The following is a 144,179-nucleotide window of genomic DNA, read 5'->3' on the forward strand; positions in this document are numbered from 1 at the left end:
TAACTAGAGTTAGTTTCAAGGAAAAAGTTCTGGGTAGAATGGCTAAGAATTCCCCATCTGGACACCCAAGGGGATAAGTTTACTTTGAATAGTGGCTGCCTGTAATCCCTTACAAGGAAACTCTAGGAAAAAGAGGTATGTCGGAGTTTTTAAATTATCCCTCCTTCCAACTTGTAAAATATGTTTAACAAGTGCTGGGATATATTTTTAAGATTTTACAAAAATTCCAAGTGGGAAAAGGTGACTAAAACAAGGTTTCCAAAATAACTTAGGAATTGGAAGTGCAAACCCATACACGGTGGGGGTGGGGGTTGTGTTATGTCTACTGTATTGGTTTTAATCCCAGTAAAAAATAGCAAGAATGGAAATGGGAAATGGATCTGCTATGGTCCAACTTCCAACAGAAGCAAAAGGGGAACTCTGTTCAGGAATCCAGCTGTGAAAGGAAGAATGAAGAAATCAGGTCAGAGAAAGGACAAAGAGAACAGAGAGGAAAGGTAGCAAAATGAAAGAACTCATCCATAGACTCGTCCGCTTGTCCTACGAACTGCAGCATGAAGATGCCCTGCTCAATATTTCTAAAGGACATGGCCTCATAATGTTGTCTTTGACTCATTCCCAGCTCACTGCAGAGGTAGCTCAAAGTTGTCTTAGCTGTCCCAGTTTTAAAGAAGCGTTTTCCCTTTTCTCCCAAGTCAAATCTTGTCATGGATACAATCTGCAATGCTTCATTGCTGGTGACAATGCACTCAGGGACTGGGATCTGCTAAGCTCCAATTGGTCGTTGGAGGCTGGGCAGATCTCTTCACAGGCCACTCTCTCCATAGCCATTTTGGCCTGGGCTGCAGCAGAGACCCACAGCTGACTTCTGCAGAGGCACCTGCCCATGTCAAGCTCACGGAGCTTCAGAAGGTGCGGATCAGCAATTATGCGGGCTCCTTGTAGATATGGCTGCAGCCTGCAGGGCCCTTCTGAAAGACTGCTAGATTTGTTTTTAAATATGTGTTTAGTGTACTTTTAAGAAACACTAGACTTGTGTTTAAAAAAACAGATAATGCTCTTTAGTGAGATGAGTTGCCCTGTCAGGCACAAGAGGTCAATCGAAACTGGGAAAAGTTGCCAGGTGATGCCAGCTGATTCTGTTAGCAAGGAATGTATTACTGGTTCTCTGATAACATGTTTCATCATGGCCATAATTTTTATTTTTATTATTTGAGGGTGCTATCTTGTCTATTCTTGCAACATTTTGCCTACTCCATAGGCTACTTTTACTCCATAGTCACTCACTGCCAGCACTTTCTGATTTCTAATGTTCTTTCATTACAATGTTCAGCTTGAAACCAAATCCCAAAGGTAGCAGACTAATTTCATACTATGTACTTAGTTTAGCTGTCTTACTTATGCATTCTTTTTGCATCCTACCTCTGTTAGGAAATGATGTTGTTTATAGTACCCAGTTTATGTTATGTATTGTCTCTTGTTTTAAGTGTGTAAGCTCCTTTCTGGTTGTCCACTTTGTCCAGGCTTTCTGTAATTATAGCCTACCCAACCTAGGCTTTAGTGTGGAGATATGTGACCAACCCTTAGATTTGGTATGCCACAAAAAGGATTTGGAAAAAGTGACCCTACGCTGATAACCTGAATAGATGTAACTCAGGTTTTGCTTCTTAAAAGAGCTTCTCCTATATAACCCATTTATACAAGGGCAAAACTGGTGAAAGCCAGATTGTGCTTTTCTAATTCCACCAGGGATCATTAGGGAGATGGGTTTAGCTCTTAGATAACTTCTTTGCTGGTTTGATCCAGGATATCGTAGATGGAACATTGGACTTGACTATACAAAGTCTCCCCCTAAAGGCCAGCTTTCATTTATCCCCAACATTCTATCAAAGAAAGCTGAAGACAAATACTCAGAGAGCAGAAAAAAGACCTATCTAGGACATCTATGCAGATTGCCAAAATGAATATCTCCAATCATCTTCTTTGCAATGAACCTGAGCTAGAATTCAGGTGCTTATTCAAGGAGGAAAGATGTAATTAGCTTAGCTAGGCTGTCCATGGGCTGTTCCTCATGGAACAGCTAGTGTTATCCACCAGTCCCTGAGACCAATATAGAAAACTACAGTATATTGACATAACATTTGCTTCCCCTAATGGCACTCCCTATCATGCTACAGCCATGAAGCTGGTAAATCCATATTTACACTGCACTCAGTGTGGGCTGGGGGTAAAGGTGAAATTAAGTTTTGACAGGTGGTTGGCCAGTCAAATTTTGCTCTGGTTTGGAGCAAGTATATTGTGTGGGTGTGGATATCAGCTGTTGGTTGGTATTATTTTGGATAGAGGCTTAGTGCTATTCCTGAAGAGGGCTAAACCCATGTTCAGTAATAGCCTGAACAACAGTTGACACACAAGAAGACTTGACCTATGAAGCAGCAATGAGAAAGATGACTATCTTTCTCTCCACCTTTACCTTGCAGATCCCCACCCCTCACTGAATTGTGTCAGCCCCACTAGGTAGACCAGACCAAGAAATCAACTCCACAGAAGAGCTAAAACTACTTTTATTGAGATTTGTTTATAATAACAGAATCTCAAAACCTGTGACCTATCATCTGGGTTATTTCAGAACATGGGTCTTGTACTCTTTTTATTGCAACCTATCTGAAGAAGAGTTCTTCAGAACTTGAAAGGTTGCACATACTTTATCTGATTTTGATTCCTAATAAAGGTATATCCAACAGTTATGATTTTTTAAAATTAACTATTGGGAATCTAATACAGGAATCAAAGAATATGTTTGCTACTTCTGTGTATATGTCAAGTTAGTGCCCTGTTTTCCCATCTAATGTCTGTTATCTGTTCCTCTATAACTGTCTGGTTTGATTCCGCAACCAAACAGGACAGACTCAGATTCTAATGGATAGTTAAGTCTGCAGAAAGGATAATTGCAACCCGCCTGCCTTCTATAGAAGACCTATATACTGTGAGGGTCAAAAGGAGGGCAGAGATGATATCTGCAGACTCTTCCCATCCTGGATATAAACTGTTCCAACTTCTTCCTTCAGGACGGCACTACAGAGCACCATATGTTAAAACATCTAGACATCGGAATAGTTTTTTCCCTTGTGTCATTGCTCTCTTAAATACTACATGACTTGATATGTGCTGGACAATGGCTTCTCCCTTTGAAAAAGTTATTTTACTGTGTAGTGTTATTGTCACTGTTTATTATTTTTCTGTTGCTATCCAAACGCACCATTGATCTTGCTGTTTGTCACCGAAGACAAATTCCTTGTATATATTTTATACTTGGTCATTAAAGTATTTTGTATTATATTGTATTGTATTTTGTAATGGGACCTAGGATATTTGAATGTCCTTTAAATTGCTCAGTATTTAGCAGTGTGAAAAAACACTTAGCACTGCTATCAGGAATAGGCCAGTGCTTTCTTGGAGACTGTGAACTGATGTTTTCAAAGCAATACAGAGCAAAATAGCTATAGCCCTGAAAGAAGTCAACATATCAGTAAATGGTACAGTCACAGGAATGACTCACCAAAAAACTTACCTAAAGGGTTGAAGAAAAGGAATATGGAGGAGATGATGCTACTAACTGATGAGCATCTACCCCCAGAGCAGTCCCAGAACATCAGCTGGTTAGAAATCCTGGCCAGTTTATAATTTATCAATCATTCTCATTCAGAGTAATAAAAATGGATAGCACAAACATTAAGATGGCCCTTTACGATAGCTTCAGTTAATCCAAAATATATACAATCTTTACATGCACATGCAAACGATTTAAATCAATGTTGATGTGATAAATAAGATTGTTGTTACTTTGTTCTGATGGGGATACATCTACAATCATTTACTAGTACAATGTTATCAGTTATCAGTTCTGCAAGCTCCATTTTGGTGGCTATGAGAAAACTGATGATTGACTGTAAGAATTTGCTGCAAATGTATTCTGGTCACAGATTTTGTAAAATTGTGCATTGCTTGATTTTTAAAAAGGCGTAGTGTGTGCTGTCATACGTGTCTACTCAGAAATGAATCCCCACTGAATTTAAACTTGGAGCCGCAGTCAATTAATTTCCGGAATAGTAGTCAATAAATTGAATTATCAATTAAATTTGTGTAGATATAACATCAGGATTCCAATTACATTTCTTTACTTGAATCAATTATATCAATACTCAGCTCTATATCTTTCAATACTTAACCACTAGTTCTGATCTCTCCTAGTCTGAAGGTTGTTGCTGAAGAGGAAGGCATAGCTGAAACACTCTTGAAAAAAAAAGATTCTCTGGACCTAGTCTGAGTTAAGGCCTGGCTATGGGATCAAATCAGGTCACTCTTATGACCTTTTTAGGGAAGAAAGCAGAAAGAATATGACCATATTGATTTTCCTTAATCTCTTGGTGACTTTTGATAGTGGTGACTACCATAGCCTCCTGGACTACCTCTGCAAACGGCATGATTTTCACAATGCTTCTACTCCTACCCATCTGACAGTATTCAGAGGATAATGCAAGGTGATCACGCCTTATCCCCATGGCAGATAAACTCCATTTTGTACCCAACGTTGTTTAATATCCATATGATGTTGTTGAATGAAGGTCAGCAGTATGTTGAAGATTTCCCACCTCTTTTTCTGTGTCATCTGAGTCAGGAGAGGTTGTGGATTTCTGGACATTGTGATAGAAACAATAAATTGAATCTGAGATTTGCCCAGGTGGACTTTTCCATCCTCTTCTTTTTTCCAATAATTGGGAAGGTACATATAGAGGGCTGTATTCTCCCTGCAATGCCAGGGGTTTTATCTGGAGGTGTTTCTAGAACTCTGTTGATGGGGGCCTAAATGGTCTTTATGGTGAGGACTGCCTTTTTCCAAGTAAGGCTGTTCATCAGCTATTCCTGGACAAATAACCTGCTCTCAATGATCCATACACTGGAAGCCTCCATCCTGATTTATTGCTGTCTGATGTATATGGGTTAGCATGAAAACTCTATTCAATGCAAAATGCAATGCAAGTTGTGAAAGAGGGCAGACTGTTGCAAGTATATACCTATTCTAAAGACATTGTCCTGGCTGGTGATTTGCTCCTTAGCTATGTTCAGGATACTTATAATAACATACAAAGACAAAGAATTAACCATTTGGGGAATGAAAGGAGCCCTTGCTCCCATATGTTCTTGTCCATCAACTAAGATTTCATGGTGATACTTCTCTTGAGGGTGCTACATCTGCCATCTGCATAGTGATTCACTATGCAACAACTTGACAGTGGTCATTTTCAGTACAAGCTCCCCACTCACCTAGTTGAGACATTTCCTCCCTGTTGAGATATCAGTGCCTCTAATCGTTTAAAGCTTTTGGTTCCTCATTAAACCTATCCTGTCTCCCAAACATTGTTACACTGCCCTACTGTGCTCTGAAGAGGTTTGGTATTCTCCTGCATTATAGCTTTTAAGCAGTTCATGGTATTTTAGAGGCTCTTTACTGAATTATTTATATTTTAATTGTATTTAATTTATTGTTAACTGCTTTTAATGGTTTCCTTCTTTGAGATCGGTTTATGGAAAAGTGGGTTAAAATGTTTCAAATAAAGTGTCATTGAAAGAAAGAAAAATGCATGACTGCTATTTTCTACACTATGTACATGGAAGCTATGGTCATACAAGAATGCCCTTACTGGAGTTCGCCTGACCCCAACAGTGTCTAGCCAAATGTATGGAGTTTTTAATTCAGTGATATGGTTTCACTGTGACATTTGGGTCAGAAGAAAGGGAGTACTGTTTCACTTCCCCATTTATCTGTTAATAAGTAGGGGTTTTTAAACTTTAGGTTGTGACCCCACAGGGGGATGGTTGGGTGGGAAGGCTACAGTTTTGCCTCAGGCATGGTAATTGAGATTGGACCTTTGCATATTGCTCAGCTAAAGAATTGGTTTTCCACCTACTAGCCTTTCTAAATAAAATCACAGGGGTGCTATAAACTGCCCACAGTACTACAATATTATTTGTGTGCTTTAAGTATCTCTGCTGGCATGGTATGCAGAAGTATATCCATAGTCTTTGGAGAGTATAGAAGTGTCTATATAATTGAAGTTCAGTATTTATATCCATTATTTTTTACATTTCTAGCTTTTTTTTAAAGTAGAAAAGGTTTTGTTGGGTCATAAGAGAAAAGCAGAAGAGGGCCAAACTACTAGTAGTGATGTTAAAACTAAGCCTAAGTCAAAACAGTAGCAATAAAATAATTTATCTTTTTATTCCACATTTGTTTTTGCCACTGGAGAAGAACAATCTTAGTGTGTTATTTGTCCATTGTTATTTGTCCTTAGTGTGTACACTGTCCATTGACAGTATGAAGCCAAACAGACCTAAACATGCCAAAAAAGAAAAAAAGGTTATATTATTATTTGAAACAAAGATTAAATGTAATTAGTAAAAGTAAGTGGTCTATTTTATTTTGCTCAGTCCTAATCCCAATGAAATCATTAGTTTTATTTGGAGGGGGGAGGGGAGATTATACCTGTTCTTTTATCATTTTAGGAAGATATCATACCACAAAGTTAGAGAAGCCCTCTGCTAGAGAGTCACTGTAGGGGTTCAGAACACAGAACTTACTCCAATTTCTAATATTTGCTGCCTTTTAGATGATCCTAATGTTTTTGTTACAAATTTAAATTGGAGGAAAAATATTATAAATACTGTTTTGAGAAAGAATGAGAAAAAGTATATAAGAGAGATAGACATGTTAATTTGATGATTGTGGCCATTGTCTTTGAACTAATTAGAAGTATAAAAACAGTTACATTATCAGTAGCTATTGAAGTAAACTCATGTTCATAATAAATTATTAATATTGAATAAAACAGGCTTCACTGTATGCACATTAAAACATGATGTACATACTAATTTCTGAAACTGAGAAAACTACAGAATCAGCAGTCCTGTAGAAAAATGTTTGCAAGGAGTCTGAATGTTCTCATGCTTACTAATTAAAATGACTGTGAGCTTTTCTTACACGATTTGTGTGAATGTGACAAAGAACACGTTTAATGATATTTTGAATGCTTAGAAATGAATGTGAGGCTGAACAGAATAGCGAAAGCATAACTTCACATTCATATTTTGTTGAAGTCACTTGTGATGATCTACCTGAAGCAAATGATTGGTTCTCCATCCAATGTTATTAACTTGAGCCATATAAATGAATTATCCTGAAAGCATAGTGGAGTGTCCTTTCCCTTTTTAGCTGATAGGGATAAGAAAATCTTTAGTAAAGAAGAAACCTTCACTTCTGAAGCAAGTGAATGGAAATAGCTAGTATCCCAGCTAATAGAGCAAGCAATGATCATACCCTTTATGAAAAGAGTCTTAGGATGAATGGATTTGATGACTAGAAATAATAGTGGACAACAGAAAAAATGAAAGTTATGTTGTAAACTTAGAGTAAGAGTTTAGTGTAAATTTATACTTATATCAGTTGTGAGGAAAGTTGGAAGTAATTCTTTTTTGTACTTTTCCTTTCCTTTTCCTTTCTTTCTGCACTTTGTTCTCTCTCTTCTTTTTCATTTCCCCTTCCTTCTCTCTCTCTTTAGTATTAATCTTTGTTAGTTTTTATCTTTCTTATCTTAAAATCTAATAAAGTTATTTGAAAAAAACAAAATGAAGACTCTTAGGGTACAATTTATATCTTCATGGAATTCTGGTACCAAACCTATAGATTTATGTAAACACCACAGCTCAGGAATAACTTGTACTTTAGTAATACATGGATCCAACTTACAATATCAATTACAATCAGTTATGAAAAATGCCCCAAGTTAATAAATGTTAATAAAGTTATAGCAATATAGCTAATTCTTGTAATGGTTGGTAAGTCCTTTAAACAATGCATAGTTGCTCAGAATTCAGTTAACTCTTGGCAAGCACCGTTTCCCCTACTGCAATCTCACACAACTATTGTTGTAGATTTTTGAGTCAATGCTATAGCCTTGAGCTTCAATAGTCCTAATGTGAAAAGGCTAGTGATGGATTTTATTTATTGGCTACTTATAACATTTGCAGAATGACAAAAGCAGCACTACAGTGTGGTGCTGAAAGACCCACCCCTTTGGGGTAGGCCTGAGATGTTGTGATGCATCTAGAAAAAAGACAGGGCTTTCATCAGTCTGGTACATCTTGTCCCCCACCTGCAGATACTACTGAATTTTTGTATATAACTACATTAAAAAGTTCCCTAGATAATTTACAGTAAATAAATATAAGAACAATTTGAATTCAATAAACAGTAGACCATAACACTGCACTGTCAAAAACAACAAAAAGTATCAAAATCCCCCCCTAACAAAGCCATAAAGCACCCCCAAATTAAATTAAAACACAGATTAAAAAAAACAAAAACAGAGAGGCAAGAATCTATGAGTTATTTAAACATTTTCAGTGGACAGTCAACCCTTCACCTGGTTTTTAAAAAAGCTTGGGTCAGGTAGAGAAATGTTCCTACATTTTCCCCCCTCAAATTGTCATTCCATTTATGAAAGAGAAAAATATTTCAGCAATTTTTTCCCAAGGAAAAGAGACTTTTGGAGAAATCTCATGACTGGAATATAATATTCTTGCACTTTTAGTTATAACTTGGTAAGAAATGCATATTAATTGGTTATATAATCATTCCTATAGTAGTTTGCAGCCTCCCTGATTTCCCATGTCATTTAATCCCAAGAGATCATTCATGAGGAAACTCCTTCTGAGGAAGCTATTATAGTACAGTAATGCTATTGCTTGCATCACTAAGAGAAAAGGTCTCTCTGAAGTTGTTACTCACCTCAGTTCCTTCAGCAACCACAGCTAGAATAGAAACCCTGAAAAAAACCTCTTACCATTCAGGAAGATAAGATATGGCGAAAGGCATGCTTTCTCAAAACCTGGTCTCAAACTATTCAGATTTGTGAACTAGTGCATCTGAAGAAGCACAGGAGTAATATTACAATTACCAGTTAGAGTTATAGAATTCCAGATGATCCCCCCCCCCAAAGCCTTTCATGCCATCTAGCGATAAGCTGGATTTTTGTAGATCAGATCTGGTACCCTAGTAAGATAGGCAAAATGCTTACTTCTGGCTGGTAATCTAGTGGTCCTGTTCTGGAGCAAGTACAGTTTCCAGACCATGTTTAAAAATGACCCCATATACAACATACTAAGATGGTTCCATTGTATTAACATACAGTTCCATGCTAGAGGGTCCCTATATTTTTTTCCTCCTGGAATTGTCTTTTTTTATTCCTTCCTTCCTTTTTATGCAGAATCCACATGATCTTATTGTTACCCTGTTGCAGTTCCAGTTTTCTGAATATTTTTCCTTTGTTTTTTCAGTCTTTATGTGTAGCAATCTTTTTGTGGTAAGATTCAGCTGCAGCTGCAACCTGTGCTGAGATTTTCAAGGCTCATGTCATTGTGATTTCAAATCAAGCACTTCTTATTTTCAAGTTCACAGCCCATGGATTAGTTCCTGTTGATCCTGGTAAGGTGAATTAGTGGTGATTTGCCCCTGAAAAGTCTTTTTATTGCCACAATCTCAGTAGAGTTTGTGGTGTGGCAGCTGCTTTAATTACTGACTTATTTTCATTTCCCTCTTTTTAATGGCAAAATAGTGTCATAAAAACAGTAAATAACCAACTTAAAGGAAAACAATGAAAGGAAGTGATTAATTATGCCTCCCTACTAGGAAGAAAATGTGGATGAGACAATTTTCAGCAGTATTGAATGAACAATATTTCTCATTCATTCTCTAATTCTCACCTGATCAAGGGAAGAAATAAAAAAGGACTGGAGTGCAAACAAGAAGCTTTCATTTAGCATTTGAAAGGACATTTACTGAATAGAAGGACATTTACTGAGAAGACATTAAGAATCTTAGGTATGGGGGAAAGCATAGCTGGATAAAATTGAAGAGATTAAGAGCTGTGTAAGACATCCATTTAGATTTTACTTGGACCTAACTTAAAAAACAAAAAAAACAGGCTTCTAGTAAAACTGAAGGTAGCAAGCTACAGTGCACAATGCGTGAGCAACATTAGAAGTTGTGATGTTACACAATTAACTGAATAAGTAGTTGCTACAGTCCTGCAAGGTTGCATTCTTTCACCTTTCTTATTCAAACTGTATGCCGAAGTGATCACGAGGAAGCTGGAACTTGAAGAATCAACAATCCGAGTAAAGCTTGGAGGAAGGAACATCAACAATCTTTGATATGCCGATGACACAACTCTCTTCTCAGAAACCAAAGAAGGTCTGAAACATCTGATCAAAAGGATTAAAGAAGAAAGTGAGAAATTTGGCCTCTTCTTGAACATCAAAAAGACCAAGCTCATGACCATTGCAAGGAATGGAAATGTCAAAATAGCAACTGATAGTGAAGAGATCGAATGCGTGCAAGAATTCACTTTCCTAGGATTGCAGATTGATCAAAGCAGTGAGTGCAGTCCAAAAATAAAGCGTCGAATTGCGCTGGGTTGCACAGCAGTGATGAGCATGAATCGAATATGGGAAAGTAAGGACATCAGCCTGGCAACAAAATGCAGATTAGTTCACACTATTGTATTTCCCATAGCTCCCTACGGTTGCAAAAGTTGGACCATGAAAAAGCTAGACAGGAGGAAAATTGACTTGTTCAAGCTGTGGTGTTGGAGAAGGCTTCTGCACATTCCTTGGACAGCAAAGATGACAAACAAGCAAGTTCTGGAGCATATAAAACCAGTCATGTTGGTGGAAGACAAAATCACAAAATTCCGCCTTACTTATTTTGGCCATGTCATGGAAAAGGCAGTTATGCTCAGAATGGTCAGCGGTAAATGGAAACAAGGCCGCCAAAAAACACGGTGGATAGACACCATCAAAGCTGATACCAACCAGAGCATAAAACAACTGGAAGAAGCTGTACAAGACTGGAAAATGTGGAGAGAGCTGGTCCATAGAATCGCCAAGAATCAGACACGATTGAACAGATAGCATCATCATCCCAGTCCTTCCTAAATACACTTTTTCTAGCACAACAGCAGATAGACCTGGGCTGATTTTAAGAGTGTTCACCATACACTGCAATTGCAATTCTGAAATTTTCCCCAACCATGTGTGAACTTTGAATGGAAACCATTTGAAACAAATGTGAAACGCCCACTTACAAGTCTGAGGAGTTTGGTTCTTAAAGCAACAAAACCTATACAGAAAAACTAGTCTTTTTTTTTTTTTTAATAGTTTTTCCAGGCTGGTAAATGTTTTGCTGAGTCAAAACATTTCTGACTGAGACAAAAGGCAAAATATTGGTTTCTCTCCCTTTTCACAAAAGCAACTGCTGTAGTAGTTGAATCTTAGTTCAATCCTGGGGATAGGAAAATATCTTTTACCAGATTTGAAGGCAGCAGATGTGGTTGGGGTTGTGGGGATTGTATATAGGGCTGGCTGTCCAGCACACCTTTTCAGTCCTCAAACATCAGGCCAGAATCCTGAGGCATCTATCTCCCTCTAATGAATGAAATGCCTTGATAGCCAAATAATTATAAAAATAAAAGCTAATCTTTTAGGGAAGTATGATTCCCCATCTTATTATGCACAGCCTGGAGGTCTGATATATAATTTTACTGATTGCAAAAATCAAATAAATTGATGGTGACATTATACCTGGCCCAGAATTGTGTAGTGAAGTTATGCAGGTACAGTGTAAACATCCTCTTTTACGTCATTGTCCTTTTAGAAGATATTGAGCCCAGAAGGTTTTTCTGCCTCCTGGATTTTTTTGTCTCAGGCTCAGTTTGAAAATACTTTCTTCTTCCTTCTGTTTCCAGCACAGCGGCGAATCTATTTGGTCACTTTAAATCAACATTTTAAATAAAATATCTACATTGAAAGTAGCAAACACGTACATTAGACTGTGGAGTCCTCAGTGGTCTCTGAGCTTGGTTGTTCACTTGCAGACATTTCATTACCTGAACAGGTAACATCGTCAGTGCTAATGAGTGTGGGGTTTGCTCCCTGTTTATATACAGTAGCTTGCCCTGCCAGTTTGGGTGGGAGTGTGGTTTTCTCCTTGGTAGTTCCTTGATTAGGGTATTCTTTTCTGCTTGATTGTTTGTCAGGTGTTAATCCCTGCTTATCTGGGTGTTGGCTGCTGGAGGTGATGTGTCCTGGTCTTTCTGTTTCCTTCTTAGCTTTTTTATTGTCTCTTTTGAATGGCATGTAAATATGGTTTATTTCTATGTGTCTAATTCTGTGTGTCTAAACCCCACACTCATTCACACTGATGATGTTACCTACTCAGGTAATGAAATGTCTCCAAGCAAGCAACCAAGTTCAGAGGGCACCATGGACTCCACAGGTCAATCCTGAGCTACAGATATTCTCTTCTATTAGAAGAAAAAATAATATTGTTGCTACTGTGTTTTTGCATGCAGCAGGAGTAAGGCACCTCCAGGGCCAATTCACTAACATCTGGAAGGCCAGTTTTGCCATTCCTGACATATAGTTTTATAAGAATGTAGACAGCATAGTCAATTATTTCTGATTTTCTTTTTCTCTATAATTTATCTGTTTCCCCTCTATTTAATGTAATGTTTACTGAGAAAGAACTAAAAGTCAAACAGGCCCAAAGAGTAAAATTGGCTTGATATGTATAGTTTTCTTCTAGATATCGTACATGATCTGTTTTTCTATTTCATGGTTTCTTGCTTTTTTAAATAGTAAGCCTGATGTCTGGAGTCAGGCAACCTCTAAATTGTATAGAACAAACAAACAAACAAACACTAAGTATTTATTCCTTTCTCAAAGGACTGTTCTCTTTGGTTATTTGACATCTTTAATTGAGGTGAGGATGTGGAGAGATAGTATAATGGGTGCACTCCAATACAGCCAAATGACTCAGGCAAGTAATCCAGAGAGGGCTACAGTAACTCTATGTGGTCAGCTGAATTGTCGAAACAGCTGGAGGGAGGGGGGGCTGACTTCTCTGCCTTCCAGAAGGAGAGGCAATGTCCTAGAGAAGACCTACAAAAATGGAGCCTTTCTAGGCATCGCATCTCTGTGGCTGTTTTTGTTTTCATACATACATATCATGGGCGTGGGCGGGGGCGGGGGGGGGGAGAAACTGGTGGGAATGGGAATATATCCCCAACCCCTTCTGCAATGCTGTTGATTCCCATTGGATCACCATTGCTTTTTTTTTTTTCCCTAGCAGAAAAATGTGAAACACCAGGAGCTAGGAAAGGAACCAGTCTACGAGCCTCCTGTATGGCAGCTGGAAGGACCTTAAATAGGGCTGACCACAATCAGGACATCTCTGCTAGTGTGCTGCCAGTGAATGGAAGTGAGATAAAACAGTGTTGGGAAGAGGGGATATCTTCGTCAGCTTCTATAAAGACAAATGCAATTCCTATTGCACATTTCCATCCATTTCTGTTCAGTTTCTAGTTTCAGCTTTTTGTCGGCATTCATGACTCCCACTCTGTCAAATATTAGTCATTTGTTTCTGAAAGAAGAATGTGTCTCACTGATATAACCATGTTTTTCACATTTATTAGAACTGTGGTATTTTGAAACTCTTTAAATAAAGTATGGCCTTTATTTAAGGAGTTCATGTAGGTTGGTGGGATTAGAAAAGGGGCTCTTAAATTTAACCACAACCAAGTTTGCTAAATAGTAGAAAAAAGGGAGAGAACATCCACTCCTGATACTATTAACCCCATCAAGCTTTTGTGATTGCCTGGCTATCACACGTGAAAATGCCAGTGTTTGAGGCTGGCTGTGGATTGCAGGGAAGAGCACTGCTTGTTGGTTTTCAAACTATGTACCAAGAGAGCATAGGGTTCCTCACAACAATCAGTTTCCAGATGAAAAAGAAATGATAGTCATGCTTCTTGGAAAGGTTTGTGTACCGTTCCTGATCTTTTCCATTACATTTATTTCAAATCTCCCTGCTATTCCTTGTGAGGGGTTGTCTTCATTCCTGCCAAAGATTTATTCATAAATCTGCATTTTCAGAGACCAGATCAGCATACTATGCTAAACATAAGCATCTCTTAGAAGCCATGGGGACGTCATGCACATCATCGTGTCACTGCACAAAGAATGTGAATTTAGCAATTGGCATCATTTTCTGGATCTTTTGACATGCATGATGTCACTTGCACCCTCCCCCTGCTGCCTCTGTGGAAATCCCCATGTGGTAAGTCATAAGGTGATTTGTCTTAGTATTTTGACTTAGTGTGTTGTATGAACCCAGACTTAGTGATTAGGAAACCATGGCTTATATCTCAGGTGGGTGCACACAGTATTCTTAAGTCAAGGTTTATTTGATCATTGTTTTTTGAAAAAGCCACAGTTGGCTGGGCTCACACAACTTCCTAAGTCAGTGTTGTCCAAACTTGGCCACTTTAAGATGAGTGGACTTCAACTCCCAGAATTGCCCAGCCAGCAGACAACACGGTCCTAAGTCAAACCAAACACTACCATGTTATGGCTTGGTTTGATATGTGAACCCAGTCAATTATGGATTACTCACTAAACTGGTTAAGCAAATCTGTCAGTATAAAAGACAGTATTATAGATTTCATTTATGTGAAGGACAGATTGGAGAAACACCTCTGGATTCTCCTGGCTTACTGCTTTCTGTTTTTTAAGTATTTATTGGCTTTTATATTTTTAACTCAGCTTTGATGTTTTAGGTTGTAAATTGCTGGTAGTCGTTTTTGTTAAATCTGGTAGTATAGAAACAAAATAAAGTCATCTGAAGGTCATTTTGTCCAGTTTACATCAGGTTCTGTATCTTGACCGAATGAAACATTTCAGATAGTAATAATGGGATAATTAATGAATAAGGGAAGGACTGAGTACTTATCTCTTCCCTTGTGTTAACGTTATGAGTCATTCACACCTACGTTTAAGGCCTGGTATGTATAATCACGCCATGCCGTAATGTAATTCGGCTGACCTGTCCTGCAGAGTGAAGCTTGCCATTGTGGTTAGTAAACCATGTTTATGATTTAGTATTTTGTCTGAAGCCATTGATTTATTTAAAATATTTATTTATTCATATTGAATGTATATCCTGCCTTTCTATTTATATAAACTGTTAAGGTGGCTTAAAGCAGTGTCCATGGGAGAGGGTCAAAAAAGTCAAGATGGCAGCCACAACCATGTGATCAAAGCCCTGCTTTATTACATGCATGGCAATTGTAGCATGGCTATGGCCGCCATTTTGACTTTTTTGACCCCCTACTGGCAAACACCCCTGTGGCCTACAAAAATTAATTGTGATTTATTCCATAAACCAGGGCTAAACAGATAGTATAAAGTGTGAACCCAGCCCACCTGCAGCAAGCCTTTTAAAGCTCTTTTGCTTGCTTGAAATGTCCTCAAAGAAGCATTCACATTCTGCAGTAAAGTCAGGCTGCTGAGTGGCCAGCATCACTGATGTGGTCAGCCTTGCTCCTCTTCTTTTCCCTTACAAACGCTTCAGATTTCATCCATTTTTTCTCTGAGGGAGAGGAGATAAAATAAATGATGAATGTACATTTCTAAAAATGTATGCATGTCCCCACACCACTTTAAAACACTTTTAAAGAGGTAGATGATACATGGCTAATGCTCAATATTATCAGCATGTTGGGACTTTCATTTATGTCCAAGTACATGTGTGAGATAAATTGCAGAGTTGGATTTGCCGTGCTGTAACAAAATATTCCCCACTGCTGTTAAAAGCTACTTTTTTATTTATCTTGCTCAAATAACATCCATTCTGACCAGCGTATTTACATCAGTTCATAGCCTCAGAATCCTCTGCTGGGTCTATCCCCAAGTCTCAGGCATTGGAAGAGAAGGCCTAAAGCAAGCAGTCTATCTAGACTTGCTTGGTTTCCTAACTTAGGATCTAATATTTTTGAAGAATCATCATGATCAGCCTCACTCTGACTCCCTGTGATCAGAGCTTAATTCATCAGAGCACCATAGGACCAGAGCCTGACCAGAACCAAATACATTCCACTTATTTTAAACTGGAATCATGAAGAGCATGAAATTGAGATACAGTAGAGTACATAGATGTTTGTCATGATTCCAATTTAAAATGAGTGGAACATATTTCAGCTTGGCCTTTTCGCTAGGCCTATAATCGTATCTTTGCCAGAACAATTGTTGTGTTTTATTACATGTTTTATTACACAAGAACTAGCTGATTTTAAGAACAAGAGTTATGATTGTATCATTCTTACAGAAGTATTACTCTGTATTTTGTGTATGTATAAGACATGGTACTAGTTGCCCCAACAAAACAGTCATCCCACATGGTGTTTAAAAGAATACAAATATATATAAAGCAATTAAAGGTTGAGTTTTGTGGCTTTCAAAGCAGAGGGCTGAATTATGTTATGAGGTTCAAAGCTAGAAAGGTGAAAATGGTGATTGAGTGTCCAGCAGGTTCCAGAAGAAAAATCCAGTTGTAATCACGATTTCATTATTCTTATGTCCCTCTCTTGATTAATTGCTCATTTATATATTCTTCTTTTTGCTTGCATGATAGTTTTATTAAAAACCAACCTTTCCTAGGTTTTTTTTAAAAAATAAATCTGTTTGTTGTTAGTATTCAGCTAAGTTCCTCAACAGCAATTTGAAAATCCCAGAAAGATATGACATAAGAAACTGCTACGTAAAGTACAAAGTTCTTGCCTGGGCCTATTTCTTTCCTTCCAATACAAATTGGGAAGGAATGGGATACATGTCCAGAATTAGTGGACCATGAGTGACCAAGTGTCTTCGTGGTCCAAATGGCAGGATTTGCACAAAGCTTTAAATCACCTTCTAGCACACAGTAGTATGTTGTGTGAGCACAACTAAAGGAGTCTTGGGAATGAATTTCAAGCAGCTCATGTTTTAGGGCATTTTTACACATAATGCTAAGTATGTCTTTTTGTGAAAGTTACTAACATGGGGTAACGTGCACAAAAATGAATAGATTTTTTTTTACAGTAATTTAAATATGAGGTTATGAGGTTATGTGCGTGCATATATACACATAATTTGGTAATGTGTTAAATATCTTTATTAATAACAAACATTTAAAAATACAGCTTGTTATATATGGATATCTTTTCACACCTTTAAACACACAAACACATTCTGGCATTTCTGTTTATGCTTTTTAAACCAGATATAATAGTGACAGACTGCACTGATCTAATCTTTGATGAGAAGATTAATAATAACTCTGATTCTACTATATCTAGAAATAAATCATGCTATTAACACTCCACCAGTTATTTCTAGGAAATAGTGTTTTGATCCTTTTTTCTTTGATTCCATGGAGTAATTCAGATTTCGAATCTAATAAATAACCTATTACAGGGAAAATTTGGATGGAAGCCAGGATTTATACTTAGATCAAGTAGTAGATGAAAATGATGAATTTTTTATCCTTTTTCACTTTAAAGGACAAAGTCTGGTATTTATCTAGTGCCATCCCAGTTTAGACTTATGTCATTTTCAGTCTCAGGAGCATCTAATCTACTACAATTGATGATTAAATCCTATGGCACAAAATTCCCTACAAATTACTCTTTATGAAATTCTGTTGGAGTTGAATCAATTTGATATGGAAATTTTAATTGTTAAATGGAATAAAGAGTTAAAGATTCCTATTTTGCCTAGACAATGGAAAGAGGGGTTAATTTTAATACCAAGAACTGAAGTAGATCTTAGATTGTCTTACTCAACCAGAAATAGTATTTTGGATTTATTGGGTATTGTGTTTATGTAGAAAAGACATATGTAAATTGTTATGTTGGAGATCCAGCAAGATTGATACTTCATTTAAATACGTGTGTACGGAGTGTTTCATTTTGGGAGGAACTTATTACATGTATAAACTTTGAAAAAGATTTAATATTTTCAGATGTTTATATTCTCTGAAATATGTTCTTATTGCATGGAAATTGACATCTGGACAAAAAAAGTGGCTTCTCCATGCTGAATGTATAGCTGAACAAATTATTCTTCAGCCCTGGAAAGATAAGTATATGGCCCCAACTACTCAAAGGGCTGTAGAGTTAATGTTATTAGGAATTTAAAATGAATCAGTTATCAACACAGATTAGTTACGGAAGAGTGTAATGAAATATGGCTACCATTCATGGAAATGCTTGGGTAGAACTTTTATGCATGAATCCACCAATACATGCCCTGGATGTTTTTATTCCTGTTTCTGTTTTCTTGTTTTTTCCTTCTAACTTTGCGTGTTGTTTATTTTTCTTTCTCTTTGGTTTTTTGTTTTTGTATTCAATCAATACAAGCCAAATAAATAAATGATACATTCCAACAAGCGAAATAAATAAATAATGCATCCCACTCTTAAAAATGGGGAGAGAGTTCAAGGCTGCCACTCATACGTATCCCTGGACTCCCCCGCCACGGTTTCCATTCTGTCGCTAGAGCCCCTGATGCACCTTGAAGATGGTGCTCTTGGCGGATCGGAGCGGCGACGCGGTGTGGAGAAGAAAGACACCCGGGATTACGGCTATCGCCTGCCTGCCTTTCCCAGAGTCTGAGGCAGAAAAGCGAAGGGAAGAAAAGCCACTCCGGCGGCGGCGGCGGCGGCGGCGGCAGCAACGGCAGCAGCAGCAGCAGCAGCAGCAGCAGCAGCAGTTTCCCCTTTCCCCAGCCCTGACTCTACGGGCGCATGCTCACTTGTGCCCGCAGCCCTGGACCATATTTGTCAGGACTACTCGAGAGACGGAGAAAAAAAATAAAGAGAGAGAGAGAGGATTTGGGGGGGTAAGGAAGCGGCTGGTTCGGATATGATTGCTAACCCATTAACTGCAATGCACAATGCTCAGGATGGCTTTAGAATTGCTTCCGTTCCTTCGCTGGGGATGAAAGTTGAGAGAGAGAGAGAAGGAGATAAAGGAAGGCAAGCGCACCTCCTCTGCCTCCCTCATGAAACGGGCAAGGGGGGGGCGGTTTTTTTAAGGAATTGGGAGGAAAGGCTTCCCCCTAAACATCAAGCGAAGGAAATGGAACTAATAGGGGGAAAGTGGCCAGATGACTCTGAAGTGGCCGAGGAGTGGGTGGGTCGTGGGGGAATCTTTCCTAAAATCCTAAGTGCGTGAGAGTGAAAGAGGAACAAAAGAGCGAAGGAAGGAGCGGGTGCCTTCGCCTTCTGCGCCCCCCCCCCGCCCGGGCTCTGCCTTTCCCCCCAATTCATGACGGGCATTGGGAGCGGGAGGGGGCAGGAAGGAGACCGAAGTGGCCGGGAAATAAGGAGGGCATTTCACAGTCGCCCACATATTGATGAGCCGGGGTGGGGGGGGCGATTTGCGGCGTCCTGCCCCACCACGGGTGAGCCGGGGCCAAGGAATTCTTGACACTTCCACAGGAATGCCGGGGAGGGGAGGAAAAGGGGGTGCCGCAACAAAGATTTGGGGTGTCGGGCGAGAGGCGCGGACGGTGGCGATCCATCCCACCGCTCACTCTGTTTTGTTTACGGGGTTCCCTTAGGAGAGAGAATAATGGCTTGAAACGCGCGGGAAGAAAGGACTTTTTCCACCCAGGTTTGGCTGCAGCGGGATATACCGGTTGAATGTGTAGCATGTGTTGTGTCTCCTTTGCAGAAGGGAGGAAAAAAAAAGGCCTGTTCCGATCAGCGCGCAGGAGCCGCCGCCAGCTTCAGAGAGAGTGTTTATTAATGAATTGTGGTCATTTCCCTTCCTTGTCTCCCTTGTGCAGCTTATGGACTTTGTGGTGTGAGTGCGCGCGTGGCGGTGTATCCGTGTGCGTGTGTCTCGATCTATAGAAATATAATACTGAGCTCCCCAATTCCGCCATTTTGGGCAAACTTTGCACACGCACGCACACACCACACGCGCAGAGAGACGCGCCTAGCAGTTTGTAGTGGGAGGGAGGGAGCGCGCGCGCGCGGAGGGGGGGGTAAGCCTCTTGATTCCTGTGCATGTCTTTCACTAAGTGTAAACATGTGTGAGGTGGAGAGTGGGGCTCTTCCCGAGGGAGAAGAGTGCAATTCGAACGTTGTCAGCAAATACACACACCCGGCCGGTGAAAGATACGGGGATCGCTGCGTATTTTCAGGGTTGTGGAAGATGCCTCGTGTGAATTCCGCTTGCTACTCACACCTAGGTGCCCCTCGCACTCTTCAACTTTGCTGCCCGTCTCTCCATAGAGTCTGCGCTTCCTGGGAAGCCTAGGGATGAAACGAGAGCCGTATACTGACACACTTGTTCTTAGCTTGTTATGGGGAAGATTGGCTCGTCTGAAGCTCGCTGCGAGGGTGTGTGAACGGAGGCCTGATCTGCGGGGCGTAGGGGTAGAAAATACAGAAACGTGTGTCTGGTGCGTGGGCGCTCCTGAGGGCCCCTCTGTTTTCTTCCTAGTCACCTATAGCAAGAGAAGGGAGTGTGACAGGGGAAAAGTTTGAAAGGAGCCAGCTACCCCCAGAGGCAGACCCCTCCGTCCTCCCTCTTTTCGGCCTCAGGTTTGGGGCGGGCTAAGGAGACCAGGGAGAGCGAGCCGTCTGTCCTCAAGGAGGGCGATCGGGAGCCCGGCGAAGAGAAGCGCGGATCAAGTGAAAAGCGTGGCCCCCTCCTCTCCTTGCAGTCGAAAGGAGCCCTGGGTGCCCCCAAGGATGGGGAATGTGGGAAGGGTGTTTCCAAAATGAGGAGGGGACAAAAGACTCTTGAGCTCGCTCTAGGCAGCCTCCCCTTCCCGGTTTCCGTCGCAGCCGCCGTAAGAAAAACGGGACTCGATTAACAAACAAGAGCCTTTCATTATGCAACTTCCTCAGTCAAGCACCCGGTTCTCTCCTCCCGCCCCTGCCCCGCATACACCTTTTTGCCCGCCGTGCAACAATCGCGCCGCCCTCCCGGGCATTTCCCTGAAGATGAAGGGGAGGCAAGCAGAAAGTTATTTCGGGCGTCCCTCGGCAAGCTGATTCGAGCTACTTTTCGTATCTAACGAGGGGAAAGAGGCAGACGGGGTGGGGGAAGGAAGACAAACCCCGCTGCAGCCTGAAGGTAGGCTTGCCGTGGGGCGGGGGGCACTAGGGGAAGATGCACAGAGAAGACCTGCACACTTCTTCGACTCCCCCCCCCCCCCGCCGCTCTTAATTTTAGCAAAAGGGGTGGGGGCGGACGGGCTGATCACAGTATTTCTCCAGGAAAGTTTCAAGTGCAGCAAAATTTAGTTCAAAACTGGCCAAGGAGGGACCCCTACTGGTCAAACGGAGGCATCCACCCTGGGGAGCAAAGTTCAAATTCAGTCCTTAAGTTTTACACAGACTGTTTTTCACGGGTAATGAACTGGCAAAGAATATGCCAGGCAAATAGTTTTAAAGGCATGTCTTTATCTTCTCTTCCTAACTGTTGTTTCCACTGTTTTGTATTTTTCAAATATTAAAAATTAAGGAAGAGTGATTGGTATTTAAGAACTTACACTGTGAAAGACTTAATACTTAAACATAACTGACAGTTACATATAATTGTAGGCATGAGCTTATATTCTCCATTTATGTTCTTTGTTAGTGGTGGTCAATTTCACCTTTGTTTCTAATGCAATTCTGTTGATACAAGACAACCTTAAACACTTTGTTCTCTTCATTAATAGAAATTTAGGCAATACTTTGAGATGCTCACTGCAAATGCACAGTTATTTATGAACTGAAATTTAGTTTTTCTCATGAAACTTGGAAGTAAGGTAAAAGATGTGTCTTCACTATATTTCGAAGGTGGCACTGGTGGAAATGCTGAAACTGTATTTAAAGTGTATGTTTAACAAAGCTGGTTTTATGAAAAGCTTAGAGCAGTGTTTCTCAACCTTGGCTACTTTAAGCTGTGTGGACTTCAACTCCCAGAATACCGGAGCCAGCTTGCCCAGCCAGTATGCTGGCTGGGGAATTCTGGGAGTTGAAGTCCACACAGCTTAAAGTTGCCAAGGGTGAGAAACACTGACTTAGAGCAATGCAATTCTCTAAGGTAGAAAGCTAGAAAATTAATGATAGAAAATTTGGGACAAATGTAATCATGTGTGGATTATAACTCTTTTCAAGGCCTGTTTTATGGATATAATGGCTGCAAAGAAGCGATTCTCAGGCCATTTCCCCACTATCTACTTATAGTATCTTCAAGCATCACTCAGCTATCTTTGACATAATATAAAGCCTGTCCTTGATGTGTGCTATACTGAGGATGTGGACTTACCCAACTGGTTGATTAAGGCTAGTCTTTTAGATGGTGAAGTTAGAAGACTGCGCCCCCCCCCCCCCCCAATTTCTTACGAAGACATTTTGAGAGACTGTTGCAAAAAAGCCAGAGTCATAAAAACTTTTAGTCTTTGTTCTTCCTCTAATATTATTCACCATCCTTCCAAGCTTTCATTTTACTGAACTGAGATTATTTCATTGTATTTGGGCATGTTCAGTAATTACAGATGTGAAAAATCTGATGGGATAACGGAAAACAGGGCCACTGTTTGATTGAATGCTCCCAGGAGGTGGCACTATAGGTCTGCTGCTCAGTCCCTTGGCCATTATGGGATTCTGGCCTTTATGCTTTTAGCACCTTCTTGAAACTGATTGAGGAGGTTATCTGGTTCAAGTCACTATAGCTGATGATACCTAGCTGTTTCTTCCAACTAATGCTAAGTAGCCACTGAAATCTTGAACATGATAGATTGGATATTGAGGCTGGTTCAGGTGGGACTATCCTTTCCATAGACAGGCTAATGAGATTGGAGGAACAGTCTGTTCTAGTTGGAAGGGGTCTATTTCATGCCTTGGGAAGGGAAGGGAAGGGATGGTGGTTGTGTCTAGGAATGCCCTGATTGGTGCAAAAGTTGAGGAAGAAAATTAAGGCTGAGGATGGTTGGTCTTAGCAACATAGTGATCAATGGCATAATCTTTTGTGAGGCTGCTGTTGACGAGTGTACATAAAGTGCAGCTACTGTCAAAAATGCACATTACTTATGTGTGCACACTCCTCCCAAAATATATAATTCCTACTCCAACCAATTATATGAACATGTCTATAGTTTAAAATTTGGTTCACATTCCATTGTATGTCCCATTATCCAGAAACGTAGTCCAATGGGAACATAAAACAAGCCTTTTCAATGGCTATATTCAGTTTGTGGAATTCCATCTATGAAGACTAAAGATTGCCTCAATTTTGTTAGTTTTGGGTGGGTGCTGAAGGGTTTTCTTTTTTCTTTTTTTGGCTGTTCAGTGATTTCAAATATGATTAGTTCTCCTTGATAATATTTGACTTTTTTTTTTTTGCTCTTAACTTGTTGTTTGAGATGATATTTTTAAACACTTTTAAACTGAATATTGCCTTGGGAGCTTTTTTGGTGCAAAAAGACAAGTCATAAATAATGTTATAAATTAATAAATAGAAAATTTTTGGAAACATTTCAAATTTGGTTATTAGAACAAAGATTTTGACATTATCTCTTCAGGTGCATTTATGTATGTATGTATGTATGTATGTATGTATGTATGTATGTATTTAAATTTCTATGCTGCTCTAATCCAAACAGTGCTGTAAACAGCTAATGACCTGGAGATAATAATTGTATCATTTTTCACCTCTTCACTCTTAATTGGGAGAGAGAGCCTTTCAATTGTAAAGATGGTATATTCTCATGTGGATGATATCATATAGGGGGATTCTCTTCCCCCATTTTTCATTAGATGCATCTTAGTTTATTGTAACTGTTGACAGTGTTGGGAATTTTGCTAGTCCCTGATAGGTAGTGTGACTTCACTTACTTTCTACAGTTTATTGCCAAATCAATTAAACAAATTACATTAGGATAGCTTTTTCACATACTCTGATGTATACATTAGGAAGTTTTGTAGCAGAGTTGTCATTTTAAAATTTGTCTCATTGAGTAACTCATTTGAGTACATTAAATTGTGATCAGTTTTGGAAACAAGAGATTATTTGAATGCAAGATGGTGTTTATTATGCTTTATTTAAGAGCTTGGCCTTAAGCTGTTCTCGAGTTGAAACGAACAGGCTTCTCCTGATGCATGTTGACAAAACAGTTTTCTGATTGATAGTAAAAAAAAAAATTTTTTTTTACACATTGGCTATTTTACGCTGTCAGGACAGGTAGTCTGAATAGCGCTAGTGCAAAACATATTGATTAATGTTGAAAGGCTAAGCAATACTATTTCATTTAAAACTTGAAGAACAAGCTAATCAGCTGTATAGCAAATCTGTAAATTCCAAAGGAATTCAGTAAATTAGATGTTTAAGAACAAAATAATACTAATGCTAAAATTATTTTATCAATTTATTCCCAAATAAACTGTCTTTAGAATGAATTTATAAGGTTTGTTAAATGCCAAACCAATGTAGCAGAATGGGATAACTAACTGGAGGAGATTCCACAACATAATATATCATCTGGGAAAAATGGCTTTAAAGTTCATTGAGGATCTTTTTTCTTTTCTTTTTCCAAATGTGTATTTTCAGTCTTGATAAAACTATTTGTGGTTGGAGTAGCATACTGTCCTGAACTCCTGTCCATAGCCTGAGGGGCTCTCTAGTTTATTGTATTTTTGTGCAAGGATGAACTGGATTGCGTATTAGCCGGCTTGCTAAACTGAAATTGTTATTGCAGTAGAGACCTTCGTTCAGCTTTAGAATGAGACAAATTTTCTGCTACAGTATAAGTGCTATGAAAATGTTTTTAGCGATCCATTGTTAATTTCTGATTTGATTATTGTAAGTTACCCATAGTGTGCTATGAGCAAATCCATCCATCTTTTTCTTCCTTACCTTAACAACATATGTAAACAAAGAAAAGAGATGAGGTTAGCCAATACTCCGCTCTACAACTCAGGGGAGTTCCTTGATTACCTAACACAAGCCTTAGGCATGCAGGATACAGTGAAAAGAAAATTAATGGCATTTATGGTTGAAAGAAAATACATCAAGCCCAAATGTGCTGTAGGCTCTGAGGGCCAGAACTATTCCAAACTAAAATGGGGCAGCCTGCAGTGTTGACATGTTTTGTTCATGAGATGAAACAGTTGCATCTGTGAGTGATAGGTTCTCAGTTGACTATCTAGGACCCAAATCTTGGGATTATGTATATAGCATGATTCTTTGCAGGCTGCTTTCAAAGTAAGTATCATTGAATGCCATTGATCTTATTGCTAAATAAATGGCTGTAGGGTTTTGCCTCAATTAGACTGCCAAAAATAATGAAACTGATGATGATTATGTGCCATCAACTTGGTGTCGACACTTAGTGACTATGTAGATAGATTTTCTCCAGGATGATCTGTCTCTAGCCTGGTCTTTGAAGTCTTCTAACAGTGGGTCAATTGCTGGTGTAATTGAGTCCACTGACTCCATCCACCTTGCTGCTGTTTGTCTTCTTGTTCACTTTCCTTCCTCCTTTCCCAGCATTAGAGACTTCTCAAGAGAGTTAGGTCTTTTCATAATGTGTCCAAAATACGATAATTTGAGCCTGGTCATTCGTGCCTCAAGTGAGAACTCTGGGTTGATTTGTCCAATGATCCATCTGTTTGTTTTCGTGATTTCACTGCAGTTCAAAAGCATCAATATACTGTTTCTATCCTGCTTCTTCAAAGTCCAACTTTTGCTTTCATAGAGTGTCACAGGGAAAACTATTGCCTGCACAATTCTAATTTTGGAGGCATAGACCCATGTTGGCCCACCATATATACCAGACCAAGAAAGTAACTCCAAAGTATAGTTAAAACTACTTCATTATATTGGCTATAATAACAGAATCTTGCAAGTCTGATTGTGCTTTATTTCTGCCCCGGCCCATCCCTGCACTGCTGTGAAACTAAGGAGGTTCTGTCTGAGTTGTTTCCTCCTCCCTTCAGATTGTTTTGGGCTGGAGCTGTGCTTTTTGCCTCGTTGCATTGGGAACGGTTCTGGCTTATCTCTATCAAGGTCATCTTTAGCCTCTTACATCACGTCGTGGTACCTGAATATCTTTTTCAAGGCCTTCATTTTTTTTCATATAAATTTATTAAGATTTTAATAAAGATAAAAATGAACAAAAACTAATATATAGAATTAAAAAAGGAAAAAAAGAAAATATAAAGAAGTAGCTTCTGATTTTCTTAAAGCAGTTATAGGTATAAATATAAATTTACCTCTTGCTCTGTGGTTATAGCATAACTTTCATTTTTTTCTAATCATCAAAACCATAAATCAGAAGTTCTTTTTTTTTTCCTGTTTCATGCAAAAAGTCTGTAAAGTGTTTTTACAGTTTACACAATTCTAATTTTCAGTCAGCAGTAAACTTAGATAATGTATTTTCTCTGATCAAGACATCAATTTAACCATCTCAGCAAGTTCCATCATCTTCACCATACGTTCTTCCATTGTGGGTAATGTCAAATTTTTCCACCTATGTGCATATAATAATCTCACTGCAGTTATCAAGTTTTTTCAAGGCCTTCATTGAAAGTGCTAGTCTAAGGCTTATTTCTTGACTGCTATTTCTTTGACTGTTGATAGTCTTAAAAATCAGGAGCTATCTATACTTCGATATCTTCATTATCAACACTAGGGCTGGTTGCTATACCTGTTGTCATTAGTTTGGTCTTTTTTATGTTTAATTTTTGTCCCATGTTTTTATTGTGCTCTTCGACTTTCATTACTAGAGCTTGCATTTACATTTATAGCTATCAGCATAGCACAGGTTATGATATTTCTTTCTCCAATTTTAAAACCACACTCATCTTTTTGGAGTCCAGCTTCCATCAGGTTGAAAAAATAAGGAGAGAACTCACAGCCTTGTCTCACTCTGTCAAGTCCACAAAGTCCACTCCTTTGCTGATCTGGAGCCAGTCTGTTTTGTCATGTTCTGTCTGGACTGTGGCTTCCTATCCTACATGTAGGTTGTACCCAAAGATAATGAGATGTTCTGGGAGTCCCATTTTCCTAAGCACATTCTATAGCTCGATGTGGTTGATACATCAAAGGCCTTTCTATAATCAATGTAATGCATATTGACTTCTTTTTGGTATTCTTTGGCTTTCTCAGTTATCCAGCCTGCCGCAGCAATCATATCTCTTGTTTCTTGCCTTTTCTAAAGCCAGTTTGGCATTTCTGTTCCCATTTAGGACTTTAATCTGCATTGAATGATCCTAAGCATTATTTTACTAGCATGTGACACTAAGAATATTGTATGACAGTCTGCACACTCTCTTAAATCTATCTTTCATATTGGTATGCAGACTGACACATCCAGATCTTTTAGCCATTGTATTGTTCTACAGATTTGCTGCCATAATTTGATTAGAACCTTTACAGATCCTTGTTTTGTTGCTTGCCACAGTTCTATAGATATTCCCTCAATTCCTGTAGCCTTATGATAGTAATAACTATCTCACTGATCAAACTTTGTCTTCTAGTACTAGAGGTTCTTGTAAATAGGGATTATCTGCTAAGGTATTTTGGAGGTTGATATTTCTACTGTACAGAATTCCAGTATACTTCTTCCATCTTTGCTTAGTTTTCTTTGAATCAGTTCCTGTCTGTCCACTAGCATCCTTTAGCATACAATTTGAGGTTGGAGCCTCCTTCTGAGTTCAGACATAGTGTGGAAGACTTTCCCATGTCTGTTTCCATCTTTGATGTCTTTACAGATGTGATTATAATACTGCTTCTTGTCTCTTCTAACAGCTCTCGGAAGTGCCAGAGAACTTTGTCTTTCTTGGCTTTGGATTCTTTTTTCTTCTTGGCAATTTCCACCATTTATTCTGACATCTAGTTTGCTGTCTTGGTCTTTGGCAGTCTCTTTTTCACCTTCATCCTTAACAACATATTTGATTTCATTCCACAGTTTTTGTGTGTCTCCCCCCCCCCCATCTGTAGTGATAAAACCAAGGACAAAGGCATCTGGTTGAAAGGTTGATTGGATTATAAATCTAGTCAGTACTGATTAACTTGAATTAAGAAGAAAAGGATAATCCTGCAAGATGCCCCAAGCACATCTGTAAGACAATCAGAACTGGGAGGTCTTTGTATACTCGCCCTTGGACTAGGCAGACAATATAAAAAACTTGACTTTTGGACCAGCCAGTAAGGGAAGGGGGGGAAAAAGATGTTGAGATTTTTTCTTTATCTCAAGTTGAGATTATTTAAGGGAAGCTGTAGAAGTTAGGAGTCCAGCTCTGATCCTTCATCCTCCTGGCAAGCCTTTGTTTATGTCAGGAAACCTTTCTGAGCAATCAGAAGCCATATCTCATTAACAGACTGGACTTGAGCCTGGCCAGCGTGACCATGAAGTGGGCAGTTGGACTTGCAGTTAAGCCTGAAGGAGGTTATTGGATCATCTAGGACTAAACTTAGCTCTTCCTGTCAATTGCACCTTTAGATCTCAGAAACACAACACTGGTGGTTTGAGCTCCTTCAGCATGAGAATAATGTGTTAATGGAGTCAGAGCTCATGCAACCAAGACATTCTTCCTTTAGCTTTGTTGCTTGCAATTCTTTGCTAGACTCCTACAACAAGGATAATATTTCTAAGTATATAGTGTCAAGTGTCCAATCAGCTTTTTGTTGTAAGATTCAGTAAAGATAAAGAACTTTTGCTATGTAGATCCATAATTCTGATTTTAGAGTTGGGCCAATTTAATAGATCCATTAGCACTGCAGAGATTGATATTTGTAAAACCAGATTATGCTTTGTTCAAATGATTATTTATTCAGTTAGTTACATTGTAATATATGTATGTATAACAAAACAAAAACAATAGTGCCATGGGGCAAAGACTACATCCTGCTATTCAACATAAGAAAGCATATAATTATATTGACCAACACCATTAACAGAAAGAGAGGCTTCATCCGCACATCTTGCTTGCTTATCGTTAGGCAAGGATGGCCCATTTACCAAATCTGGAGCACATGAATGCACAGTGTTGTCCTTGGTCCATCAAAGGACAACACTGTGAGATGGGCGGTGTCTAAATTTGAAAAATAAATAAATAAATAAATAAATAAATAGGCAACCTCTGCCCATCTTTACTAGCTTTCCATCAAAAGTAGCATTTGCCACCTTCTGCCAGCAGAAGCAATGTTTGTGTGATATGCTGTGTTCATTTCTTTATAGGCAATGCCTTTGTTCCAGTTGGCTGTTGTGTACTGTGCACTGGTTGCTCCTCTCCACAATCATTTCACCTGGGCTTCTGGGCTTGTGAAACATTGGACACTTACTTTAGCCAGTCCACTAGTGAAGGAGAAGCAGACAACCTTTGTTTTGTTTTAATCAGTCTATTGGTGAACTACTGAAACAGTGATTTAAAACAAAAACAAAAACCAGCCATTAGTGAACCGCTGGAATGGAGGACCTTCCCTCCCCTCCCCTCCCCTCCCCTCCCCTCCCCTCCCCTCCTAAATCAGTGCATGAAAATGACATAAAAACATGGAAATGGCAGAGGTTCAGGAGGCTGAGGGTGGCCAGTAATGAAAAAGGGAAGCTGCAAGAAAGAGGAAGTATGGGAGAGAAAAAGATCCTTTGTGTGTGAGTGTATGTGTGCACATGCATGCATGTGCCCATGTATATTGGTCCTGCCAATGAATACAGTAAGGAAGCAGTTCTGGACTACAATCTTTTTGGCTTGTTGAAGCTCTCCTGACAGGAGTTGCAAAGCACAGTGCTAGGAGAAGTTACCTCTCTGAACTGAACCAAGGGTTGGTATGAAATTGATGAGTTTGCCAGTTTCCCCTTCTGACTCAAGTGAACAGCAAGTCTAGTGCAATAATGGGATAAAGAAGCAGGGGAATCCACCAATTGGGGAGGCCACCATCTGGAGAAAACCCCTGGCCAGCATGGTTGCCAAAGCTTGAAATCAGCTGTTTCTTAAGCTGATTCTTATTTTTAGGTTTACTTACATTGCTTTTATTCTCTGATAGGCCTGGGAACTTCCAAGACAGTTAAGGAATAGTTTAAATACAGCTTAGCAAAAGAATCCATTAGGTGGTGGTACTAACAGAATTCTTCACCTATTCTATGTGGCCAGTATAAATAACATGCTTGCTACAGACCATATCATGAGTGTGTTACCTAGTAGGGGAGATTTTCTTTCATGTCTCTCCACTTACCTGCCTTGCTCTTGAAGGCATGGCTAAGGCCAGTGTAGCACAATTAGAGCCTTCTGATTCACCCAACTGAGTTTTTGTTACACATTTCAGGTGGACTCTTTCTTTAGAATTAAGTACTAAATGATAATGTTTTTCTCGAAAATGTAATAGCTCTGGCTGAAATTGATGAGGCCTTGGCTACATACCAAAATGAGGATGATACTATATTGTCTTGTCTCACTTAGGAATCTCATTCCTTTCATACTGTGTTTTTGAAGTTTGGCATATTAAAACAACCTTCCCCATTCTGGCATCTCAAGATACATTGGGTTGTGACTCCCAGAATTTCTACTTCATTTTTAATTGATAAGGTCTTTGTTCTCTGGCTACTTCCAAATGAACAACACCGGAATTCTGCATTTGCAATCATGCTTAGCTCACCTGATCAAAACACAGGTACCTTGTTCACTGTACCCATTTGCATTCATAATTAATGCAACTACATAGCTTAGCAAGAAATGCCAATTCAGTGTATGAACTTTAAAGAGCAAATGCTTTGGTTGACAAACATATTTCCTTATTTTATATGTGTATAATACATATTAATTACTATACCTGGACACTTATCTGAGCATATAACAGAAATTATGCAATTATATCTTTAAAACTTCTGTACTTCTAATATTTTAGAATATGCATTCTGTATAAATATTTCTTTCATTGGCTTAATAAATGTTTAGATCTCTTGAATTGTTGGGTCTTATTTGTATATATGCCTATAAAAAAGAAAGTATTTTTAAAATCAAATACACACGAAATCTCATTTTATCAGATCTTGATGCCACAGACTGCATGCAGTAAACCAAGTTTCCATTGCAATTTACACCATTTGCATAAGGATGTCATTGTGAAAATGATATAATTTGCATCAATCTACATTGTGTGGTAATGCAAATAAAGTGAATTGATGCAAATGACACAATCTGTCACATGCAAATAAAGTGAATTGACGCAAATGACACAATCTGTCACAATGACTTAAATCCATGTGAAGCCTTGCTCGTCAATATAACAAATTTTCATCAATGGACAGTTATTGCATTAAATCAAGGTAAGTGTTAGTGAAGGCTAATAAAGACAACTACAGCTAACTAACTACAACTAACATATGTTTTACCCATATGTTATAGAAATGAAGATTGGCAAGTATTTAGTACTTTTCAAAATTGAGATTACTCTCACAATGTAAGAATAAAACAAAGGTACAATTAAAAATCACAATGGAACCAACATGGATAGTTTAGATAGGTCGTATGGTTCCTGGGCACCAGTATGTCCGAGGACACTTCCCTTGGTACTTACCACTTTACACTGAAATTTTGCAGAACATCAAAAGGTACTGTCAGAACATAAATACGGTAAATATTTCCAACCATATTTTGATTTAAAGTATGCCCATGTGTCCCCCCCCCCCAAAAAAGGGAGAAAAATGCAAGTGGTAGAGAGCATCTGTGATGGGTAGGTAGGGTGATACTGTATCTCCTTCACAATGAAAGCAACCTTCATTGTTCTCAAAGAATGTTGTTTTTGAACTACTGGATTTTCAGTGTTGCAGGAAGTTATATACTATATGGCAGAAATGATACTAAACTGAAGGATGAATGGTTTTTGTCTTTTTAAAATATTTTGCAATGGCATATAGAACAGAGAACACAATTAGGTTGGATGCATGTATGAATGGATTCAACTTCTGCTGTTTATACCTGTAACTATACAGTGCACATTCCTCATCTTAGAAGTCTAGGTCCAAAATTTGAGAATTCTTGAGCGTAGAAGCAAACAAGGGTAAAAGCAGAGATAATAGATTTCCAAGGCAGGAACTGCTAAGTATTGTTCGGATCCACTTATGACATTGATCCAGACTATTAGGTCAAACTGTTTCTATACACTGTATTAGCCATTATGATGCAGACCTCAAAACACCAGTCATAGATAAGCAATTGGGAGAAAGAGCTTTTGTGTGTTAATAGTTGGGCTGGATGTCATATTTCGTCTGTTGGCAATGAAAAAAAATGTGAGGGGTGATTAACTTATATGATTTGATCTTGTGAGTTATTGGTACCTTTTTGGAACTATATTTTAATATATATAAGATTTATGGGGAAATAGGCAGAAGTACTGTTTTAGGTATTATTCACCACCCTGAGATGGATGGATGGATGGATGGATGGATGGAAGGAAGGAAGGAAGGAAGGAAGGAAGGAAGGAAGGAAGGAAGGATGGATGGATGGATGGATGGATGGATGGATGGATGGATGGCAGGATAAACATCTAATAATAATAATTTCTGAATGTTAAAGATATTCATGTTAAGTTGAATACCCTTGTCAGTTTCCTTTTGGTTGATGTCTAAAACTAGTGTTATATATGCACCTCTATGTGAAATGGTAAAACACTTTGAAACCAGAATCTTGGACTGACAATGTTTTGGTCTGATGCAGCAATTTCTTCTCTGTACATTAGGGTTTATTTCCCAGTAAGTGTCATTAGAATCCTAGTTTCCCTAGTGAAAGAGCCCATTGATTCTATTTTGAAGAGTGATGGGATTTTTTTCCTGGCACATTGCTTGGTGGAGGTAATATGATCCATCATATAATTAATTATGACAACTTCTGTAATTTAGAGTCAGTTTTAATTTTAAATCTCTGAAATCATGGCAAGTTGAAGTTGCCAAGACCAATGACTTTGTGATTGTTCAAGGAAATGGATCTTTGGCTATGATTTGAATGGTTCATCTGAAATAAAAACATATCAACATTTAATTTCGTTTATATAATTATCACAAATAACTTCAGTTCTGAAATATTGCATCCCAGGCTGAAAAAAACTATATTTTTGTTCTTGATGAAGCCAATGCATTCATCATAATGATGGATTCATAGCTAAGGATACTTCCTATTGTCCTTATTATTAAAGCTTATTCTATCTTAGTTCCACTATTTATAATTATATTAAGTCTATATCTTTTGGATCTGACTGTGAAATAAATAAAGAAAAATAAAGAAAATAGATCAAATCTATATTTATCTCTCTTGTTCTTACAGCATCTGAAAGTGTAAATGAAGCAATTGCATAATAAGCATCCACTAGTGATTATAGGCAAAAGCTAAAATGGAGATTTTGGAATTAAGAATATTACTAGGATTCATCATGTTTTTTAATTGCTTTTAAATATTTTTATACCACTGCTCAGGCTAAGCATCTGCCAGCTCTCTGTGCATTAAAATACTATGTTTGCAGTAAAACTCATAAAGCAATTAAAAAGTTAAACTCTGTAAAATATAGAAAGAGGCTATTATTGGAGCATTATAAAGCATCAAATGCCAAGGTGAATGTTTTCATCGTTTAAAAAATATCCGAATAATAGTAGCTAGGTCTGATGGGCTGTATGCAATTCTTTATGCAAGTCTTGTGCTTTGTTATGTTCTTTCTTGCTATTTTGTTTCCAGCTTTAAAATATACCCATTGCTTGATAAACTGGCAATGTTTATATTAGCAAAGCTGGAAATTAATTTTAATTGTTGTACGGGATTCATTTTGCTTAATGCAGGAGATGGTTTTAGGTAACCGTTGGATTTTATATCTTGAAAATATATATGAAACATGGTAGATTTAGAAATGCTAGCTTATTTATTCTAGTAGCGGTGGGTAAATTTAATTTTTGGGTAATTCCCATTAAATTCTGTTAATACTCTGACCAGGTATACATGGGATGGAATAGCTATTCCATCTCTTCTTCCATTGTGTTTTGACAGTCTACCTGAACGCAGACTTTTCTGTGTCCTGTTATTTCTCTCCCAGGCACTCAGTTCAATCAGTATCCAGGATGGTGAAGAATCCTGGTCAACTGAGAAATTTCACACTAATCTATGACATTTTGCTCGATTCTAAAAGGGTTTTGTGAATTTTGGAATCATGTAGAATTTGTATTTAAAGAATATGGAACAGATGAAAATGCTTTTAAATAATGTGATAGGTCGTTTCTTAGATGAAAAAAAATGTGACATTGAATTAGAGATATGACTTTCCTTATTTATTTTACAGAGTGTCCACCATGAACGAATCAGCTTCTTGTGGAAATGGGCAAGACTTTGACGTTTTTAGCGTCATGGACTGGAAGGATGGAATTGGAACCTTGCCTGGAAGTGATTTGAAGGTACTGCAGATGCAGAGATGTGCATAGAGGTGTTCAGTGTTTTATTCAAAGATGTGATTATTTTTAATTACAGAATTAAAAAGTATGTTATTTTTAATTGTACAACATTAAATAGCAACAGAGTAACAGTAACGGCAACAGTACATAATGTCAAAGCAGCAGTAAAACGACTTAGTAAAAACAGAAGCAGCAGATTAAACTTAAGTCTTAACCTTAAAATCCTAAATTCAAAATCTTAAAAGTAACAAGCTTTGGAAAGAAACTTGATTTTTAAAATCTGACGAAGAAAAAGACAATAAAGCCAGTTTTAACTGAATAGACCCAGGAATAGCATGCAATAACTGGGATGCCAGCACTGAAAAGACCTTGTCTTCCGTTGCCATCTACTTCATTTTTGTAAATGGTAGCACCTGGAGAAGACAATACTTAAATATTCTTATCCTAAATCATGTTGGGTCCCATTGATTAGACCGACACTTTGAAAGAAATTGAAAATTAATAAAGAACTCTTAGCACATTCCAGGCAGTTGGTATTAATATAATGCTATATTCCAACTAGTTCTTACATAGTTGAGGGGCAGTGCTATGTTTAATAACTTAATCTTAATTTGTCAAAGGATGGATAACTGGCAGAAGTTGGCCTATGAAACTGAATGAGTAAAAGGTGCCTAGTGCCATGGAGACATCATCAAAATAGGAATGATAAGGATGTCATATTGTTCAGAACAGATTGAACACCACCTCCTTATTCCTTCAAATCATTCATCACAGTTCTTCTTTTTCAACCAGGCTGAGTTACAGCTTATGTAGTTCAGTTTGCCTCCTAGAGGTTTATTAGTATGTTGCGTAATATGGAGCACAAAGGCTCTGTGACATTCCATCTCACCCACTGGACAATGCAAAAGCCCTATTAACTCCCAGTTCCTGCCCCTTATAGCTGAACTGGAAAGATAATGTGGTTTCTTTTATTTTTTAATCATTTATGAAGCTTCTGTGTGTACTGATTCTAGTTAAAGATATTGAAAACTGGCACGCTGAGACATGTTGCCCATGAGCAGTTTCTTACATCTTGCTCTGTACTGTATACATCTTAGCTGCTTCAAGTGCCTGTGTTCAGAAAGAAGGATATGAGATTAATTAAGATATTCATCAACAGCATCATCTTTCAGTCACATCACACTGAACTTTGTGTGGTATCATTCTTCTTTCAATGAAGGAGCTTAAAACCATGTTTCATCTCTGGGAGATACTATTTTGAGATTTTGGGTAGCTTCTTCGTGTATACATTTTCTCCCTTTCCTCCAGTGGTATACCTAGATGATTTTGTACTAGCTTCGGGTCTTTCTTTCTGCTGCCTCTATTTAGATGATCATATTAGTACTTCTGGTATGAAAATGAATATTCCTCTCTTTGCTTTCTCCATTTTATGCTTCAGAAGCATTTCTATTATGTTAAAGTAAAAGCAAAATTGTGATATCTTTGTAAGGCAGGTAATACATTCCTATAATAAAATATAAATTGGAAAGTGCACATCTGTACATGGATGGACCACCTCATGGAAAATTTGCTGTCCCAGTAATGATGAGCACGATTTTGTGAGAGTTGAATTGCAGTTATGTGCAAGCCTCAACCAAACCACTGTGATCATAGTTTTTTTATAGGCATTCATTGTTATTTCATGGAGTAAGGAACTGTCCTATGAATGAAAATACAGGTAGTCCTCGGGAAATGATGGTAATTGGGACAAGGAACTCTGTTGTTAAGTGATTTAGTCATAAAGCACGACATCACGTGACTGTGCCAACTTACAACAGCAGTTCCAGCAGTTCCAGTTGCAGTCATTAGGCAAATCCTGCATGGTCATCAGGCACAACGTCATATAATTGCCATTTGCAACCTCCTGCCAGTGGTGTGACTGTTGTAATTGAGAGCCAGTTGCTAAGTGCCCGAAGTGTGATCACGTGACTGCAGGGATACTGTGATGGCCACAATTTCAAGGACTGGCCATAAGTCTCCTCGTTCAGTGCTGTCGTAACTTTGAACATTTGCTGAATGAATGGTCATTAACTGAGGACTACTTGTAACTGCGGGCTAAATCCTAAAAATCACATCTCTATATGAGGATTATCATATAAAGAATCATATCCAATAAATGCTGCAAAGAGGGAAATGTGTCTAATGTATCATTTGATCAGAAACAGTGACAAAGAAATATAACTTTTTCATATTTACTTGGGGGTATGCACAAATATATATAGTCCTTAAAACAGTTCCAATGAGTAGTGCTATGTGCTGAATGGAGATTTGAGTCCAAATTGTCTCCTCAGCTGTAATTCCACTCTTAAACTGCTGTACAACATTGCCATGCTCACTGCTCAGAAAGTTTAATTGGGGGAAATGAAATGTGTCCTATTAAGCTTTCTAGGATCATGCCTCTGGTGCTTTCATTTTCTCTCTATCTCTTTTTCTCTTCTTTCTAGGCTGCAACTTAACTTTAGAGTAAGTCCTATTGAATTTCTGAGTAAATAAAGAGAGGATGTTTCACATCTTTTATTCTTGTGCATAATTTTTAAACAGAGCGTCGATGTTTGAGGAGAAAGCCTAGGCTCGCCAGATTCCTTCTCTGCAGAAAGGGCCCATTTTCAACACAGGCTGACCTTTCTGTTCTTCATTGCCTTCCTTGTGATGAGGAGATGTCTTCTTCCTCCCTCCTATCTGCTTGCTTACATTTGGGAAACTGGCTTTCTTACTATAATGACTTGGGGCTTCCATTGGAAAAGGGATTAATGCAGCTATAAACACACAACAGAAGAGTTTATTATTAATTTATTATTTCTCTAAGGTTTTTTTTTTAATATAACCAAGTCTAAATGTAGGCCAAATGCACATCTAATTTTTTTTTTAAAAAAATCCACATTCAGCACATGAAAAGTTTCTTACTTAAGCATTAGAAAGATGTTTTTGACTTTTCTACAGCACCTACACAGTTCACCACTTCTCATTCTTCTCTGGCTCCAACACTTCTATTCGACTTATTCTTCCCACCTAAAGGCACTTCATACTTCACTCATACTAATCATGTACAATCCCTCAGTTATAGTTGATCAGGGTCCTTTAACTAGGAAAACATGGGAAGAACTCTCCTGCTTTGGGATAACAGTAGTTTGGGACAATCATATTACTAATGATAGTAGAGGAAAGATGTTGCCCCTTTTTAGCAGTAATTGATTTCTTATGATCCTCAAAGAAGTAGATCAATTCTATTCGGATTGCCCCATGGTGATATTGCAAATTGCCAGGGTAGTTTTCAGGGGATGAATGAAGAATGAATGAATGAATGAAAATGATGAATATGGGGAGGGTCTTAAGGCAATCCTATGTGCTTTGAATCTTCAACTTGATCCAGAGCAGATTGTTTCTGATAAGTCATGAATTAAGATTTGTATTAAGTGAGAAGTCCTAAAATCATACCGCCAACCATTCTACTTGGTATGGGCAATTTCTTCCTAGCCTCAAAAGAAGAGAAACCAAATGGAAGGTCATTCCAGAAAGCATATTTATTACTAGTACGAGGAAATACAAGTCCTTTGAATTTTCTAAAAAAAACACACAGCACTGTTATTTTTCTTGTTTTTAGTATAAAAAGGTGGATTATTTATAGAAAGCAATTTCATACATGAGCCATTTTTTCCAAGTGAAGACTCCCTGCAAGAAAATTGCTGTTCTTGAAAAGTCATTCATTATTCAGATTTGTTTCAAACATTGTATGTTGCAAATTATTTCAACATCCAAATTTGTTAATAAAATCTACAGACAAAATGAAATAAAAGTGGGCAGCAGTCTGGGGTTTAATGCAGTAAACAACTCTGATCTGCTGTAGGGTTTCAAGGTTTGGGACTTTTTCATTTGTCAGGCTAAGCAGTATGTTCAAATCAGAAACACTCCAGTACATTACAATTGCTGTGAGCTGTGTAGAGGACTTAAAAAGTTGATACCTTCCAAGCTGAAGAGCATATATAAAGGTGAAGGACCCTGCTTTTCTGAATCACTCTGATGAGTACATACAATCACCATCACCTCTGGGTTCAAGTGCTCCAATCAAATTGGACAAGCTGCAATAATTGAAAATTGCTTCCTGGTAAAGTAGCAGTATGTGGAATATTTTTGGTTTTTTGTACTTGTGTGCTTTTCAAGTGCCATGTTTTCAAAGTGATGTTACAAGTATGCCTAGTACATTGTCACTGCAGCTAAACAAGTGAATGCATCTATTTTAAAAAGCATTCTGAAAATAGATATAGCTGAGCCTGGAAGTGTATTCAGAAAGGATGTGTGCCAGAACCTAATGGCCAGTTAGAGGTATCCAGGAACAAATCTGTTATCAAATCTGGTTTGCAACAACCCGAGAGTGCCTTAAATTATTCCACTGCTTTACTTGGAAACTGTATTAGTATCTTCCATTTACAAGCGATTCCCGTTGTCATTGTGTGATGCCAGGGTAAGCAGGTTTAAGGCTTGGAGGTGCTATTTTGATTATATGTAGAACCTAAGGTAGCAAGCAGGAGCCAGGTACAAAAGACATACACTTAGACTTAAAGAATGCTGAGCCCAGGAGGATTCTGCCCCTCAAAGCAAATATCAGAGGATGGATTTTCTTCAGGACCACAGCAGGAGAGAAAATAATTAAATTCTCCATCTATTTCTGCTGCTGTCCTAATCCACTCTCCCAGCTGCTGCTATTTCCATTTTTAACCACCTGCATGTTAAGTGCAGTTGTCACAGATAGGCATTGCTTTGAGAGTGCAATCCTTTGAAGCAAAAGCACAAAGTGACCTTTCATTTTTAAATAGTGGAGCAGAGTGGCTGTGCTGTTTTGCCTTGACTGATCAAAGTGATTTCTGCACATGCACAGAAGCCACTTTCTTCAAGGCAAAGGCACCAGTTTAAGGATGACTGGCCTCTTGCCCATGCTTTGCAAGGTGTAGAGCAATAGGATTTGGGATCCAGACTACCAAATAAAATTATCTGTACAAGATCTGTTCAGTCTGAATGGGTTCAGGGTGGACTTTTTTTTTTTTTTAGGCATCACAGCATCACGGAATTAAATATGTGGAAAGGACTTTTGTAGGTTTCTTCCCTTCTGTTGTTTTAGCAAGGGAACACCATTCTGTTGGGATGAAGAGATGGTTAAAGAGGTGGTCTTAGGTTGACCTTCTGAGATATATTGCTTACAAGAGATTTTAGTATATTATTTAGAATGCCGTCTTTTATTCAACTATTGCCTCTTTTAAATTATCGAAATAAATATGATTTAGTTAAGTGTAGTATAAATAAGAGAGCCAATTTGGTGTGGTAGTTAAGGCACCAGGCTAGAAACTAGGAGATTGTGAGTTTAGTCCCACCTTAGGCATGAAGCCAACTGGGTGACCCTGGGCCAGTCACTCACTCTCAGCCCTAGGAAGGAGACAATGGCAAACCACTTCCAAAAATGTTGCCAAGAAAACTGCAGGGATTTGTCCAGGCAGTTGTCAGGAGTCAACACTGACTCAAAAAAAGGATAAATAAGGTTCATATACTTCACTGTGAGCACCAAATAATAGTAAAGAAGCAGAATATCAAGAATGTTCATGTGGAACATTCTAACATTGGCTAAAATGACCTTAATGTCATCAATTTTGTACTTAAAATGTTGATATTATATATAGCTTGAGCCAATAGTACATCAAAGATTTTTAGAGTAAAGTATATGTATACTGCTCATTCTTGAATTCATAATGGTGTTAATATTAATAATAATATCATCAGCATGTATGGAATTTGACAGAGCAGAGAAAATATAGCCCCTAGCTCTAAGGAGTTTACAATCAGAAATTCATCGCAGGGGAAACGAAAGGGGAAGGAAAGAATAGCAGAGACAGGAGTTGTCTTTGAAAAAGTGCTGGAAGCTGAAAATTGACATTGTCTTTTTTGTTGTTGAAAAAGGAAACTGCATGAAAGCAATTTGGTCCCATTCAGAAAATTCATTCTCAAATGTATTTTCAATGGAATTATACGTGACCACTAGATGGTACTGGCATTCTACTACTTTTTCTTCCAATAGTCTTCATTAATTTTACTACCATTTAATTGTATGCCTTTGTTTCTTTTCTTTTCACATTTTCTCTCATTTTTCCCAACATTTTCATCTGGTGTTTTAAGTTTTTTCATTTATATGCACGCTACCCTGAGAATTCTGATCCTTGAGCAGTCTAAAATTGGAATGAATGTTTAAAGAATAAATAGAAAACTCAGACACTAATTTTTGCATCTCAGGAATATGTTCACTGAGACAGCAGCACTCAGGGAAGAGCAGCCTTTGCCTGTTATTTCAGTTTGCGCAGGAGAGACTTATTTTTAAAATTCAGAAGATAACCAATATTTAAATTAGATACTGAGTGGGGTATGGCAGCACAATAAGTGCTCCATAACTTCCAAATGAATATTTACATATTTGACAGATTAGAATCTTTTAAATAACAAAGTACTTTATAAGCCCAAATATGCCAACACTTGGGAGGAGCAGGACAAAGAAGAGACAATAGTCATGGTACTGTGTCACAGCGTCCCAATGATATCTAACCTATTTATTAGACACTATAGATGTAGCATTATAAAAGCCACATCTGATTTTACTGTCTAAAATTCTAAGTCCTTGGCATTTTAAATGAGGACTGAGATAATTAAACAGCTGATATGAGGTGAGGGATAATATATATCACTATGTATGTATATAACATATACAAACTACGACTGATGCTGAAACTTACCTTTTCCATTTTTTTACATTTTAACATCAGTTTTGTGTGAATGAATTTGGTGCTCTAGAAGTAATCACCGATGAAACTGAGATGGAAAGTGTTAAGAAGGCTACAGCTACCACAACCTGGATGGTGCCAACTGTCCAAGAAGGTCAGTGCAGTAATTTTAACTTGGTTTCTTGGTATCACAATTTCATATGGATATCAGTGTGTCTAGCTGCCCTAGGCAAGGTTATACTTTTTGTAGTGCACACATTTTAAATAAGAAGAGATGGCATCTGAGCAGAATTGTTCTACAAATACTTTAATATCTGTTCCAAAGAATGAATCTTGGTGTTACAGTAAATGCCCTTTTTAAGCAATTTGGGACAGCAAGTACCGGGGGTGGGGGGGCAGTGAAGATCAAGACCACTTTGGACATGATGATTGTCCCAGAAAGGGGAATATGCACTTGGCACAATCCAAGCATTCTTCCTAAAAATACATATCCTGCTACCTTCCCCACTACTGCTATTATAAGTTCCACAACAGGGAAAGAAAGGGCCAAACCTGTTTCTCTGCTAGCTGGGCCCCCAATCTTGATCAGCCCTTGTACTTGCTCTCTTGGCTTAGAAGCAATAGTCATGTTAAATGCAGTTAAAACATTCACATAAACTTTGGGTCCAAGTCAGCAGGATTTATGACAAAACTAGGAAGTTACTGTTAATGAATTCTGCTCAGAAGAAGTTTGCGGCTTCTACTTTCTTGTAATATACAGCTCTATCTCTTAGATCACAGAATTTCATTTTCAATAGTTAAGTCATCATTTGGAGACTGAACAAAAATAAAATAAAGATGGCACCAAATAAAAGGATCAGAGAAGGCAGTTCTATGGATTGTTTAAGGTTTTTGTGGTTCCCATATATTTATCTGTGGTGAAGCTAAAACACAATCCTGTTCTTATGCCCATGGAAAACTATTTAAGAACCAATTAAGAACCAGGCGATAGGATTTTGAATGTTTCAGAAAAGAGCTACTGAATTAAATTGTGTTCTGGACTGGGGTAGGCAGCTTCTAGCCTCAAGTATACATAAGGCTGTGTGGGAAACACCTGGAAATTGATTAGAAGCACCTGGAAAAAAAAATGTTTATTTTGTGTTTTTTTTAAAACTGGTCATAACTACTTCAGCTCTGGTCACTCATTTCCCTACTCACTGTGGCCTCACAGTGTCTCCAGATTATTATATTTGATTCCCCAATCACCAGAATATTGGTCATTCCTGTTCTAAATACTGGACATATATAGACTTGTCCTTCCAGGAACAGGAGGTCACTTTCGTTCATGAAAGAGACCTAGATTCAGCAAAATCTTATCAATGGAGAGAGGCTAAAGGAGATTTCCTTTGTGAATTCTCTTGTTGTCTTGCAACCGTCATGCTGATCCACAGACCTCTGGAGCACCTCTGCAGGAAGATGGTAAATTCATTAACAATCATTTGTCCTTATTTCTCTTGTGAATTCTAGCGAGCAGAATTTTGCTCATCTGGGATCCAGTCCAATACAGTATCTTTTATATATTGAAATCTATTTGATAGAATATTTTTCTAAAGTTCTCAAACTTGCAAACCACTTGATAGAAATAGTAATTTAAACATTGGCTAATAAGAACATAAGAACTTAAGAAGTGCCCTACTGGATTGGACCCTTGACCCATCTAGTCCAGCCATCTGTTCTTGCAGTGGCCAACCAGCTACTCAAGAAAGCCCAATAGTCTTCCAGCAGATGGTCTTCAGAGGCAGTCACACTGCCACCAAGGCTAATAGTCATTGATCCCCATGTCTTCCGTGCATTGGGCCAACCCTTTTTTGAATCCAGCTAAGCTGGTAGCCAGCATTATATCTTGTAGTAGCAAATTCCAAAGTATAATTATGTGTGGTGTAAAAAAACCTTCCTTTTGTCCTGATTCTTTCAAGATTCAGTTTCATTAGGTGGTGTCTGGCTCTAGTATTTTGGGAAGGGGAAAATAGCTTCTTGTCCACTTTACCCACACCATGCATAATTTGGTACACCTCAATCATGTCCTCTCTTGTTGGCCTCCTTTCTAGACTTGTTGCAACCTTTCCTCATAGGGAAGTTACTCCAGTCCCTTGATTAACTTAGTTTCCTTCCTTTGAACTTCCTCTAGTTCCACTACTGTATATCCTTTTCGAGGTGTGGTGACCAAAACAGCACATTGTATTCTAGATGCAGTTGCAACATTGATTTATATAAGGTATTATGATATTGGCATCTCTATTTTCAATACAAATTCTTATTATCCCTAACATGCTGTTGACTTTTACAGCAGAAGCACACTGCGTTGACACCTTCATTGAACTGTTTACCATTACTCCAAGAAATAAGACTTGTTGAATAAAGGTATTCGATGAAGCCAATAAGATTTTTCTGAAGTGTCAGCACAGTTAGCTTGTGGGAAGCCTGAAGTCATTTTTCAAAATAGCGTAAATGTGTATCAGTAATGAAAGATGTGCAGCATGTTGGACTCAAAAAGGTGCTTTGGAGCATGCAAGTTGTAACGCATAAGCCAAATGTGTCTTTTCTATGGGTTGTTCTGCAGCTGCGAAAGCAGCCACACAATCCTTTAATGCTTTAAGGCAGTTTCTCAACCTTGGCCACTTTAAGATGGGTGGACTTCAACTCCCAGAATTCCCCAGGGAATTCTGGGAATTGAAGTCCACCCATCTTAAAGTGGCCAAGGTTGAGAAATACTGCTTTAAGGAATGGCAGACATGTGCTATGTGTTTCCCAGCTGAAAGTCTTGGACATTTTGCTTGACAAAGTTTATAAATATCTTTTTTCACCTGTACATAATCCTGAGAATTCGCTGCTCTCTTTCTTCCGTGTAGCATTCTCAGAAAAAACAGAAGTACCACCAAAATTGAAGGAAACTGCCAAGGCAGACGGGCTTCATTTCTGTGAAAATTGTTTTCAGTCTGGAACATCAGTGGAGTTGGTAGCTGGAGAAAGGACTTGCAGCCAAAAATGTGCCCATCTGTTTAAAAACAAGTAAGAGTTAACATAATACATGCAACACAGCCTCATGGCAAGTACACATTCTGTTGTCGCCTAAGGGAACTTTGGGATAAAAATACTTGCTGAACTGTCAATTGACTTAAAAAAAATTACAATCTATGTTGCCTTATTGTTGCTAATTACTGCTGTTTTTTTCCAAAGCGAAGGAGAAAAAGGTAGTACAGGAATATTAAGCCCTACCACCCCCGCCCCCCGCCTTTAAGACATTCCAGGTCAAGAGCACTGACGATCTCCCAAGAATTCAACCATTTTGTGGGGGTTGTCCTGCAGATTTATTTATTAAAAATGCTTCTATGTCACTTCAGCAATGCCACTGGGAGATATTATAGATAGCGTAGTGCTTTTGATGCCGCATTACTGACCCCTGTTCAGTTAGGTAAAACGAGGCAGATGCGTTCTGCAATTATTTAAATAAATTTATAAATAAAAGAATTCCCAGGAGCTTGAAACAGAATTGACAGTTTACATCTCAGGGAAGCCATATTTTTCCTCAGTAATTACCACTGTTTGTTTGTGAACCGTAATATATATTCTGCCAGAACAGTCATATGCTTGATTGCCCTTCAGTATAACTCGTAGCTAAGTGTCAATAGGATGCTGCCTTCCAGTGCAATCTTACACATATTAGGGCAGCCAGATTCTTTGAAAGAGGTGCTTTGCAGAGAACCGGAGCGTGATTAGATATCCAGAAGCAGTCTTAAAAGCAGCTGAAGTAAGCCTGGGGAAAAAAAATGGCTGTGAAAGAGAGGTGCTTCATTCACATTCCTGTGTGCTACAAAGCACTTTTGAAGAATTTGAACAGTTCTGATGCATATTTATTAAGAAATAAAGCCCCCTACGTTTGACTTCTAGTTAAAGTTGCAGCATCAGTATATCCTAATAGAATTTTGCTTAGTATATGAGCCTCGTGATCGAAAAGTGTGCATTATTCACTCTGATTTTATAAAGGTTCTATTTAGATGCAGTCCAGCATATTGGAATTTACAGCAGCAAATTCATGTGTGCATTTGTTTAGGACCAGGCATTAATTTCCAAATGGAAAGAATGTATACGTTCTGTTATCTTCTCTGTCAGTAATAATGTAGTTCAGTTCATCGCTAATATGAATAGTTACTATTGCATACTTGCTTTTACTGTGTTCATCTGAGTCATTTGTTTTACTGGGATTGTACTCATTCTTACTTAATAATCTCTTCAGTCTTTCAATGGATTTCAGTGTTTCTATTATTCCACTTGACAGCATTCAAATTTGCCAGTTACTCCTTTCCTTTAAGATGCCCTGAAATTCAAAAGTGTCTGCTTTGGTGAGAAACAGGAAAGGAAAGCTTTGAAAGATGCAAAGCCTGTTTTGTGAATCATAACTTCTTCCTTGCAGTAATTAATGTAATGTAATTCTCATTCTAGGGAATCAAAGGAGGAAAAAGACATGTCAGAATTTAGTGATGAAGACTATTCTAAGGGCACTCAAAAAAGAAAAAGCAAATTGTCGTGCAAAGCAGAGGGTATTGAAGACAAAGATAAAGACAAGGAAACAGTTAGTATTCCTCAGCTGATATCTGGTTTAATCTGATAGTTCCAGATTAAACCATTTCTTGTAGTTTTAATACTATTCCGTAGTCCCTGTATGTAAAACCTGTGCACTTTTAAGCCTGTTGCAGATCATAAATTGCTCGTAAATTGAGCAAACTATAAATGGAATGCTATATTTTAATTTTAATTTAATTGATTACCCCAATCTCATGAGATTACTAAACCATGTGAGATTTCAGCAGTCTCAAACCACTCCCCCCAGATCTTATGAGCTTGATGTTTTTATTTGAAACCTCACAAGATGTAAGAACATTGAAATCTTGTAATATTCAACGATATCATTCCAGTCATTGGATTGACAGACCAACAGATAATCATTTAATTTTGCCATTGAGAAGCATTGTGAATCCTTATCCTAGTGCATGTTGGAGGTAGGCTGGAGTTAAAGGAATACCATAACTCTTCTGATCTGTTGCATTTATTTTCATGAAGATAGAATGCGAGAATAGTAAGCCGTACCTCAGCTCTTCAGTGTAGTCATATTCTTACAGATTCTTACAGACAGCATGTGTGTCGAGAGAATACCTTAGGAAAATCCTACATTATAGTACGCTGCAATATTGCAGCTCAAAGTTGAATTTTATTCGTACATCTGGTTTCAGTGTACTTAAGTTGCTCATCATACCATCTTCCTAGCTTAATCAAACACCACTCAGCAAGCTGAAACTTCATCTTCCATTGATTTTCCCATGGATTAGAGTCATATTTAAGTATTCAAGATACTGTCAGAACAGGAACTTCTGTTTTTAAGAATTCTAAATGATAATTATGCCAGCTGCAATACTTAATTTTGCAATTTAGGAAGAGAACGCTGAAGGAAGAATACTGAGAGTATCTCAGAGAGCCACGCGGAAAAGAAAACGAGAGGTTGCAATTCTAAAACAAAGTAAGTTGATATATCATGCTTTAGCAGTATAAAGATTTTCTTCAGTTCCTAAAAAGCTTAAAGTATGTATTGGGGATTAATGGATTGACTGCCACTAACTGTACAATCAGACGTGAACAATCACATTATATGAGCATGTGAATTTTGCATATTTAGACTGTTTGCAAATATCTCCTGGGCGTTGATCCTTCATAACACCACAGGTGGAGATTCTCACTGTATGTTTGGTCCATAGAAGAGCCATAGCTGTTCCCTGTGGAACATCATTCCCCCCGATGTGAGGTTGGCCCCAACCCAGTTGGCCTTCCAGAAGGCCCTTAAAACATAGCTTTTTCAACTAGCTTGGGGATACCATAGTAGAGTGGAGCCTGTTAGATGGTTATATGAAGGTTAATGGAATGCACTCTCTGTTTATTTTTCTCTCATTTTGCTTTTTTATTTGTTTTTAATCTTGTTTTTATTTTAACTTAAATTGGTTGTTTTTACTTGGTTTTTATACATTCTTGATTATTTTTATGTACGCCACCCAGAGTCACTAAGTGAGATCAGAGACTATCTATCTGTCTATCTCTGCTCTGTTAATCAACAGCAAGCTGTTACAATGCTATTCACACAAATATAGTAACACTGAGTTACTAGATCTGAAATATATGGGATGATATTACCATATTTACCTAATAATAATACAAGATTTTTCCCAAAAAAGATCATTATCTGTGAATGGAGCAATGAAGAGGATCATCCTACACTTGCTGATAAGAATACTTTCAATAGTTTGAAAGCAAAAAATAGTTATCTGAGTGCAGATAATAGCTTACACATGTCATTTGTGACTAGGTTTTATTTTCTAATGTCTTTGAATGCTTTCATTTCTAATTTCAGCTTTAATGTCAAAGGGAAAGAAAGCATGGAGTTGGTCTTCTTATTTGGAAGAAGAAAAGGCTATAGCAGCACCTCCTAAGATTTTTAAAGAGGTATGCTATCCTGTAAAACCCTATCAGATTGATTTGAGGAATATGTATTTTGCTAGATAATTGTGTAAATAAAGGTGAACCTAAAATTTTGACATGGCTGATATGGTTATCTTAGTTCCCTTGCTTATGAAAGGTAGTTCACAGGTGATGCTATGTTTTACACTGTACATAGTAACTGATGAAGATGAGATCTGTCATAGACACCTGCATAAAAGTGGGCCTTTTCAGTGGTGACAACATAGTTCTGGAGCGCCCTTCTAGTTGGATGGTGTTTAGCCCGTCCAAGCATTTTTGAACAGCAGCTGAAAACCTGTTTTTCCCAGCAGGCGTTTAATGTTGATGTTGATTGAGCTAATCATGCTGCTGCCTCAGTTTTTAAACTCTGTTATGCATAAAGTTTAAATTGCTGCTTTATACTTCCATATACTATTAAATTGACTGATGTATTTGTTTCTGTAGGCTACTAAGTGCACAGTTCCCAAACATTATTGTAAGAAGTCATTGGTATTATTATTGCTTGCAGTCTGAAGTGTGAGACCTAGATGTATGCATTTTGGGTTTGTTTTCGGTTTGTATGATAGTGAAGATCAAGTTTTCAACCTGTTCTTTCCACCCCAAATTCTGGGATAAGTTGGGTATCTCCATTTGGAATATATTGTCTCTTTTGGTGATGGGTTTTTTTGTTCCCCCATTATGTTTATTCTCTTTTGCTTTATTTTAGCTATTGTGCTTCTTTTTTTAAAAAAAAATCATATGCAGCCCAGAGTCACTGATGGTGGGGGGGGGAGCTTATAAATATAAATTATAAATAAATATTGGAGCACATGGTAAGAACAACTCTGAATAGAACAGAAGCCTTTCAATAGTTGTAACAGTTAGATAATAGTTAATGGCTTTTAAATTGCAATTATCCAGAATATTTTTGTGTAAACTAAGGAAATAAGTATTGTGTCAGAGAAACAATAAAGCATAAAATCTCATAATTTCACAGGCAGTTAAAGCATTCTAGATTATATCATTTTGGTATACAAAAATAATACTGTTTACATCAACATTCCTTTGCCTCCTTTTTCACACTGCATCTATTCTTGGTATTCTTCTAATGCATATATGGATGCACTAGATTAGACTATTATACAGTACAATTATGGTGCTGTGATAATAGTCCTAATGCAGCAAATTTAATAAGGGTTACAGGAAAAAACTGTATAATAATGATCTGGTCAAGATGTTATCTGGTGATACAGTTCTATACACAGTTCAAGTTGAGTACACGTGGATCTGTGTATTTTGACCCGATCACTAGCAACTTTGGAGGGAAGCTCCAACTGTACATTAATAATTTTATGGCAGTAATCCTAATTAACCACAGTTAATGTTAGAAATAACAGCCATTAAAATAGACAAAAACGAGTGGTGAGACTTGGGTTCCTAGGAGGAAAGGATTAACAGAAAGTTGTGTATAATCCTGTGGCACCTCCCCTGCCCCCCCCCCACACACACATACACACATTGTTTCTTAATTGTGATTTCTTTTGATGGGGTCACACTACCCCAGACAGACCTGGTACGTAAACTGGGGGTCCTTCTAGACTCACGACTCCTGTTCAAAGAGCAGATGGCAGTTGTGGCTAGGAAGGCCTTTGCGCAGCCTCATGCTGTGCGTCAGCTACACCCCTCCCTCGATCGAGAGGCTCTCTGCACAATCACTCATGCCCTGGTCACCTTCCGGCTGGATTATTGCAATGCGCTTTACATGGGGCTACCCTTGAAGAGTATTTGGAAGCCACAGCTGGCACAGAATGCAGTGGTGCAGACAGTTCTGAATGCCCCCAGGGGGCCCATATAACACCTCTGTTACACGAGCTGCATTGGTTGCCAGTTTGCTTCCGGGTCCAATTCAAGGTGCTGGTCATCACCTTTAAAGCCCTTCATGGCACAGGACCAAGTTATCTGAGGAGGTGTCTCGCCCCCGTTATATCAGCCCACCCATCTTGGTCCAGCAGAAGGAGCATGTCGCAGACCCCACCAGTCAAGGAATTTTGACTGGTGGGATCTAGGAAGAGGGCCTTTTCTGCCGTGGCCCCCGCTCTGTGGAACAACTTACCACCCAAGGTGCAATTGCCACCACTCTCATGGCCTTCAGGAAGAGTGTGAAATCTTGGCTATGCCAGATGGCCTGGGGGCCAGATGGGGGCTCAGGCCAGTGGAAGTAGCTTGTGGGGTAATTGATTATACCCCCGTCATCTTGAATATTTTTAGGTTTTTTATGTATAGGGTTTGTTTTATATAGCCTGACTTTTTAATTAATGAATGTGGGTATTTATTTTTTTAACTGTTTTTGCATTTTACACTAATTGTGAGCTGCCCAGAGTCACCTCTGGGGGAGATGGGCAGCATACAAATTTAATAAATAAATAAATAAATTTCTTTTGCCTGGACTATTGATTTGTTTTGCTTTATGTCAGTTCTAAAGAGTGAAACAATATGCCTATTGGAAACTTGTAAATCAATTCATTCCTTCTTTTACACTTTCTAGTACAAGTAGTAATGCAAAATCCTGTTTGTAACATTATTCTTTAAAAAGATATATAGATAATCTATTTTTGCATGTTTATATCTTCATGGCATAACATGAAAAAAATCATTGTACAAGGAGCAGATCTTTTGCACAAATCAGCATTTATTTAACTTCATATAAGAAATTATTCAAAACCTTGCTATTAAAATTAATTTTAGCACTGTGATAGAAAAACACCCAATAAATACCAACCACTGGAGAGGATCCAAATGGTCATTTATTTTTCAAAACTAGCAGGATATAGTAAGTCAGTGGTTTCTTGTACCCAGGTGAGCCAAGGGCAAGAACCACTATGTTACATAGGTCTTATAGAGAATGCTGATCAAGGACAGTTTGATAATGTGTATATGTTAATAGGAGACTCCAATAGAGAGAATTGTTTTCCAACTGATAAGGAAACATGATAATAGAAAGGAAGACATGAGTATCCTTTATGGTGTGAAAACATTACAGACACATTCTTTGAAAGGCAGCTTACTTATATATATGACTTATACCAAGTCTCTAATTGTTATTCCAACAAGCAATTCTTGTGCTTTGCTGCAAAGAGAGATAAGGAAGCACAGCTATACACATCCTTGTATTTACTATCTCTGCTTAAGGCACAATCTCTAAAATCAATTAGAAACTAAAACACATAACTGGCATGGTAAAGAAAAAGCCATTCTTAAGGGTTACGCAAAGACATATATGAAATACCGTGTTGTACGATGAAGCATTTGATGACATAATTACTTAACCTGAGTTCAGAATACAACTCTGCAGAGCAGGAATGTAAAAGATGAGAGAGGAATTACACAGAGCCACTGATCTGGAAATATTACTTAATATTTAAGAAAAAACATAGTGTACTTTGTGTTGAAGATTTTGATCTTATAATTTATGCCCATATAGTTTTTCTTGATAATTGGAGGTGGGAAAAAAGTCTCACTGGCTGGCATCAGTATGGAAGACCTGTATTTTTTTTCTTTTTTCTTTTTTTTTTTTTTTTGAAAGGAAGACAATAAGATCCTTACATACCCATCTTGGAGTATTTTAGAAATGCTTATGTTGAAATAAAACTTGACATTTTACTTCTAGTATCAGTCGTTCCCATACAACAAAAATGGATTCAAAGTTGGAATGAAACTAGAAGGAGTAGATCCTGAGCATCAGTCAATGTATTGTGTGCTTACTGTAGCAGAGGTGAGTGCCAGAATGGTAAAACAAGAACCTTGATTTTAAGAATTTCATCTACCTACCTAGTTATGTTAAAAAAAAAAAACCTGCAGGCAATAAGAAAATAATCCCATCAAATTATTTAGTACCAGGTAGCGATCATAGAATTATAGATAAGAAAATAAGAGCTTTGTTGGACCAAACCAAACCCTCTGTGTAGTCCAACATCATGTTTCCCACAATGGGCAACTGTTTGTTTGAGATCTGTATGTCCCTATAAGGATAATGATTTTATCACTATTGCTTTTCCTAGATACTTTCAAAGTCATACTTCCTTTAATCCTGGCAGTTCTGTAAAGCCACATCCTCTTTTAATTTATCTAAATTTCTAAATTCATCTAAGCTGCATCTTTTACTATGTATTGTGTGATTCAGCTTCATTGATTAGCCCTAGGTTCTAATATTACAAGAAATACATAAAATGTTCCCTTGGATTATAGCTGGAAAGAAATATTGGACTTTTATTTATAAACCATATATATGTTCAGTGAATCTTGATGAATGTGCGATATGTTTGCACTACTGCATTGAATGATTGCACAATCTAAAGTTTTGTTTGAGAATTCTTCATTCTGAACATACTTGTACCACTGTTCAATAAGTGACTCTGTGGTCTATAAGTAGATACACTTTTACTCACTTGTATATTTTTGTATATTATGATTTTAGATTTGTGGCTACAGAATTAGACTTCATTTTGATGAATACCCAGAGTGTTATGATTTTTGGCTGAATGCTGATTCTTCAGATATTCACCCTGTTGGGTGGTGTGAGAAAACTGGGCATAAACTTCATCCGCCAAAAGGTACTATGTTATCCATAAACAATGTATGAGCAATTTTTTTTTCCTTTGTACTATTTTGAGACAGCAAAGTTACACTCTTATGGTAAGAGACTTGGGAGTCCACAAGTAAAATTATATACTGGCTATGGTAAAAAAAAGTAATATATATTTTCTTTCCTTTGTTACTTTATAGAATATAAGCGAATCCCCAAACATTTGAATTCCAGGGTCTGAAGATACCTATTTTTTATGTTCAAAGGCAGAAATTATACTTTGACCAATGCATTAATGATTGGACAGATGACAAATGAATCACATAGCGCCCTCAAAAGGAAGCCTTATAAATGAAGTTTTTAATAACTTTTTAACAGTTTAAAATTAGGATGTGATGCTTGATTAGGATATGAGCGGTTTCAAAAAGGTATAAACCTAAATAATTATTTTTCTCCTTATTTAAACAGGAAGGAAGGAAATAATACATGGTTGAAAGCATTGTATCTTCATCATTGTCAATGTGCATCAGATATGTGCCTGCACTCAACCTTTTTTCAGGAACCTGAAAGAGATTTTTGGAGAAAATCTGCACTATTGCACATGCTCACAGGCAAAATTCTTGCTTTCTCCTCAGTTCCTTTTCAACTACGCTCTTATAGCAGTCTCAGCTCAAGGATTTTTCTTTGAAATCTTGTGTGGAGCTTAACTGAGAATCATCCTTACATTCTTTTGTTTCTTTTTATAAACACTTGATTTTTACTTCATTGTTTGGATTTTAAAAAACCAGGAAAAAAAATACACTGGGAAGATTGAAGAGATAGCTCTAGCCTCAGGCCTTTTTTTTTTTTTTTTAACCATGCCTATACCTTTTACAGCTCCCTTTGTAAATGCTTGATGGTGTCAGAATTGGCTAACCCGCCATGTTACATTTGCTCTTTACATCTGAGAGCTCTTCTCTAAGAGAAGGCTTAGATGGTTATAGTACCACCTGCATCCCTGTTACTGCCTTGAATTCAATTTCCAGCTGTTCTAAGCTACTGCCAGCAATGACGTAACCATCAGAGGCATCTTCTATACCAATAAAAATATTACTATCAACCTCTCAGGAGATTCAACATTTACCAGAAAGAGTCTGTCCACCTATGCTTAGGCAATCCATAGGTGCTTCTACAGCAGAGGATAAGAAGATAAGAAAAGGACACCAGGACAGAAAGAATTTCTGCTCAGAAAAATAAAAGAAATGTGTTGAGATCATCTTTGTCAATGTCTTCTGCTGTTGTTGGGTCCATAGTGCCCCAATTAATTAGATCAGTGTATCCCTTGTCTTACAGTACTGCTGCCTCCTCCTCTGTAATCTTCCTGATCCCAAGGGTCTCTGACTAACCTTAAAAGATAGAATAAGGGACTTCTCTGTGTTACGTGGAGTGGAATTTTCTGATCAGAGGACAGCTGGTCAGATTCAGGGGAACTTTTATCACATTTATTCCTTTTTCCTTCTCTGAGTCAAACTCACATTCCATCACAGATCTGTAAGAACTGATCAAAATAGTGTCTGGTTATGTCACCAGGTTAATGATTTTTCCCTTGTAAATACTTACGTGTTTCCCAGCCATCATAACAATTGGTAGAAGGAGTACTTGCAATGAATCAATGCTCTTCAAACCAAAGAGGAAAGACTTTTATTTTCAATACTACACCATGTTGAGAAAGATGGAGCAGTATGTTCTATTTTGGATCTTCCACTAATGAACAATTGCATCCAGTTCAGAAATTCCAGATAGTGGTTCTACAGAATATCTTGGCATTATTCCACTGGCAGGACTGTTTCATTTCCATAGATCTCAAAGATGTGATGTACAACCTCAGTCAGGGATTCACCTTCTCACCATCATTTCCCTCCCAAATGGTTATCACAAATGCATCAATGAACTGTGACATCATACTATTTTGGGCCACTGAATTGCCAAGAGTCACCATATCAGCTGCCTAGATTTCTTCGCCATTCTGAATTCCTTCTAAGCTTTTGAAACCATTCTTTGGAACCAGGTCTTACAGGTTGCATCCAAGAATATCATTATGGTGTATTATATCAACAAGCAAAGGAATATTGCTTTGCAATTTACTTTGCTTTGCTAACACTTCTTTCCTTTTGTGATTCATGTCATGGATATATTCTCACTATCTTGGTAGATCACAAGACTCATGAATGAATGCTTTACCCTTCTATGGCTCTCTTCATTTTTAGCACCTAATGCTAACTTTGATAGCAATTCTGTTTTCTTGCATCACCGCATGAGACATGTTCTGAGGTATATTGCTAATATTGATGTAATCTCCTCTTCCTGTTTGGTATTTTTTTCATTTTAACAGACAAAATGTGGGTATGCGCACGTGTGTGTATGTGTGTGCATATAAAACACATGCATATATACATACATTGCCATTTTTGGTGGCAATCATCTCTACTCTTTGTATAGATCCTCCCTATGTTTCCATCTCAAGAAGGTAGTCCTGCTTATGGAGTTTATGAAGTCACCATATTAGAGCCGTCTCAATTGCAGGTTTATTTCAAAGGCTTTCCCTTTCAGATCTCTTTAAAGTGGTCATATGGCCTAGCATACCCATTTTAGTTAAACAAAATTAACTGTATGTTTGGGCTCAAGCAGATCCATGATATTGCAGGGTGATATTATTAACCATCCTGGTTTGTGAGTGAGACATTGGCACCAGTCCAAGTAAGCTTGTTGCTCATCTACAGTTGCTTACCTGTAAACTGAGGTCCCTAAGAGGAGTCATCTCTGCATTCACAGCGTCCTTGAATCATCCCTTCTGCAGGCGCTTACACTCATGGATATTCCTAAGTCCAGTACTGGAAGGGAATACAGAAGTCTTTGCCTACAGATGTGCAGATTTCCACCAACAATTTTATAGCTGTAGAAGGTTCTAGAGGAGGCTGCAGCATAAGCATAGAACTCATATGACCACTCAAAAAACCACAGTCACAGATGAGCAATTGGTTCTTTGTAAATCACCTCCACTGGGTTGCAAGTAATATCCAAAGAAGGCTTCAAGATATCATGGATTTAATTGAGGAAAATAAACATATTAGATGCAACGCCAACTTGGTGAGAGGGCAACTCCAACTTTGAATATACTTGGTCCATATTTCCGTACTGGCAGAAGGCACTTCTTTGCTTTTCTCAATACAGAACAGAGGTGTCTTCTCTAGGACAGACCACAAAATCAAAACCAGAAAAATAGAGGGGAGCTTGATAACAGTGTACCACATGGATATTTTGTTACTGATCTTTTAAAAAGTTTTGGATATCATAGGTTAATACACATATAATGCTTAAGCCGTGCTTTGACACTATTTATTCAACCTTGCACTAATTCAGAATTCTTTTCTTGGCACACCTTTTTCATCTCTTCTGCCTTTGTGGAAATAGTTACAATAAAATCATCAAATATAGTTCATATTGTACCTTTATACCAGGATTGCAGATCCTTGCTAATTTTGCTTCATAAAATGATAAAATAATAGACTTGTTAGTTACAAGAAGTAGGCAGACTTCCAGAGTGTGTTATCTGCAAATACTGCATTTGTACCTCACCTCTGTTAGAAAAGAGATCCTTGTGACTTCTGAAGACAAGCTGGTGCTTTCCTGTATTTTCAGAAGAAAAGCTAATACGGGCTGGTCTTGTTTTCTAAATTAGTATAGTGCCTAGAATTACCTTCTCAAGGGGCTTTTAAAAGTTAATTTTTTTCCCGTTTGTTCCTGCAATGGACAGTTTGTCAGCTGCTGCATGGTGATACTAACAAAAATCGCTGCAATTAAAATAAGTGCATGTCAAATTAAAAGAAGGCTTTATTTGTTTTATTCTTCTTTGTGGTTTCCAGGATATAAGGAAGATGAATTTAATTGGCCTGCATATCTGAAGAAATGTAAAGCTCAGGCTGCTCCTAAATCCTTGTTTGAAAATCAAAACACAGTAAGTTTTTTTCTTATATTTATTTCTGTGCTCACATTAACGTTTGTGTAATATATTGATATGCCTAATCTATCTGAAAATGCAATGGTTTTTATCAGTGTCATAAATCAACTCCTTAAAACAAAGGAAGACGCTCTTAAACCTATTAATCATAGGATAAGGTCACATGGGCATATTATGGTAATACTTAAATATATCGTAAATTTGTACATGTATAGGATCTGTCTCTTTACTTACTTTTTAGTAGATTGTTTTGTATTTTCTATATCTTTTTTCTATGCATCTTGGATTTATGTTTATTTAGTTACTTGATAATGTTTGTTAAAAATAAAATAAAATAAAAACACAGAATAGTATTTTCCTATATGGGTAGAAAGAGGTAGCCATCAAATAAATTCTGCTTTGCATGGTTTTGGTAGAGATAAATTTCAGGTAAATTTAATAATTATTAATATAATAATTGAACTCAGATTTTCAAATCTGAGTATGAATTAATGTGACCTTGTAAAACTTACATCAAAGAAGTATCATCAAAGGTTTTTCCTGCATCCTTTTTTGAGGAGCTGACACAAACTATCTCACTTTTCGGTGTCCTTGTAAATTAAGTTTAAAGGTAGATGATATGGGGGATTACCAAATGGATGAGATGGAAACAAAAGAAGTGTGAATTCAAATTCATTTTGAAGTAAGCCAACTATTTGGTTTGGGAAAGATGAGTTTATCTTATTTCCAAGCCAATCTGATATAAGATGACAATACAGGCATCTGTAATACATGGTCACACACCTCACTGCCTTCACACAAGTCCTCATTTGACTAAGTGATTACATATTCAGCTTGGTATGGCATTTGGTAAATGGTCACCAGGATTTATTTTCTATATTGCCCTACCAAGGTGTGCAAATATATTCATTCCTTATCAGATGGAACTGTGTCATCATCCATTGCAAAACTATTAGGGAAGGACCCAGATTGCCAATAAAACGTAAGTTTTATTTCATAATAAACTAGAAAGGACAAAATTATTTTGAAAAGTCTGTGAAAGGTTACACAGTTTTAACACTCAGTATAATTTAGAACTCCTTTTTTAAAAAAAGTTCAAGATTATGCAAAGACAGAAGAATTTGAGGATGTATAGTTTATTATTCATCTGCAGTTTTATTGTTGTTTTATGCTGACTTGCTTTATGTGGTTAAGGAAAGAACTTCCTACTCAACCTTATTTTTAAACCTCTCTTTGATTAGACTGTGATCCCATCAGGGTTTCGAGTAGGAATGAAGCTTGAAGCAGTAGACAAAAAGAACCCAGCTTTCATATGTGTTGCCACAGTAACTGACATTGTGGACAATCGTTTCCTGGTTCATTTTGACAACTGGGATGAAAGCTATGACTACTGGTAGGACTGTTTTGATAATAGAATTTTAGAGATACTACCTTTTTTTCCTCTGACTGTCATGTATTGTAAATTTTGTATTTAATTAGGATGCTCAGGGTTGTTTTTTTTTAATTATTTGTCTTCTAGAATGATTTTATGTGTTACAGACCCCCTTAAAGAGGTGTAGGTATTGGTAGAACAGTGAGGAATAAGGGTGTAATAAATGTGAAAGTCAGAAGGAAAATAAACTGAAGAGCACAGAAAGGGGAAAAAAAGAAAATATAGGGTAAAAGACAGGAAAATATGGTCATGGGAAAGTTGCTGAAAACTTTTGTTTGGTCCTCCTTGTGTTAAGAATTGAATGTGGAAAGGCAGAAGCACACAAATAATGACGCTGGTGAGACTGACTCTACCTTTTTCTTGAGTGGGGCAGCCCCTCTGCTGTCTGCTGATGAAGCCTGCTGAATGGGCAGTATTGTCATGCCAAAAGCGTTGAGAGAGACGGGGCTGCTTGAACATGATATGTAGACAACAACTTAGAGTTGTTTCTGCTCCAATTCAAATGGTTTCCTTCTTCACCTCCACCTCCTGCACACCCCATTCAGTAGGAACCCTAGGAAATGCCTTTTCAGGAGACAGGGAACTGTGAGGAACCCCAACAATGATTACAGTGGAATAGAAACTAGGTTTGAATCACTTGCCAAGGGAGTTGCTTTGCTATGGATTTATCCCACGGATTGGCTTTGACTTATAAAAGGCCCACCTGGTACCTCATGGGTAGGTACAGTCTCAAAAGTCCTTAATATGACATTCTGATTGGCTCAATTCCCATAGCTGGAGAACTTTGAGATGCTGCCAGAGTAAAGCTTTGAAAGGACAAAGTCTATAAAGCTCATGTAAAACTACATTGTAATTCTAAGAATAGAACCAACCAGCCCATATTTTAAGATAAAACACAGCACCCTTAATGAAATGAGGACAGAAATAGAACCATTTTCAAGGGCCACTTAAAATCTAGCATAAACAAACATGCATTTTACTTTTAAGGCAACATCTCCCATGAGCCAGAGATAGGCAAAAAGAAAAACCCTTGTCAAGGTTTTACCTTTGGGAGACAAAGTGGATTACTAACACAGCCACTTCCTTTAACACAAAGCATGCAGGAGTTACAAGTTTCTCATCTGAACACAAGATGGGGCTATACGATGATATGTATATTATAAGATGGTTATCTTGTCTTATTAAATAGAAACCATATTTAGTTAGTTAATAGTTAGTTAGTTAGTTAGTTAGTTGATAATATTTATAAACTATCCCAATTTAAAAGAATCTGAACAGTAGCATGGGTAATCAAAAAAAAATGCAGGCAGAAATTCCATTGTGTTTTGTTTACTAATGCAGTAATAACTTTTTTTTAAAAAAAGCGAACTATTAAAACTAGCATTTTGTATATAGTTAACTGTTTTTAATGTATTTGTTTTTATGTTTCATTCTCTTCTTGCTGATATTTAGTAGTTAGTTATAGCTACCTGGGACACAACTTTTTTAGAACAAAGGCATCTAATGTAATACAATTTAAATATTCATTTTTCACATCTCTGTATACTCACATCTAAAAAAGATGTTTATGAGCACAAGAAATACAGTAACAAAATTCAATAACAATAAAATAACTATAAACTAGTTTTAAATAAAACTTGTAAATATTCATTGAAATAATCAGCTACGTTCAGTGATAATTTCTAAGCATCAATACAGGGCATTCTTTCTGGATTAGAAACTTTTAAGTACAATTTTGTTTGTTAGATTGTTCCAAGTCTTAAGCCAAATGTTTTTATTAACAAATGTGTCTTTCAGCTTTTCCTACATATGTTCAGACAATCTCCCTCTGAGAAAGCATTCCAGTAGCATATGGAGCTTATTCAGTGTCCCCATTTAACAGGCATTCCAGATGTTCATGTGTGCCCCACTGGCCTTGAACTGTAATAGAAGAAAATCTTAATTGCAATTAAAGTATTTATAGGAAGGATACACAATTAAAATAATGTTTTCCCTGCAGGTGTGAAGCAGCTAGTCCACATATTCATCCAGTTGGATGGTGTAAAGAACATAGAAAAACACTTGTAATTCCTCCAGGTGGGTATAAGATAGCACAGCTGAACATATTTATTACACTAGACTAAGATTTATAATGAGAAATTATTAGTCTGCCAAGAATTAAAAATATCTCAATTTAAGAGTGAGTTAGGTAAAAACAAATAAGAATTTATGATTGGACATTATGACTGGACAAGCTAGTTTCACATGCGTTTTGGATAATGTTTCAGTAGAAAGGAAAAGGTTTTAATTATATACAGAACATACATGAATGAGAAGTTCATATGAAAAAATGATAAATGAAAAAAGTGAAAAAGTTACCATGCAGTCACTAATAAGGAGAAATCAGCTGTGTAAATTATGAATATTTTATAGCTTTAAAGTTAGAACATGCAAATCTACTTATTGAACAACTTCACTTATTCTATAAATATTTAACCTGTAAGTGAATTAATTGTAGCTTCTCTGGAGCAAATTATAATATAGCCCACATATATCAGTGGTGTAATTCATTACCAAGTCACTTGGAAAAGTGATACTTTGAAAACTGTGACCTATTAACAGGAGGCATTTTATCAACACAGAAAACTGAAATGGACCTACTAGCATTAACAACTTTTCTCCCATAATAGCAGCTAATATAAAACTGCCCTTTGTATATGATGGAAATTTTGTTCAGTCATGTTTCACTAAGAAATTGCTTGAGCCTGTGAATATCTATATTTAAAAGTTACGTATGTTCATGCAGGTAGTCCTCACTTAGCAACCACAATTGGGACTGGCAACTCTGCTGTTAAGCGGCCCAGTCATAAAGTGAAATGTCATATGACCGCGCTGACTTACAACATCAGTTCTGCTACAGTCGCTAAGCGAATCACTCGTGGTTGTTAACTGCAACATCACATGACCGCAACTTGAAACTTCTGGCTGGCTTTCCAATTGACTTTGTGGGAAGCCAGCAGGGGAAGTTGCATATGGCAATTACGTGACCGCGGGTTGCTGTAACCATCATAAATGCATGCTGGTTGCCAAGCACCTGAATTGTAAGTCTCTATTTTCAGCACCACTGTAACTTCGAACAGTCACTGAACAAGCAGTTGGTTAGCAAGCACTACCTGTATTGTATGATCCAGTAAAGACAGAAGAGACTTGCTGTTCATTATGTTTTGTAATACTGGTTTCTGTTTGATGTTTTATAACTGGAGTGAATTGGATTATTTTGTCCATTCTACCTTTACATGAAGTCCCTCTGTTGCATGTTTTCCAAAGCTCTTTTTCATACTTTCTTACATAAAGGCCAATCATATATAGAAGGAAAAGTAGAGCTATGATGCTGAAATATGTCATGTACACTCAGTGTAGAAAGTAAAGAAGTATAGAGATATGGGTTTGAGAGCAGCTACTCAAAATATTCTTCCCGAGGTATGGCTTCTACTGAGAAAAAGGAAAATATACTCAAAAGCGTCTTATTTTGATATACTGTGCCTCAGAGGTAAATCTTGCTTTTACAGAAAACATTTGAGTAAATATAAGTGCTCTCAGCAACTTGTGTAAATTTGCTGCCCATCTGGTTATATTAACCCTTAGAGAGCTTGGTCAAAGAGCCAAGTAGGCCTTTAGATGCGAAAGATCCAGGGACAGCTTCTGAACCTTAGATGGTTTTAGGCTACCAGATCTAGAGGGCTTTGTTGTATCTCCTTGCTGCTATCTAGCGGTTGTCCCAAATTTTGCAGTCTAGATTTGATAGCCTTAGTTATTTCCATTAAAAAAAAAAAATCTTTGTACAATGCTATGCCGTGGGGAATAGATATTACTGAAGATATTACTGAAATGCAAGTCCCAGCATCCCTCAGCACTAGCAATGTTGTCTGAATCTGCTGGGAGCTGTGGATCAGCCCACTACAAGGCAGGGTGACATACTTTGTTCCTTCTTTTAACTGAATGAGCTCTGAAACACAGTGCCTTAAATACATCCAATGCATGATATATTAAAATCTTGTATCATTATTTATCAATTAGACTATCCCCATGGCAAACATTTTTCTTGGGAAAAATATTTGGAAGAAACCAGTTCTTTACCTGCACCTGCTAGGGCTTTTAAAGTGGTAAGAAACTTCTACTGTATTTTCATACTTATGCTGCTTATTATTTACCACCACTGTTGCTGCTGTGATCAATATTCATATCTACCCTTATGATCTTGTTGCTTTGAATTTAGATATACTTTCCCCATTTTTTATCTTGTGTAGACTTCAGCAGTAGTTGGCCTTCAGGCCATATCCAACGCCTTGACAATAGCTATTTGATCAGATTTGAATATCTAAAGTTTTATTCCTTTCCTTTTCATCCTTTAATGGCATCTCATGAAAAGACAGTTGAGGAATGCACTACCTAACATGGCTTATTTTCAGTGTGCCACTTTGCTTCCTGAACCAACATAAGAGAAAAAAAAGGACCTACTAACTACTAGATACATGGTTTACTTTATTTTTATTTATTTACTGGGCTTATAGGGCTTTTAATTGGGATTAAAAGCAATATAAATAAGCTTTTACCTAAAAAAATGTGTATTATAATTACATAAATGATAACATAAAACCGGGAGAAATACTCAGAAGAATAAATCCAGTTCTACCTTAGGAGGTATAGTTACAGTGAACCAGCCCACATGGCTTGATAGAACAGCCAAAATTTTCACTAATTTCCTGAAAGCCATGAGGGAGGGGCTATTTTGAAGTTGGGGGGATATTATTTGATGGGAAGAGGGCAGCAACTGAGAAGGCATGATTTCATGGCTCCTGAAGATGGCAGCCTCTGATAGAGGGGACACAATCTACTAGATCTTATCAGGCAGACAGATGTTACTAGAAGGTGATCCTGCAGAAACCCAAGCCTTGAACTATGTCGGGGTTTAAAGGTGACAAGTAGCACCTTGAATTGCAACTGGAGGCCAACCAGCAACCAGTGCAGCTCTCGGAGTAGAGGTGTTATGTGGGTGTCATGAAATGTACCCATAATTACTTGACCCACTGCATTTTGGACCAGTTGTAGCTTCCAAATGCTCTTCAAGGGCATGTACAGTGCATTGCAATAGTACAATTAAGAAGTCACTAAGGCATGAGTGACAGTGAGTAATACTCCCATTTCAAGAAAGGTCACACTGATGCACAAGATGAAGCTGTGCAAAAGCCCTCTTGGCCACAGCTGCCATCTCCTTTTCAAAAGTTCAAGAGGATCCCAAATTGTGAATCAGCTCTGTCTGTGGAAGTGTAGCCCCAGCTCTGTTTGTGGAATCCAATAATGGAGTTTCATTGGAATCAGTAGGCCTTTGAACCCAAAGCCGCTCTGTCTTAACCTGTTTCTCCCATATAGACCCAGATAGCCTCCAGGTACTTTAGCAGCTCTTAACAGCATCACTTATTCTCTCAAGGACCGAGATACAAAATTGAGTATTCAGTGTACCAATGAAACTTGGTCCCATGCCAACAGATGATCTCACCCAGTAATTTCAAGCAGATGTTAAATAGAAGCAAGGAGAGCATTGAGATCTGTGGCAGCCTACAATTGAAGGCTTAGAGCTCAGTGCCCCCCCCCCCCCAAACATCTTCAGGAAGGAGAAAAATAACTGCAAAACTGCCCCTACTCCCACCAATACTTAGAGATGGCTTAGAAGGATACTATGATTGATGGTACCAAAAGCTGCTGAGATATCAAGCAGAACCAGGAGAGTCACACTACCCCTAATTCCTTTCTTGCTTTATATCTTCAATAAGTGCGATCAATGCCATCGCCATGTTGAAACCTGAAATGAGTCCAAATAATCAGTTTTCTCCAGAGTTCTTGCAGCTGCAGCCCAACCACTTTTTCCACAGCCTTCCCCAAAAGGAGGTTGGAGTCAGGTCAGTAGTTATCCAGCAAGAGCAACAGCTTCTTGAGGAGGGGGCACACCACTGCATATTCAAAGAAGGGGATAATACTCCCTCTCTCAAGGATGCATTCAGCACCATCCCATCCCAACTCCCCATCACCTCCCTGGAGGCTTTCATCAGGACAGAGGTCCAAACTTAGGTGACAGAGCTGCTGCTGCAGAGAACCATACCTGTTTCCTCAGGATTCACAGGGTCAAACTCATCCCAGATAAACCATCCCAAGGTTGATTATCTGAAGGTAAAGTTCTAATACGTTTAATGGGTGAGACCAAAGGCTGTATAAGTCAGGATGGACAGTTATCTATTGACAATTATCAAGCTCTGGATTTCTTGATTCAGATCAGAAACTTGGATTAGATGGCTAACGGGCTTCCTCCAACTATATGGTTGGGTTCATATTTCATGCATTAACCATGGTTTGTCAAATAAGCCACATTGGCCATATTCACATAGCACACTAAGCCATACCAAAGTTAGTCTTAGCACTTTACCCAAATCTGATCCAGAACCAAGGTTATCTTGAAGACAAAATGCCTGTGTTTGATAGTTGAGTTTTATTTGTTTTCAGTATGTAATAGTATATTGTCAATTTAGTTACTATCATCGGTTTGCATGTTAAAATAATTTTGTTGCAGTTTGGATCTGCCAAGGCAAACATGAGTTTGTCTTTCTTCTCTGTCTCCAAATCTTATCCAGGTATTTGAACAAAGTTTAAGGTTTTTAAAAAATGATTTAATTAAATAAGTATAAAGACTATCTTATGGGGGGAAAAAATCAAACATTCCTCATAATCCCTGAGAATAGTTGTAACAGAATATAAAAACGTGTTTCATTTTTTTAAATTGGTGATATTATTATTGCTATATTGTTATATTATTTTTTCTTTCTATAGTAAGCTACTTTGGTTAGCATTTTATAGAACATTGTGGTATAAATAATAGATGAAATTTAAACTGAAAATATTTTTCTCTTTTGTAGAAACTTTCTCATGGATTTCAGAAGAATATGAAACTTGAAGCTGTTGACAAGAGGAATCCTGGGCTTATCAGAGTAGCCACTGTGGTTGAATCAGATGATCATAGAATTAAAGTAATTTGCATTCTTTTTTTCAGCTCTTGACTTTTAAATGGGAACATCTATACTTTGCTGAACAATTATAAATGATAATACCTTATTACACACAGTACTCCTCTGGGTTCTCCATTCACTTCATTGAATAGGAGGAACATAACTTCATAAGTGCAGAAATGCCTCCATTCGATTAAAGTCTATAACAATTTGAGTTCCATGATTACATATGAAAGGCTTTTTTAAAAAAAATTGAGGTGGGTTGATCTCAGATATATACTCACCAGTTGTAACAGATAATGTATCTGGAGTATAGTGTGGTAAACTGCCTAAAGAGTACCAATATAAGGTCTTGTTTCAGTTCTGTTTAATAGAATTTTAGTGGACCTTCAATCAAAATTGATCTTTAATTTCATAGGCCTCCGTACTGTGGGCAATTTTTTTGCAATGAAGAGTTGCATATAAAAGTAAGCAGCATATCAGGGGATTGTAAGCTGAGAGTGGACATGTGCTGTCATACATACACAGACACCCCATAAATTTGACACTAGATCTCCTGTAAACACATATTCAAGAAAAAACATTCACTTTCCTTCTGTCTTTCTCAGTTTGCAAGGATTGTGAAGTTTGCATCTTGTGGAGACTCCATGTTGTACTTCCCTCCTAATTACATTGCTAATTTGTGCTGTCCCTAGTTGAAGAAAGAATCAACTGTTTTCAGTATTAATCCAAATGAAGATTGCACCAGCTGTTTCCACTGTAATACTAAAGTGAAGGAAGTTACACACTAGTTTGAGAAAAGAAGAGGTGGTAAATTAGCCATGGTTTGTGATTTCAGACCTGCAAAGTCAGTCATCACCATATGATTTATATCTCTCTGATAACCAGAATTTGATTTCGTGGGGTATATTTACTTAGTTCATAATTACAGTATAACAGCTGCACAATGATTAGAATAAAGAGCTTTTAGGATCTAAACATTTGATGCTTTACTTTGAGATACTTTGAGTACAATTTGCAATAATTCAGTTACGAGAAGTTATACAGTTTTCAGAATTATAGCTCAGGATGCATTCATTTGCAGTTTTAAATATACCATTTCATAGATTTAGTTTAGTTGTTCAGAACTTATTTAAGCAAATACGTTCACAGTAGGGTCTAACATACCTGAGACATACTGTATAATGCCAAACAGAACATATTAGAGTTCACTGTCCCTGTTTTTGCAGCATGCCTCAGACTAAAGCCATAGGCTGTATCAAGCATTTGGCAGGCTTCAGAAAAAATGGAATGAGCTGCATTTAGCATCGGGAGCCAACATCACATGAAGATTGAATTCAGGAGCATTTGTATATTCAAGAAACTTTAAACTCGTGCATGAAAATCTTAAAGTACTAGTTGGAATATAACTATGGAATTCTTTTCTTAGCAAAATAAATGTAAAGCCACCATAATTAGTACAAACTAGGGGCTGATAGGTACTTTTGTATCATTTATCACTTACAGTTCTTCATAAAGCCTCTAATACAAATAATAAAACAATAACCTACTGATGATTTTATAAGAAAAAGAAAGTAGTCTGAGAGACTACAAGGGAAAGATACTTTGCTTTAGTCTCAGTGTTCTGTATGTTTGTGTTTTAGATCCACTTTGATGGCTGGGATGGTATTTATGATTATTGGATTGATGCAGATAGCCCTGACATACATCCTGCAGGCTGGTGTGGAAAAACTGGACATCCTCTTCAGCCCCCTCTTAGTAAGATTGTAAAAATGTAAAAATACAATAAATATTTGCCAGCCTGTTTTCTTCTATGTCAGTAAAATAATGTGTGGCAGAGCCACGTTGGTTACTGTTGTAATAATTCATGGAGTAAATGCTTCAAGCTCTATGAAAACCAATGGATCCCCTGGGAAACACTGATGATCAAACCCTATTATAAGTATAATTGTGGGTTTTCTGATTTTCGAGAACACAAAACATATATGTATTTACTAACCCATGAAAAAAGTTACAGGTGGATTCCTTCAAAGTCATAGAAATCATTGTTTTGTCTATATTCATACAATTTGAGAAGGTAGTCAAATTCTTGCTGTGTAATTCAAATACTTTATCTTAACTTGGACTGTCTTTAAGCATTTAGAAAGGGATTATAGGGGCTCATTGTTTACGTTGTAGTGTGATTTGAGTAAATATGAGGCATATCTTCTATTCTTACTAATGTTGAAGTTGGTTTTTATGTTATTTGTCTAGGTCCACTGGAATTAGTAGAAGCTTTAGAACAAGGAGGGTGCCCTACAGCAGGCTGCAGGGGAGTTGGACACATAAAAAGAGCCAGGCATATGGGCCACCACAGGTATGTGTTATGAAGCACTGGTGCTTCAGTAGCTTAGTAGAGGTGCCCCATTACAATGTGCCATGAATTTGATTTAACTGCTGTCCATGAGACAAGATATCATTGCTAAGAAAAAGAGGTATCCATTTATTTAGATTGTCTTGGTGATCATTTTGAAACAACATACATTGCTGGTAGTTTTATTGGCATAACTTAGGTTTACCATGACATCATTGTAGCCAGAATATAGCACCTGATCAAGAGAGCACTCACAATTGAGCAATGATGTTTCAGCTTTTCATATATGATGTTCTGTAGTATGAGATTTCTACTTAACATTCAGTTAGGTATATTTGTCTGTGGAATATCGCCCTTATTTTGTGCAGAACTGTTAGTTGGTTCTTTGATGAAAATCGAGAACTCAGTCTGTATTAAAGCTTAAATCTTATAGCCCCACAACATAGTTTTTTCCCCCATAATGTTGCTTTAAGTTATAAACAAAACAATTGAGGTCCATATGCTATTATAACTCAAAGCCCAATCAAATGTTTCAGTTGTATCGAAATTGATCAGTAAAGTTTATGCATTTGTCCTTTGTCCTAAGCCACAATTCAAGTATACTGAAACATATTTTACAATGAATGTGGAAGCTAATACTCTATCTTTTCCTTAACCTTCAGTTGTTCAGACCCTCTTGTCTGCATTCATCTTATCTATATGGGATATCAGAAAGATTTTGATTCTTCATAGCTACATTTGCTTTTCCTTCCATTTGGACTGGACTTGACTAGAACATAGATTTTATCTTTTGCCTCAAGTACAGATTTTTTGTACTTGTATTGTGAATGCCAGTTTACCAATAACAAACAAAAAATGTAGTGACCAAGCAGTAGATTGATTCTACCTAACCATTTGACTAAATTAGTAATTTTGAGAAATTAGACTTACGGGGTTTCATTTGTGTCTCTTGATAAATTGTGGGTGTAAACGTTTTCCTTAAGCTGGAGTGGAAAATAGCATGTGCAGAGAGAATCAATAAATACATACTGCATTTATTACTGTATTTTGTGATTACCAGTTCTGGGAAGCATGAGCAGAAAGGTGCTATTATCTTATGGGCTTCCTGTCAGCAACTAGATGGCTACTATGAATAAGAATGAGGCACTAAACTATTAAAAAGCATGCTTTTATTTAAATAACAACAAAAAATAGTTGTAATAACTTGTATTTGCTACCACTGTGGTTTGTAATTTAATGTGGGTACAAATTTGCTATACAAAAAGCATTGAAATATAATAATGTAAGTAGCATTCAGGGAACTAACGTAATATTGATATCTCCCCCTGAGCAATCCGTGTTGTCCCTGAACTCTCAAATTGAAATTCCATTTGAATTAACAGAGGCAGTGTAAAATGGGTAGTTATTCACATCAGGCCCCAGTCCATTGGTTCTTTTATCTCTGTTGAAGCTCTACTTAAATATGCTTTTGGAAATGTTCAAGACAAGGTGCATTTATGTTGTCAAGTAAATGTCTGAAAGCAGGTTGATCAGTCATTTTCTGATAGCACAGTGCTTAAGTTGGATGAAAGTGTGCAATGATTAATTATGACAGGGCTAAAATGAACATATTTTTAAATGAAAATGTTAATAAGGACCTCAGAGTTCTGTGGTGGTAAAAAAAAAAGTTCAGGTTTGCATACAAATGAATGACTCAATATCTTGCGTTTGTTTATGAGAAACCCCATATCACGTGCTATATGGAGTAGAATAGACTTTCCAATTGTTTTGTAACTCATACATTCAAGTTATTAAACCACATACACTCATGGTAGTACAGTCTGCTAGTCTTCTAAACCATACGTATGTGTGAATGTTCACAAAGACAAAATGACAAAAAGAATTAAATATAATCAGTTGTCTGGCTCACCAGAAGTAAATGATAGCATATACAAGAGCCAAAATGCAAGATGGCATATGATAAAATTTAAAATAATTGGGAGAATAAAAAGGGCCATATCACAGATGCCAAGTGAGCCTCTCTTGAGAGGACATTCCGCATACAGAACTTCACTAATGAAACTCTTTCTTACTGCCACTTTCCTCACCTTATTCGATAGGAGCATCTGGAGAAAAGGACATTCACTGAACATTGCTTGCGGCTTCAGCAAGACATAACAGCAGATAGGCCTTAGTTATGTTACTTATTATTTAGCTTAATTGGATTGGCCCTGCAGTTATGCAAGTTTGGGGGCTGAGAGTGAAAACAACTGCTTATCAGACAGTAGTGGAGGGGGGAGGCAAAGGTGATGAACTTGACTAATAAAAACCAGGAAGAGCCGTTGCATTGTTTTATCAGCACATGCCGAGCAAAAAATGTAGAACCAGAATCTTATCAGGATGGACCTGACCAGACAGTGATTATGAAAAATTTCAGATGGAATCAGGAGGACTGATCTGCCACAAACTAGTGTCAGGATAACGGACAGTGTACCTTAAGTGCCTTGACGAATCATGAGTGAAGATGGCAGGTACCAACATCAATGAACTGCTGAAGCTAGGTTCATTTTTTCTCACTGCTTTATCTGTTTTTGTGATCTTTAGGTTTCTGGTCAGATCAGCTACCTAACTAAAGCCTATCGCAATTAGGTAAAAACTTTTGTATTTAGAAATAAAAGAACAATAGAAGATAATATATGTAGCTCAGGGTTGAACTACGAAGTCCTTGGTGCTGTCTGAGCTTGGTTGTTTGCTTGCAGATGTTTCATTACACAGCTAGGTAATATCATCAGTGTGAGTGAGTGTGGAGTTTTGCTCCCTTTTTATATACAGTAGCTTGTCTGACACTTTGGGTGGCGGTGTGATTTTCTCCTTGGTAGGATATTGTTTTCTGGTTGATTGTTTGTCTGGTAATAATACCTGCTTATCTGGGTGTTGGCTGCTGGAAAGGATATGTTCTGGTCTTTTTGTTTCCTTCTTAGCTTTTTTATTGTCTCTTTTGAATGGTGTGTAAATATGGTTGAACTGTATGTGCCTATTGATGGCTGATTTGTCTGAATGCCAAGCTTCCTGGAATTCCCTAGCATTTTTAGATTTGGCTTAGTCTAAGAGCCTAACAATTTCCCAGCTGAAACTATGATTGAGTCTGTCCATGCGTTGTGAGATTAAGGGGTTATCATCGTGTCTTCTGACTGCCAGTTAGTGTTCATGGATGTGCTCTGCTAGTCTTCTGCAGTCTTCTAAAAGAACAATTTCTGCAAAAAAGAATTACTTAGGATTTTTGCCTGGCTGGTAGAGCTTAGTTGCTTGGTTTGCTATTGTCATAAAAGCACTGATTCTATTTCAGATATTTGGGTTTCCCTTTATAGATCAATAAAACCATAAAAAGAATGCATTGTAGAAGGGAACCTTTCTGCCAACAAGCAGCTGGTAATTAAGGGAATAAGTGAGAGTGTTTTCAAAGACAAGGCTGTCACTAGTCTACATATTGTAAGCCCAGAGAAGAAGGAAAATCCCAGCTTCCACCTGTGGACCTCCTGTGCTTCTGGGGAGAAATATAATTCTCAGAGGATCTCAGTGCTTTGAATATAATTAATTTCTGGCCAGTAGCTGTCATGAGTTGTCATGTTCATCCTAGGCTATTGGTGTAAACGATATTACCAAAGAGGTGGTCAGCTGACAATTCACACAGGCAAACGTTCAGTTAAGTCTTTTACTTAGCCTTTCTTCATGGTTTTTTTCTAAGAGGATTTCCCTTCAGCAGATAACATCTTGGAAAAGTATTCCATACTCAGGGTGCCACCACAGAGAAGGTCACTTTTTTTGGAATTTAGACACAAAACATGCAACCATACAGCCACAGATGGCTCTTCAAAGCTTGAATGGAGTGCCCACAGCCCCTGTGAATGTTTTTGCCAAATTATACTATCAATTTTTATTTTTCTCATTGTCCCTTCCAACTTTTTTGTTCTGATCCTATCCCTGTATTATGCTTTATGGGAATCCCAACAGTAAACTAGCAAAGTGTTAATAACTATCACAGGACTTCATCTGGGTAAGCTTGTAGGTATTCTATCAATCTGAGCAGAATCAAAAGACTATCTATGCATCAAGTGGCAAGCGTCTTTCAAAATGCAAATATAACCCTTTAGCAATCCCATCCAAAGCAGACAGACAGTGGACAGACAAAGCACCATAATCTGTATCTCCAAAATAGCACTGGATTATTTTCTTTTTTTCTTTTTGTTCTCCATCCATCTGGGTGTAATCAGCATATTGGTGACCCCTTAACCCAGTGTTTCTCAACCTTGGCAGCTTGAAGGTGTGTCGACTTCAACTCCCAGAATTCCCCAGCCAGCCGGGGAATTGCTGGCTGGGGAATTCTGGGAGTTGAAGTCCACACATCTTCAAGCTGCCAAGGTTGGGAAACACTGCCTTAACATAATCACTTGAAAACATCTCTCCATAATTTCATGTAGATGTTGAAATTTCACTTTGTTTTGAGAAATAAAGTCTCGGTTTGAATGAGGCTGGATGGATTAGGAATAGGTACAGGAGAAATGTTGATGCACAAGATTCTAATGCAGTGGTAAGTTTCTTTTCCTCACACTTGCTCCTATTGCTCTATTTTCATTTGGAAGGATTAATCACTGTCATTTAATCCCCTATTTTGTAGTGGAAGTTGGTTTTACTTGGTGCTCCTAGCAATGTACAATGCATGTAGACTGCAACAAGGTTCACAAAGAGTTAATATAGAAATTCAGTGTTGCTTTTGCTTTGTATTGCAGTGAAACCACAAGATAACACTGAGGGCTCTATTATGCTATTAAGCATGCTTATGATCTGTGTAGTACTTACTTAAATTTAAATCCTAAAAGCCTGAAAAATCCCTTCTTAGCAAAGTTGCTGTCAAGTGAATTGTATAATTTCTTATTCTTCACAAACATCCATTTCTCATGTTTTACTTGAAGGGGATATCCAGTCCCATTGTGTTCAAAGGCTATGTCTCAATGTATGGAGTAAATCAATTAACATCCACCTGATTAATAATAGGCTTGTTATACTGAGACTTGGAGCCTGTCTTTACTCACTGTTTTAAAAAACTGTTGGCTTCAAAGGATAGGTTGAGTGGAAAAGACTCCTGATGGTTGATGGCTAGCAATTGATTAAGCTAATAGCCAGGGATTAAGATAAGCAAGCCAGTAGTAGAGGGAACTAATTACTTCTAGTTTTTTTTCCATTCTCCCTCACTGCAAAATCATTAAGAACTTTCCTGTCTATATACAATCAAAACTGAATGAAGTGTTGACTTCAAGTGTTGTTTCCATCCTACAGGACTGTAGATGTATATACACTAATTGGAACATAATTCTCTTTTGTTCACAGTGAGGCACAGTGAATACAATAGAAAGGATTGAAAAAACATATTAATGGAGTGGGGAAAATCCCAGGCTAAACATTATGGTCAGTGGAGGTAGAAAACGTATAGCACGTGCATGGTGGGATCAGCAGGGAAGTATGTAAGGAACAGTAGAATTAATGATCCTGGGAACGGTTATGCTGGTTGGCTCTTTGAAGCTCACCGCAGAAACGTGTTACATTTTAGCAGTTGGTCTCAGGGTATATATATTCAAGACTTCAAACATGTTTGTCGGTAGAGACACACATGAATCCCACACAGCTGCACACATGCACAAGATTGAGTTGTTGCATTCATTTTTTGTGGTTTTGGTTTTACACCTTGTAAAGAAAGACAGTTCAGCTGAACAATGGCAGCTCCAAAATCCTGAGTCCAATCTTCATCCCTTCCAGGCCTCTTGTATTGATTTTCCTTGGCATGAACTTTCTGAGGCCTTAGGCTCACAGGCCTGCTGACTTAGGAGTCTAGGGATTTGACGTCAGGCTTTCTGCATGCAACTATTTTTCTACCAGTGATTTATATGCCTTCATTCCTATTATTGAACTTAAATAAATAGGCACACCTCTTCTGAGCATGAAAATATCAGGATAAAAAGGATCCTGATGGAAATGTGGAAAAAGGTGGAAAATGTAATAAGTAATATGTAACAAAAAAGTGTGTGACCAAGAATACAAACAAGTATAGGTTTATCCTTTCATTGCTGTAAAATAATACTTGGGTTATTCCTGCAGAACAATATACTTGCACTCTGTCCATCCACTGATCAGTAAGAAAGTGACAAAATGTATTGACCCTTTGTGGCTGATGAAAATCAGTGAAATGATAGATATGTCTTATTTGAAAAGCATGCACAAGGATGGAACGATCCAAATTATTGAAGAAAAATGGTATGAATTAAAATAGACTAATATGAGAAAGAGCTGCTTTGAATGAACAGCTTCTTTAGTTTAAATCCCAAAAAGGCTGGTGTTGTGGACTACTCAACAAAATAAGCTAAACATTAAACAAACTAGACTGTTTTTGTTTTCGTTGAGGCTAACATTTCAAAATGGTTATGCCATATTTTTTGGTTAGGACTCTCAATAGGTTTGTGATATTAAAAACAATTCTGTCACAACGAGTGATAAATGTGGGATGGTATGTGGAAAAATATCAGTGGCTCTGGAAAAAAAGAAACAGTGGATAAAATGTTAAGTTTTTTTTTTCTTCCTTTTGTTTTCTTATATAAAGAAAGGCCTTCTTTAAGGGAAAAAGAATTAACATAACATTATATTTCACCTCAGGTACTTCAGCTTATTGACAATCCTTTTTTAATAATGTTATTGAAGTTTTTAATAAACATAGTAAAAACTAATACAAACTAAACTAGAAGAAAAAAGTTCAGAAGGTACAGAAAAAAGAAAAAAAAGAAGAGAAAAAAAGAAGAGAAAAAAAAAGAAAAAGAAAAACAACAAAGTCAGTAATAAAGAAGTGGCTTCCAACCTTCATCACACCGAGCATAAACTAATATGATAACTTTTCACCCTCTTTTAAAGTTACAAATGAAAAAATTCTTCTCCCCATAGCCTAACTTTTATCTATATGCAATCCAGAAATCAATATCTTTTCCGTTCAGCAAAAAGTCCATTAGGAATTGCCAGAAATATCAAACAAATTATTTATCCCTGATCAAATAGTCCAACTTTATATTTCTTCTTTTTACCCTTCACAATCTTAACCCTTAAATCATTCCAATGGGATCTCAGGATTTGATCTTTCATCAATCTTTCTATTCAAGAGGAGTCTTCAAAGCTTTCACCAGCCTACTTTGTGAATCCCATAAAGAGGCATCCTCCAGATCTTCTGTGTCCAGATCCTTTTCTTCCCATAAAGAGGCATCGTCCAGGATTTCTTGTTGCAGCTGTTCCATGTCCAGATCCTTTTCTTGATTTGTCTTTTGTGTTCCCATTTTGGTGATCTCAATTTCGTTGCCTTCCATACCTTCAAACTCTATAACGTTTATATCAGGTAATTTAAAAAAAAATTCTCATAATCTTCTAAAAATGTATCCATTGAAATCTGTATCTTTTCTGAAATTTGGCTGACTGAAGATGTCTCCGCAAATGAGTGGAGACAATGACCACTGTGTAGAATGAAAAGACTGGTGAATAGACCAGTCCTTTGAAGCTCTCTGGAGAAGAAGAGAATGGGAGATCGCTCATGAGTACTCTGAATGACAGCTCCTCATGAGGAGACCATAAAACAGCAGTCTCCTACAGGTTTGAGTGCCAGGAGCCAAAGGAGATGACATCTTTGTTCTCAGGAGTGGCAGAATCTTTAATAAGGACACTAAGCCGGTCAAACTCATTTTCTAATCACGTTCAGAAATGTTAAATTTAATCGTTTTATGGATATTAGTGATTTTCAAAACAATGAGCTTAATTTGATGCCCAGTGAGTTTTACCTTCTTTAGATTTAAGAATTTTAAACAGACTCAAGAATTTAAGAGAGTACACAATTGGCAAAAAGTATGTGTATATATATATATATATATATATATATATATATGTATATATATATATATATATAAAAGTATATATATATATATAGATTTAAGAAAGTTTTAAACAGATTGAGAGACCATTGAGATTTGGAACATTGGTTATTTTTGCTATAACATTTGAAAAACAAGTATATAATAAAATAATACATTTGTGGGAAACTACCGAAATGGAACTAAACCCATATTAGGAATTGAGGCTTGATGAAAGTTGCAAATGGACACTAGAGGGAACTAAAGGACCAGGCAGAAAAGAGTTAAATGGCTAAGCTGGCTATAACCTTTTCTTATCTTAAAGAGTTTTTTGATAATTGGACTGAGATGTTAACAGTGAAAAAAAGCATCTTTTAATATATTGTCTGTTTAGCAGAAAGAGTACAAGCTTTATTTTGTGTGCTTTGTTGAAAGCACTTTATCTGCGTGTTTCTCAAACTTCGAAGAAATAATTTTAGACACTTTGTGTGACACTTAAGAGGTGTGTGAAATACAATCCCAGCTTCAGACCCTAATTATGCTCATTTTATAATTTCCTGACTTCAGAAAAAAAATATTAAATGGAGGTAAGTAGGCAAGAGTAAGATCTTTGGATTTGATAATATTATGGTATCTTTAGTATCTTTGCTGACTCCATAAAGAGGGTTACCTTTTCAAAAATTAGGGGAAAATAAAGCTGACTACTTTTATCTGAACAAACTACAGGTAGTCTTCGATTAATGACTGTTTAATGATGGTTCAAAGTTACAACGACCTCGGAAAAAGTGCTTTATGACCTGTATTCACACTTACGACCATTGCAAACCATCGCACCACCCCCCTGCAGTCACGTGATCGTGATTTGCTACCTTTTTTACAATGGTCATTATGCGAATCATGTGGTTATTAAGTGAATTCTTGCAAAAACATCCATTGGGGAAGCTGGATTCACTTAACAACCATGTGGTTCACTTAACAACCATCATAAAAATGGTCTTAAAATTGGGTCCAATTATGTGGTGACTTGCTTAATGATCCATTCCCACTTAAAGACCAATTTTCCAGTCCCTATTGTGGTTGTTAAGCAAGGACTACCTGTAAACTGAAGAACAGAGGTACTGTTCAGACTAGCCACTTTCATGGAACAGTGGGATGAAACCAAGATTTTAAAATTGCCTTTTGGGGAACCTTCAGATTCCTCAAGCAGTTGATGGGGTTCCATGAAAGACCAAACAAAAGTTCATTTGAACACAGGCAATTTTCTATTACTAGAGCTTCGCTTCTTGATCAGAGATTAAGGGTTGTTTTTTTTTTAACGAACAGCTCCACAGCCTGAAAGTTTGAAAAAACCTGGGATAGACTGTGATCCTAACACTGATAATTGTAATTACTTTTCTTTCCTTTTAGGAAACCTAATAAAATGCAAGAGTTCTGCTTCATATATTTTTCTTGCCAGATGGTACAGCAGGGCAAGAATATTTCATTAAAATAACATGCTGCTATACAGTCTCAAAAGTATTGATGCCCCGGCAAAGAAGAAAGGGAAAAAGCGGGAGAGGAGAAACAAACAATTATTATTCATAATCTGCCCTGTCTTTTCAGAGCATTTATTATTTTGTTGCTGACAGAAGGGAATCCCATCCCCTTATCCCACTGACCTTTGAGAATATAGTTTTCTTATTTCTAATGGTAAAGAAAATATTTGTTTTTAAATTGCAAATATCCATCACAAATTAATATGCTTCCTCAACATGTTCCCCCAGAAATAAACATTGTACACTTCAACATACTTGGCAGAATGTGATACCGCAAATAGGAACACCGGCATTTACGCTTCTGTCTGTTAATGAATTCCAACCAATTGCAAAGAAATTGTAATCAATATGGGGTTCGTTCCAACTAGGAAGTGTTTTCCGGGTCTAATCTTTTGGTTTTTCCTTCTCTGTCTCTAATTTTCAGTGTGGTCAACTGCCCATATTCTGAAATAAACCTGAACAAAGAGCATACGCTTTCAGACCGTTTAAGTGGAGAGACACCTCTGAATAATCCACCTATGCATTGGAATCGAAAGTCAGAAATAAATGAAAGATCAGCTTCTCCTATAATCAAGTAATTATGACCTAATGAAATTATTGTACCATGTGTTTTTACTGTTGCTGAAGTTGAAGAACATCTGGCATCTGTGCACTGTTTATTTCAGAGACAAGAGTGAACTCATAAGGCTGTGATTGATATTTTTTTAAAATGTGAATTCTTTAAGTCAATTCATTTTTTAATTGTGAGGAGAACTTACCTGGAAGGTGTTTTGACTCATCGGGGTGTATTTCTAAGGCTGAAATTTAGAGAAGTGCTTTAGGTATTTGCAGTAAAGGCTCTAGGTATTTCCAGGGGATTTCTGTTTTTTCTTCCTCTTGAGCTGTTTAATCCCACATGTCATCAGAACATGTGTCTGAATCTCTCTGTGCTTTGAAGCTTTTCCATAGGCAACATGGGGAATTGCTATTTAAGAAATACCAACCCCAAATTCCACTCGGTGTTGGGAACAAGTTACATAGTGATTTGAATCCTGATCAATGTAAATGCATTTTGTCAATGGCAGTTATATCAGTTACACACTTGCTTATATTTATAACTCATGGTTTTATTGAAGACACATCCTTCAGCCAGAGGCATACAAAGCTGGGGAATTAGGTTATGATTATACATTTTTTTAAATTTTTGTGAGGGTAAATGTATGTGTTAGGGTAGAGAATTAAACACCTGAAAATGAGGTTTGTATATATTATTAACGCATATATTATTAACATGTTCAGTAAGCAGTAGAGGAAAACAGTGTTTGTGTAGAGGAGGATTTTTTAAAACTAAAGTTTGTGAAGTAACTATAAAACTCAAACTTTTATCATCAGTTTTAGTGGTTTGGTTTTCTATAGAATTCAATAATCATCTAATCCATTTCAGAAATGAAGATTAGATATTCAGCATAAAGGTTTCTTTCTGTTTGGTGCAAAGGATGCAACCACAGGAGAGTCCTCCCCCCTATCCCACTACTTAGGAAAGGTAAGGGGCAGGGATTAAGTTCTCTCTGCTTATGGCCTCCAAGGCTTTCCTTCCCTTCCAATTATTTCCATCCAAAGATAGTCATGAGGAAAATCTGCCACCATCCCACATACAGGAAAGTTGAAGAGAGGCATTCCGGACAGAAAGAATATCTTGCCCTTTAAGCTACCGAATGGCACACATTTATTGATGTGCAGAAATTATGAGTAAAAAGTAAAGGTGGAGATGGATGCCTCCTTCATACCAAACAGGGAGGATTTTTTAGAGTGAGTATCTAATATTGCCTCCCAGTCTGATGTTCAGAAAATCCACACAGTAAGATTTGCGCAAGCTAGTTAGGTTTCCAGAGTGGATATAACTTCTTACATTAAATTTTGGAAAGAACTACCTGCTTTAAGACCTTCATGCCAAAGGCTATTTATAGCAGATACGTAAGGGTCCATTTTAAAGTGTTATAAAAGCATACTGATAAAAGTAGAGATTGAAGATCAGGTGACTGCTTTGCACATTTCTAACACAGGCATGTTGGTAGGAAAGGCAACAGACATTGAAAAGATGTTGAAATATTTATTGCCCATCATAACAAACAGATACCATAGTCTGAAAGTTTAACTTTGGACAAGTCTGCCTCATCAGCAGGATAAGGAAACAGACCACTGCAAATCTTACACAGGGCTCTCCTGTCTTGGTTATTATTCAATAAACTGAGCCAGTCTTACATTTCAATCCTTAATTTTCTTGATGAATAAAATCCAAATATATTAACCAGCTTCCAGAAGCTTTACATATGGGCAGAGGCACCCACAAGATCCAGTGTTTTCATCAAAATGAGGAAAACAGTGTTGTACTATCAGGACACAGGTTTTACTGCATTTGTACGTGTGTTCAAGTTCATGGCATGTCAGTAAAAGGGGTGGAGTTCGCATTGCATTTGAACTTTCACCATCTGCTCCCCCTTTGAACGTCCCTTGCTTCTGCTTAGGGAAACAGGGACAGCCTAGATCAGGGGTCCTCAAACTTTTTAAACAGGGGGCCAGTTCACGGTCCCTCAGAATGTTGGGGGGCCGGACTATAGTTTGAAAAAAACATGAACGAGTTCCTATGCATACAGAGGATCCCTCCTCTGGAGTATGAGGAGAGGAGGAGAGCCGCCGGACCCGGCATACCTGTCATGTAGAATAGTCCGGCTCTGCGATCTCCCTCCTCATGCATCGCCTGCAGCTCCCAACACAGCCTCGACACTTCCGCTTCTGACAGACAGCAGTGGCGGCCAATCAGGCGGGCGGGCCGGATAAATGACCCTGGCGGGCCGTATCCAGCCCACAGGCCGTACTTTGAGAACCCCTGGCCTAGATACTGTTGTTCACCCATACTGGAAAGGTACATTTAGGTTACTGTAATGCTCTCTTTGGGGGACTAACTTTGCCATTGGCCTAGAAGCTGCAGCTGATATAAAATGTGGTGTCCAGGTGGCTGCATGGGGCACCTGACGTACTATGTTAAACCTTTGTGGAAGTAACTGCACCAGTTGTCAGTCAGTTACCACATCAGGTTCAACGTTTTGCTTATGATTTATCAGGAGCTATATACCTTGAGACCAGGATACCTGACATATTGCCTTTGCTGTTAAGCAGAGGAGGTCCTACTGCATATTCCAAGATTGTCAGTGTGCCATTTTGCTTCCTGATGGGCAAGTCTTCCTAGTGGTGGTTTCTGCATTCTAGAATGCTCTCCATCCATGAGGTGGTTTTGGAGACCTATTTCTTCATTTAGGCTTTCTCTTTCTGAATATTGGATGAATGGTTCTGTTTTGTTTTGTTCCTCCTACGCCCTTTTTCACTGAATCTGTTTCCTTATCTGCATTTCAATTTACTGTTATTATTTGTTTTAACATTCAGTTCACATGCATTTCTTAACTGTGCTTTAATTTGCTTTTATTACTTGCATTTGTTTTAACATAAATGGTTCTGAGATGCAATTGCGTGAAAAGTGATACATAAATATATTTTATACATAAATACTACTACAGTTGCCCTTACCAAGAAAAAAAAATAGCTGTAGGTCAGTTTCTGAAATGTTGGATGTATACATGCTTAAAATAAATAGCCAGGTTTACACTAATTATAATTAATAAATAAGAAGATAATCAGCCTCATTTGGAGACTAATGTTAAGAATGTATATAATATTCAGTAATATACAGCTTCAGTTTCCAGTTTAAGTTTTGCATTAATGCAGGGTTTTAAAAGGTTGCTCTTTTTTTAAAATAACAGTAATAGAAAATGTCCCAGTCCCAGTCATACTGGAGTAAAGGCTGCACCTCATTTACAGTCATCAAAGGAGGAAGACACAGATGTGAAACTTCTTTGCAAAAAGCCTGTAATGTGTGATGTCAAAGAAAAAAAATACAGGTATCTTTCAGATTTGCTTCAAATACTGAATACTCTGGCTCTGATCTATGTAATCTGAATACCATTAATTGTTGCTTCTCAGAACAAAACCTTTTATTCAGCCCCTTAATTGTATCATATAAATGATGCATTCTACAAATCCATTAGCTAAATTCTTGAAAGTCATTCCTAAACAGTTTGTTGGAAGGCTTATAAATGAGGATGGTGTCATTCAGTTCTAGATATTGTAGTGTTTCTGATATACAGTGGAACCTCCAGTTACGAATTTAATCCGTTCCGTGACTCTGGTTACAACTCGAACTGGTCGCAACACGAGGCAAATTTTCCCATAAGGTTCAATGTAATTACTGTTAATCCGTTCCGGCGTCCGCGGACCACGCGTCAGGGGCAGAAAAACGGCCGCGGACCACATGTCAGGGGCGGAAAAATGGCCGCGGACCATGTGTCAGGGGTGGAAAATGGCCGCGGACCACACGGCATGGCGGAAAAATGGCCGCAGACCATGTGGAATGGGCAGAAATGGCCGTGGACCACGTGGCACAGGCAGAAAAATGGCCGCGGACCACGTGGAACGGGCAGAAAATGGCCACGGATCCGGTTCGTAAGTCGAGGCGAGTTCGCAAGTCGAGGTAAATTTTTGGGGCCGGAGCTGGTATCTCGAAAAATTCGTAAGTAGGGGCGTTCGTAACTAGAGGTACCACTGTATAAGGATATTCTGAAATCTTGAAGACTAAGAATATTTACATTTGCCAGTTAAGATTCTAAATGCACAAACTATTAACAACTTCATCAAGTTGTGTGTTTTTAGAAAGTCAGCTCCATGAATGGCCTAATCCCTTGATCATTCCAAGGACTGCAGGACATAGTCAGACATTTAGTCTAAGGAAAAAAACTCTTTCCTAATATTAATCATCATGTGTTAGAGTGCAGCGTAGTGCAGTGAAGTGATGCAGGAAGTTGCATAAAGATATTAGCAAGTTTTGTAGATACGTATTTCTCAAAATACATAAAGTGAGGCTCCTAATAATATCATTAACATTAGTTTGCCTAGCAGGGGTAAACACAGAGAGGATCATAAAAGTCAAGAGTGCCACTGTGACCGTGCAATCAAGGCCCTGTCACTTTTTGTCATTGCACATGTAAAAGACAGCAGAACTTTGATTGTCACAGCCGCCGTCTTGACTTTTTTTAATCTTCCTGGAAATGCCCCTGTTAGGCTCTAAATTGGTACATGTTATGATTAAACAAAGGTGTAGAGAGAATCTATGCATGAGAAGAAGTTATCATTGGTGGATTTTCCTAAGAATGTTTGTTTTCCTATTGGGTGAGCGGGCTGGTAAAATCTTTTCCGTAAGCAGTCTTTTGTGTAAAGCCTGCAGATGGGCACGGGTTAAAATCAAGTTTTGAATTCTTACAAAAGCAGCTAGGAAGATCCACACCATTATTGTTCATTACTGCTTACATATTTTATTATTTTTATTAGATTATGTTTTATGCTGTGTTTGATTTTGTATACGACCTAGAGCCTCTGGAGTGAGGTGGTATGTAAATCTTATGAATATATACAGTTTAAAAAATAATAATGGCATTCTCAATATTTAGCAATACATATATATTTTATTGAAAGCTCATCTACTGCCACATATTTATTTAAATCTTGAAGGGTTTTACAATGATAGCAGAAGACAAATGCAAAAAGCCAATCTCTTGTAGAAATGAGTGACTGAGGATAGCCAGTCCAAAGGAAACCTATAATATGGCAAAGTTGGGGCTTACACAGAGGGCATCTACAGATGGGGCAAAAAAGCCAATATGGCATTTGTGACCACATAATTTAAGCCTCATTCTTTTTTATGTTCATTGGACATGCAATGCAATGTAAAAAAAGAGTGGGGCTTTGCTCTCCAGGTTGTGACTGCCGTCTTGACTTTGTTCACCTCTCCCCTCCATGGATGACCCTAGGTTTGGGCAATATTACTGACCTATAGTTTTAATTCCATTCTTTAAAGAAATGTTCTGTAGTCCTTCACTTATCTATAGAAATTCTTCTACCTTCTAACCTGCAGGTACAGATGTTTATCACTTTAATTTTTTAAAAAAAGATTACTTGTATGTGAAAGAAAAAAGAAAATAGTATCACAACACTAATATCACTAAATAAAGGGGAAAACCTCTGACGGAGAAAGGTGATGTGGTTATTATGCCACAGATAGTGTAATGAAATATCCCCAATTTAACATTAAACATACTATATTCATAACATCTATAGTATTAACTGGTTATAACAACATGTGACTAGGGATAAAGCACTGTGTTGGGAAAGTTAATTGCATGCAGTTCATATCTCACAGTATTGTTTGGATTACTGAAGCTTCCTATTTAATTAAAAAGCAATTCAATCCCTTGAAACCTGGATCAAATTATTTTCAGTAATTACAATGTCTAGAAGCTTATTTTTCAATATTAGTGTCATCCTATAAAGGAGAACAGAATAACCAGAAACAAACATTCAATCTTTTCTAATTATTAGGAAATTCTGCATATCAATGACAAGAACTGTCACAGAAATTCTATACCCATCTAAAAACTTCATTAAAAGCTTCTTTATATTTTAATGTTTATGTTCTATTTAAATTTTCTATTTATTTTGCATTTTTCCAGATTCAGAATGTACAGTATCTCATTCTTCCTGTTGCTTTTGTTTCTCCAGTCCAGACTATTTTTAAACGAGCATCAAATATCTTTGAAAAATGTAACATGGCCACAAAGAAGAAAAACATTAGGTACTAACTAGCCCCTAAAAGTAGTAACACATTTTTATTGATCAATAGAACCCTGGTTAACCAGCTGTAAACTCACGAATGACTACATTTTCCTGGAATGAGTGTCTTGCTCTTCAGTAGTCAAGCTGTTCAAAACATTTGAAAAAGGTGCTTCATAAATCTGAAGGTGTGCGACCCAAGGACTTCTTTTTGATTAGTTAAAGCAGCCATGACTTTGGCCAGACTCATGTGGCTGCTTTGAAAGTGAGGTGTCAGTAGCTGAAGCAGCCACATGAGCCTTGCGCCAGTGTTGGGTACTTCAACTGTGTGAACAGAGGTGCTTTATTTGCAGTTCTCAGTCTTGCAAAGCACTTTTTAATGCTTTGCACAACCCTATTTCATGGCTGGGAGCTGAAGTTTTTACAGGTGATTCCAAATTGCCTTGCCCTTCCCAGGGTGCAAGGATGCACTTAACCCTCTTCATACATGCATAACCAGAATCTGCTTCCCTGAACCTGGAAAATGTGAATGTGAGTGGCTATTTATGCATGACTCCATTCACAGATCACTCTAAACCATGCTTAACAATTAGGTGGGTTCACAACCCATTAAACCATAAACCATGATTTACAATTCACAGTGGCCAGGTTCATGCAACATACTAAGCCAGAATCAAAGCCAATGAGTTAATATTGGAGTTTCCTTCACTGTATTCTGAACATTATTGAATTAAATAATAAAGATGAATGTGGTCTTGCATTGCCACTCATGATAGGCAATCATGGGTAACTGTCTTTATGTATTTGAATCTGCATTTTGTTTTGTCCAGTTTCTCTGACTGTTTTCATTGCTCCAGAATATCATATTTTTCAATATTGCACATACTTAAGAGAATCATACTTATGATTCTAAGTTTAAATAGCAGTGGACTGATTGACAGTGGATTGATTGATTGTCAGTTACATGAATGTTTTTCCAATGGAGACTCACGTAACTAGTTCCTATTGCCATTATTTTCTTTAAAAGCATACCCAGTTGTTTGGGCTATTACTGATATTAGAAAATTGTTAATTATCTTCTGCATTTCAACATGGAGCATCTAACAATTAAAGCCTAATTAAGTGCATCTTTATTTGTTAAATTATAGAATTGTTGGTTAATCTGTCTTCTAATCATGCTTGGTTTTTTTCCTTCACATAATTGCATTGGGAAAAGAAAATACAGCTAACGAGTTTTATTTTTACTTGGAAATACAGGAAAATAAAATAAAGGAATCTGATGAACAATACTTTTTATACAAGCAGTTCATGTCATAATATATTTCATGCTGCATGCCTGCTTTTATCACAACTAACTTTTAAAAATCTAAGAGAGGCATTTCTGTTCATAGCATGCTTACCATAAGTGAGATGATGAAGAGTCCTGCTGTTGCGTGGCTGGGTAGCCTGCTGTTGAGATAAAAAGGCCAATTTCCTTCTTTTTCAGCACATTTTAGTTAATGCATTTCCACATTAAATGAAGGACAGAGAGCTCCTTTAGGGCACTTTCCTTTCAGGTTGAGCAGCAACTGGTTTCCTTTAGAGGCGAATATGCATAGCTCATGGTTGGACTGTGGAGTCCTTGGGGTTCTAATCTCACAACACATGGACAGACTCAACCACAGTTTTAACTGGGAAACTGTCAGCATTTTAGACCAAGCTAAATCCAAAAATGCAAGAGAATTCTTGGAAGCCTGGTATTCAGACAAGGCAGCAATTAACAGACACATAGAGATAAACAGCAGCTACATACTATTCAAAAGAGACAAAAGACCAGAAGATCGCCTCACCAGCAATCATCACCCAGATAAGCAAAGATCACCACCAGGCACACAATCAAGCAGTAAACAGATGCTAATCAAGGAACTCCCAGAGGAGCAAAAGAAAACCCCCACCCCCCACCACCACTGGCAAGGCAGGCCACAGTATATAAATAGAGAGCAAACCCCATCCCATTCTAGCACTGAAGATGTTACCTACCCAGGTAATGAAACGTTTGCAAGAAAAGAACCAAGCTCAGAGAACCCCAGGGACTCCACAACTGGTTTCCTTATCTAGTACCACCTTGTTATAGGCACATATGTGGAGCTTTTAAGGAAGTAGGGAGAATATTGCAAATAAATATGGTAGCTGTGCTACTCACACAGTAATGCTAAGCTGGAATTGTTAAAAGAAAAAGTACAGTCTGGTTCTGATGTGACATAATACACTAGGCTAATCTACAGAGATTAAAAATCTCTTTATGTCTTTATGTCTTAGTTACGTGTGACCAAGACTAGTGATAGCAAATACAGAATTCAGATATTCCTTCCATAACTGACAATACACATTTTTTCTCCTGGTAAATATCTAAATGTACCTCCTGCCAGCAAATGCTGGCAAGAAACAGACTGCCTTTTGCCCGCATTCTTGCTTCATCTGCATGGCAAATTAAAAAGGACTGATGCTTTGGCATGCAACAGCTTATGGTTTGGCATAATTTCCTAGCCCTGAAAATAGTGCAGTAATCTTTATGGAGTATAATGGGGTACCGTAAAGTTCACTGGAGGATCTGAATAGCCTCTAATGTCTTAGGTTTGACAGCTGTGTAGTAGAGTATATCATGTGAAGATGGCAGGAAAATTATAATGTACAAATTATCCTGCAAAACGCTAGTTTGCTGTTTTTCCTCCCTTGTTTTCAGGTTGTCAACTTTCTGCAACTTCAGTAGTCAGACACCAAAGGTTTCTGGTTGACATTAGTTCATTATGAAGTTATTCAGAGAATGATAAAATATCTCACTAAGGCACTGTTCTTCAGTGGTTCCTCCTTCCTCTGAAGCCAGTTCCAGTTAGTGGTGATAGGGTGGGGAAGGATCCAGGCCTAGCTGTCTGCTTTGTAGGGTGACACAGGGCTTGCCTCTACCCCCACCCCCCTGTTTAACAACTATGTGAAACTGTTGGGCAAGGTCATCCATCAGCATGGGGATAAATGTCAGTATGCTGATGATACTCAGTTGTACATCTCTGTCCCGGCCCATCCAAATGAGGTGCTTTCCCAGTGCCTGGAGGAAGTATGGGTCTGGTTGGGGAAGGCTTGGGTTCAGGTCAACCCTGACAAGACTCAGTGGCTGTACTGAGGATCTAGTGATTTTCTGTCATTAACTCTGAATGGATTACACTGCCCTAGACAGAGTTGGTGCACCATGAGGAGTTTCTACTGGATTTACTGCTCCAGCTTGACCCTTTACACAAATGCATCTTGCGCACTCCTAGATTGGGAGGCATTGCTTATAGTCACTCATGCCTTAGACATCTCTTGATAGAATGCAATGCGCTACACATGGGGCTGCCTTTGAAGACCATTTGGAAGCTTCAGCTGGTGCAGAATGCAGCAGCACATGTAATTTTGGGCATACCATGGTATGCCCATATAAAACTACTGCTACTTGAATTGCACTGACTCCCAGTAGGCTTCTCGGTGCCATTCAAGGTGCTAATGGTCATCTTTAAAGGCCTGTATTGCATGGGACCAGGATACTTGCAGGATCACCTATCTCCAGTGGTTTCTACCCATCTCGCAAGATCTGGCAGAGTGAGCATGCTCTGGGTCCCCTGGGTGAAGCAGTGTCACCTGCTGGATCCCAGGAAGCATGCTTTCTCTGTCATGACTCTGGCCCTATGGAACAGTTTCCCCTGAAATAGGATGCCCTAACTCTTGGTCTTTCAAAAGGCTATGAAGACCTGGCTCTTCCTCCAGGCATTGGGGCTGGGATGTTAGTTCTGGAGCTCTGGCATGAATATATGTGATAAGTGGGAATTTAGATTTTTACTGGGGCCTTGATTTGGTTTCTTTTGGTTTTAATGGAATTGGTTTCTTTTGGTTTTATTTTGTTCACTGCCCAGAGTTCCTTGGGTGGATGGGAGGCTATATATATTGGATGGATGGATAAATGGGTAATTGCTAGACTAGGAGTATACAGAGCCTTTAGTTTTTGACCGCTGAGACTGCAAAACAGTTGTTTCATGTCCTGATTATTTTACTTCTGAGTTATTATGGTGGTTTGCTTGCATCTTCCTGTCTTCACTCTTCAATCTTTTGTTCATGTCCAGAACTGTAGCTCCCCACTTTTCTTGAACTTCTGCATCTTTTGAGGCAGTCTCTGTATTGGCTTGGAATTTAGTCATATTATCACTTGGTGGCTTCATACTTTTTAAATACTTTACATGCCTGAACAAGTAATATGGTCTGTAGATCAGAGGGTCTAGTGTCAATTCCATTCACTAGAAATGTGATATCACATCTTTGGGGTTTTATATATCTGGTGTCCATTCTGTAGACTCAATTATCTTTGAACCCATCAGTTAACACTTAATAACATTTTGGAAGGAGCTTAAAATGATGTTATTTGATGCCCCACTCTAGAGAAAACACTTCGCCTTTTAGAGATCTAAAAATATCATTGGTTTGTGCTTTATTTGTGGAAGCCAGTGGAGGTAGAAATGTTATGTTGGTTCTTGGTTTTATACCATATTATATAGTAGCCAGCAAAGTTGATTGTGCAAGTTAGTTATTTATGAAACTAGACTTGTTAGCATTTGTTTTGAGAAATAATTTGATTTCAATTTGTATATTATATTTTATTTTGTATATGATACATTTTAATTTATATTACACATCTTATAAAATGGCTAGCTGGAAGTGAAAAAAACACCACATTTTTATCATTACCAGTTAATTAAATGTGAAAGTTTTGTATTACTTAGGGGAGAACACACCAAGGAACTTGCTGGGAAAGATGGTTGTGAAGAAAGAAAAATGGAAAATGAAGAATTGTCTGTAAATGAAACCAAAGGTAACTGTTATTTCATGCTATACTTGCTATACAAGAGTTTTTCTAATGCCACAAATTAATACTTTAAATTGGCTTTATGGAATAATTTCATTAATGAAGCATTTCAGGAAAAGTCCATTTTGAGCCAAACTATGTTGCCTTTATAGGATTGTTTTGTTTTAAATTGCTTTTAGGGTATAGGGCAAACCCCCCTGAACAATATCATGGAGTTCATGATGGCAAAAAATCAAGATATAAGTAAACATACAAATAATGAATAACACTAAATGACTAGAGGTGGTACTTAGTTACTTATTTATTATTTTGAAGAGATAGAAATCTTTTAAATCCCAAAGGACTCTAGGCAGTGTACGGAATAGAGAACTTGCTAACAAAGTAGTATATTGTTGTTATCATCATCATCATCATCATCAAACTGGTAGTTGTAGACAAAGAAAGAGTGCAGTTCAACCTGTAAAAACGGAGGAGAAGCAGTCTCACATAGGAGAGTCTAGAGGTCAAGCTTTCATGTGTGTTAGGTGGCTTGTTATTGAAAAGCTGTGAGTTGATCAGTCAGGACGAGTTTGTGGTGGGTTTGTGGAACTGGCAGTTATGGGCAACCATAGAAAGGAGATTGCAGGTAAGTTGAACAAAAATGTTACACTGGAGTGCCCAGTGAGAAATTTCAGGTTTATAACTTGAGGAGTTAAAAAAAAAAAAGTTGTGAGAATCACAGCTTTAGGCATCTTTCCGGTTGGAGCTGAAACAATGGTACACTTTCAAAGACAGGGGAAGAAAGATGACTCAACAGCTTCCAGTGCATTGTTTTCCTGAAAAATAAACACATAAGGTACCTAAAAGAAAATATAGTTACATATCTAACTTAGAAATAATTAGTATAGGTTACACTATTTCTTAATGTTATTTGATAATAATAAAATGTGATGAATATGTGAAACTGAAAATACCTTTTATTCTTTACAAGTGTGGTCATTTGTGTGTACGGTTTATAATTAGATCTAAAACTTGTTTTATTATTGATTGCAGACAGCAAGGAAACCAATAGCAGAAGTTCCCATCTGCAGCCTGTCATTTTATCTTCCAAGCTCACAATTCCTGGATTTCCATTGCGGTGGGAACAGCAGAGCAAGCTCCTTCCTACGGTGGCTGGAATTCCTGCCAGTAAAGTTTCCAAATGGAGCACAGATGAGGTATGGCTGAAAATGGAATTTTCACTTTAAAAGACCAGAAACCTTTTATGGACTTTTTGCTAAAAGAAGAAAAAAGTGAAATGATTTATGGATTTAATGACTGAAAAAGATGAGAATTAAATAAGGGGCTGAAGGGATTTCTGGAATAGTTAAGAGGGAGGGGAGATGATGGGTTTGTTAATATCTGTTGAAAGGAAGGTTGGAAGTCATCTAATTTCTTTAGTTGATTCTCTTTTTTGCTTTTCTTTTTTTTCTTTGCACTTTTTCTTTCTCTTTTTTCCTTATTAGATTTTTTTTTACTTATGAAAAAAATCTTTAATAAAAAATTATGTTTATAAAATGGAATTTTCACTGATGTTCACTGTCAGCTAACATTGCTCAATAGAGTTCTATAGTACAGAAAATATCATCTATTATGATGATATATTCATTACATATTTCTGTTGCTCTTTTGATTTTGTCCCTTTTACTTTTAGGTAGTGACTCTGAGGTGTTGAGGTGTTGCTGTTTAGAATGTTCTGTCATAATAATGTAGGCTAATGAAAGTTAAAGCTAATCTGTTTATAGTTTTATGTCCTAAAGAGTGGTGGGGTTTTTTTTTCTGTCTTTGTCAGGAAAAAGATACTTTGTATTGTCCTGTTTATTTATTTGTTAGATTTATATCCTACTTTTCATTCAGGCACTCAAGGTGGCATACATACACTCCCTCTTCCTATTTTTCCCCTCAACCACAGCCCAGTGAAGCTGGTCAGGCTGAGAGTGAGTGGGTCCTAACTCCCCCACTGATCTTCCATGGTGTCCCTCTGCCCCTAGCAATGCTGCAACCACACTGGCTTTCTAAATATGCCTTAAAGATAACTTGTTCCCATTTTCTTCCTTCATCACTGCCATAAAAGTGACAGAATAGAGAATCCAGTGTCTGATTTCTTTGCCTTGAGAGAAAGATGGGGGATCTCACAGATGATGTGTGTGAGGGCTTTGGCTCTGTATTTGCACCCTTATCTTGTTCTTCTGAATTTCAGTAAACTGAATTTTAAGTTTATTGGCAGACTATATTTTTCTTGTACCTTCCCATAGAATAATTTTAGTACAGGTCACAAAGTCCAAAATAAGTATCTTCTTAAGGGGATTCAAACTTCACTTCTTTTTAGGTAGGTCCAAAGCTTACTATTCTGGAGACATTTTACAGAACATTGGCATGCTCTATTTCTCCTCCAGATCATTTCACTCTGGATGTTATTCCTTCAAACTGGAAGCAATACAAACTATTCTCTGCATGGTGTTCTGGATGAAACAGGCTGGTTTTGGTGCTGGACTCTCTGTAGTGTTCTGTTCCCAGAATCCTTTCTGTCTATGAAAGCAACACTGTTCCTTCCCCTCCTCCCCATGTCCTGAGTAGTAAATGGTATGATTTTCTGACTGAAAGCATCCATTTCATTTTGCTGATGCCTTAGATGTCAATATGTAGTCAATTCATTTCATCTTTCAATGTGCTGAGTTTTCTTATGTTCTTGCTTCTTAAATTCCATGTTCCCACCATAATTCTGTGTTTGCAACTTTGGATTTTCTTTTCCTGATTGGCAGTATCGGCAACTAGAGGTCCTGAAGGTTTTAATCTAGCTGTGTAATAAACAACATTAATACTCCAAAATATTCTCAGCTCCTCATCAGTAGCATGTTGAGGGCCATCCAACCCTGATATCAATCACTTTACGTTGTCTATCAATTTAGTTTTCTTGGTAAAATACAGGTTGGTTTATCACTGCCTTCTCCCATCCAGTATGTCTTTGCTAATGTCACTAAAGTGATCATCCATCTCCAGCATCTTCCTGTATTGCTGCTACTCGATATAGGTGCCTGCTTGCTTTAGCTGGGCAGCTGGGATGACCTTCATGGCTTGATTGATCCCACTGGAAGTATATATTCTTGGCATACGCTCCCAACATTCTTTGCTCATCCCTCCCAGGAATACCTCCTGCTGCAGTGAGGCAGCATAGACGGAGTGGGATGGGGGTTAGAGTCTAAATGGTAAGTAACCTTGGCCATCATTTACATCGGCCAATAAAATTGAAGAGGTGGAATCCATGGTTTGCAGATGAAATGCTATTACTTTAAACAGGACTAAAAGAGGTTAAGTAAAGTATAGGGTTTAGAGAGCTTGACTGTCACTATTTATAAAATTGGAAGAAGGCATAGGACCCTAGCCATCTTTTGAAACAAACATTTACTGATTTTTCTACTTCCTATCATTTTGAAGCAAGATAATGAGCTAAATGGACTGTTATTCTATTATTTTTACTCTTTTACTCTGTTAAAATTGGTTGGCAGGTCTCAGAATTCATACGGAGTTTGCCAGGTTGTGAGGAGCATGGCAAAGTGTTCAAAGATGAAGTGAGTATAATAGATCAGCCCTTTGGTGATCCAGTTTCAATATTCTTACAGGGTTTCATATTAATGTTTAGTTGGCAGAAGGTAACAATATTTTTACATTAAACCAGCCCTGTTTTTAATTTCATTTCTGAAGACCATTCTTTCAGCATGGTTTTCACCAAAGTGTCTTAAAATTGATTTCAGTGAAATAGAATAGAATCTGTAAACAATTTTGTCCTAGAAATTCAAGTGGAACTTTTAAATTCAGTTCCTTTTTCTTGAATCAAGGCAAGAAGGCCTTTAAAAAAAAAAAAGGCAATATTCCTTTATTTAAGCATGGTTTGTTAGAATTTTTTAAAATGTATTTTAAAGTACAGTATGTGACAATGTTGTGTACGTGTGGAAGTGTCCAATGTCTGGCAAGTTCAAATTTTCAATGTGAAGCAAGGGATTCAATAAAAAGAAATCCAGCAGTGATACTAACCTTTTTTAAATACATTAATTCTATTTTAATATAGTGGAATGTTTTTTACTGCATGCATAACAAACTTGTGAATTTTTAAACTTTGCTAATCTAGTACCATTCCAACCAGGATGGTGAGCAGTGCGTATAATTGTAATTCAATGCTATCAGGAAGACTTTAAGTTCTCCATCGCTATTTATTGCTTGTGAAGAAATGAAAAAAGGGGAACACTTCGATGACACTGCTGTCTGGGTGAATACCGAGAGAAAACATTTAGGAAAACAAAAACACTTCTGTACCACTGTAATAGAAAATCCGAGGATTTCTCTGAAGGATATGATACAATATAAAAACTTTACTGCATATCCTCTTTATTTTTAACCCAACTAAAGAGTTATAATTGCCATGCAGGAATTGACATATAATCATTGGGACAGCTTTCAAAAGCTACCTATCATGGCTGTGCTAATCCTGTGAAAAGGGAGCTTTGGAACCCACACAAATATCTCATCTTGAATTTGCTTGAAGTGGCTGTGCATGCACACACATGCAGAGGCAGTTGCAGGCAGTTTCAGCATCAATGATGCAGCTTCTTCAAGAACATGAAAAGAGCTTTGTAGGTTTTCCTGCATATTTCTTCTCCTCAATATTTCTCTGCTCTTATTGCATCCTCAGAGTGTCACCCTGCAGCCCTGTTGAGGGTCACCCGGGCCCTCCTGGGGAAAGGGGGGCCGGAGGACTACTTGCAGGGTCGTGCAGAGGAATTTGCTGAACACCTGATGGATAAAATTGCTCAGATCCGCTTTCAGTTGGAAGCCAAGCATGGAGTAGGTCCAGAAGAGCTGCCCAGGGAGCGTTCTTGCCCAGTTATCTGGGAGCGGTTTGATCCTGTTGTCCCTGAGGAAGTGGACAGGGTCCTCGGGGCTGTCAGTGCGACCACCCGTGATTTAGATCCATGTCCCTCCTGGTTAGTTAGATCTACCAAGGAGGTGACCTTAGGGTGGGTCCTGGCGGTGGTTAATTCATCCTTGCAGGAGGGGGTGTTCCCGAAGCCTTTCAAAGAGGCTTTGGTCCGCCCTCTCCTCAAGAAACCGTCGCTAGACCCCACCCTCCTGGACAATTTTCATCCAGTCTCCCACCTCCCCTTTTTAGGGAAGGTGGTAGAAAAGGTGGTCGTGCGGCAGCTTCAGAGGATCCTGGAGGAAACGGATTATCTGGACCCTTATCAGTCAGGATTCAGGCCTGGTTATGGGACAGAAACAGCATTGGTCGCACTTTTAGATGATCTCTGGCGAGAGCGGGATGGGGGGAGTGCATCCATCCTTGCTCTTCTTGACCTCTCGGCGGCTTTCGATACCATCGACCATGGTATCCTTTTGGGTCGGCTGCAGGAGTTGGGGTTGGGTGGCACAATGCTGTGCTGGTTCAACTCCTTTCTCCAAGGCCGAACCCAATCAGTGTTGATAGGGAGCGAGAGGTCTGGCCCCCAGCCCCTACTGTGTGGGGTGCCACAGGGGTCAGTGCTTTCACCGCTCCTATTTAATATCTACATGAAGCCGCTGGATGAGATCATCCAGCGCCATGCAGTGAGGTATCATCAGTATGCTGATGATACCCAACTATACATCTCCATCCCAGGTGCCTTAAGTGATGCTGTGACTGCCCTTTCGCGGTGCCTGGAGGCTGTGGGGGCCTGGATGGGGGACAACAGGCTTCAGCTGAACCCTGGTAAGAGGGAGTGGCTGTGGATACGGGGAGCCTCAAGATCTAGGACTTTGTCATCTTTGGTTCTTGACGGGGTTGCACTACCCCAGACAGACCCGGTGCGTAATCTGGGGGTTCTCCTGGACTCACGACTCCTGCTCGAAGAGCAGGTGGCAGTCTTGGCCAGGAGGGCCTTTGCACAACTTCGTGTCGTGCGGCAGTTACGCCCCTTCCTGGATCAGGGGGACCTCCGCACGGTCACTCATGCCCTGGTCACCTCTGGGTTGGACTACTGTAATGCGCTCAACATGGGGCTACCCTTGAAGAGTATCCGGAAGCTACAGCTGGTGCAGAATGCGGCGGCGCGGACAGTTCTTAATGCCCCTAGGAGGGCACATATAACACCGCTGTTGCGTGAGCTGCATTGGGTACCAGTTTGTTTCCGGGTCCAATTCAAGGTGTTGGTCATCACCTTTAAAGCCCTTCATGGCACGGGACCAGGTTATCTGAGGAAACGCCTCGCCCTGGTCACTTCAGCCCATCCCACTCGGTCCAGCAGAAGGGGCAGGTTGCAGACCCCACCGGTCAGGGAATTTTGATTGGTGGGGTCTAGGCAGAGAGCCTTTTCTGCTGCAGCGCCCGCCCTATGGAACATCCTGCCTCCTGAGGTCCGGTGTGCCCCCTCCCTCATGGCCTTCAGGAAAGGTATTAAATCCTGGCTTTGCCAGAAGGCCTGGGGGCCAGAGGGGGGCCCGCACCTGTGGAGATGGCTGGTGGGATGATGGGTTGCCCCCCCCCAGCATCTTACAGATTTTTATAGGACCAAAATTAGAGGAGGTTTTTTAGGGTATTTTTAATATGTTTTTTAATTATTTATAGTTTTTAGCCATCTTGGAGAGAATTGTATTTCTTCTTTTTTATTTTGAGCCGCCCAGAGTCACCCGTGGGGGAGATGGGCGGCATACAAGCCAAATAAATAAATAAATAAATAAATAAATAAATAAATAAATAAATTCCAGAGCAGTTCTTCTGAAGCCTTTACATGGCCCTCCTAAATACAGGGAAAGCATCTTAAACAACATGCTTCTGGCTTGCCTCTGTATTTTAGGAGACAAATTATTCCTATTGGCGTCGTATCTCTTTGGTACAAGTAAAAAGAAATCCTTAACTATGTAGAATCTTATTGGCATGAGCTGAATAGGCACTCAAACAATTCTGAAGTAGTTTTTACAAAAGCCATCCTGATCTCTGTTCTTACACTCAATCACTTATACTACCGATAGTGCACACAAGGGACAGCGTTCTTGCAGGTAAGCTGATAAGCACTGCTGAGAAATATTTCTCATGCGATCAAAAAAGGAGAGTTCAGAAATAGAATTTACTTTTAAGACTAACAAATCCCATTTTGATATATCTGAAGTGGATACTTTGGTCCCATTTTAAATTACTGTTATAGAGTTGAAATTACCTTCATAACTGTGTGAAGTCATTAACACGTAGGTTTTTTTTTTCTTTAAGCAAATTGATGGAGAAGCTTTTCTTCTAATGACTCAAGCAGACATTGTCAAAATAATGAGCATTAAACTGGGACCAGCCCTAAAAATCTTCAATTCAATCCTGATGTTCAAAGCTGCTGATAAGAACTCCCATAATGAACTCTGATGAAAGGTCTACAGGACAACCTCTGCACTGCAGCTGATGTTTTACCCAAAGCACAAAGATACCGAAAGATAACCTAGGATGAACTCTTCAAAGGGAAGAAGTTTAAGTGCATGAAGTAGAGATACTCTCCAAAAGCTAGGGCAACTGGACACTTCTGGGAAGTGCTTAAGGTTTTTAGCAAGATAAAAATTTAGTAGAGCAAGTACCTAATGTTTACCAACCTGGTGGTTCTAATTTTCCCACAATTAGCCACCTTAATTTAATTGGGGAACCAGTAACTAAGGGAACATATTAGAATCATGGTTATATTAGCCTTTTTTAAAGAGTCACAAGATATGTACTTCATGAATTTACCCATTGGGCTTAGTTAATCTCTTTTGTCCTATTTGACCATTTTCATAACAAATTGCTCACAATTTAAAAATAAATGGAGTGCAGTTAGTTAATGGAAATGGTTAACTCTTTAATTTTGCACTACGTTGAAAACTGCTATGGACTCTGGTTTGTTCATTGTAAGAAAACATTGCTGAAGATCAGTGCTATGTTTTTTTAATTATTTTTGCATGGTTAAAAGAAAAAGAAATACTTCCAGTAGCATATTTGGTATGAAGTTATTAATAAGAACTACAAAAGGTTAATGTAATTATATTTCATGTTGCATTATATTACTTTAGTTCGGTCTGTTAAGATACAAATGAAATGTGCATATGCAGAATAAAAAATAATCCTGCATCTTAAAAAACACCATTTTATAAGGAATTAAATTGAGCAGGAACATTACATTCAATAATCTAAAGATAGCAGTAAGGGAAAAGTTAAATAAAACAGTTCTATCAGATTTAAAAGGAATTTGTAAAAGTTAGGTCACTTGACTTTAACACGTGCAATAGAAAACAATGTGAAACAAGGTCATCAAATATTGCATTGTTCTGTTCAGTCTTTTTTATAAATGTTGCATCTTTTATATTTTGTTCTGACTTTTTACACTTAAAATTGCATTTAAAATTGTTACTGCTTCATAACTGCAAAAAATGTGGGAGAACTTTTGTATGACTCATTTTTCATGCAGTTGGTTTGTATCATTATTCAATATTAGTACAGTCATATTTTCCCACTTGTCTTAGTTTTCACTGAAGGTTGTGGTGAACAGTTTGCTTCACAGAGGAGAGAGGCCAAAACATTTAAGCACATTGCACAGCTTTTGGGGAAATGGTATCCCAAAGACACAGTTGGAAGCCGGAAGAGCGGCCAGAGCCGTGGCTAATTTCTCCCTTTCCACCTACAAAGAACATTCACACACATTTATATTAAAGGGGCATTTAATTTCTAGCACTGCTTATTTACACTTTCACTTGGTTTAGAAAAATACCTGTAAGCATCTACTTACAAAATTCCTAGCATGACTTGTATAGATGAAAAATGAAGGATTATGAACATCATGATTCTCTCAGAACTTGGCAGAGGAAGATTCACCTGCCCCTCTTTTAGCTCGTGTTATTAACTTTGTGAGTCTACCTGCAAGGACACGTGAATTGGTAGCAGTTTCCTCTTCCCCCGCTGGCTGGACCATTCCCGACATGAGATGATTCAGGGCAAGGGGAGACACGTGACAATGGCTGCTTCTGCCATTTTGTCGATTTCCAGCTTACAAAAATGTAGCAGATTCAGGATCCAACCCTGTTCCCCTAACTCATTTACAGCATATGCTATTGTATGTGTGTGCCTTTGAGTCAGTTTTGGCTCCTGGCAACTGCCTGCATTTTTCTTGGCAACATTTTCAGAAGTGGTTTGTCACTGGCTTCATGCCTAAGGCAGGACTACAACTCACGGTCACCTGGTTTCTAGCCTGGTGCCTCAACCCATACACCAAACTAGCTCTCTTTACAATCACTTAACACCTTGTAAGTAATGAACTATTACTGTCCCTATGAGAACAATTAAGTTCCTCCATCTCTATGCAATGTCAGAAGTAAAGGCAGTGCTGAATTCAGAGAAAATGGCTCTTTCCTTGGTGCTTATCATTTAACCCAGGAATGACAGCTCAAGAATTCAAATTGAAAAAGCAGACTAAGTAATAAGGTGATTACCAAATAGGAGACTGAACTGCTGGCTCTCATACTTAATACTAAGCAATTAAGTATTGCTTAGAATTTCAGAAAGGTATTGTCAAAGAGCAGATAAGACAATCTCCACATGTTTGCAGTGATTTAATGGCCAGCATTAATTGCATCTTTTCCCAAAGATTTTATTTGAGGAAAAAAATAGTGCATTGTTCTCTAGGCTACCCACCAGGTGTTCAGCTCTTTACATACCTCATTAACACCAGCAAAACAAACACCAAATCTTCTCTAATACATCTGGCAAAAGGGAAGACATGGCTGTCATCTTCACATTTGGCAAAGATGTGGGGGGAGGATTATTCCAGGATTACACAGCACTCAAGAGTTTTCAAGAGCGAGAATGGTGGCCAAAGCAGAATAAATTTGGAATTTTTCCTTGGTGCTTGATATAATAAGCTGGGAGGTTTCCACACACTGTCAACATGACAAAGGTGTTCATAATCTTTAGAATGAGAAATTAAACTTTTTCTTTCCCAGCCAAAGACTGTAGACTGTTTAGATCTGTGTTTTTCAAATTTGGCAACTTCAAGATGTGTGGACTTCAACTCCCAGAATTCCCCAGCCCGTATTCTGGGAGTTGAAATCCACACACCTTAAAAATTGCCAAGTTTGAAAAACACTGGTTTAGATTCTACTTAGAATCCAATGCAATGAGTCTGGTATGAAAAGCTATTTCCCAATACCTTTTTGGAGATGAATTTAATTCACAAATAATGACTCTTGTTCATTTATTGTTTTAAATTCCAAACTGGTTATACCAGACATTTCCAAGTGTTTTCATCCAGGTGTTATTTCAGACTTTTTAAAACAGAACATCAATTTGATTGTTCTTCGCCCAGTTTGCTGTTATTGTGTTCTCGGCATATACTTCAAAGTTCTCAAGGGCTTTCTTATAAATATCCTTGTGCATTGGAAATTGAAACTCTGTAAATAGCTAAAGTGGGAAAACTGAGACGTGATCCAGAAAAGGGTTTTTAAGAAACTCTCCCCACTCAAGAAAATAGCAGACTTAAGACTCACTCTTTAGTTGCTGTTTTGAGCAACAGCTAGGCACAATCCGAATGTCAGCTGAGAGGCCCTGAAAAGAAGTTGTGTAAGTGTCACTCTCTTGGCAGGATAACATAATATCCTGCAAGAGATACAGGGTGGGATGAAGTTCACTGTGTACAAAGTCCTTTTGGTTTCGCCAAAAAGCCCAGAAACATGCCAAATCCTACATAAGTTGTATGGCTGATACAGTTATTTTTGCACTATCCTAATCAATGGAAAATGCAAAGCAATGGTCCCCGACCCAAACCATTTATGTTGCCAACATGTTGTCCAACAATAGCAGGGCAATGCATATGACAGTGGTTCTATTAGGCAGATCCCAGCTGGAGCCTACATTGTTCTAATAAGCACAAATACTCAGTTTTCTATTAACATGCTGAAGCACAGACAATGTACACAGTAAACATTAGGAACAGGGTCTTACAGACTTCTTACAATGGGAATAGTCTGAGGATTTATCACTTATTCCTAAACTTTTGGCTGTTCTATTATCTACTTCTACCCAATTTTTCTGTCTTTTCATATATTTTCCTTAAGTATTCATTCATCCCACTGTCAGATTCTTCACTGTGAATATTGTCAGCGTACTGGGCTGTGCCTTAGTTAATTTTACCAAAGTGCATTTTTTCAAAGAATGGCCACCAGTGAGGAAACGGCAATGTAACCCTAAACCAAGGGCAGCTCTACCGTTAAATGAAATGAAGTGTTACAGCTGCTTTAAGCAGTGGAGTAGGACAGGTGTTAAATTAGGATTATGCCCCCACCTTTTGATCCACCATTTATTTATTTTGCCCTTTTGATCATTCATTCATTCATTCATTCATTCATTCATTCATTCATTCATTCATTCATATTTGTGTGCCACCCATCTCACAGAAATGTGACTCTGGGCAGTATATGATAAAACCATAAAACAATAATTACAAAAAAATACTCTAAAACATCATCATCGTCATTGTTGTTGTTGTTATTTTAAAAAAACTAAAAAGGGTAGGGAGAGCATAGATGTTACACACAACGTAGCCACCTCATTAAATCCCCATTTCCATGAGATCCCTGCAAGTCTGTTGACATAACCAAGTTTTAAGGGTCTTCTGGAAGGACATCAAGGAGGGGACCAATTTCACCTCAAGGGGGGATGATGCTCTGCAGGGCAGGTGCCTTGTTTACTGTCGCCCATCCCATCAGGTCCAGCAGAAAAGGACTGTCTCCTGGGTCCCACCAAACATAGTTCCTTAGCAGATGGGACCCGGAACATTTGCCGGACCTGATGGAACAGGTGGAAGTAATTGGGAAGAGGTGATTCCTCAAATAACCCAGCCCCATGCCATGAAGGGCTTTAAAGGTCAAAACCAGCACTTTCAATTGGACCTTGAAGCAAATGGGCAGCCAATGCAGCTCATGGAGCAGAGGTGTAACTTGTGCCATTCTAGGAGCACACTGCCTGCATGGCTGCATTTCACACCAACTGAAGCTTCCAGATACTCTTCAAGGGCAGCCCCATGTAGAGTGAACCACCTGGGAGGTGACCAGGGCATGAGTGACCATGAGCAGAGCCTCCTGATTCAGGAACGGGCACAAGTGGCACATAACTCAAAACTGTGCAAAAGCCCTCCTAGCCACAGCTGCCACCTGCTCTTTGAGCAGGAGTCACAAGTTATACACCAGGTCTGTCTGAGGCAGTGCAACCCCATTCAGTACCAAAAATGGTATAGTCCCAGAACGAGAAGGCCCCAAAACCCAGAACCCCTCAGTCTTGCCAGGATTCCGTTGAAGCCTGTTGTTCCCCACAGCCCCAAACACCAAGAAAGGACATCAACAGCATCGCTTAACTTGCCAGGGTCAGAGATGATACCTCACCCCATGGTGACAGATGAGCTCACCCAGGAGCTTCATGTAGATGTTGAACAGGCATGGGGAGAGCATTGAACCATGTGGCACCCCACAAATTAGGGGCTGAGGGCAGGATCTCTCCCCCACGATCACCACTGACTGCTATCAACCCCAGAGAAAGGAGAAGCAGCACAGTACTGTGCCACCCACCTCCAATCCCCAGAGCCAGTCCAGAAAGATCAAGCAGGTCAAGCAGAGCACGGAAAGATGCACAACCCCATCCTGCTCCTGCTAGAGATCATCCATAAGCACAACAAATGCCGCTTCCATACCATACCCAAGCTTGAAACCTGACTGAAAGGGTTCCAGTTAATCCGCTTCCTCCAGGGTCCTCTGAAGCTGCTGCATGACCACCTTCTCCACCACCTTCCCCAAAAAGGGGAGGTTAAATACTGGAAAAATTTCCAGTATAGTAGGGTCCAATGATGGTTTCTTGAGGGGGGGGCAAACAGGTGCATCCTTAAGAGATGCAGGAACAACCCCCTCGCCCAAGGAAGAATTCACCACTGCCAGAACCCACTCACACGACACCCCCTGGTTAGCTTCAGTTAGACTGGAGGGGCATGGATCTAAAGAGCAGGTGGTTGAGCTCACAGCCCTAAGGACTCTGTCCACTTCCTTAGGCCCAAGAGGTTCAGACTGTTCCCAGATACAGAGCAAGACTCTACCCCGTGCACCTCCTCAGGACCTGCAGCAAGGCTGGTGTCCAGCTGAGAACAAATTCAAGCGACTTTATCTGACAGGTGCTGAGCAAATTCTTCTGCACAGCCTTCAGGGGGGTCTCCACACCCCCTCTACCGAAGAGGGTACATGTCACCCAAAACAGGACCATGGGACACCTATCTGTGGATGCAATAAAGGCAGATAGGTATTGTTGCTTCACTGTCCTTATCACCACGAGGTAGGCCTTAATTGCAGCTCTAACCTGTGTTTGGTCGAGTTCATCCCTCATTGTACACCAGTGATGCTCTAGATGATTCTTCTCCCATGTCATCTTCCTCAGTTCCTCCATAAACCATGGAGAATGGCAGGTTCCATGAGAAGGGAGAGGTCACATAGGTGTGATCAGATCCAAGGCTTCGGCAGCCTTCCTTTCCAGGTGACAACCAAGGCCTCAGAAGGACCATGCAGCAGACCAGCAGACACAACCCCCAGCTCCCTCTGAAACTCATCTGGGTCTATCAGTTGCCAAGGGCAGACCAGTCTAATATGTCCTGCCTTCCTGCAGTGGATGCCAGCTGCCCTTCTGATCCATCATCCTGAGCAGCTACTTCATCATGTGTTACTTTGAGAATCGTTTCATCTATATAGTTGATGGCTGAGAGGAGAAGGAGAAGGAGAAGGAGATATATGGTATATAGATATACAAGCTCAGAAGCCAATCCTAGTGAACTTAATGAAGCTTGATTTTGAGTTAATATGCACAAAATTACCCTAGAGTAGTACCATCCTAATGGGACACAACAGGGAGAATCTATGCAGATGAACAACCAAATTCAAAGCTTCGGTCTTACTTATTGACTGCTGCTTTTTACTATTTTCATTCCAGTTGGATGGTATACTCCTTCCTCATCCAAGGATTTGGGGTGGTGTGGAGGAGAGAAGGAAAGTAGATTCTAAATCATCCTAATACTACCAAAAATGTCTCTTTTTCTGTAATGCTGGAGATACAAATGCAATGGCAGTGATGTTTTCCAGTACTGTATTTACAGAAAAGAAGGCCTGTATAAATCCTACAGCCTTTGGGATCCTCTCCCAGGGATCACAGGATAGGAGCATTTATTCTGGTAAATGACTTCCAGATGCACAACATTTCTCAGAGATGTTCACATTTTTCAGTTTTTCAATGACAGTCAGTGTTTCAATGCTAGACAGTTCTCTCAAGCTGTCTTCTAAACTTTACTTTTTAAACAGATGACTGAAGGCTTTACCAAGCTAGGTATTAACACTGTCAAACTAAATATGGCCACAGCCATCAACTTCTAAAATAAAGAGTTATTTTCTTTCTATATTTGGTGAGAATAGTCTCTAGATGTATTTTGTAAGATAAAGGCATCCCTTTGTAAGTATTTTTCTATCCATAATATCACTGGAAAACTGGAACCCTTAAGTATATTCCAGTGAGTTAAAAACACTATTTATTTGTCATTATCCCCTGCACCAGAATGCCTTATTTGATGCCAGTTTGGTGCCAATTTAGTTATGCGTTTAATTATCTGGAGAAAGAATCCCTCCTTATAATCACCACAATTAAGTAATTTAAACATTGGTTTGAGCAGTTGATAACTCTGTGCTAAAAAGAGGATTATTATAGTGTTACTAACTAAATCTAATCTCACCAGTAACTACAGGATAATACAACTAGTAATTATCATGGGTAGCTTTAAAACTGAATTAGCATACATGAAAAATACAGGATTAAGTTCCTTAAAACTAAATTCTCCTCTCACCCCTATGGGTGGTATGTGTCTTACTCAATCTCAGGTCCCCTACCAGAGGCCGGGGAGTTTGAGGGTTCTGCGCAGTATCTTAGCTGTTCCTAGCACTGCAGTCTTCTGGACAGAGAGCTCTGGTGTTGTTCCTGGGATCTGTTGGAGCCACTCTCCCAGCTTAGGAGTCACAACCCCAAGTGCTCCTACCACTACTGGGACCACTTTGACCTTTACTTTCTACTTTCCTCCTTCAGGCCCTGGTACCTCTTCAGCTTCTCATACTCTTTCTTCCTGATATTGCTGTCACTTGGCACTGCTACATCTATCACCGCTACTGTCTTCTGGTCTTTGTCTACTACCACGATGTCTGCTTGATTGGCCAGTACCTGCCTGTCCATCTGGCTCTGGAAGCTCCACGGGATCTTAGCCCTGTCATTCTCCACAACCTTCTGTGGAATCTCCCATCTGGACTTGGGAGGGTCTAGCCCATACACTGTGCAGATGTTCCTGTACACAATGCCAGCTGCTTGGTTGTGCCGTTCAATATATGCTGTTTCTGCCTGCATCTTACACCCTGCCACTATGTGTTGGACTGTCTCTGAGGCTTCTTTGCACAATCTACACCTTGGGTCCTGTCTAGTGTGGTAGACCCTTGCTTCTATGGATCTGGTGCTTAGTGCCTGTTCTTGTGCTGCTATGATCAGTGCCTCAGTGCTGTCTTTTAGTCCAGCCCTTTCCAGCCACTGATAGGATTTCCCAATGTCAGCCACCTCAGCTATCTGTCGATGGTACATCCCATGCAGCGGCTTGTCTTGCCATGGTACTTCCTCCACTTGAACTTCCTCCCATGTCTGCTGCTGCCTGAGGCATTCTCTCAGCAGCTCATCTTTGGGTGCCATCTTACTGATGTACTCAGTATGGATGCTCTGGGTTTCGTCCAGGACAGTGGCTTTGACACTCATCAGACCCTGCCTGCCCTCTTTGCAGCTGGTGTACAATCTCTGGGTGTTGGACTTGGGGTGGAAACCTCCGTACATTGTGAGGAGCTTCTGGGTCTTCACATCGGCAGCCTCCATGTCTTCCTTTGGCCAGCTCACTATACCGGCAGGGTATCTGATGACTGCCAGGGTGTACATGGTAGGGCGTATATGTTGATGGCATGGATTTGTTCTTCCCATTGAGCTGGCTCTTCAGGACCTGTCTTATCCTTTGGTGGTACTTGGATGTTGCTGTCTTCCTTGCCTCCTCATCATGGTTCCCATATGACTGCGGGACACCAAGATATTTATAGATGGTCTCTATGTCTGCTATGTGGCCCACTGGTAGTTCCACTCCATTGGTCTTAACTATCTTCCCTCTCTTTACTATCATCCTGCCACACTTCTCCAGTCTGAATGACATCCCAATGTCCTCGCTGTAGATCTGTGTCAGGTGGATCAGTGAGTCGATGTCTCATTCACTCTTAACATACAACTTGATGTCATCCATGTAGAGGAGGTGGCTGATGGTGATTCCACTCTTGTACTTGTACCCATATCCAGTCCTTGTGATTATCTGGCTGAGGGGGTTTAAGCCTATGCAGAACAGCAGTGGGGACAGTGCATCACCTTGGTATATGCAGCACTTGATGGCCACTTGTGTGAGCTGTCTTGAGTTGGCTTCCAGTGTTGTCTTCCACAGTCCCATTGAGTTCTTGAGGAAGGTCCTTAGCATCCTGTTGACTTTGTATAGTGCCAGGCATTCACAGATCCATGTGTGTGGCATTGAGTCATAGGCTTTCCTGTAGTCAATCCAGGCTGTGCTCAGATTGGTCTGCCTAGACCTTGAGTCTCGGGCGACTGCTCTATCTATGAGTAACTGGTGTTTTGAGCCTCTGGTGTTGTTCCCAATGCCGTTCTGAGCTGTGCTCATGTTCTGGCCCATATGGTCTTGTAGCTTGGCAGCTAGGATGCCTGATAGAACTTTCCATGTTGTGGGGAGGCAGGTTATTGGCCAGTAGTTGGATGGTGCTGTTCCCTTGTGAGGGTCTTTCATGATCAGTACTGTCCTTCCTTGTGTTAGCCAGTCTGGGTGGGAGCCTGCTGCTAGCAGTTGGTTCATCTGTGCTGCTAGGCATTCATGCACTGTTGTTAGTTTCTTTAGCCAGTAGGTGTGGATCATGTCTGGGCCAGGTGCTGTCCAGCTTTTCATGTTCTTGACCCGCTGTTGGATGTCTGCTACTGTGATGGTGACTGGTTCCTGTTCTGGGTGATTGCTGTGGTCTGCTTTCAGGTCCTGCAGCCACTTTGCACTGGTATTATGTGTCTTCTCTTTCTCCCATATGTGCTTCCAGTACTGTTCAGTTTCTGCTGCTGGTGGCTCAGCTGTTACTGTGTGGTTGCACTGCAGTTGGGAGTACACTTTGGATGGTTCTTTGGAGAACAGGGCATTTTATCTTCTTGGCCTCTGCTTCTCTAGTGTATCTCCTTAGCCTGGCAGCCAGTGCTGTGAGCCTTTGCTTAGCAGTCTCTAGGGCTTCAGATGGAGTCAGGCCCATATATTTTTTCAGTAGCCAAGTCTTATCCTTAATCTCCACACCCTTCTGTAGTTCCACCAGCTGACTGACTTCTCTCCGAATTGCCTTGATCTTAGCCTCCAATCTCATTTTCCAGGGTGTGTATGTACTGTTGTTCTTCTTGATCATGTAGCCAAGCATTTCCAGGATTTCAGCAGTTGTAGCGTATACCAATTCATTGGTTTCAGTTATGGTGGTAGTAGGAGGGCCAACTAGCCCTCTTGGAGCCTCTGGAGGGCTCTGTTGGCATCTTCTAGCATACTGTCTGATGGTACTTCTCCACTGAGCCTTGGTAATCGGACTCGAGGGTTGACTGTAGCTAGTTTATCCATGATCTTATGCCTCATATCAGCCACTGTGCTCTGTAATGGAGGGGGTGGCAGTGATGTTCCAGCTTCAGGTGTTGGCTGCACATCCAGTTGTTCTTCCAGGTCTGCTTGAGTCTGGGTTGTAATGTGGAGTTGGTCTATCTCAAGTTGTGAGAGCAGCTTCCTCTTCACTATGTTGAAGTGCTGGGTAACTAGTTGTTTCTCAGTTAGTGTGGATGTAGGCCTTCTGTCTATCCATAGTTCCCTCATACATTTCATATATCCCCTCTCATTAGGTCTGCTGTTGTAGTAGCAATACGTGTGTGTGTGTGTGTGTGTGTGTGTGTGTGTGTGTAAAGATAAACTAAGACTTTACTTAGAATCTTAGGGTGCATTGCAACTGATCAAACGTATTAAGAGCAACATTTCATCCAAAACTAACATGGTACCTACCAGTTTCATTATAATTTTTTTCTGTATAAATCAAATTGCAAGAAGCAAGGATACATTGGGAAAATTTTAACAGAATCTAGGTATCCTCCAGATTGAGATTATAATTTCCAGAATTTCCTGTTATTTTAGCCATTATGGCTTCAACACACCTGGAAATCACCAGGTAGGGGAAGACACTTCACTTATTTGCATATATACAAAAACAGTGAAGTCACCAGCAGGCCATTGATAAATGAATGACTATCTCTATGAGAAAACATTTAACAGAATGTGACAACACCTGCTAGATCTTGTCTGAGCTTGGAAGCTAAGCAGAGTCGGGCTTTGTTGGGGTTTGAATGGGAATCCTCCAGAGCAATGTTTCTCAACCTTGGCAACTTTAAGACATGTGGACTTCAACTCCCAGAATTCTCCAGCCAGCAAGGCTGGCTAGGGAATTCTGGGAGTTGAAGTCCCCTTGTCTTAAAGTTGCCAAGGTTAAGAAACACTGCTCCAGAGAATACCAGCCTATAGGATATACTGGGAAGTTGAAAAACATCGTGGGAAAGGCCAATGACAAATCATTGTGACCAAGGAATGGCTGTGTCCATATATAGTATTCACCAGGGACAAACTCAACTCTTTAGAACAACTGAGGAAGACAACTTCAGTTACTGTCCATGCAGAGTGAATTAACAATGCTGATAATGTTAGAGGCCAAGTTTATGGGACAGAATGTCCTCTTCTCCTCTGTACAATCTCCTGCACTGCTCCCACAAAATAAAACCAAGAGCACTGGAATGATACACACGAGCATGGGAAGGAATAATTGTCCCAAATCAAATTTGGATCATAAATGTAATTTCATTTAAGGAAGTTCATGGAAGAAATATGATCAGTTTTCTTCTCACCTCTGAAGTCACTCTGTATCCATCCCCTTTCATTCAAGAAGGCCTTTCCTTCCTGACCTTTAAGTGACTATTGGAGAGCTGAACCACTGAAATCAATGGAATTTTAGGATTCAATCTTGGATTCCTTTTGGAAATCAAAAGAAGACTCATTATTCTCTAATGGGTAAAATGGCTTCTTTGGTTGGAGGAAGCTCAACAGAAAAAGATCCAGCCTTTTCCTTCTCCAGCATGGACAGTAAGAACAGATATGGCCATTAGTTCTCTCTATTTTCTGATCCCCTCATGAGATGGATGAGAAGAACAAGAAGTTTCCCACTTCCCATCATTACCTTCTCATTTTCTTCTGCTTCTGATCCTGCTTCTCACTATAAGGAGTGGGCAAGTGAGTAGTCAAGATAGAGGCAGCAGTTTTATAGTTCACACATATTGTTCTCAGGATCCATTCCAGGCATTCAACAGATCCCAAGCGGTTTAATTCCAGTCACACTGCTAAGTGTTTTTTGACAAAAATCTAGGAAAGGCTAAATTATTATTTTAAGGAATGCAATTCCAGCCCATGAACAAGCTACTACATTACTTCCTACATTTAGCTCATCCCATTCTAAAATTGAAGATTGATGTAGAATGTAGGGAAGAAAAGGGGAAAAAAAGACCTACTTTTAATCCTGTCTATTGCATCTCTTCCATAAAAATGTAATTGCCTATTTAATTCAAGGAGACAGCAGCAAAGTAGAACTGCATTCATTTTAATACTCACAAACCCACTTTCATTCTCATCAAGAAAAGGGTATGCCCGCAGCAAATAACTCACTATGTTGTTGTACTGCTGAATGATATGATGTACATGTTCATTTTGTGTGCACCGACAAGTCAGTTTGTTTAACGTTCCTTATGGAATATATTAAAGACTTAAACGCAGAAAAAAGAACAATGGCACTACAAACAAAGGCTTTGAATCTTTTTATGTTAATGTTTGCCTCTAGCCTATCAGCAAATTGAACAAATTATAAGATTCTTGGTTTTTTCCGTTCATTCATCTGCCCAGTCTTTACTGTTGCTATTACCACTTTCAGCTGTAAAATAAACTGAAGGGCATCCAGGAACTTGAGACAGGAGAAGGTATGAAGTTCCAGGTGATCAGAGAGTGAAGAGAATTATATGATACTTTACTAGTATGGTACATCTGTTTTTAAGAAGTGCTGATTGAACTGTGTTCTTAGCACTGTGAGCTCTATTCTATATTCTCTGTCTTTAATCTTCACTGAGAACTATACTAATTTCAAAGTTTTCCATTCTAAAGACACACACACATATACACACACACACACACACAAATCTCCTCTCACCCCTATGGGTGGTATGTGTCTTCCTCAATCTCAGGTCTTCTACCAGAGGCCGGGGAGTTTGAGGGTTCTGCGCAGTATCTTAGCTGTTCCTAGCACTGCAGTCTTCTGGACAGAGAGCTCTGGTGTTATTCCTGGGATCTGCTGGAGCCACTCTTCCAGCTTAGGAGTCACAACCCCAAGTGCTCCTACCATCACTGGGACCACTTTGGCCTTTACTTTCCACATCCTCTCGAGTTCCTCCTTTAGGCCCTGGTACTTTTCCAGCTTCTCATACTCCTTTTTTCTGATGTTGCTGTTACTTGGCACCACTACATCTATCGCCACTGCTGTCTTCTGGTTCTTGTCTACTAACACAATGTCTGCTTGATTGGCCAGTACCTGCCTGTCCATCTGGATCTGGAAGCTCCACAGGATCTTAGCCCTGTTATTCTCCACGACCTTCTGTGGAATCTCCCATCTAGGCTTGGGGGGGTCTAGCCCATACACTGTGCAGATGTTCCTGTACACAATGCCAGCTACTTGGTTGTGCCGTTCAGTGTATGCTATTCTTGCCTGCATCTTACACCCTGTCACTATGTGTTGGACTGTCTCTGAGGCCTCTCTGCACAGTCTGCACCTTGGGTCCTGTCGAGTGTGGTAGACCCCTGCTTCTATGGATCTGGTGTTAGTGCCTGTTCTTGTGCTGCTATGATCAGTGCCTCAGTGCTGTCATTTAGTCCAGCCCTTTCTGGTCACTGATAGGATCTTTCCATGGCACGTCCTCTGCTTGAACCTCCTCCCATGTCTGCTGCTGCCTCAGGCATTCTCTTAGCAGTTCATCTTTGGGTGCCATCCTACTGATATACTCCTGGATGCTCTGGGTTTCATCCAGGACAGCGGCTTTGACACTCACCAGGTCCCGCCTGCCCTCTTTCCAGCTGGTATATAGTCTCTGGGTGTTGGACTTGGGATGGAAACCTCTGTATATTGTGAGGAGCTTCCAGGTCGGCAGTCTCCATGTCCTCCTTTGGCTAGTTCGCTATACCAGTATCTTGTCCATGTATGGTTTGTTCAAGTAGCCCACTTATTGTCAGATTGTCCTGATTCCCCAACATCTGGTGCAGACCTTGTTAATCTGGGCAACGTCCAAGCAGGCATGACTCGCTTAGTTCAGAGGGTCCTCCAGTCAGAATAAGCCAGCACCCAGGCTACATCTATCAGAAGCAAGTAGAAAAACACTTTATTTCTTTAAGTTTTCCCAAATTGTTGTAAAGTAATCTTCTGAAATAAGGTGTCTTTCAGAGTGTTGGAATACATTTCTCATACCCCAGCCATTCAACAGATCTGAAGAATATCAGATGGTAAAAGTTGTCATAACACAATATTAGACCGTCTCCCCATGTTTTCCTACATGTTAAACCTACCACATCGTCTCACTACTTCTAATAATAGATTATATTTCCTCTACCAAACATCTCCTTCCCAAATGGTATAATCAGGTCTCTTTCAATCAACCTGACTTCTGTGATGTCATGGATACATCTGTGCAAAAGTGGTTTGCCATTGCTTCTTCCAGGATGATTCTTTTACTTCCTGATATAATCTACAGCACCAGTATTCCCTGGTGATCTTCTATCCAGGCACTCACTAGGCCAGACCCTGCTTAGATTCTAGGTCCAGACAAATTTGGCTACGACAATATTTCTCAACTTCAGCTACTTCAAGACGCTGGCTGGGAAATCCTAGAAGCTGAAGTCCTCACATCTTAAAGTAGCTGAGGTTGAGAAATACTGGGCTAGGGGCTACTACCTGTTGTTCAGTTGGTATCAACTGAAACATCTGTGAATAAAATATGTTATCATTGAACTTACTGTATGATTCTGACTATAAGATTCTACATCTGGCTCTACATCTTGCAAATAATTTCTGGAATCATTCTTTACAGCATTTACTGTGAGATATTTTGGATGCTACCCATCAGCATTTTTCTTCATGCCTTATTACTAAACTTAATTTAAAATCTGGCAAATTGGGCAACATTTGGAGAATGCCATGCAGGATGCCAATTATCTCAACATCTGTGATAGATAATGGTCAGGTCATTCTTCCTGGCTCTCTGCTTGATATCTTTATCCTAAAGGAAGGGACCCTGCTAGAATCTGAGTTTACAGTACATATTTTGAACTACTAAGTAGTTCAAAATATGTACTGTACTAACTGCTTATTTTCCTGCATACTGTGTTACTCAAGCATAAATGAACAAAAGGAAGCAAAATCTAAACACGATTATCTCATGCAGCAGTTACTGGTGAGTTAACAGTCAGGTCCCTATTCTAGGGGTTCAGCACATTCCAAAGAGAATCACTGCTGTTTAGTCACCCTGCAAAGCAGGTGAGCACTTTCTTCACACCCTTGGATCATGCCCCCCCTCCCCATCCAACTACTGTAAAAATTGGTGATATAAAATGCTTGCTCTACCATGGCTGCAGAAATCACATTATGCCGTACAAATGGAAAATAAAATAAAATTTATCTTCAACAAAGCATTATTGCATACGACGATAAAATGGTGTTATTTTAAAGAATAGGATGCAGTCACTAAAATTCCCTTTTCAATGTTTTCTAGACATTGCCAAAGAAAGAAAATAATACATCCTACCTATTGAACCAAATTGGCCAGCTTGATCTCCAAGCTTGACCTTTCCCCATTTATTTCATCTTGCTGATCTGCATCACAGACAAGCCAGATCTATTCACCATATTGTTAGGGGCAAAAAGCCTTGGACCTTCCTATGAGTAGTACCTATATCTTATCTAGAGTTCCGCTGTACAGGTGAAGAAAAACATGGTAACATTTTTTTTTTTACCTTCTTTCTAGCCCAGGATCTGTAACCCTGTTTCTCCTCCCCAAATTGGTATAGATTGATGACTAGGAAGTTAAGCCAAAATTTGTAGGCCATCATTCCCAGAATTTACCAAGTTGCTTTGCAAAAGAATAGATGTAACAAACGGGCTAGATCCTGGCTGTCCTCCAGGCTTCTCCATTTGATTCCAGCTTCGTGGCAGCTCCTAATGCCTTAATTGCATCTTACCTCCAAGCATCTTTCAAGACAAAGTTCACAGCAGGCAGAGATCAATTCATTATCATCCTTATAGAAATTCACCTCACATAAGGCTTCTCCTACAAGGCAGAATGCTAAAAACAGCCATACTTACAGCGATCCATCACAATACTTTATCATGTCAGCTTGCAAGAATTCAATTATCCAAATTTCCATACTGTGGTCAGGGTACTTCCCCTCTGCTAATACGCATTTGACATCATAAGGAAACACAGGCAGAATATGCGAATGGGTTCATTCCAGCACTTGCTATCTTGCTAAAACATGTTTCATGTTTTTTTCTATTAAGGGAAGAGGACACAACTCTTATTAGCTCTTTCAATGCTAACACCCTGGGGATTTTTAAAACCTAGTCCTGTCAACTGCTTCTTTATAATCAAGGACAAACTAACTTTGATTATAAAACCAAGTCTTTATGTTACCATAATTTGTTCTGCTGAAAGGTGGAAGAACATTACATCTAATGTTATTCCACAGATTCTATCCAATCATTTGAATGCAGAATAGGTTTCTTTTTCAAATTAATGTGCTTTATAAGAAATCATCCTTTCCTGTCATGCAGAGCTCAGACATGAAGCTGTTCAAGCACTCTCCATTCATATTATGGATCATGCAGAGTGCTCAGCAGAAGGACTGTTCAAAGGTCAAAATACAATCTAATTTAATGAAGTCATTAGTCCAGGGTTAAAGTCAGGTGTAATGATGGCCTTATTTTCTAACATTTGTATTATTTTAATTGAACACTCTTTCAGGCCTGTTCCTCCCAGCTTCTACATCCCTTGATCCAAGACACAATGCTATCATGAGTCTTCTTTCCACCTTTCTCACCCCAAGAAGTATATGCATATAAGTGTTTCATTCTGTTGGGGAACACACCTTCTTAGGATAACATGTCTTAGAGTCGAAAGCAGCTATTCAGTGAATAGCAGCAGCAACGTAAGATGTTAGTTTAAAATAGTTTAAACTTAAGGTCTTGTAAGTTAATCTTCTTGGCAATATTACAAATATTCAGATATTTTTACCTAACATATGTTAGGTAATAACATATGATTTTCTCATTTATTCACTTTTGTTTAAGAACTTTTTGGTTAATGGATCCATTGTTATGGTTTTCATTAATAGAGAAAGTGTTGACTTGCTATACAGCTGGCTGAATGCCAAGGGTCCTGTAATAAAATCAAACACTGATTGGTTATAACTTTTAGTTAAGTACAGCTATGTAATGATATTACATAAGATTTTTTTCATGGCAAGGAAAAGTAACAGAATGCACCAATTTTCCTCTGTACATAAAAACTTTATTTTTTATAGATAGTAATTTTATTAAAGATTACAATTTACAATAAAAACTAATACAAACTAAAAAAAGAATAAAAAGAAAAAATGAAGTTGCAGAAAAGAAAAAAAATAGAAAAGAAAAAATAAGAATACAGTAAAGAAAAAAAATATATAATGAAGTGACTTTCCCCTTCTTCACAACTAGTATAAACAATTTTAGTAACTTATCACCTTCTCTTAAAATATAGCAAATGATCTCTTCTTCCCATATACCATCTCTTATCTATAAACAAATGCATAAAACCTCATCATTTCAGTCCTTATGTCAGCAAAAGTCCATTAAGGGCTACCAGAGATAACAACATTTAATCTTGATCAAATAAACCAACTTCATAATCCTTGTACATAAAACTTTCAATGTTCAGAAAACTTGTACTTGAAATTATCAGGGAATGGAAGCTTAATGGAACATATGTCAGAGTATCTTTCTATTTGAAAGACACTAAAACAAAAAAGCATGAACCTTTCTGGTAATTTATCAAGGAATTGTTATTAAATTCTTTATCAGAAAATTGATGTACAGTAGAGTTAATGTACAGTAGAGTTAATCAAATTTCATCATACAATTTCTCTTGAGAATATAATTGCCAAACTGGAAGCCTATCAACATGTTTTGAAGAATGCAAGTGAACAGAATTCTTTAAAAAAGGTAAAACAGAAAAATGTAATCTGTCATTACTGCAATAGGAAAGGGCTTATTAGAGGGGTATGCAGACTTTACAGTGCTATGACTCATACAACAGAGAAGGATAAACATCTGGTCTTTGCTGACATTTGATGAATAAACTTCAAGAGATAGATGTAGATGTAGATATATAGATAATTTGCTAGCTGTATTGAGTGGCATGTGTGTGTGCTCTGATCTGGATATAGGAATTGGCCGGAAATGTGCTGGGAGTCAATTAAAGTGGGAATTACCCACAGTAATTCTCCAACAACAATGACAAAGCATGATTAAACTAACATTTCTAAAGTGCCTTATAAACTCAGAGAGCTTTTAAAAACTTTTTTTTCTGCATTCAAGTACATCAAGCAAAGAATATTCATTACATGTTTCACTAAGCTTTCAAATGTATGGCTTTAGGAGCACTCTGTGAGTGCAAATGAATGAGCATTACAACCCAGAAGAGTGCCATTATTTCAGCTACTTTTTAAAAGAGGCTTACCCACTAGTTGCTCCTAGTGTCTCAGGGGAGAGCTGTTCAGAGAGAAGGGCCAGCCCCCCGTCCATTCTTTGCATGTTTTAATCAGATCCATTAGCACTGTCTGGTGCCCAATTTTCTTGATCAATTGTTGGACCATCCTATCACTGAATGCCAAGAGAGCACCTCTGTTCCCAGGTTCCCTTGCGGAAAGAATCAAGTAATAATTACTTTTTTATTCCCCTTTGCTACTAGTAGGCAAATGTTTCTGACCAAAAGGCACTTAGAGTCTTTTTGCAACTATTCAGGAACAGTGCTCTGTAAAAATTGCAATAAGCAATTGATTTGGACCACATATTACCCCCTTTTCGTTGCATTAGAGGATTAATCAATGTTCTTACGATAGGTATTAACTTTTTAGACTCAGTGAGCGTCCAGGGCTTAATTGCCAACTTTAGTCAGGAGCCTGGCCAAGGTCCTGTTTTGTATATGCAGAACTCTTTCCTCCAATCACATTCATAACCATTAGGCTCCACTTACCTAAAAAAGTTGGAAGTATATGAAGTTGAAGAGGCTACCATGTTTACAGTTACTTCCAATGCTGTATGAATCAACAATTAAAGACTTTAGGGATAACTTCTGGGTTTACTTCACCATTCAGGTTTGGAAGTAAAAATGCCTTTCCTAAACTCAGAAACCACAATCCCACAGCAGGAGAGCTAGGAGGCAAATATTTACTTGCCAAAGGAATAATTTCAATCCAGGCTATACACAATGAATAATTCAATATATATGACAATCTCATTTTATTTAACTCATCGATTTATGGCATACACACATAAATATTCATTTTATACATGCCTGCACAAATGCAAGTGTACAGAGAGAAAGAAATAGGGTACACACAGTCTACCATGAAATTTAGGAACCGGGTCTCCCAAATTTGTCTCCTGCAACCAGTTGCAGACCTGATAACTGACCAACTTTCCATATTCAGATACTTTCATGGTAACTTGAAGAATAATATCTATTAGTTTGAGGATCTCAGTTCCCCCTTTCTCCAAAGATCTGCATAGGAACTCTTTTTTGCAAGGCTGATCAAAGCTTCCATCCCACAACATTAACATAATTCATTCCACTACTTTTACATGCTACATTCATGCCTGCTTGAAAGCAGCTAGTTTCATAGTGCCTTTTTCACCTGCTATTAATATTCCACTCTTGTTTTTGTCTGTTCCAAACAGGGGGCATAATACTTCATAACACAGAGCACTCCCAAATCCCACACCATTAACACTCAGGTTTCCACACAGACATGAGAAACATGTGGAATTTACTACCACCATCATGCTCATTAGGAAATGGCTGAGTCAAGTAGACATTTGCCCAGTAACCTTAGCCCAGTAACCCTGTCTGCTCCATAAAGAAGTTAGTCAAGGGAATACTTTGGTCCAAAGAGAAAACACAGTGAGTCACATGCAGCTCTTCTGAAAACATGTGCATGATCTATTTCAAGGAAACAAAGATCTTTGTGGGCAACCTTTCTGCTCCTCAGAGGACTGAACTATTGGGGCCCAATTCCTATCATGCGACCACTTTAAGGAAGAGCCCAGAGGAGTCAGAGAGAGAGGAAAAAAAGAGGCAGTTGTCTTTCCTATGATCAGTTGCCCAAAAGGAGTCAACAAACAATGGTGTCTTCTGGTCTCTGGTATGCAGGAAGCATTCTCAGTCTAATTCTTTCTGGTCTGATACCACAGAGAGGGACAGCAAAACAAGGTAGCAGTAGATTCTGCCTTCTCTGGTTTGTAGCTCTTTTACAAAGCTCAGGGGAGGTATTACCATAGGGAGGAAAGGAGAGGTGGGGACCTCTTGGCAGGAAAGTCATCTTTTCTGATGGTGGTGGAGAAGGAGAGAATCTCATTTAATGTTTCTTTGGCTGAGCTGCATGGCATCCTGGACAATAGACTAATTAGTCATATTTAGCTGATGCAAACCTAGCCCATGTGATTAGTTTATGGGTTAGAGCATCGTGCCAACTCAGAACACTATATTAATTCAGTAAATTGTGTTTCACTTAATCATTGTGTAAATATAGATGTTTCTTTTCTACTCCAGTTCACTCCAGAATGCAGCAGCATGCACAGTGCTGGGTGCATCTAGATTTGCCCATGCTACACCTCTGTTGCACAAGCTGCACTGGCTCCCGGTTTCCTTCGGGGTGCAGTTCAAGGTGCCGATTATCACCTTTCAAGCCCTACATGGCACAGGACCAGGTTATTTGCAGGACCACCTCTCCCTGAGAGTATCTGCCCATCCTACCAGATCAGATAGGGTAGGCACACTCCAGGTCCCTTCCCTGAAATCTTGCCATCTGGTGGGACCTTGGAAGCATGGCTTTTCTCTGGTTATCCTACCTTGTGGAACACCTTCCCCCTGGTGAACTGGCAGGCCCCCACCATCTTAGCCTCCTGGAAGACCATCAAGTCCTGGCTTTTTATCCAGGTACTGGGGTACAGTGAAGGTGTCTGGGGTTGGGAATGGGTTTGGGGTTTTGTTTTATGTTTTGATGGTTCTGTGGTTAATTGTTGCTGTGAGCCACCCAGAGTTGTGCTTTAAGATAGGCAACCATACAAGTCTTATAAATAAATAAATAAATAAATAAATAAACAAACAAACAAACAAACAAACAAATAAATTGCTTTTCTTTCAAAATAGAGCCAGTTTGGTCTGGTAATTAAGGTGTCAGGCTAGAAACCAGGAGACTGGGAGTTCTAGTCCTGCCTTAGGCATGAAAGCTGGCTGTGGGTGACTTTGAGCCAGTCACTCTTTCTCAGCCCAACTCACCTCACAGGGTTGACGTTGTGAGGAAGGAGTATTAGGTATGTTTGCCACCTTGCCACCTATAAAAAAGAAATAACACAGGTGGGATTTAAAAAATCTAAAAAAAATTGCTTGGATTCGTTCTCAGTTGGACGCTGGCTTTACTGCAGGTCCAGTGGAGGTGTCTAGGGAGGAGTCTCGCCCTGTTCTCTGGGAATGGTTTGAACTTGTTGGACCTTAGGAAGTAGACAGGGTCCTTGGAGCTATGAGCTCAGGCACCTGTTCTCTAGATCCATGCCCCTCCTGGCTTGTGAAAGCAGCCTGGAGGGTGTCATGTGAATGGGTTCTAGTGATGGTTAATGCATCTCTGAGTGAGGGGGTTGTTCCCTCACCTCTTAAGGAGGCCTTGGCTCTCCCCCCTTTTCAAGAGCCATCGCTAGGCCCCACTATATTGGGCAACTTTCGTCCAGTATCTAACCTCCCCTTTTTGGGGAAGGTGATTGAGAAGGTGGTTGTGCAACAGCTTCAGAGGACCTTGGATGAAGCGGATTATCTGGATCCCTTTCAGTTGGGATTCAGGCCTAGGTATGGGATGGAAACAGCATTGGTCATGCTTTTGGATGATCTCTGGCAAGGGGGGGATAGGGGTTGTGCATCCATCCTTGCCCTACTTGACCTCTCAGTGGCTTTCGATACCATCAACCATGGTATCCTGGATTGGCTCAGAGGATTGGGGGTGGGCAGCACTGTGTTGTGCTGGTTCACTTCCTTCCTCCAGGGCCGATTCCAGTCAGTGGAGGTTGGGGAGGAGAGATCCTGCCATCAGCCCCTGTTATGTGGGGTGCCACAGGGTTCGGTGCTCTCCCCCCTCCTATTTAACATCTACATGAGACTGCTGGGTGAGCTCATCCGTTGCCATGGGGTGAGGTATCATCAGTATGCTGATGATACCCAATTATACATCTCTGCCCCTGGCGAATTAAGCGAGGCTGTGAATGTCTTATCCCAGTGCCTGGAGGCTGTGAGGGTCTGGATGGGGAACAACAGGCTTCAACTGAACCCTGGCAAGACTGAGTGGCTGTGGGTTTTGGGGCCTTCTGGTGCTAGAGTTATGCCATCTTTGGTACTGAATGGGGTTGCACTGCCCCAGACAGACCTGGTGTGCAATCTGGGGGTCCTCCTGGACTCACGACTCCTGCTCGAAGAGCAGGTAGCAGTGGTGGCTAGGAGGGCCTTTGCACAGCTTCATGTTGTGAGCCAGTTGTGCCCATCCCTAGATCAGAGGGACCTAATCACTATCACTCATGCCCTGGTCATCTCCCGTTTGGTGTGCTCTACATGGGGCTGCCCTTGAAGAATATCTGGAAGCTTCAACTGGTGCAAAATGCAGCAGTGCAGGCAGTTATGTATGCCCCTAGGGCGGTACACGTTACACCTCTGCTTCGCGAGCTGCACTGGTTGCCAGTTTGCTTCTGGGTCCAATTCAAGGTGCTGGTTTTGACCTTTAAAGTCCTTCATGGCATGGGGGCGGATTACCTGAGGGATTGCCTCTCCCCAATCACATCTGCCTGTCCCATCAGATCTGGCAGAGAAGGCATGCTGTGGATCCCGTCTGTTAGAGAATTACATTTGGCAGGTCCCAGGAGGCAGGCCTTCTCTGCCGTGGTGCTGCCTTGTGGAATCTCCTCCCCCCGGAAGTGAGATTAGCTCCATCCCTCTTAACATTCCATAAGTCCCTCAAGACCTGGCTATGTGATCAGGCCTGGGGCTCTCAGGGGACCGGGGAGTTTTTGTGATGGCTCCCTTATTAATTTTATCCCCTCCTGTTTTGTGTGTTTTTACAGTTTTTTATATGTAGTTGTTTTTATGTATTTATTTTTTAAAATGTTGTACACCGCCCAAAGTCACCTTGTGTAAGATGGGCGGCTATATAAATATGATAGATAGATAGATAGATAGATAGATAGATAGATAGATAGATAGATAGATAGATAGATAGACAGACAGATAGACAGACAGACAGACAGACAGACAGACAGACAGACAGACAGACAGACAGACAGATAGATAGCTTTTCAAGACCTGATAAAAATTTGACAGTCAGCATCTTTATTTTATTTTTGTGCCAACCAAAATAGCATAAAAGGGTATGCCATCTTTTGAAACCATTAGAGTTCCTCATCTGACAAAATGTCCAGTAATATATTGGTGAAGAATTGCAGTGGGAACTAAGAATTTTAATTTTGTTTAATATTTAATGTGATTTTAAAAAAGGAAACAACTAAACAAAAGGGGAGCAATCATTATAACTGAATTTAAGCAATTTAAATTTGTTTACTTTACATTATAGCATGTGTAGTTTTATCCAGCCCCAGGCACTTTTGGGAATGCATGCCATTCCAAAGTGAAGCTGATCGTCAGCGTAAAGACATGGTATACCCAATTTGTCATTACTTCTCTGCTAATCCAGCACAGTTGTTGAGCATAAGGTTAGAAAATAAAATGTATGATCTGATAACCTTTCTGAATTCCTGCATCTTAATTTGGAAAATGTTGTCATGTTCCTATATGTAATGCTACCCCCTACAACTCTATATAAAAAATTCCTACACAGTTCTCATATCTTGCACAATTTGTCTGAAGTTCTCCTATTTGATTTTAAAAATCTAAAAGAATGCAATATCTTTTTTAAAAATTGTGGCAGCAGGTTTGACTAGTTAGGACAACAGAAGCCAACACTTGTCCCACAAGGAACAAGCAATAACAAGTGTGAGAAATCATTATTTGCTGACAACTTTGGTGCAAATTAAAAATCACACCTCACTGTTATACTCCTTGCTTCCTTGAACAGATAATGATTTAAAAAACCCAAACTCAAATATAAAATAGTATTTTATTGGAAAGATACAGTAACTCTTATTACACTTCTAAAATTCCACATTAACAGAGCAAAAATTCTATTGCTTTAAAATGCCAATGTGGGTACTTTAATCCTTAGTTCTTAAAAGCAGAATGGCTACATTTAATATTACAGTAAACAAAGATAAGGAAAGCTGAAGTTGTAAGTGTATTTATTATTGTGTCACTGACAAATTCCACCTAATACGTTTTCTCTATCCCTATGTTGCAAATATAATCTCTTAGCTATCTAGCACATTTTGGAAGTCTAACACTGCATCCAATGAGTTTCTAATTCATGCCAGTAGTAGCTTTGTCAGGCCTGCGCACAGTCCTCACTTGATCAATTTCTCTGCACACACTGGTAGCGACTTCAATGAAGTTCCAGATAGCTTTACTGGATCCTTAAGTGAAAGCTACTAAAGAAAACTGAGTAAACAGATAGCAGAGATTCTGCGGTCAAGACCAGGGTCTAGTTTGGAAGAGATGCACACCATGTGTCCTGAAAAGTTCCACAAGTTGTTACAGTGGGCCACTGAGATGCCTTCTCTTCAGGATTGACCAATTGTACCTGACTCTTTTGTCATTTGGAATAGCTCCACTGGAGCATGATGGAGGAAAAGGTCAGCAATCATTACCAGAAATATGTCCTCAGATATGCTTATCTCGAAGTCTCCTTCCAGCATTGTTGCAGCCATCTTCCTACCTGCAGCCTCCCTCAAACCCAGGGAAGACTCAGATATAGCTTCTCAATGTACAATCAGGCTATGGTCTTCAGTTTCTTGGACATTGTCCTGCATTGTGGGATGTAGAAAGTGAAGTGAAAATTACAAACTTTGAGGTGGGCTGAGCCTACCATCTGATAGAGTGAGGCAACCACCTCAAATGACAAATGCTAGAAGGCACAGTGGTATGTTCAGTACGTATTTTTCTCCTGTACCATCTGTTGTATGATTACCTAACTTAGCCTGTTACCTTTGACAGTCCAATTCTATTGCTAGTGTTGATATATGATAAATAATGTTGAAATAAAACTGATCTATCTGGAATGGAAAAGGGCACCATTTATCTTATGCCTCTGACAACAAGGGACTTGAGCTGATCACTCTGGAGGATATTTCAAATTCCTTTTATTTATACTTTAGTATGAAAGGAGAAAATTTTACAGTTACTGGACCGTGTGTTATACTGTCAGTGCCTTTACTGGTAATTACTGACAAAATAATTTGCAATGCCTTATGTCTGGATGCAAAGAAAAGCACTCCCATAATCTGAAATTTCTGCTCATGATGCAATTTACTTAAAAGCTGTACTTTTTCACATCAGTGCCTTTCAAGTTAAGTTCACATAGATTTCTTTCACTGTGCTTTTACAGTGCAAAAAGGTGATATGGGGAGAGAGAGCGAGAGACTACCTGACCAATAGGAAAAGTCCTTACTTATCCTCCAGTGAAATCCACTGAATGATTCAGAGCATGTTTTAGTAATCCACTCAGGCATTATTAGGATTCCAGATTATTTTCCAAGATGAGTGTAGAATCTAGAGGAGCAACCCAAGAGCCTCCCACCTGATTAGCATTTAGAAGAGGTTTTGTAACATATTGGACTCTGGCTTTTCACTGCACATTCAGTTGACATAGCCCATTATTATTCTGCTTCAGCTGAAAAGGTAGGGTTTTTCCAGCAATATACTGTAATTACTCTACAGGTCCCCTGGGGCATCCTCTTCCAATTTAGCCAAGCACCATGAAATGTAAATATCAGCAGCATATACCCAAGCCTTCCCTATTCATAAAGCTAGTTGTTGGGGTCCCAATGTCAGCTGAGTGAAGCAACTCCCTCTCCAGTTGTCAGTGCCAGGGGGAACTGAGGGAGCAGCAGCCCTGTTCATCTTCTTAGCTCAGAGCAGGAACAGATAGGCCAGGCTAATCAGATCTTCTGAGTCAGAAAGGGAGGTGTCGCCAGCAATGTTCCTGCTTTCGTTTGGCCTACAAAGTGAAATGGGGCTGAGCTCCAAGGGCTACGCTTGGTACGTCCCTTCAACCACACACATCTCCATGATAAGGTAACTGGAAAAAATAGTTCCTAAAGAAGGTGCTGTGGTTTGTGGTAAGATGAGCATCACGTGGCATCTCTCTAAAAGTCAGGTGAAGCAATTTCACCCCATTCTTGCTGATTGCTTTAATGATAACTATTCATAATGATCATTTACAGAGAAAGACAGGAAACCCATTGCAATAAACCATGCAAGACTTTCAATGAATACGCATGAATATGAAACTGGGCTGAATAAAATGCTAGTCCACAAGCAGTAAAATAATAAGACAGTCTTAGCAAACTTTTCAAGGATGTGAACACTGCTGAAATTGCAACTTGATTTCTCACTTTGTGATATCATCCAGAACAAGATAATTCAGATTATTTTCTTGGTTAAGAATTTATTACCAAGCACCATAATCTTTTGTCTTTAACTCTAAGGCCCTTCCAAAAAACCAACCAGCCAACTATCTTGGTTGTCTAGCCTGTCTGCTGGAGTAGCCTCCCTTTTGTTTTGAAGGTTCCCCAACCAAGGCTTGTCCAGAGAGCAACCTCTTCAATGAAATGAAAGCTATGTTTTCAGTACCCAAAACAATATCCAAAACAAAAACAAACACCACACACACACACACACACACACACAAAACAACCCATGATGTTGATGGATTAATATCAGTTAGGGCTATTATTCACAGTTGTATTAATGTGCTATCTTGCAGCCCTTGGGTTGGCAAGGAGAATTGGGAACTCTCCCTCCCACTTCAACTCCTCCATACCTATGTACCGTCCATACCATGAACAGCCTTGGAAGACGGGTGTAGGCTGATGTGTAAGAGGGTTCAGTAATAGACCAACTCTATTAATACTGCAAGGAAAGGCAGCAATAGTAAAGCATGGTCACAGCTAACTGGCCTTGGAAAGAAAAGGCAAAATGGTACCCTCTTTCCCTCCACCCAAGTAATAAAAGCTATAAAAAGTACAGGAATGTGAAACCCCTTGACAGCAAAAGCCGTGGCAAAGCTGCAATGCATTCAGCGGCGACCAAACCAGCAACCCACAGATGGCAGGATCTGGCTTTCTTTCCTGGTTTAAATCAACCATCTGTATACTACAGAATTCTCTGCTAAACTTGCATTTAAAAACAGATCTAGTACTTTTCAAAACAGCACTAAACTTGTTTGGATAAAGATCTTCTGTAAGAATTAACCCACTCTTCAGAAAGTGCTGGTCTGGTGGAAAATGAGGAGAAAAATGTGGTTTGAGGAAAGGCACCAACTCTTGCAAATAGGACATGTGTTTTACAGAAAGGGAACATTCAAGGGGCTTTCAGAGTCTTTCTATGCCCCAAAATCTAGAACTTGCTCAAGATTTTTGCTGCTAAGGCCAAACCAAGAAATTGCATTGCCAACCAAGTCAAGGTGGCCAATGCTCAGAGTTCACTTTAAAATAATCCATTTCTTTAGTTGGCAGAATGAACATAATCTCTGTTAGGATTTGCTTTTTTATAGGGGCTCCTAAATCCAGTGAACTGAAATAAACTATTTGCTACAAGGTACAGCCGAGCCTAGTGGCTTGATATCAGCAGTGATTAACCTTCAGGCAACATATGGCACATTTTATGGGCTTGGAAGCCTCCAGGATGATTTGGTAACACATTTTCAACAAGGCAATATTTCACGTTTTTGTTTCTAAACAAGGTCTAAAATAAGCATTACATTCTGTGAGGTTTAACATATCTATGTTGACTTAAATCTATCTGGATCACCCCTAAGATCCCGCAAATCTGCAACTATGCATACATACACTTTTACCTATCCATCATGCTATTCCCTTTTGGGATAAATATTGTTATGCAGAGCCAGAAACAGTGTAAAAATTTTAAGCTAAAGAAATGAAAGGCATGACATAAGAATAAGAGTAGGAAACATTGCTAAACAAACGTACACCAAAAACATTCACTATTCCTCCCAATACTTTTCTATTTTTGCAAACCATCCTTGCTTCAACCACATTCATACACTATTTCATCCATTGCTTGTTCTTTAGACATCTAACTTCTTTCTTAATGAGGATCTCATCAGCATTGTCTACCAAGACTTTCTAGGTCTTCAACCTTATTATTATTATTATTATTATTATTATTATTATTATTCATTCACTCTTCCTTCATATATTTATTTTCCAATGCAATCCCCATCTGTTCCTTCTACATGACCAAAGTACTTAATGTGGTCAATCATTTTTGTATTTAATCCACATTCATTCTGCGCCCATTCATACTTTACCCTATCTCATGTTTTACTTTCTCAATTCCCATTACATTCAACTTACTTTTATTTATCCTGATGTACCCAGCTCTGACTTCCATATAGCAAGATAGGTAGAAGCAAGCTGTTATTTTTGCATCATTTGACAAGCATTCATTGTAATGTGCAACTGGCCACATACAACCTTTCTACCTAAGTATCTGTTCAAATACTTTAACATTTCTCCAGTACAGTATTTTCCTTATAGTAAACATTCCACCAAGGTACACCAATTAATTTACTTGCTTCATTTTTGTATTTTGTGTAACTTGCCCAGATGCACGAGATATCTATTTTTCTTTCATTTCGTTCACACTCTTTGCTGTTTATTCCTCTTACATTCCAAGTGATACTCTTCAACATGCCAATGATAATGGGGCCATAGATATTGACTTCCACCATCCATCTTGCCCTGTCCAAACTTCAGAATACTATATGAAAGCAAATAGGATCTCCCCTTTCTTTCTGCATGCTGTTTGATCTCATCCATGTTGGCAAGTGGAGCGGGGAGGAGTGTGTAGGAGGAACGTCTGTGGAAAATTATTGCCACCGTGGCCAGACAAGCTACTCATCTTCTGCTGCCTGAGGCTGCCACCTACTTTGCCTGATAGTAAAACAATCCATAATGCGTACCCTACTATCCACTTAGATTATAAGCCATAGGGACATATGGTCCTCCTAGGATGTGTATGCATTGTAAGAGAGCTATGCAAGCTAGTTACAACTACTTGGGGAATACAAACTCAGCAGTCTTCCACAGCCAGATTTTACTGGGGAAGACGAATTGTTGTCTTTTGGAGAAGTGAGATCACTCTAGCTGATTTTACCATTAAGAACCCCCTGATCATCTCTGTGCCTCAAAGGGATTCTTCATAAGAGAATTTGAAAATCAGCAAGTTAGGACTTCAATTAAAAAATAAAATAAAATCCCAGGAAGACCCTTGATACTGATTAAGAAACAATTATTACCTTTTGAGTATTAGTTGTTCTGCATTGCTGCAATTCCTGCAACGGGTGTCTCAGTGTCTCTGTTCTTCATTCTCCAGTCACTGGGGTTGAGAAAAATTTGTAGTCTAATGAAAATCTGATAATTTCAGAAGAACACTTGTTCTTCTCTATAGTTTTCTGAGATCCCAGTTAGGGCAATCAACACCCACATGCTGTTCACACTGGAAATAGAATGTTTGAGTTAAATAAAATGGGAAAGATGTCCTTTTATCACAGATATGTGGTTGGAAATATAAAATCACAAGTACACCTTGGGATCCTGCACAACTGGTCTCTTTAAAAAAAGTTCAATATTAAGCATCCTCTTTAAAAGCTACACTTAACAAGCTCAGAAAAATGTCCTCTATCAGCAACATATTACAACATATGGCATATACAGAAATATCCTATATGTCCTTACCATTTAGAAGCAAATTCCATTGATTTTGATGGACTTACATATTTCAAAGTGTGCAGAGAAATGTATTGCATTATTTAATCTGTATGAAGGCATCTGGGGTGACAATATGTCTTTAGTGCCACCTGCAGCCAAGCTAACAGAATTTATGTCAGATTGTTTATTCTGAAAAGAAGCCTTACAAATATTTATGCCAACATATTCTTGGAATACTATCAGCCTCCATCATCAATAGATTTGCCTCCATTGATTATGCACTGAAGCAATTTGCAGTAAATTTTTTAGATACATTAGAACTAATGAAGATGAATGTCATGATTGCATCAATGTTTACTTGATTTCTTCTATCAACATATTCTCGTTGAACCATGGAAAAAAAAAAGTGCTTCAAGTACTGAATGTCAACTGTACAAATGAATATAGTGGAGGCATTATTTCTTGAAGCACTGAAAAGATGCAAATGTTTCTACAATTTCAGATAAAAACTTATGGTGTATGTTATATTTTCAGAATTATATCTTCTTATTGCAAAAGAACTCAAATATTTACCCTAGACATTCATGCATACAGACAGACAGACAGACAGACAGACCCATCATACCAATCCTGTTAAGGATAAGCAACATTATGCAAAATGCAGAAAAATAGAAAGAAGTAGTAAGCAAAAAAAAAAAAAAAAAATTGGAGGAAGGAAATACAGGAAAAGGTTCTAACTAAGTCTAGGGTGCATCCATTATGATTCACTACGCATCTGTCCTTGCAAATTATTCTTGTTTCCATCATATCCATACACTAATTCAGCTATTACCTTTTGATCTTTAAACTTCTCATCTCTCTTTCTGAGGCTCTCAATTCCATCCAACCATAGTTTTCACAATCCTTCCCTTCCTCTTGATGTATTTGTTCTTTTATACTGTATAAACACACACATGAATTCAGACTTCGTTCATTCCCTCTTTGTATAATCAAACCACCCCAATATGCTTCTTTCATATTTGTCACTCATTTTGTCTGTAATCCACATTCATTTATCACCCATGTATTTTTTATTCTACCCTTCCTTGCTCTTAAGTAACCCATCACCATTGCAGTCATCTTATTTTGTTTCTCCTGACATTTCCATATAACAAGGTGAGCAGAAGCATGCTCTTATACTTAGCCATTTTCACTTCTTTCCACAAACATTTGTTCCTTGCAACAGATCACATCCCCATTATCTTTCTACCAGCATTTGCACATCTTAAAATTTCTCCATCCATTTCTCCCATCTTTGGTAAATATTCTACTAAGACACAATTCATCTACTTGCTCTGATTGTTTTCACTGTTGACGTATACCATGGTTTATTAATGTTCAGATCCAACTTTCATTCTATCATACAATCGATGTAACATTCACTACAAATTGTTCTGGTTGTAAGCTAATAACATGGCACTATCTACATAAAAAGTGCATACAGACTCATGTCCACAACAAAGACATTAAGTCTCCACAAGCTTTCCTTACATAGTTATCCAGAAATACATAAATCACGGGGACATAATTTATCCTTGTGCATGCATGCTGAATGTAGAACAATTTGCTAAGCATTCTATTTATTCTCCTCATGCATGGTTTGCTTCCATCATGTTACTGCATTCAGCACTAACCCTCAACTCCATTTTTGCACAAGATGTTTTGTAACTGAAGCTTCTTCATTGTATCATGAACTTATCCTAAATTAAGAAACCTACAGTAACCTCATTCATACGTTTCTTGGTGTTCTGCTGAAGATCAGAAATCTGGTTTGCATGCTTCTGCCCAGTATAAGTTGCTTTGCACTGTTACCTTTTGATCAGAATTCTGGCAAACACCATCCCAGGGATACCTAACAAACAAGTGTAATTTTCACTTTCAATCTTACTATCTTTGCCCTTGTAAAAATGACCAAAAATGGCTTTCTTCCAACTGTCAAGTACAGATGCAGTTTTCATAAACACATTAAACAAGCTGCACAGCCATTCCATAAGTAAACCACATTCATATTTTAATATTAGTGAAGTTACACCACCTACACCAGCAGCTTTACCGTTTTTCCACATTGTCACAGCACTTACAACTTTCTTTTCATTGTATTTCACTATTTATAGCATTCCTTTCAATTCAATATTCTGATGTATCATTCTCATACAAATCTAACATATTGCTTCCACCATTTTCTCACATCATTCTTATCCCAAATCATTCATTTCAACTTTTTTTTATTATAAATTCCAGTTATAGTAAAGGCTCCTTTCTAGTCCAAGTGTCGGCTGCTGGAATATCTAAGAGATTCTAGGAAAGCAGAAGAGGAAAAAGGACTATTGAAAAAAGACACCTCAGCCCAGAGGAGGGAGGAAGAAGGAGAAAGAGACCAGATCCACCTTAATTGCACTAAGTGTAAGCTGAGCTGGAGAATTGCTATGACAAATTTTCAAGGTTAATGTTAAACTCTGCTAGTACTGACCTACATGACATTGGATTCCTAGTCTGATCTACCTTGAAAGGCTGACAATAGACAACTTCATCATGCATGATCATAAGAAAACTAATTTCATCTGATTACATTTGGCTCAGCATTATACAGTCCAGCATAAACTTATTGAGTCTGAATCATTCTATATTTTACCCTGGGTATCCCTAATAATAGAAATAACATGACATGTTTGCAATTGTTTCACCCAAGAGGCTAATCATCTCCAAGCCTTTTACCTTGTTCCCAACAGCTGTGTTTTGTATTATTCAATGAACATTCACTTTCAGGTGCATAAAGGGAATTAGATTTCTATTTAGTGCTAATAAAAACTTTATATAATTTTGGTGTAGGTCATCTTGCCTATGAACTGAAAAGTTACTTAACTCTTTTTTTTCAGATGTTATTGTTTCCCATTCAGCATAAGCAATGATACAACAAAACATGGGGACCTGTTTTACAAAAAGAGGGTCTTCTGAAAAATATATTGGATGTGTCCTCTCTGCCTTTTCTTTGTTATGCATCACTACAGCCTAAATTACCCTAGGAGTTAATTTCTGCAGGAAGGAACTAATTCTATTTATGTGGGTTCTTCATGCACTTTAGAATTTTAGCAAATCTGGAAGTTTGTTCCTAATGAGTCAAGTAACTGAGCTCAAGAGCTGTAATAGAGGGCAGCTGCATGCACACACTCTGGCTGCCTAGCCCTTCTCCATCCATCTCTTCTGTTGCAGCCTCCCACAGTCTGGAAGGATCTATTAGTAGGCGACCACCACCGGATTCATTTGGGGCCATTTTTGTCCCTCTGCTGTACTCTGGTGGGAGAAAGGAGAAGATCTGACTTCTTTCATTACATCTTTCTTTTCTATAGTGTCAAAGCTACTTCCCTGACAGAATGAATGTACCAGTATGAGGAAAGTATAGAATTGTTTATTGTGTGTATTCACAATTAAGGAACCAGTTTAGAATTAAATGGACAATAGTGAAAGGAAAAAGGAAATCAGAATTCTTGTCAGCAGCAAGGACCCTACACAGAGAGAGAGAGAATTAAATAGTAACAAGGACACAAAGAACAGCTCAGAATAATCCATAGTTTAAATTAACAGAAGAACTCCAATTACATCTAGCACCACGTTTTCCCTAAATGACTAATTTCATCCGATGCACTTAAACCTCGTTCCAGATTGGACTGGTGGGTCCCTTCCTGGCAGAAGCCATCCAGGAAAGATGGCACCTTGCCTTAATGAACGATACAGCACCGGCCAAATGGAGCTGGCCTCCTCCCCCTTTAAAAGTAAACCTGAGAGAGAGGGTGGGGGGAAGTTCCTGCTCCTGACTGGTCGCTTAGAGTTTGAGGCTTTGCTGGATTCTGCAGCTATCTTCAAACCTGAGATACCCAACGAACCCTTCTCAATGTGAAAAAACAGTGCAGAACCCATTAATAAATATGTTTCATGTAATACATTTTATTTGAACAAAATGTTACAATTAATGTTGCAATAATATATTTCATACAATGTAAAGAGATACTGTTACGTTGAACCCCTTGATGATTCTCATGGAACCCTGGGGTTCTGGACAACCCATTTTGTATACTTAGATCTAGACTAACAGATAATTAGCTCTTTCATATCTAAAGCTCTAGGGATGTTTTCTTCACATTCATAACAGGAGCCTTGATCCAACTTTTGCTGGTTCACCAGGGACACACTTTCCTGGAGAAAAAGCAGGCTATGATGCTTCACGCCTTAAGCCTTTCTCATTTTGACTACATGAGGCTGCTCTTGAACACTGTTCAGAACTTGCAGTAAGATTGTTTCCAGATGAAGAACTAACTCCACCCATCAAAAGACAGTGCAGTATTGAATCTTGTCAAGCTTAATGGATTTTTTATTTTTAAAGGAAACAGAATAATGGAATTGATGGTGGGAAAACACAGGAGGCTTAGAAATGGAAGGAATAATGTGTGGACACCCTATAAAATTCTGTGAATGAAGTAGGTGGCTAATTGAAGCCCTCCTAAAAGCACACCAAACCACATGCTGATCATATTACTCCACTTTTGTAATGGTTCTGATTTGTTTCTGGGTCAAATTCAGAGTGCTGGTAGTGACAGAGAAAGCCTTAATCCAAATAATGTCATAATTATTTGTAGGAAAGCCTTTGGAGCCTTCAAACATCCCACTGGTAGACCAGAGGGCATCTGAGGGGACTAGTTCACATGTTGATAAATGACTTTTGGGCCCATGGAAGCTATTTTAAGAATAGTACAGACTTCTAGGCATCCAGCTTTTGAGTGAACCCACCACATGTTCTAAAAATTCCAAATGTGGCCCTTGCTCAGGATGGTACCCCTGGTCCCAAACAGTTGGAAGCCAAAATATTTGAAGGAGACTCTTCTCCAGTATGCATTAGACTTCTTTTGAGGACCTGTTTCCCATCTCACCGTTATTTAAAAAAAAAAAAAAGTTGCCTTTACAAGAGAGAGATTTTTCAACATCAACACTTTGATTATGGTATGGAAACTCCTTCTCTCATTCCCATCCCCAAGAAAGTTAGACTAGCCATTGATATTTGTTTTAAAGCAAACTAAAAATGCAAAAGATAAACACAATATAAATCAGATATAAATACAATATATATGAAAAATGAATATAAAATGATACAATGTTGTATTTTTCCACCCCTCTTCCTGAAAGATGTCAGAACAACATCTACATTTCTAATCACTGAGAACCAACCACAGTTCATCCCTTACATTTACTCACAGATGCTATTGTATGATAGGAAACTCAAGCTTTTTGTATATATAAGATGAAAAGGAGACCATATTACTACAAAAGCAGAACCATTCTGCTTCCAATGCCTTTTGCTGATTTAATTTTCCCTGAGAGCTTTTCAGATAATGCAATGTTCCATATTCAATTCAACTATTACGATTAGAGAGATCGGAAGCCTTGTTGACTGCAATCTCCGTAGGAACAGCCATGCATAAAACCCAAAATCCATCTTCATGCCTCATATTAAAAATATCATCTTTCCCAAAGGACAGCAAAATCAAAGTTCCACAAAACATTATAGTTTGGGTTTAGAACTTGGTTTTGAGAATTGGCCTAGATTGGTACATAGACCTATTTCTGAGTAAGCGGTTTAATCCAGTTTTTGTTTTTAATGGTTCATTGTTTCAATCCAAATGAACAGGGATTAATGCATTATTGGCTACCAACAGGGGCGCACAGATTTTTTTCCCAAGCTAAGAGCCCTTTTGGCCTTTCAACTGGGTGCCAAAAGCTATACCCAAAAGAGTATAGGCCAGGATCTAAAAGAAAAAAATTAAATATGAATTAACTACGGACAGATTTTTCAATTCCTCATTCATTTATGACTTTGGAGAGGCTCTGGAAGGTGCATCCCAGGCATTAGGAGGTCCTTAGTGACCCTGGAGCTGCAGATGGGGCCCCTCTGATTTGACAGTTGAACCACTGCTGGTGAAAGTATCTCTTAAGATGGAACCAGAAAGCTCTCCCAGGGCCTTAAGAAACTTTTTACAAAATACTGACATGCTTATTCGTATTAGCATTTTGATCCAAGCTAGTACTATGTGAGGTATCAAATGCTTCTACAAATTAAGTTCTTCCTTCTCCTGGTAAGGAAAAGAAGGTCGGAGCAGCCACGTGGAGTGCCAAGTCTGTCAGGTGCAAAAGGTCCACTAGGTGGCAATCTAATTAGACTTTTGTTGTTTTTCCAGCAAAATTAAAGAAAAAGAAACCCTTGTTAAGAGTCTTTTTAAAAGAGTCTTAAAAGGTTTTTAAAAGTTGGAGTCCTGCTCCCCACTCTTTCATTTCCTAAGGTTATATTTACACTATTAGTACCCATATCAGAAGTGAAATTCTTGAAAGTTTAGTTCTTGAAGCTAAACCTTGGGGCTGATAAGACTAAGCAGATGTAACTGCCAACCCTATTATTATATTACTGGTGGTGTCACATAACATATGTACCTTTTGCTATAGTTCTGTGTATACATATGGATTATTGTGAAATCCTGCCACACGGAACATCCTTCATACATTTCTTTAATTCTGTGGTAGCTCTGAGGAGGTAAAAACCATACAGTTAGGAACCTAAGTAACTAGGTCAGTGGTTCTCAAACTGGGGGTAATTACCCCCAAGGGGGTAATTTGGGCATATCCTAGGGATAATGGAGCAATTTGTAATTGCTTGTTTGAGTCAAGGAACCAGTTTGGGACTGCCCCGGCAAGAAAACAACAGAGCCTGGGTTTTTTGTGGGGTAATGACATTATTCGAGACTGGGAAAAGGGGTAATTGGGTCAAACAGTTTAAGAATCACTGAACTAGTTGCTATACAATTAATAGGGAATATTAAAGCCATAGGGCTAATTAAAAGCAAAGTTAAGTTAAAAGCAAAATCAATTAAGCTTGATTTCTGATGATTTACAACCATAAGGCTACCAGATCTGGGTCTGAGCTGAATCAACTGACCCATCAATACTGATCAAAGTGTGGCCTATTACTGCTCTTATCACTTGAGAATATGTTCTCTCTACACACATTTGGTGTCTCACTTTCCTGTAGGTTTGGGGTATGGAGGAGAATCCCATCTTCTGGTTTAGAAGCTTCCCCATCAACTTCTAGCAATTAGGGAAGAAGCCTTCCTCAGTTTCCCTTAACAATTAGGGATGTTTTAAAAGCTTCCATTGGCAACAATGAAAGTTTGTTGAGGAACCAGATGGTTATATAATGTCTGTATATAGTTCTGGGGAGAAGTCAACTGAAGAGTTAGTTCATCTTTCCCTCCCAATGCCCTACAATTCTCTGAGAAAATCTCTCTTGTATAGCATGCAGACAGGTTAGACAGATGTAAACAGAGGAGGCAATATTCAGGGAAATAGCAGGAGCTAGAAATAGAAAGAGGACAGAGTGTGGGGTGGTCCTTCTCACTTTGGCCTTGAACATGTCCCACATGAAGCTTTGGTTCCATCAGCAGTTGGTATTCCCCACCCCAAAGTTAACCCTGAAGGAATACAATCTTCAGGCCAAAAAGGATTCCTGCCTCTCTTGGAAGCAAATGCTGTCCATACTTATATTAAACATAATTCTAAAACAACAACAACACATCCTGAGCAGTTTGGTCTCACAAAGAATATGTCCTTACAAGAACCAAGTTACCACATTTGCCATGTAACTTTTCTGAATCATAACTTATTAATAATAGTTTTTAAGTACCATCTTGTCTGTATTAGCGTTCTTACTTGTAACTCAGCTGTGCAATTACCTGATTTAATAGTCAGCCTGTAAACTCAGCTTGCTCTTGTTGCATATTCTGACAGACCTGCAATCAGCTAATGGTTACAGTTCTTATTAGTTACCCCATTGGTTTCATAACAACTCCTTTAGGCATGGAATAGACTCATCTTCTTCTCCCATAAAAACCAAAGGTGTTTCTTGGCCTTTTTTTTTTTAACCCACAATGTTGTATACATCCCCAAAATATTCTGCTCACATTTATTGTCTCACTCATCACCTCCCTTTCGTTATTAAATAAACATTTTGGGGGTTAAATTCATTTCCTACATGAATTCTAGTCCTGATATTTAATCACAGGGATTCGCTGCTGGTCAGACATTGTTTGAACTCTTTTCACACTGTATATCATTTCAACCACATCCTCTGATTAAATTATAGTATTGCTCATTCAGGAATGATATATTCCTTTATCCTGCTAGGAAGCAAAATTGGATAACAAAAGGTCTGTAACAGGACCTTGTAAATAGCTTTGTTCATAATCTAATAATCAAGGCTCTCTATTTGTTTATATAACTTGTTAATTTTATTTTATATCTTGGAAGGCAAGCTATGTGCTATGTTTTGAGGATTCTAGTGTTTATTTATTTATTTAACATGTTTTTAAAGGGTTCCAACTTTCAGACATTTCAGACAAATACATAGTTAAAAATGGGGGGGAAAGGAGAATATTAAAATGCAGAAATATATAATAAATATAAATATAATTTTAAAAGTGGAAGGAAGGAGAAAAAAAAAATCTTCTACAACATTCACCCAGGGAATGTCTTGGAGAGGAAATGTGTTTTGAACCATTTCCTCAAAGTCAAAATAGTAGCTGCCTCCCCAATATCCTGGAGGAGACCAGAGGTAGCTGTCGCTACAGAGAATGCCTATTCATGAATAAATGCAAGGTAATTGCCTGAAAATTGCATTGCAAGCAGCAAGTGATTGTCCAAATCTATAATGAGGGAGATCAACTTCTTGGTATGGTCCAAAGCTATGTAGAGCTTTATGTGTCTGACTTGGTCTTCAATGGAAGCAGGGCAGCAGCTTAAGTACTCATTACAGTATGATAATTTAAAAATCAGGTTACCAGTATATACAGAACAGTTGCTAGGCTATCCTTCTGGAAAAAGTGAATTTGGTACGCCAAATGATTCTGAGAATAGGCAAAAACTCCGCCCACCCATGGCATGGGTGATTTCCTAATGTTCTGAAAATTAGAATGGACCTGAAGGAGGTGACTTACTGAATTCCCACATATCCAATCAGAATCTCACAGATAGAATCAAAAAGCCTTGATGAAAGGATGAGTAGATTGCTTCTCCTCGACTCTTCAGAATTATGCACTAGCAGAACTGGGATATAGACTGAAGCCTCTACTTACTGGACAGCTTGACAAATGAAATTGGCGTAGCAATACCCACTTCAAAGAGAGCTGGGAACAGCTGAGGGAGCTCTTCACCTTGGTTTCCCCCAATTACTGGAAGCAGCTCCAGTGAAACTGAGTCTGACAGGAGAGCTGCATCTCAGGCTTAAGAGCCTTCTTGACAAATATGGACTGGGAGAAGAAAAAGAAATGAGATGAGGCAAGGGGAAAATGTAAGTAGACAGGGAAAGAAAGAGAGGGAGAGGGAGGAGGGGGGAGACTGACTGTTTGGTTTCCAGGTGTAGACAATGCAGGGAAGAAGGAGGGAGAGAGAAATGGCTGCATTCTCTTATTGAGGTCTCCCTATGTGTGGCACTTGCACTAATTCTGCATTGGTCTGCTCCTATGATGTCACTGTCCTTGAACAATCAAGCTGATTTTCTTTCAACTCAGCTACAGTAAGGCACAAATTGCACAATTTCTGTTTTGTGGACTTTGGAAGTAGGTCATTTACAAGAACTTCTGCCTTCTCCTACCTGAGCTCAGAGCTTTCCAATCAATGTCATGGGCATTATGAGGCCTGCCCTCATTACTTTATATTAGCACAAGACTTGGATAACTCTAGAGCAGGGTTCCTCAACCTCAGCAACTTTAAGATGGGTGGACTTCAATTCCCAGAATTCCCCAGCCAGGCTGGGGAATTCTGGGAGTTGAAGTCCACCCATTTTAAAGTTGCTGAGGTTGAGGAACCTTGCTCTAGAGGATAAGCTACTAGTATGGATGCTGCTTGAGTGATTATTTTTTGCATTTTCCCATTGGTTGGCTAGAGGGAGCACTAATTGGCTGATGGTGTTTCCCGCTTTATTTTCACAATTCCAAGGCTGATGAAGGCGATTGCATAGACATCTTCAAAATACATGAGAGTAATTGGGGAGTGGCAAGAGTGCTGTTTGGAAATGTTCCAGTGGTGAGGACTCTAGAAAAAAATGGGCATAGAGTCTAGGTATAAAAGAGGGGCACACAATTGTTCTTGGGTTCTTACTTTCGAAGAAGGAAATGCAGCTTCTTCTTTTTATTCAATTTGAGTAGCATCTGCACCTATTTGGGGGCTATATGATGACTTTTCCTCTTCAAAGGAGGGAGGAGAACTTGTATTTCTTTGGAGTAAATACAGTATTCTGAACAATCCTATATTATGTGATTTCTAGCCTAGGATTTGACATCTTTAGCATCTTGTATTTGAATTTCTAAACTTCAGGGGTTTTGAATTCTTATGTTTACAATGTTGCATAGATTACCATCTACTGGACTGAATATCTACATAGTGCTTACTTTTTGTTTTTAGAATATTTTCTCATACTTTAGAAATGATATACATATTTTCAATTTTTAAAAATGTACAATTACTGACTATATGATTTCTTAACACACAGTTTAATTACTATTATGATTTTAGTTAAGTTATCAAGGATTCGTAACTCAACAGCTGTAGATGTAATTCCTCTTTAGGGTTTTTCAATTATCCATTGACTAAGGTTGGGTAAATGTAAATAATAATTCAGCCAGTACCACCAATGGCATCTTCACAGAGGGACCGGCACCAGTTCAAAGCCAGATCCAGACTTTTGTGATCCTATGACACTGGGTATGTTTGAGAGCTGAGCCAATTAATTAATGACCATGCTTGGTTTATGCTGTATTTGAAACCACAATTAATGCAACTTTCATTTTGCTATACTAACACTCTGGAGAGCTTGTGGGAAGGCTGGTTTCCCATCAGCAAGAACTCTTACATGACTCTGCTACCTGGCTCTTGGGCACAACCTAGTCTCCCCACTCCCAGGAGAGGTTCGTCCAGAATAGTGTCCTGTGAAGTTGCTATCATTCCATTGTGCTTTACAATGCTACCAAGGATTAGAGCCTTGATGTCGGCCCAACAATGTAGACCAGAGTAAGAAACTAATGCCATATACTGCAGGTCAGGACTACTTTTATCATAACAGCTATAGTAACAGAATTTTATGAGTCTGAATGTGCTTCCCCCTTCTTCACTTTATCTTCATGTGAACTAGGGAGCAGGTTGTCTGAGATGTTTTGTCAAGTTATTTTCTTTGTCCAAGGTCAAGCCCCTCTTACCTGACCATTGCCTTGGTAGCAGCAATTCCTCCTGTCCTTCAAGGCCATTCCCTCATTCCTCTATACTTGGCAAGTTTGCAACTTCTTCCCACCAATGATGATTGCTTTAGTTTTTGGAAAACTCACAAGACAAATGCATACAATATGAAATTAAAATATGAAGGGGAAGCAGTGTATTGATTGCCATTTTTGGCACTCTCTAGTTGGCCAGCTAAAGAAGCAGCCCAAGGTATTTGGGTTGGCACCAGTGAAGACTACCATGGATTGGCTTAAAACTGCTTTTGAGGAATTGGGGAATGCAGATGGTGGAAATGGGGAAATGCTCTCACTCAGATGTAACCTATCAGATGGTATGTTAGTTAGGCAAGATCTTAGAGGTAATATGCCTATCTCCAAGTTATATATGAAACAGGCCAATAGGACTCAATGACAACAAAAGATTTCTGTATAGAGTGCCAGTTGTAACATAATAAAGGAACAATAATTGACCTGGATATCTTATACAATCCCTCTAATGAAACAAACTATCTAGTTAAAAACAGAGGGTTTTTTTTCCAGTACTGTAAGATGCTGAGCTGAACTGTTAGCAGCAGCAAATTAAAATTGATGATGGAATCTTGCTGAGTGACATGCAATTACCCAAAGAATTTAAGCAGCAATCCAGTGTCAATACACCAGTATTTGCCCAGGTGAGATGGTAAAGATTAAAAGGATGGAATACCAGGCAGAGGTCACTAATCCATCAATTTGCAGAAGGAATTTTCTTCTGACAGTTAAAAGTTGAAAATAAGTACTTTTTAGAGCTGAAGCTTCTCCCTTTTGGAAAAAAAATAATAATAATGGGTGGTAAATTGACACAAATGTCAGCTGGAATAGAGCTCTGGCTGATAGAGCAAATGAGAGTCCAGTTAAGAAAGTTTCAGAGAGCAAAAAATGAAGCTCTACTCTTCAACAACATATGGTCTCAGTAAAAACTTCCCCCTCTGATGGGTGGATCACCTTTGAGAGGATCCTAAATATTGAGGGGAAGGTTTCTAACCTTCCATAGGTTGACAGGTAAATGTTACTGTGAGAACTGTGGCCAGAATTATGATGTTTGCTTTGTGGTGAAAACAAGAGTGGGGAACTAAAAGCAGGAATACAAGTAAGACTGCTCCCATTCCACTGTTCAAACTCTGAAAAGTGACTTGAAAATTACAATTTTTAAGTAAATTTTTGGATTTTTTTCAGGTTTTTAAGGGGCTTTAGAATGGGATTACTTTGTCCTTCAGCTTTATTTTCTATCCTTAAACTCCCCAAAATGCCCTCCCGCAAAGAATAAAAACCATTACCCAGTTGAAAACCTGGAGGTGTGTTTTGGTTTTGGGGTAAGCTTAAGGATGAGAAAGAAAAGGAAAAAAGTAGAGGAGTGATAAAATTCCCTGCTTCAGGTGCATCAGTTATGGCCTTCCTGGGCCATGATGCTCTGACAACAGTTCTCAATGCCCCCATTGCCTCATGGCTTGACTCCTGCAATTCACCACATGGAGCTGCCTTTGAAGACCACTCAGAAGCTGCACTTAGTACAAAACAGATAACAGCTGCCAGTATCCCATGACACTGATTGCCAATAGGCTTTCAAGTACAATTCAAAGTGTTAATTTATTCTATAAAGCCATTTATGGCTTGGAACCTGGGAATTTGCAAGACTACCTTCTTCCAGGAGGTACATTTGGAATTCCTCCCCCTTGAAAGATCGGAGGAGAGGGGTCATTGTTTCTCATGCTTTGTCTCCATTATGGAACACTTTCCCTCCATACATTTTAATGGCATCCTTCCTTATTGTTTTTCATAAGACAGTCAAGACTGAACTTTTATGGAGTGCTTTTGATGGTTGAGGTTGGTGTCAGAGTGTAAGTCATGTTATTTTGCTATTTTTATTCTTGTTTTAATTGATTTTATTCTGGGGTTGTGGTGACTAAATAAACATAAATAGTCATCCATTTTGCCACTGAATTTTGTTGGTGTGATTTTGGGATGCTGGGATACAATAAATGAGAGTTCTGGGTGGCTTACCTATGCCTACCGTACTGCAAAAAGGATGCTGGAGCTTTTCATCACAGATACATACAAGTCATTATGCAAGTCATTCCTAAGGCAGCTTTCTATTTTCAACTATTCCAGCTAGGCACAAAAGCTGCAGAGAAAAAAAATCTAGCCAGAGTCCAGTTTCAAATATAATGAGCAGGAGAAAAGGCTGTGCTGATTGTATGCAGATATGGAAGATTCCCTCCCGCCGCCCCCCCCCCCCAAATTACCCAGTTAATCACATCTGAACCAAATAATCATGCCTATTAGCTATCAAATCTTCACCCCAAAAAAGTTCTCATTATGAGGGTTTGGGGGTTGTTGTTTTTTTGGCAAAGTAATTTGTTTTATATAAACTATGCCCCACTATTCATTTCAGGTTGAATATTTCATCCAAAACTCAAGAGATTTCCAGATGACAAGTAGCAGAAATCATTGAAACCAACTAGATCTTCAGAAATGCCAGCTCCTTCCATTTCTTTGACTGATCTTCCTTATTTTAGTGTTGCTGTTGTTGTTTTAAAGATTCAGGAAACTTGCATTTTTACATGAAATAATTGACAGACACTTCTGGTTTGCACCCTTACACAAGATTTTGCTGGTTTTAGCAAGGGCTGCTAGTTTAGATCTCAGAAGGATGAAGAGAAAAGGTTTCAGAAAGATACTCTGTCAGAACAACATGACGAAGCAGATACTTTTCTTTCACAGCTTTTGAAATTGGCATACAAAATAGTATAAAACTCTATAGTCATCTCATAGCAAAAGTAGAAGTTGAATCTTGAGTCTGCCATATCAGAATGGATATAGGACTACAGTAGTAGCATTGCCCTTATCATTTTAAAATAAAATTAATTCAATAGCTACCATAGGAACTTCCCTGATCCAAGGAGCCGAAAGAAATCTAGTCTTTTCCAATAACCCAAGTTATTTTAATCCTGCTAGCCTGGATGGTGCAATGAAATGGAAGCTTTTCGAATATTTTCCAGTGCTTTCATACACTAATGCTTCTGTGATGTTACTTAATATTCACAGATTATAATCAAAGTTTTGGCTGATAAATTCTGATCAATATTTGAAATGTAATCATTTGTGTCTTGGTGGCCTTCTTAAGCCAGAGCCACCAAAGTGTGGATTTCTTTCTCCACACTCCTTAAGGGATGATGGTATCACAGACTTCTTTCTATTCTTAGGTTGTATGGAGTTGTCTTACTACTCTATCCCTGTTCTGAAAAAAGGAAATTACGGATTTTAATTTTTAATTAATTTAAAGTTAAATAAAGAGAAAGGGTTATCCTTGGGAACTGATCGAACAAACTCATTTGCATGGGCAACTGGGTTTTTTTTTTCTTTAGAGGTCATGTATTAATGTATATTTATATCTGTGCTGCGGAGAAGGACACCAGCTTGGAAAGATGGCAGATAACTAAAGAGCAACCTATACATTCTAGTGTGATTCACATTACAAATAAATGGGAAGAGATCATCTGTATATAAGAACCCACCCATTTCTTATTTTCATAAACATTTTATTTTAATATGATGCTGCTGCCAATGAATGGTTAGGAGCAATGGCCCAGTTGCCTATGTTATTTACTGCCATAGGTAACAGAGAGAGAAGTTGATCTCCTGTGAAATGGTCTGAGCCTTGGAATACTCATCAAAATTAACTGTAACTTTGGGTTCAGCTAGAGCCATAACACCACATTTGAGGATATATATCAAATCACTTAATTGAATATTTCTTGTACCAAATGCCAACTACCAATACTGCCACACTTTGATGGCTCTCTAGGTAAAATGTGCACTCACTTTAATGACCATTTCTGACAGGAAGATAAAGAGCATTAATATGATTCTGATTATGGCTGACTTCAAAAAGTTTGTTCACAAAAGTTCCACATTTCCACTTTTGTTCAGTTAATTATGCAAATTCCTACGCCCAGTGATATTTGCTCGAGACCTATATAGAGACCTTGTAAGAAGGAACTTAAAATCTCTCTACACAAGCAGACTTTTGTGATGCATCACCTCCCACATCACTGATTTGTGGCATCACTGAAGACTGTCCTGGCAGGATTTCAGGATTTCTTTGGCACCACAAGGAAGCAAAGCTGCTGTGGCTTCTTATATTTAGGGCTGTCAACAAATCAACACTACTAAAAACCTAATGAAGCTCTGTAATTCCCGTTTGGGAAAGGAAGGACAAGGAGGGTGAGCAGCAGACGGAATCTGATGCGCATCCTCTGTTCTGGTGTTTTAGTTTTAAATATTCAACAGCAAGTTATCTGATAATTTACTGGGTTTCTTATTCTTTGAAGGTAGATCAAAAATAATTGATGAAACAAGAAACTGTGGATCATCAGCCATGAACTTTGAAAAAAGTAAATACCAGTTATGAATACTGGCTTGATTAGAGCATTATGTTTACATGATGTCAGGATAGTATAACCATTTTAAGTTATCTCATTGAGCTCTTCTTAGCCAACCACTACTGTATTTGAATGAATGCTTTTTCCCATATGACCCTATCCATATCCTAAGACAGTGTTTCTTAAACTTTTTTCTCCCAGGACCCCTTCCCGCTTTTAAAAATTATGGAAGATCCCAAAAGAGCTTTTGTTTGTTTGGGTTATATTTATCAATACTGACCATATTAAAAATTAAAATTGACACATTTGCTGCTGCTACTACTTCTCACAATTGTTTGAAGGGATTTTAATATTTTATTATTTTTCAACATTGGCTGGCAAATCATTTTGATTTTGCAGACCCCTGAGAGGGGCTTGGGGGACCCTAGAGGTCCTCGGACCACACTGTCCTAATGTACTGTTCTTAGTCACTACCAGGCTGAGTGTGGCAAACAGCTCATGGTTCAGCTTTTGAATGCCTTTCCCTAGCCTGACACCAACTTGGTTATCTTCCTGCTACTCAGCAAATATATTTCTAGTCTCCCAAGCCTTTTTATATACTAATACTGTATGTTTGGATGCTATAGCAAGACCTGTGAACAGATCTGTGTTTGGCTATGCTTCTTCTGGTTCTGTATGATATTCTTAATCACTGTTTAAATTTTTAAAAAAATTAAAATTAAGTTATGATGTTAGACTCTTACTGGGGAAAATACATTTTAAAAATAGCTTTGCTGTTACTAATGCATTTTAGAAATAGATACATAATCTATGTTTGCTTTATACTTTTTTATTCTATTAAACTTATAGCAAATAGTGTATATCTATACCTCCCTACCCCAAATGTATTTGGGCTACAAGCTTAGAATGTTTTGCTAGCAGCGACTTCCGGTTGAGAGCCATGGCGAGCTAAATGTCCCTTTGTAGAGCGACAGCATTACGACGGAGATTGGCACAGGATGCAGGATCCTGGCGGCTGAAATGCTCTCCAGTTTAAGAAGAGATCTTTGAGATAGCCCATGTAACTCCACACAGCCACTCCTCATGAGTAAACCTCAGGAGTCATCGTTTCATGGTTTGCCTATGGGTAGAATGGCTGGGAGTCGAGGGAAGAACCATCTTTGCTCACAGTTGTTAATGCAGCCTTTTAAAGGACAATAACCTCGACCGAGCCTCACTTCTTAATCATGTTGGATTTCTTTTTTCTGCTGCCGTAAAAGGATTAAGACTCTTCAGAATGGCAAGTTATACTGTATTTGCTGGGTGAGTCGCCTTCTCCTTAGAGAAAGAACTTTTAAATGCAATTTTTAAAAGCTTTTGAAAAATACTACTTCTTGGATTAAACAATAAAAGGGTGCTCAGAATATGGAGTTTAGAAAGTTTAACAATGGATTAAGAACTCAGATGGACTTGGAATTATAATTTTAAATGCCCACAAAGAACTTTGAATTAACTAGAAGAAATGTTCCCTTAAGAAATGGCAAGTGTTTTGAGTTCTTTTATAATAAGGGGCCTTTGAACGATGGACACTAGAGGGAGTTAGAGGATAAAGAAAATGGAGCAGAAATGTATAATACAAATTTGGGAATATCTGTCTGCCAAGTTTTTTGACAGAATTGATAAACTTCTTGACAAAATTGACAGAACATGTAATGGAATTATAGAACAAGAACAAGTTGAAGTGGATGATTTTGAAATTACTTTGAAGGGGGACTTAAATATAACAAGCAATGAGAAATATATGGAGACACAAATGGAGCCAATGGATGACTTACTCCCAAAAGGAGATGTACAAATATTGAACCATGAAACTGACTTGGATAGTTTTTTTTACTGGATATACAAAAGAGCTCTGTTAAGGTTTTGAAGGACTTTGTTAGGAATGACAAACAAAAGGATAGGTTTTACTTATTGGATATACAAAAGAAATCTGCTAAAGTTTTGAAAGATTTTTGGCTTGAAACACAGATGAACAGAAAACTAGCTCTGAGACTCTTTTTGAAGGGGTTAAAAAGTATTTTTAAAAACTCAGGGAAGGAATACAAGGTTGGCTTATTCAACCAGGGTTAAAGGAGAAAAATAGTTACATTTGGTTCCCCTTACTGGCCTTTTGCTGACAAAGAACAACTGATGAAGCATTCAGATTTTTTATTATTATTATTATTATTATTATTATTATTATTATTATTATTATTCAATAGATGAGATATGGGTGAGGAATGATGATGTTGTATTTAGAGATCATGATAAGCTATTAAGATTGTTTTTACTTGCTGGGATGAAGGGGAATGTTGCTTCTTTCTTTTTTCTTTTCCATTTTTTTCTTTTCCACACTTTTTTCTCTTCTTCATATTTTTCTGTTTGTACTTTTTGTAGCCTGTATTGGCTTTTATTCTTTTCATTTATCATTCTTAATAACATTATTAGAAAAAAAAGAATACTTTGCCAGTAGCAAATACATATCCAGTTGGGGCTGGCTGGTTTATATACAGATGAAGTCTGACTAATCTAAAACATTTTCAGTATTGTGCTAGCAGAAGGTTGGCTCATAAAACAGCACTACAGGCTTTTAGCCTGTTCTGTAAAAATTAACAAAACGGTAGGATGATCATGATCACAACATGCCTGTTCCCTCCTGATCAATCTCTGTAATGAGCAAGGAGGCCTGAAAATGTTGTGTCTTGTCTACTGATCAAACAACAGACACTATAATTTGGAGCAGCTTTTTTTTTCTTGGTTGCTTTACTGAAACTTCTAGAATTAACTCCCATGAATCTACAACACTTACAAAACATACAGACAAGCCAAGATAATCAATCAACAATGTAAGTTCTCAGG

At 38.6% G+C, this 144,179-nt stretch overlaps 2 protein-coding genes across 4 annotated transcripts; one reads left to right on the plus strand and one right to left on the minus strand.

Annotated features, from left to right (window-relative positions):
- Window positions 1–18,756: 18,756 nt before the first annotated feature.
- Window positions 18,757–96,593, plus strand: L3MBTL3 (L3MBTL histone methyl-lysine binding protein 3). 3 transcript variants are annotated; one of them, XM_007437397.3, is made up of 22 exons: window positions 18,757–18,831; window positions 34,254–34,365; window positions 41,199–41,310; window positions 44,045–44,204; window positions 45,636–45,765; window positions 46,623–46,707; window positions 47,590–47,681; window positions 51,343–51,447; window positions 52,150–52,285; window positions 56,160–56,251; window positions 57,496–57,647; window positions 59,686–59,762; window positions 61,743–61,828; window positions 64,631–64,741; window positions 66,364–66,478; window positions 66,974–67,076; window positions 76,943–77,092; window positions 80,313–80,450; window positions 87,996–88,084; window positions 89,111–89,274; window positions 91,603–91,665; window positions 95,331–96,592. In XM_007437397.3, exons 2-22 carry the CDS (start codon window positions 34,264–34,266, stop codon window positions 95,472–95,474), a joined length of 2,406 nt encoding a protein of 801 aa, XP_007437459.1. In that variant the 5' UTR covers window positions 18,757–18,831; window positions 34,254–34,263; the 3' UTR covers window positions 95,475–96,592. The 3 variants fall into 3 exon arrangements, with proteins under 3 accessions (XP_007437459.1, XP_087996863.1, XP_087996858.1); XM_088140732.1 differs by lacking the exon at window positions 18,757–18,831 and adding an exon at window positions 20,857–21,083; XM_088140737.1 differs by lacking the exon at window positions 80,313–80,450 and having other exon boundaries at window positions 95,331–96,593.
- Window positions 96,594–96,630: 37 nt separating this feature from the next.
- Window positions 96,631–115,092, minus strand: SAMD3 (sterile alpha motif domain containing 3). Its single transcript, XM_088130510.1, is given in 8 exon segments — window positions 96,631–96,806; window positions 99,080–99,175; window positions 107,940–108,000; window positions 109,465–109,477; window positions 111,716–111,902; window positions 114,180–114,304; window positions 115,008–115,074; window positions 115,077–115,092. Coding segments are annotated over 8 exon segments (741 nt in total).
- Window positions 115,093–144,179: the final 29,087 nt, after the last annotated feature.

This window comes from Python bivittatus, unplaced genomic scaffold (assembly GCF_059951505.1).
Source record: "Python bivittatus isolate LINGU-HERP-01145 unplaced genomic scaffold, Pbiv_v1 ctg000020_np1212, whole genome shotgun sequence".
NCBI lineage: Eukaryota > Metazoa > Chordata > Lepidosauria > Squamata > Pythonidae > Python > Python bivittatus.

What these genes read in the sequence shown, in the direction of transcription:
- L3MBTL3 (XM_007437397.3), top strand. Translation starts at nt 34,264, where the DNA reads ATGAACGAATCAGCTTCTTGTGGAAATGGGCAAGACTTTGACGTTTTT. An exon ending in GTGTGCTTACTGTAGCAGAG is followed by an intron (nt 51,448 to 52,149) that starts GTGAGTGCCAGA and finishes TTATGATTTTAG; the next exon opens with ATTTGTGGCTACAGAATTAG. An exon ending in CCAAATGGAGCACAGATGAG is followed by an intron (nt 89,275 to 91,602) that starts GTATGGCTGAAA and finishes ATTGGTTGGCAG; the next exon opens with GTCTCAGAATTCATACGGAG.